General features: G+C 34.2%; 2 protein-coding genes across 3 annotated transcripts; both read left to right on the top strand.

Moving 5' to 3' along the window:
- Window positions 1-6,596: 6,596 nt before the first annotated feature.
- On the top strand, window positions 6,597-42,238 carry LOC141486716 (lipase member J-like). 2 transcript variants are annotated; one of them, XM_074185207.1, is made up of 7 exons: window positions 6,599-6,798; window positions 19,445-19,625; window positions 20,585-20,699; window positions 23,342-23,585; window positions 33,504-33,650; window positions 40,625-40,852; window positions 42,009-42,238. In XM_074185207.1, the coding sequence occupies exons 1-7, from the start codon at window positions 6,664-6,666 to the stop codon at window positions 42,171-42,173; spliced, it is 1,215 nt and encodes a 404-aa protein (XP_074041308.1). In that variant the 5' UTR covers window positions 6,599-6,663; the 3' UTR covers window positions 42,174-42,238. The 2 variants fall into 2 exon arrangements, with proteins under 2 accessions (XP_074041309.1, XP_074041308.1); XM_074185208.1 differs by lacking the exon at window positions 33,504-33,650 and having other exon boundaries at window positions 6,597-6,798.
- A 10,875-nt stretch (window positions 42,239-53,113) lies between these two features.
- Window positions 53,114-98,177, top strand: LOC111508578 (lipase 3). Its single transcript, XM_074185203.1, has 7 exons — window positions 53,114-53,674; window positions 62,448-62,628; window positions 66,411-66,525; window positions 76,550-76,799; window positions 85,090-85,242; window positions 90,176-90,400; window positions 97,914-98,177. The coding sequence occupies exons 1-7, from the start codon at window positions 53,522-53,524 to the stop codon at window positions 98,115-98,117; spliced, it is 1,281 nt and encodes a 426-aa protein (XP_074041304.1). The 5' UTR covers window positions 53,114-53,521; the 3' UTR covers window positions 98,118-98,177.
- Window positions 98,178-102,597: the final 4,420 nt, after the last annotated feature.

The following is a 102,597-nucleotide window of genomic DNA, read 5'->3' as shown; positions in this document are numbered from 1 at the left end:
ATTTTTCAACAGTAGGATTTCATTTTTAAAATCTATCGTGGCTTGACTAGAGACCACAGAGCCGACCATCGAACCATCTGACCAAGATTGATTGAAAGAAATAATCGCTCTCAGTCAACGTGTTAGGAAACTTCGTTATTTATGATTTCATTTTTGCATTGTATAGTGATCTATACACAATGATAACTGTTCGTAGTGTTCGTCCTGCTGCTCTCTATTGGAGAAAAGATATAATTCTTACCAGATCGATGAAAATCAATCGTAGTTTTATTTTGCACGTCGAGATGTCGTTTGGTGGCGGTTTGGTGTTTCATGAAATGAAATAGAATAAACATATTTCTGAAAATCCAAAGATACAAAATGTCAGAGGTGTTTATTTTGCATATTGGTCTTTTTTCTCAAAGAATTGTCGTAGTTGCTTCTCAAGAAATAATTCTGAAACTGAATAGTACTTCTACAATTAGTTATGTAAAAAACTGACCCAATAATGTCTTTCATGATCTTATACTACAATTAGTTTGGCAAAATATAATGATTTCTTGACGAATAAATGATTATTCAAATACCAGACCCCATTTTGAATGAATATATTTGGAAATTTGCTATTCGCATAAGGAGGACCTAATTTTGGTTTTGTTAGGTAAGGCAATGAAATTAAGAAAAATCAACAGCTGAATATTTTCAACAACCTCAAGTTTAACTGATATTTCATGTGAAGTTCGATCTGATCTCTTACTCTATTCGTGTATCTTAATACTATGGAAAACAGCAGCATACAACTTTTATTTTGTTATTTATTTTATTATATACTACATCGACTGAAAAATCTCGACTCCAACACGTAGATGGCGGTAGTCTTATTGCATCCACCTCTTTTTCAGTAAGTACTAACCTTCAAAAGAAAGCTTTTGAAATTTCATGATATTCTACTCATAAGTTTGTGAGCTATTTTGCTAAGAGTGATAATACTTTTGTTTATTTTCAAAACAATTCAATTCAATTAGATCAAAAACAATTTCGTGTTTTTATTTCACACTACTTCTTGGAAAATGGAAAAAATACCATTCAAGCTAAGCAATGGCTTGAAAAGTGTTACAAGGACTTCGTTCCATCAGAAACAACAATTGAACGTTAGTTTGCTCTGCTGACTTTAAACGTAGTCGTAGAGACACTGTTAATGCAGAACGCCCTGAACGTTACATAGATTGTTCCCTGAAGTGGAAAAAACAGTCACTTGAATCAACAAAAAATTAAGAAAATGTCTTTATAGGTTGAGACTTCTAGGAAATACCTATATTTTCCAATATTATGACCGACGGAATCATAGCCTGGGGTAGTGCATATGAAAATTCAATAAAATCTGTTCATTCATAAGTATGCAATAAAAATTATTTTTGAAAAATCTTTCAGATCAAAAGTTTCATTCAGAAAATATTTAATTTTGTATCTCAGACAAACACTTTACAAAATCAGTACCATCTATATAAAAAAACATTTTGCAAATAATGACAAAATAGAACATCAATAATTCACAAGATCAATGACTGATAAATGCTTTCAAATTGCTAAGTGTAGTCTACATTCAATGCAACAACACTGCATAAGTAGGTATTAGCTGTGAAATTTACAGTATAATTCCGCGAGAAACAAAAAAGTTGAGAACAACAGCATTTGAAAAAATTACACAATTGGATATTAGTTGATAGTAAAAAAATTGAAAATGTGCTCACATCAAAATAATTCAGTTCAACAGATTATTTATTCCACCCTCGTTCATAATGAAATAATATTGTTGATACACTTCTTCATTTCAATTTATTTTTTCATGAACAATATCAGTTATCATAATCTTTATTTTTCAAGTAACCCAGTCAAACACAAGTGTTTACACTTAGCAGACTGTGTTGAAATAGTATGCATGTACTAACAATTTTTCAATATTTATAGACATTGATTTGATATTGTACATAAAATCCCCAAAATCGTTCTGAATAATCGGAAAGTGAAGTTGCGTTAGTTATCTGGTATTGTAATGCTATCGAAAAAACGTGTTGACTTTATATTATATGAGCATATGACTATGAGAAAGCTCTGTTCAAAGTGCCAGATGAGATCACTTTTGACCAAAAACAAGAACGTCTTCATCATTCTGGTCAAATTTGAACACAACGAACCGAAATTTTGCATCAATCTTTAACGATGGATGAAACATGAATCAAAACGATCGTCATCTGAGTGGAAAGAAACTGGTGAACTATCTTGAGAAGGATAATGCCATAAACAGTCAACATTCTATAGCGTAATTGGAGCGTTTCAAGGCCGAAATTGCGGATAAACAACCCCATTTGAAGAAAAAATATGCTGCTTCATCAAGCCAATGCGCAGTATGATAAATCAATGAAAAAAGATGGCAAAATTGCATGAAATGTGCTTTGCTATACCATACTCGCCAAATTTGGCTCGCAGCGACTACTGACTGTTCACAGACCACAAAAAACTTCTCAGCGGTGAGAAATTTTGCTCGAATGAAAAGGTTATTGCTGAAACTGTTGTTTTGAGACAAAAAATAAATAGTTCTACAAAAGTGGTATTAAAATGTTAGGGTGGCGTTGGAATGATTGTGTGGCTCTTGATGAAGATAACGTTCATGAATAGAGCCAATGTTTAAGAAAAAAATAGCTATTTCTTTTTTAGGCCTGGGACTTTTCAGCCCAGGTGTTAGTAATCTGCGTCCGGAATATTGACAGCAAATCTGGCGAAACAACTTCTTCAACATAGCCTACTTCTGAATTTGTCAACATTTGGTTTACCTAATTAGTTGGCAATGGTGCTATTACAGAATCCATAATCTTAGGAATATAAGCAGACCGTAGTTCAATTTTAGAGATTTGTTTGCCTTGTTCAAATTCCTAATTAGCGCTCTTTCCTTTTCGTCTACCGATAGTTTGAATAGGGTTCATTATATTTTCATAATTTGTTTTATCTGAATACTATGAATACGCATAATTATTCAGAAGTCAGAAAGACAAATAATGATTGCAATTTCGATCAAAATACCACGAGCGTAGTGGTTTGAATATTCAGTTCTGAAAACCAGAAAAAAATTGCTTTATCTGTGCTATATTTGAATTCACTTGAGGAATGAAGTATTCCATTTTACCTGGTTTTTGAATTGAAAAAAATGTCATCATTTTTTGGGTGTATTAGGGGCAAATTGATTAGATCATTGTGGAAAGGCCAAAGATGTTATATGGTGTGATAGTTGTTCATTCCTAATTCACGTGATCGCTAACTTTTGAAGATATGCATGATGGAGAAGAGAGTATTTGAGATTATCACACAACATTTAAGAACGTACCCAGAACATTCTGGAATGTTATGAAATTTTCACGAATAGTTTGGAACATTTTGAATCATCCCGGAACCGTCTCGAATGATGACGAATGTGGCATTATATATTGGAATCCTTTTCCCTAATGATATTTTGCGATAACTTCAAATATATCGATTTTATTAGTTAAAAAAATGCAATACAAGATGCATTTATTAATTTTTTTTAAATGATACGAATGTACCCCAATTGAACTACAGGTAGTTAGTTTCTGGGGCCCGGTATCACAAAGGTTGATGGTATTCTCTTTATAATATCATCAACTAATGATTATGTCAAAATCAAAAGTTTAGGAATTCTATTTTTCCATATTCATATGTCATGGCACAGTCATGTCGCTGGAATAACAAAGGCTGCTTCTCAAAAGCTTGGAACACACCCAGCAATTATTGATGGTTTTTAAAGAGCAGATCAGACCTTTTTTGGAGTATTGTTCTTATGTGTGAAGATCTGCCCCCAAACATTCCCCGAAGAGGATGAATTTTATCTAGAACAGAGTCATCCATCTGATTAAAGACGCGAACATCACTTGCAACCTTGATCTAAAATCTGTTTAAAATCTGTTTTTCAGTTAATCAGCTGTCGCACATCTACGAACGACAACCCTCACAAGTCAAAACTTGTGTGAGCTAAGGATTAACGAGGTCTTACCTTTTGAAGTGTGATTTCTAACACGGGTTGGACGATAGCAAGTGAAAATGGATCGTTCAGACTGGGGCTTGAACCACCGATCAACAAGGCAGTCAATTTCAGTGAGTGAACAAACCATGCACGTCGAATCTCCTGGCTACCGACCGGCCGGATAGTCTGAAACATCGAAGAAAGCTTGTACATTTGTTTTGCTTTTGTGGATACTTCCACGGGAAGTGTTGAAGTGTCTTGGCACATTTGATTCCACCAAGAGCGATACACAGCAGAAATACGCGACAGACTGGCTGCTCATCGCTTTGAGGAGCAACTCACTACTCCTCAAACTTCACTGTTCAAGAACTCTTTCATTTGAAGAACGACGTTCATGTTGAATACACTTTCTGAGAACGTGTTTCCAAATGGAAATAATCTCCAGCGGTTCAAATCCAATATGAATCACTAATTTCGCACAGGCACCGTACTAAGAGCACCTTAAGAATTTTCCTGTAGGGATTGTGTTTTGTCCTTGAAGAAAAAAAATAATTGCTCAATATATCGCCAAACCATTAGTACACATTATGGATTACTCCATACAATCATGGGTTTTACCCGATGTTCTCAAAACTGCCCTATGTTCAAGGAAAGTGACTTTTCTGCTATTTGTAATTTTCGACCCACAACAATTTCCAGCATAATCGGAAAAAAATTTCGAAGGTGTGTCAAAATATCAGCATGGTTTCTGTCATGGTAAGTAGACCGAAAGTGCTTCATACAATTCTCTCAAATATATCTACGACTCGCTAGATGAAAAGAAATATGTGGTATTTATTTTCTTCGCATTATGGAAAGCATTCGACATTATTGACCTGAAGATAATCGTGGAAATTTCTTGTCATGGCTGATGTCATACATGCGCTTCACAAAAATATCAGTTGTACTTGGAGACCATAAATCTGAATATTATGAGATGGACCCGGGAGTTCCTCAGAGATCGACTTTGAGGCCACTGACTTTTTAGTTATTCATAAACATCTATAACATCTGCAATATCATCAATGAAGATATTGAAGAGCAGCGGTCCCAAATTAGACCCTTGTGGAACACCGGGAGAAGCACTATATATTCGGTAGATTTGACTGATAGATAGGACTGAAAAAGTGCAATTAACGAAAGGATATTAAATTTTTTGCGATGAAGCCATGTAGTTCACGAATTATTACGAATTCCTTAACTTTTTTAGGATTCCCTAAATGAATGTGTGAGGAATCAAGCAATTTATTATTATTATCATTAAAAATCGTCCAGTCTCCCGCTGTGTTCCTCAAATTTTAATTAAACTTATCAGGGTACAATCTGAATAATAACTGAAGCAACACCTAGCACCAAGGTTTCTCGATAAAATATCGAATTACCTGACCATATTAGTTCAAATAATATTAGTTGAAATAACTAATAAAAAAAAGAAGTAAAATTCAATAGATAAATTAACAACTATATCAAGCAAAGAAACCTGAAATGAAACATTAGTTAAATAAAATACAAGTTAAAATAGAACAATTGAATTGAAAAATAAAAAGTAAAAAGTTAAGAGATTTCAAGTTACTTCACGACGTTTCCATTATTAGTATCCATAATCGTCTTCGGATGATGACTGGACTAATTCCTCGGAGAGATGACTATTTATGGGTCATTCGAGTACTTTTACTTATCTCCGCTTTCCTTCTTCCGCTTCAACAGTTTAGTGGGAAATGACCGTTTGGCGGGAGTTGGCCTTTTTTTTGCCTGATTATGGGTTTTCATATGTTGCGTATCTTCATGCTAGCTTGGCTGAATACATTGTTGATCGCAGCTTGGGACCACTCGATGTTATGTTGATGGGTCGAAACATGCTCTCCTATTTCTCATTTGCTGTGTGATTCTTGTGCTCAGCAATGTGAACATTCAATGGCCTCTAAGTTTCACCGATATAGGCATTTTGAATAGAACTAGCCGATATTCGATGGAAATCCATATTGAAACCGATGAATATAGTTTATCGTATGGGTTTCACTATGAAGAGTTTTACAAAAATCGCGACACGTAGGTATACGGTTAATGTAATTCTTGGAATCGCAGTTCGCGTTTGGTGGCCTGACTACGAAAGGGCTACTCCTAAGCGACAGTGGAACAGATCTTGGGTAAAAGACAGCAGGAGCCTCGCAAGGAAGAAATGTCATCACAACCAGTACTTGCACTTTACTATATACATCAGAGAATTAGCGGGAAGAATAAGAAGAATTGGATCCAAGTACAACATCAGAACCTGCTATTCCAAGAGTTGAATTTAGCGGATATAACTAATGGAATTCATCATGTAACATTGTCATTCACCTTCAAACAAACGATGTAATATAATGTCAATTTGAAATTTCTAATTTGTATGCGTTAGCATTAGTATCGATGAAATACTACTTTGTGATACGGTGAAAATGAATCCATCGTATGTGATTTATTGACGTTAATAATGAAAATCGATACAAAGAAGTTGTTTTCTTTATCATAATTATGCGGTTAAATGTCGTAACCCTGGAAAGTACAATTTGAATAGTGTAAGTGCATGACTTGAAGTTGATGTTTTCACATTATATTTCAAAGTTGTTAGTATGATAGTTCCACTGGTATCATTTGTTTCCCTTATTTCACTCGGTGAAACAGTCCTAGTCTGCGATAACTATGATTCATACTACCATCCCGATAACAAACACTGTTTTGAAAATAAAGATGCAGAAAGAAATATTGTGAGTATATTTACTTATCATTTCGATCACTTGTACATTCTCATTCTCAAAGTAAGTGAGGGTTGTGTTTTTGAAAAATCCTTTCCATTTTATAGCACACTTCAGAGAAAATTTCAATTTGAAGGTTGTTCATGTAATATAGTTTTCACTTTCGTCAAAATTGTAACAATTGGTTCATTTTGCTAGTATTAATAATATAAATATTCATTTCTGTCGACATGATCTGTTAGAAATAGTGTGAGAGTAATAAAATAAAATACAGTTTTATGTGAATGAGAACTAAATGACAGTTGGATGTAGTTGAATATTTCAGATGATTCTATATGAATATCCTGTTCAGTTATCCAGGAATACAAATCAGGAATACTCGAATACAGTAATGAAACTAAAGTATATCTTTTTATGATTTGATTGATATGAAACATATCAATTTGAAAAATTGCACGTTGAAATGAAAGACCTTCAAAATTTTTTGAATGTGATACTGGTATTTCAGGTCGAGTCCAATCATCAGTTTTTGTATATTCGATCAATTAGAAGAGAATGTTGAAATTGTATTCTCTAGCAGAAAATTTCATATATTTCTATTTCTATTTTCCCTATATTTCCCACATCTCAATTCATTGATTGGCTCATAAATTACATATTTATATTGAATATTTCTATGTCAGTTTTTCATACTGAATGGAGATGGTCGATACTTGAATCGATAACATAAAATTTATTTTGATTTCACTTTAACCGGTAATGAAAAAGCTGAAGTCAGTCATTTGTATAATAATCGAAAATAAGTAAGTAAACAAGAACAGGGAGCAATTCAGTAATCCAATTCGCATAAAAATAATGTGTGGTAGCTTTTCCACAAACAAATTTGATGATTAGAATTTCAATTTATATACATATAGCAACATTCATCAAGGACATTGAAACTGGTTTTTATATTTCAATTTTTTTACGTTATTTTCAATTCTCTTTAAAACTTCACGAACATTCAACACGTTGTGAATTTTCAACTTCATTTAACGTTTCGTACGTTTATCAATATATGATCAGTCTTAAATCTAGTTTTTTTCAAAAAGCACCTGTGAGCAGTTTATGGAGTTTTTTAAAATAATTTTCCATCACAACTAGGTAATTTTTTCAATAGTTCAGAACGCATTTTCACACATACCAACAATGAATATTTTCGTCTTTTCAGACTCCTGATTGAATTTCTTCATTATCTGCTTCCTTGAGCAGGATTCTCCTTGGGAGAGCTATTGTATCAAACACGTTTCTCGGTTTTGTAAATATTGTATGGTTGAAAAAAAGATAAATCTTGTGGGTGCGTTTTGTTTCATATTGAACGCACAAATTCTATAACTGTTTTTCGTCGTTTTATATCTTATTATAATTATTTACTTAGTGAATATTACTGGAGTGTTTTCTACTACACCAAAGGTTCCAAACAGTGCATCACAATTACATAATTTACTGAGATTAGTAATAATTAAGCATGAAATATACATACACTCTTTGAGACACTCATCAAAATCTTGCTACTTTCAAGTATAACTATGGAAGTGAAAATATCTTACAATGCTTCATCATGAGACAAAAAGCGACGAAATAATCACTTCGCCACTTTTCAGCAACTACCCTGACTTTAAAAAACAAATAGTATTGACCAATTCTAATTGGCTTATTTTAAATTCAAAAAATTGTAAATCAAACGAATAAGGGAAGCGAAAAACTTTCATAATAAATTTTAATCACTATTGTGAGTGAAAAATTATACAATAATTCATGCTGATACAGTCAGAAAAAAGTTTGAACATCTAGAAATGAATCATAGAGGAATGTGGTACAAAGATCAGATTGATTGCAAAAATTATTTCATTTGCGAAGTTGAATTACTGAATATGTTGTTTTCACTACTATAGTTCAGTATATAACCAACTTATGAATATATATTAACAGTTTGAATAACCAACGAAAGTCATTTTTTGTGAAAAAAATAAATTTTTCATCGACTTATTAACAGTCTCATTCATGAGAAAAAAGTTTTAGGCTTTTTACTTTTTCACCTCTACACAAAAAAGTAGAAACCTTCATATTGATTGTTTTTTCCTTCATTCTGAAGTTTCCCACATTTTGTTGTATAGAGGTGAAGAAGTATAAAGCCAATAAATATACTTTAAAAAAACTAAAAAACACGCTTTTGAAGAACATCGAACTGAAAAGTTGAAAATTTTTTTTTAAATAAGCTTAAAACAATAACGAACGAAAAATACTAGTATTATTGTGAAAAAAGCGACGAGCGCTAGATATAAAAATATGACACAAAGCGCCCACGCTTTCTTCACAATAATACTACTATTTTTCGTTCGTTATTGAACAAACGAGAGGGCGGACAGTTGTAAAATTTGTATCGAAGTAAAGAGAAAATTTGCAGTAATAATTCCAAAAAATAATTCAGTTGATTGAATAGAAAGGAGTGATTAATTTTTGGGAAAGAAAGTTTTTGGCTTTCTACTACTCCATCTGATACAAAAAAATGAATGAGAGAATCTTCCAAAGAAAGGAAGGAAGTAATCAATTTGAAAATAAGTAACTCCATACATGGATGTGTAGATCATGCAAAGAAGTAACTTTCAGACACAAACTGGAAGAAAGTCCTCCTGAAACAGATACTTTCATATAAACATTGAATTACACGAAAGAAAAAAAATTCTTTCGAAACAAATACTTCTATATGAACACTGAATTATAGAGAAGATACTTTTCTTCTTACTGTTATTTTCTGTCCATTCATTATTTCCATATGTAGCATATATATTATCACTTTTCCACTTCTTTTTCTCCCCAAAATGCTGAAATCACCTAATGTTCAAATATTACTTTCAATTTTTATAACTTATATTCTTTGAAATAATATGGTATCCTCCATGCCAAATTATTACATCAAATTCTAGTTTCGGCCTTACTAAACTATAATATAAAATTTTAAAGAAATGTACATTAGTAAAATCAAATGATAGTGTGATTAAATAACCTAGCAGTCGGTTTGCAGACTCAGCTATATTTTCAACATGTGTAGAAAAGGACAGTGGATGGTCATAAGTAATTCCCAAATCCTTTACATCAGAACGCCAAGGGAATATTCCAATTTTTTTATATATTTGTTTTCTTTCATTTTATTTAGAATTTTTGATTTTTCTCTTATTTCTTCATAATGTATATCATAAAAGTCAGATATTTTTCTTAGTTTCCTCTATCGCGCTTTTTCCCTCAATAAGTCTTTAATTTCCTTATTAAATCACACCGGAAAACTCTTTGAGTTCATACAGACAACAAATTAAGGCACATAAATATTCACTACGTTATACCAAATATTATAAAATCCATGGAAAGCCACGTTCATATCTGTTTTCTGTTTTAAAATCTGTTTTAAAATCTGTTTTTCCGTTAATCAGCTGTCGCCCCCATACGAACGTCAACTCTCAGAAGTTGAGAAACTTGTGCGAGCTAAGGACTAACGAGGTCTTACCTTTTAACGTGTGATTCCTAACACATTCCTATAACTCTTCTCCAATCTGCTTTCCTAATTAATTCGCCTAACCTAAGAAAGTCTACCTTTTTAAAGTTGAACAATGACTCTAAATTTGGTATATTCACTTTTTTGGTGGATGTTACTGTGATATTATTGTATAGAGCAGAATAATGCATATCTTCCTCAACAAAAGACACCTCTTGACACCACACTTTGTATATTTATTCTCTGAGGTAATTACCATATCTGAAGTTTTTCCATGACAATTTGTAAGGTTATTATACAGTTCAACCCATTAAAATCTATAAAATTTTGGAAAGCTTCGCTTATTTCATTAGGAATATTAATATTCGAGTTAATACCTGTAAGGCTGGGTATATTGAAATCACCAAATATATACGTGTCATCTATATGGTACTATACTACCAGTACTATATGGACCTCCAGAAGTTCGAATAGTAATTTATATCATTACTTGAACTACCAGGAGGTATGTAAATACAACAGATGGTATATTTACAGGCATTACCTCATTTTTTAATATGAGTGCTTCGAACGATTTACTATACTTTGTTATACTTGAAATTTTATAGTCTTTCGTTACTGCGATAAAAACACCACCCCCTATAGATTTCTCATTCAATTCTAAATTTCGATCTGACCTTACTAAATCGTAGATTCTAACATCCACCAATTCTGCATCTTGAAATCCTTCTTGCAGCCATGTCTCGACTGCAATAACAATATCTTAATCATCATTCATACAACTTCTATAAAACTCATTACACTTAGTGTTAGGTCATCCTTAAGTGGGCATACCATCAGATCGTCGTTGCATAAGCTCTTATCGATTGAATGTATTCAATAAGTAGTGGATATTTAATTTTCATCCAAAACAGTTTAACAATTTGATGTGAAGAAAGGCAAAGTCTAAATATACACATAAAATGAATAATAACAAGGCCAAATTATTTGTCTAGTATGAACTGACCTTAGTTAAAAGAATTCACAGATAGGAAAAATGTATGACTATTCAAACAGGTTTTTTGTAAGCAAATATTTCTAGTCCATATCAGTTAATTCTCTGATCATCATTACATCGTTGTCACGTCTAGCAAGTATTCTTCCATTACTTGGCCATAGAGCTTGCTTACCATATTTCAGCTTGGCTGCTAAAAAGATTGTAAGATTCACTAGATAAGTTGTCATTTATCTAAATACCTGAATTTTTTATCAGTTTCCTCGCAGAAATGAATACATTTTTTTCAATGATGTCACAAATTCCACAACAGTTCTAGGTGTAGTCTCCTTATCATTTACTCCTTGATAACTTTTACCAATCCGGTACAAATTGTTGACTTCCCAATGCGAACATTTGATACTTACATCATTGAATACTGTAAGAACCTCAGCCAACAGATTTTCATTTTTTCCTCTTCAATTCCCGTTATAGGTATATATTGATTTCAACTTCTGGTCAATACTTTTTAATTTGGTGTTGATTATTTTGTCTTCTTTTTTGTTATCGTGCACCACATTTTCCAGGGATGATAATCGCGTAATTGCACCATTCAGTGAATTTTCAATGGTATCGATTTTTATACCAATATTATCTATTTTCTCCACTATTTTAGCAGTTATTTTAGGAAACAGCTTATTGACTATAGATTCTATATATTCATCAGACATGCTAGCAGAGTAACTTCTAGTTGGTTCACTTGCAATGTCTACAACTTATTCAAACAAACTAACAACAGCGTAATAAAGTGGTAAATTTATATAATTCAGGATATATTCAAAACCTTGAATATTTCCTGAAAACTCACTGTTAACACTGCACTACTCGCGTTCAGATTCAGACATAGTTGCTCGCGATGTATCTCTCAGATACACCATATTATTTTTCAGAAAATGTGTCCTATATTTGCTAAAATTTACTGAAGTGGGCTGTAATTATATCCCACGTACACTATTTTTTATTAAAAAGCTTCATTTTACAAAATGGAACAAAAACTAGATCCCAAAAAAAACGAATAAAATATAATATGTAAAATGTGATTGCACAATATGCAGCTGCTTTATCCTGATCCTGATCCTGATCCGCTATCTTCAGCATTGAAGTTTCTTTCAGCACATCCTTCCAAACACACGACAGCAGAGTGTTGCAAACAGAGATATGAACCACACGTCCTACATGTGTATTTTGTTACGCGTGTTTTTTTATTTATTTGGCAAGGTTTACATCGCTTACGAGAAACGTTATCCAGATTCCTTTCTACATGTCTGTCATCATTTTCTTCCTGAGGTGTATTAGTTTTTGTTAACTCCTTGAGACGTAAGGATAAAGTTAACGGCAAAGATCCCTTCGTACTTCTTCGAATGAGGTGCTCTTGGAGGAGTTCTTTCCAAGAAGCTTCAAAAACACTCTACGTGGTGGCATATCAAATCCATTACCCAGATGTATAATTTGTGCATTTATACCGGCAACATTTAACATTGAGAAAAATACCACCATAGACCAACGTCTCGTGTTTCTAGCCACGTTATACATCGAACACATTTTATCAACCATGTCAACTCCTATTTTAGTTTTGTTGTAGTATGTTATTATTTTCGGCTTTTTCTTCGCTCCTGTTTCTTCATCTATGGCGCCATCAAAATGCATACTGGAAATCACTAACACATTTTTTTTGTTACTTTTATTTTGTGGAACATAAGATACCAGTGTTCCTTCTTTTCTGTATGCAAACACAGTGGAATACTCTTCTCTGTGCTTGATATCTTTTAGCTGCATGGGAATTTGCCACTTGTTCTTTTTTAGGGTTCCAACATATGATAGACGTTTATCTGCTAATGTACTCAAAAGGGAAACATCACTGAACCAATTATCAGCAGTAAGGTTGCGACCAGAATTATTTATTGGAACTATCATTCGGTTGACAACGTCTAAACTCTTATTGCTGATTTGATAAGGTCCCTCAGGCTGCTTGCCCGCATAAATTTCCATATTGCATGTATAATACATTTTTGAATCTACCAGAGCGAAAATCTTTATTCCATACTTCGCTGGCTTTGAAGGTATATACTGAATAAAGGAGCACCTTCCTCGAAATGCTTCAAGCTTTTCATCCAGTGTGACATTCTCACCAACTGAGTAGGAAGATTTGCAATTGTCCACAAATTGTTCAAAAATGTCTCGTATAGGTGCGAGGCGATCATACTTTTTTCTTTCTGCTCTTGTTTCTCGATTATCAAATCTGATCGCTTGGTATAGAAATCTAAATCTTTTTAGACTCATAGTCATACGAAACATTTCGATGCCAAATCCGTTCGCATCCCAAAAATCTTCCAAATTCAACCTTCCTCCTTTGTAGTGTCCTGCTATGTAAAGCAGTCCCAAAAATGCTTTCATTTCAACTATGTCTGTATGTAAGGCATCTCGCCCACGACTATAGTTCTCCTTGACAGAGTCAATGTATTGGTTGGTAAATTTTACAATGGCATTTAGCATGTTTTCACTAAAGAAACACGACCAGCTTTCTAATATACTTGTAGCATTTTTCGCATGACCAATAACACCAGGAAGTTTTCTAATTAAATTTTGCTTTGAGGTTCTTTTTGCAGCAGAAAAAGGAGTTTTTTTCCAGGAAAACCGCTCAACAACTTTCTTGTTCTTTTTTCTTGTTGCTATGTAAAAATCAGCCTCATCCTCTTCATCGCTAGATGAATCGGCATGGCTCTGTTCAGATTCTGAGCTCTCTTGCCGCTCTTCTATTGTCTCATATTCATCTGTATCATATTCTTCGCCTACATCATCTTTTTGCGTTCTGGTCTCAGAAGTAGACGCACTTTCACTTTGGCCTTTACTCACATTCTCATCGTCCGACTCGTCAAATAATAATCTATGGATTTCTTCAATGTCCTTTTCGTTTTCTAGATTGTAAAATTTTTTACTGGCTGCCATTTTCTCTAAAAAAAAATTAATTATCATAAATGCATCCAAAATATACAAATGTAATCGCGTCGTATCTAACAGATACAATACATTTTTTATGTGCACTAAAATATATGAAAACAGGAAATCATTATATCAAGCTTCAATACAATATGTAGGCATATCAGAAATAAAAATAAAAAATTAAAATATTATATTCAGAAAACTTACTCGAGTACTCGCAGCGTATGCACCAGATACACAGCTGGCGTTGTGAGAAGATGCATCGACGTTTACAACACAAACTTTGTCCACATACTGGAGGTCTCGAATTAGGAAGCTACATAGCGCGTCTGCCGCGTGGTCCAAAGAGTAGCGATATTAGCCGAATATTATCGAGTCATATATCTCTCAGATAGGGCGCGAGCAGTGCAGTGTTAATAGATCCTTCACTTGATGAAATCACCACTTGAATCATTCAAAATAGCAAGAGCTCACGCATACGATGTTCACACTGACATAACGAGTATAGACTTATGGATATAGTTATTTATGGATGCTTTATTGTATTTATCTACAAATTGTGTTTTTTTAAAGCCAAATACTACACGATGATGTTCAATTGCAGCCTAGATGTGTCCTATTCAAAAAAATGAGTCAGATAATTAGGTGAGTGCAAATAAGTGGCGATGTGTGTGAAATGGAAGAAAGTTTCATTTATTTGATATAGAAGTTGCTGGGAAGGAAGGAGAGTACATTTGTAAACAGATTTGAAAAAATTGGCAGTTGATGATTTAGATTTTGGACAATGTCGTGGCAAATCTTGTTGGAAGCTATTGATCTATTTGTGGAGGGTTTAATTCAAAGTCATTTACTTTATTCCTCACTTTGTAATTTTCCTGTACTCTTTTTGTAAAGATGTAGGAGTATCTCCAAAATTTATCTCTCTAAGAAAAAAATCACTTATCAACCTATCCGTTCTATTTCTTTCTACTATTTTTTTTCTACTATTTATTTTCTACTTCACTCCACCCACCTGCGGTCAGCAACTACTCCTTCTATTTTTTTCAATGGCATGGGGGTTGAGTGATACATCATTTGAAAGGCCTTTTGTCCCTCCAATACTTCTGTATTTTTTTTCGAAATTGGTTCATTCGTTATGGATAAATTAAATGTTGAATGTTTTATTTAACAAAAACCAAAATATTCGCTGTCGCTCACTTCATTGAGGAAATCAACAGAAATGATATCAATGACAACACAATGTCCGGAGTCAGAAATAGGCATTTCCAAACAATTGTCTGTCGCAGGTCTTCTAGATTTATAGAATTCATTCAATTAGTAGTAAACGTTTTGGAATGGACGACACTCTTAGTTTTTTCTGCACTAATAGTCAGCTACTGTTACTTCTTCACGAATTATTATCCAGCCATCCGTTTTCACTGTGTTGCAACAAGGTTTATTCTACTGAAAAAAAATAGGAATTGTTGAAATAATGAATGTGCTAAAGCTGCTGCAAGAATTCATAATACGACTCATCCAGACCACAACGTGAGCCATCAATACGTTGAACAGAAGACCTGCGACAGAGAATTGTTCGGGAATGCTGATTTCTGACACCCCCAATAATGTAAGGAACGTTTTCGATTGTAGACTGTATTATTATATGGAACTAGCTGCAGGTCTTTTTGAACACTTCATCCGTTGATTGTGTTGCCATTGATATTACTTTGGTTGATTCCCCCAATAAAATGAGCGACAGCGGCTTTTCTGTTTAAAATTCAATTTTTCAGTTACGAATGAACCAATTTCGTAAAAAATTACAGAAGTGATAGTGGGACAAAAGACCTTTCAAATGATGTATTACTTGACCCTCCATGCCATTGAAAAAAATTGGGGGGGTGGTTGCTGACCGCAGGGGGATGAAGTTCAGGGTATGATTTCCATATCAGAATTATTCCCCTAAAAATAAAATTGACGTGTTCTTTGAAATTTTTGATTACACGTCCGTTTCTGACCCAAGGATGGGTCAAGTTTTTGTTGCAATGCCCTATATTTGTTGAACATAATTTTTTTGCATGATCTACACATTCATGTATAGAGTTACTTATTTTCAAATTGATTACTTCCTTCCTTTATTTGGAAGATTCCCTCATCCCTTTTTTTGTATCAAGATGGAGTAGTAGAAAGCCAAAAACTTTTTTTGCCGAAAATTAGTCACTCCTGAAAATATAACCCCTTCAATTCAAATATTTGATGTGTTCTTTCCAATTAAGTTTTTGATTCAGCGTTACCTCCAAAAACTCAATGGATTTTTGACTGTCCTTCAGTTCTTTTAGTGTGAAGGTAATTGTTTCGGTTTTCTTGACATTCAAGCATAACTTATTGGCTGCAAAAAATGTTTCGATTTCTTTCAATGCTGTGTCAGTTAGTTGCTTTGGATATACATGTTCAAGGTGACTCTCATGAATAGTAGTATCATCGGCATACTGAATCGTGTTGAGGAGGTTCATATGGTGTGGAAGATCATTAACATATATTAGAAATAGTAGGGTTCCCAAGATTGACCCTTAATGATTTGATGCATTCATGCCTCTCAGAAAAATAATTAATTTGAAGTTTTGAAGTACTCCAGCAACGATTTTGTGTTCCAAATTCATTGGATAAAATTACTCGAATATCATGACTATTGTTCATTTCATCTATATGGAACGGAATGGAAAATTACTTTGTTGAAGGTCTTTTTCTGTGTCACTGGAGAAAAAAATAGAATGGTAATTTCCACACTATCTTATCTATCAATTATACCGTTATTACTAGACAAATGAAAACGGGGAAATGGCCAATCAATCAAAAGTTCAACTTTTATCAGTAAGCAACACGGTATTCAATGATGTTCAGTATTGATATCCAGAAATATAAACAACTAATTGTGAATGAATAGTGCAAGTGTAAGAATTGAATATTGATTGTAATTCCAACGGAACAGACTGGGTATTTTGTCAATTTGATGGATGAACTGTTTTTCCAGGCTTCATAAAATAGTGATTTTATATAATCTATGCACATTGAAAGCGAAAACTTTTTTTTCCTTAGCTCGCACACGTTCCAAATTTTGTAGGTTGTTATTCATAGGAGAACAACAGCTGGATGATAGAAACACAGATCTTAATACATTTTTTCACATGAAAAAGGAGTCTCAAATGTTTTTTTCATGCTGAGATACATAAGTCACTCATACACACAATTACTGATAGCGGACAATAATAACCACATTATTTGACGAAACGACTCACACAATAAAGAAACATTCATTCGTTTGGTAACCTCTTATTGACGTAGACTAACAACTTTGAAGTATCATGGCACTAATGAACAGCACCCTTCAGATATTTTTTCCACTTATTCACCAAAAGCTCGTCTCATATGAACCAATGAATCATAAGGAAAACTGAGAAATATGTTCTTGTTAGACAGACATCTTGGCCATTTCTATTCAGTCACTTTTTTATGGAAATCATCACCAGAAAATTCATACCGTCAAGGGTTACTATAGGCTAGGTCTTCTTATGATCGATTGAACTCCATTCACCAAATTAGACAATATTGAAAATCTGGAAGTGATATTGTCAAACAAAAAACGATAAACAATATGTAACCGAATTGGTAGTTTGAGCAGACACAATACATGCAAAAAAAACTCATTTGTGACGTCAGAATTGTAATTATAATGCAAATAATGCAAAAATGCAAATATTTACATAATTATATTAGTTTCGACGTGCTTGTATGAAATCCGAAACCAGTTTCATGGACGACATCTCGAGACTTCTTATGATGCACTGTTTAGGACCTTTGGTGTAGTAATGAATATTAATGGAGTTTTATACCAGCACTAAATCATTACTGTAACACCTCAACACGTGTTTCGATCACCAAGTGATCATATTGAAGAGGAAGATGGAACTGAATGTTCATACAATGTTATCCATATTCATACCATAGCTATCTCTGATAGGTACCTGCGTCTTGATTGTCTCAAATCAATTTCACAATGTAGCCTTGTGTGATAGTCAGGTGAATATTATCTCAACAAGCTGAATTGTATACTATTAGGTATTGGCCTACTATTATAATTCATATATTATTATGTTTACTTATTTCTACACTCTCGTAGGCATCTATCTGCCTATTGTTAGTTTGTCTAACTAATCTTGATGAAGTGAGGTCTATGGATGCAGACATTTAGTCTACTTTCAGAAACTGCGTTAATTTTAGAAAACACGAAAACCAAGATAAATATATCTCAGTTCCATACCACCAATACACGAAGAACTCTAGAGAGATTTTCAAGTAACTAGGTATGAAGGTGGTATATACACTACAGAGCCCTTCAGGAAATACAAAGAACAAAGTTGGGAAATCGGAAATGTCTGGGATTCACGAAATTGAATAAATGAACTGCAATGTGAAATATTATGGACAGACTAAAAGATCTTTTGGAATTAGATATAAGGAACAGTTAGCACGCCTAAAATATGAAAGACCAGAAAAATCAGCAGTCGCCCATCATATTTTGCAATAAAACCATTCCATAGACTTCAGTTCATTAAGATTAGTTGAATAAGTTAACAACAGGCATCTAAATGCCAACGAGACTGTGAAAATGAGTAAATATAATAATTGCATGAATTACGTTAATGGACCAATACCTAATGGTTAGTATACTTACAGCTTGTTGAAATAGTATTTCAATTATATTATCAGATTCACCTGACTATTACATGAGGTCACATTGCAAAATTAATTCAAGGAAATCAAGACGCACTTATCTAGCAGATGTATCTATGGTATTGATGAGGATAACATTGTATGTATATTCAGTTCAATTGTCCTTTCGAAGATGATCACTCGATGAACGAAACACGTGTCGAGGTGTTGAAATGAAGGTTTGGTGTTGGGATAAGACTCCAGTAATATTCAGCTTAAGAGTTGAAATTTTGACTATGTTAGTATAGAATAATATTGTGATGTTTTGGTATTCCTATCACTTACAGCCTATGTATCAGCGACACGCTATCAAAGAATAATAGTTTTAGATTCATATCAGTTTAATTTTTTCCAGAAATTCAATTTGGTACACATTATCAACTCAAATTAACTTTTTTTTCATCTCACAGACTGAAATCATTTCCAACTGGGGATACACAGCTGAGGAGTATAATATCTACACCAAAGACGGATACCAGATCTCTGTAATTCGAGCTTATAAGAACATCACTCGTAGAACCCCTATCGTTATGGGACATGGTATTCTGGTCAATGCTTTGTCTTGGGTTTATAGAAAAAATAAGTCATTGGGTGAGCATCAAAATTTTCATATGATACGTAAACATATGGAACTCCAGCAAACATAACAATTCTTTCAGAATTTTGAAAGGGGCCTAATTTTAATATTGCCTTACTTCATTCAGTATGCCATCTTCAGAGTTACTGAGAAAGAAGGTTCACTTGTCTCAATTATGGAAGACTTCTTCAGGCAATTTTATTATTGCCTTAATTCATCCTGGAGATGATATCATCAGAGTTACTGAAAAATAACATTAAGTTGTCTCAATTATGTTAGACTTCACTAAAGACCCTTCGATACCACCAAGCGAGAACTTCTGATGTCTTAACTCCCACTTCAGTACGCAGAATTCTCAGGTGCGACCAGAAGTAATCAAACGTCCGATTAGAATACTGCACTCGATAAGAGTGCGTTACCACTGGTATATGAGCGTAAAATGTTGAGGTAGTGAACGGAGTTTGAAATATTCCAGTCACAGTAGTGAGTTGATTTTCGGTAATTTTCGTTCTGGTCACATTTTTCCGTTAATTAATTTTGAGCTCCCATTTCTTCATTCATTCCATTGGTTTTCAGCTCACTGAAATATATTGAATGGGTAGAAAAATTTTCAAAAGTCAAATGTCCTCGAAAAGGAAGAATGTATAGACTTATCTTTGTTTTCTAAATTTTATAAATGAATAGATTTGTATGAACGAATTTGTTATTTTTCCATAGCTTCCTGAAACTGATTTTCATTTTGAAACTCAATAAAAATTTCACATTTTCAAGGTGAGGCTTTCCATTCCCACTGCCTGTTTCATTTTCCATCAGAAATTCCATAACATCTTTTTAGGCTTCATGTGAATTTTCAACATTTGGTAAAAAATTAAATGACCTGTTCAGAAGACTGTTCATTTTTGTGTGCAACGTAGAAGTGTGTAAAAATTGATGCAATATTGAACAAAATAACCAATATAATTTTATTTTGCAGCGTTCCATTTAGGTGAAAGAGGTTACGATGTATGGATGATAAATTTCAGAGGAACAATTTACAGCACAGACCACAAATTTTTTAGAAACAATGAAAGGAAATATTGGAGTTTCAGGTATTTCATTCACTCAGGCAACACTATTCGACTTGATTTTTTGAATATTTGAATGAAAGTATTATACAAAATTTCAAATATTGAACGAAAATAATTTTCTTTACAGGAAGTCGGAGTTTTTTAACGATTTCTTCCTTGAGTTTTTCCCCCTTACACGAACTAAGAACGTTAGCTGAATAACTTCTCAGTCCCTTTTTCGATAGACAAAACATTTTCCGGGGAAAATACTTTGCAATAACGCATTAATTTTCTGCTCTTTCTACACCTGTAAGTAGTTCTCTATTACAATTTTTGAATTCCTCTCAATTGGTCTGGACAACCACCGATAGACCTGTTTCGGAGTACTAGCTCCTCGACATTACTGGAAGGGTTATTTCAGAGGGGGTGAACCGTCTGATAATCTCGAACAAACAGAATTATTTTCAACTAGTCATAAGGTCTGTATCTGCAGTTTCTTCAGTAGGATGTACCACTGCTTCATCTGTAGACAAAGTCCGGAAACAACTTCACAAACACATACTGCGAGGTGGGAGTTGAAAAAAAAATGCAGAAGATTACACTTCCTCTTTTCTCTCACGTGAACCTATTGTAGGTACCAGTGGCAGATACCCGACGGAAAACAACAACTGACCTAGCACATACCGTGCAGAAAGTTGAAGTTGAACCATCAGGCACCTGTGCAACGTTTTCCATTTGGAAGATTCGTCGCAAGTAGCTTCCTATATGTGAAAAGCTGAAATTGATTTCATTTGCTCGGGACAACCAGTGATAGACCGGTTTCGAAGGAGCTAGTACTGAGTTATTATAGATAGCACTATCAACTTTCTGCCAAATAAAACGGGGGGTCTAATAATAATACTTCCAAAGGTGTTACAATTAGCTTTTGAAAACTTTTTCGTTTTTGGAAAACGGATAAACCATTCTCGGGTAATTATCAGGTAAGTTGAAAGTCTGCAAATGAATAACAAGTATCATAATTAAAAAAAAACACCTCAGCTCATTCCAGTGATAATTCAGAATAGCATTAGAAGAGGCAAAATTATTAGTGTTAGCTACTGAGGATGACAGTGTGAGTGAAATTTTTCCTCTTCCTTATACTATATTGTGTAGCATTCCTGTGAATGATATCTGATCCAATTCTATAATGAATGCTTGGAGTACGGAACTGAATAGTGTAAAAGCTTTTTTTTATAACTCAAAAATATTTTTTCTTTCGTGTAATTAAATCGTTCATATGAAAGTAATTGTTCAAAAAGAGGTTTTTCTTTACAATGTGTGTACTTTCCTTAGAATTATTTTTAAATTTGATTGGTTTCTTCCTTCCTTTGGGGAATAGGAGTAGAAATCCTAAACCATTCTTTTCCACAAAATGGTCTCTCCTTAAAATATATTCCTTTCAATTCAAACAAGATACCTATGACTGAGAATGAATCGAATTAGCGAATGAATGTCATTACGTATTATCATCGATTATATGAGTAGATTTGATACATTCGTGACATAAGATCGTGATTCTAGAAAGGATTGAGTATTTCATCTATCAATGTTATCCAGATTAGTGCTGAAGAGGCAAAAAGGCAAGTGTCCTATTCCGAAACATCGATGTCCGCCATTAAGGATGACAGTGTTCCATGTAACATGTAGTAAATGAAATTTTTCCTTTTTCATATACTATATTATGTAGCAGTTCAGTGAATGATATCTGATTCAATTCCATAACGAATATTTGGATTACAAACCGAATAGACAAACGTGTTTTTTCAATATATATATGAAAGTAGTTGTTTCCAGTTTGTGTCTGAAAGTTACTTGAAATTAATTGCTTTTTTTTCTTTGAGACATTTTTTTGTATAAAGATGAAGAAGTGAAAAATCGAATCCTTTCTTTCCAAATTATTTACCACTTGACAACTATAAATGAAATATATATTGTGAAATGTTATTGGGGTTGCAAGCATTTCTGTTTCTATCTGAAATAAACTGCGGTTAAGCATCAAAAAACTTGAAAATTTACAAATCATAATGTGTTTTCTACCGATGCCGATGTTTCGTTTCAGCATGAGACTGATTAGCACAGATTTTGTTGTGGGGACTCCTGAAATCTAAAGTACAGCTCACGGTCAGAATGAAACGTGCTCTTGAAATTACTTCGAGAACATTTCACAATAAATTCGTTATGTGAGGGAGTAAATGGTCCATAATTAAAACATCTATTGAAATGAACTGAAATGAGTTTTCTCTTCTTAAAATTATAATAATAATTATTTTCCTGCAGATCCTCGAAGAGAATATGGAACTTCTAATCACTCAGAGAATGCTTAATCTATTTCCAGAAATGATAAAATGATGTAGAGCATTGAGTGGGAACCATCTTCATATTGAAAAAAAAGTTGATAGTGTCATCTTGGCAACAAGTGATGCAACATTATTGTCTTCCTTATCAAAAAGTACTTAAAATGAAGGCTTTCTACAGAAATCTTGTCCGACCTCGATACCTTGTTTCGTTCAAAAGTTGGTAGGGAGGGGACCATTTATGTTTTCATTGTATAGTAAACTCCCAATATTCGAAAATATTTTTCAAAATAGAAAACATATTTTTTTTGAGTACCTATCTTTAGATAATGTTATTTTAAAACATTTCAGCTTCCATGAGATGGGTGTTTATGATATCGCTTCGACTCTAGATTTGGTAGTGGCAAAAACGAAAAAGAAGTCTATTTATTTAGGGTTCTCTCAGGGATCTACAGCCAGTTATGTGTATGGTACCAAACTACCGGATGTAGCACAGAAGAATTTGAAGGCAATCATTTCAATAGGCCCAGTTGCATATTTGAATCATATTAGGTTTTATGTGAAAATTCTAGCGAAGTTCACAGATCTCTTGAAAGTGAGTATTTATTTTCACGAATCGTTCGCGGTTCAATATATTTCAAAATACATTTTTCATCTGACGGTATTGTTTTCAACAGATACACAATGGTGAATTTTTTTTTGTTTAATAGAACATAAATTCATTCAAGCTAGTGATGAACACACTGAGACAAATCGAATACCCCACTATTCGACCTTTTTTTTCGAAGACAAAGCTCAAGCACCACAAAAAGAGCTTTAATGTTCACTGAGATCGGTGCCCATGCGAAAATAGCGATCCACGTTGAATTTGAATCGCCGCAGATTGAATTCATTTGGAAAAATTTTCTCGGGAACTTCATTCCTAGGAATTGATGGATGTAGCCGTTACTACGTGTTAGGAAATCATAATGAAGAAAAGAAAATTGAAACTTTCAATATTTTTTACCTCTTTTATTTGTAACTAACATTACTGCAGTTTCGTTTAATAAGGACCTTGGCAAACTTATACATTAAAATTTGTTGTATAAGTCTGAAAATGTCCTTTAAGGATAAAACTGCAGTAACGTTGGTTACAAATGAAAGTGGTAAAACACATAGAAAATTCCAATTCTCTTTTCTTCATTGATTTTATTCCTCATAAACGCAGTTCTTCCAACGAAAGACTTTTCAAACAGTGAAGTTTGAGATGTACTAGGTAGGTAGGTCGAAAGTGAGTGGGTCTATTTGACCCTCCACCGCAACCCACAAGGGTTTATTGTGGCTCACACCTACTCACACTCGGCCAAATAAACCCAGCTTCTTAACGACGTCGATTATTTTGTATGGTGAGTGATCTTTCAGGTCAGATGGTGAGAGTACGGATCAGCCGAACTCTAATAACCTGATTCGGTCCCCAGCGGGGCAGGCACAAAGTATATGCTCTGCTGTTCCATCATTTTCCAGAAAGAGGCGACACACACTGTCTTTCGACAGTCCGAGTCTCCGCATAAGATGATTCAGATGACACTGACCTGTGAAAAGGCCTGTTAGACATCGTCGTTGATCCCTACTGTAGTCCGACAACTGTTTGCTATCAATCTTCGAAGGGCGAATAAACGCCTTGGAGTGAGCAAATCCTGGAAGATTCTGCCAGAAGTCCTAGGGATGTACGAAGCTGAATCTCAAAACGATGAGCAGCCACAGTCCGTAACGTATTTCTGATATGTGGAATCGAATGTGTCAAGTCACTTGAACACTTACCGTGACAGTATCTATAGAAAATATACAAATACCCAACATATCTTCGAATTGGCAGACTATCAAGGTTGCAGGTGTTGTACGTGTCTCCAATCAGGCGGATGGCTCTTTTCTGGATGGAATCCTGAGGCTCCAGGTTATGCTTACGGGCGAAGCTTCATACATGCGAACATTACTCTGAAGATGGCCTGATCTGAGCTTTATAAAGTATAAAAAGTTGCTAGAGTTAGAGTTGCTAGAGTAATTCCTGCCTCCCAAGATGGAACACAGGGTTTCATGTAGAGAAAAATGTTTTCCGCTGCCTTGGTAAGGGTGGATCTGTATTTCTCATACTATGATTATAGCATATGTTGGAACTGTCCAAATATAACCTGATGATGGATGAATATGTGTTGTCGAAGGTAATGAGCGGTCGGCCACTCTCTGAATTTCGTTAAGCTTGTTTGGAGGAATGGTAGGACTGGTACCACCTGGGTTGGTGGGGCTTTGAGGAAGCATTATGTCAAATAGAAGTAGGGGTTGTTCTTCTATTTCTGTTGCTTGGTTGACATATTCGTCCGTGAGGATTTTGAACTGACATCTAAGAGGAAGGGTGATCAAATGTGCTCCCTTGAGAGTGGATATGTCTGTTGTTCAACAAATAGTCTGAATGCGATTGGTATTCTTGAAGATGCCAATACAGTGGGCTTCATCTACTTGTTCAATAATGTTTGATTTCTGTTGGATTGGTATCAGTTCGCAGTTAAGTGGGTTACTGGCGATGCTCAGGATTCAGAAGATACAATCGCTCGTGATGGATCCCGGCAGGAGGCTGTTCCAAGGACAGTAATAGACTTCGTCCAGGTCCAGGCAGGGCGTTGTGGAATATTGGAAATATACCTCATCCTTTGTCAGATAGGGTGAAGGTGGTATAATGGTGGTTCCATTTAAGGTAGGAATCGAGTATAGATTGTAAAGGATGATTATATGTGTAACTACCAAAGGAAGTTTGATGACAAAGACGATTTTATCATTTCTTTGATATGTACCTATATCGATGATATCATAATATCGAGATGTATTTACTGGGTCTAATCCAAACAACAAATTTTCAAAAGGATAATGTTGTGATGAAAATGTTATCATTGTTTCGAGATCTTTGATTTTCAAAACGCTAGGATGCGTAGTATGTATTTTTCGAAAGTTATTGCATTTTCTAGATATGTTAATATTTGAAATAATAAGTGCAAAATGGCACCTAGTTGATCGAATGCTTCTTTTGTTTCGAAAAAATGATTGAAATCAAAAACAAAGGTTGAGAGTTCTGAAGCTATTTTATCAATTCTATTTGCAATTATTTATTGATTATGTTTCACCGTAGCAGTTGTTTCATTGAAAGTTTCAATGACAGACAGACAGACAAATTTAGCAAATGATAACTGGAGCTGAAAGAATATCGACTGATTGATCGCTTTCAACTCTTGAAAATATGGGTGTGATTGACTGCTCCGAGTGACTTTGAATATTGATTTTATATAAGGATAAGTTCATCAGCGATAGGAGTCAGGTCAGAGTAATGAATGAAGGTGTGGAAACTACTTTTGACTCGTGTGGTTCCTAATTTGAAGGGTAGGATACCTGGATTTTTATTTAGTGACTGTATTTGAACTTCCTGGCTCATCGTCAACGATAAGACAAACCTGAAATAACGGTGTTTTGAAACTTGATTTGTTTGAGGTATTTTTAGATAATTTAAATTTTGTCTTGTGGTCTTTAAAAATTATTACTTTTCGTTTCGATTTGTTGAGTTTTTCATTGAGGTGCATATAGATCTCCGAAGTCTTGTTTTCATAAGCTGCTATGTAGGCACTTTGTACGCGATTTTTGATATCGATATTGAAAGGGTCTGATGTGGATAGATGTCCAGTTACGACATCAATGGGTTTCATTCCTATTGCGGAATGTATTGAATGGTTATATCCCATGATTGCATAAGGCATTTGTTTAATTATGTCTAGATCTTTGTGGTTAGTTTGAAGAATCCTCAAATGTTCAATAATCGTGGAATGAAATTGTTCAACGATTCCCTCAGAATCAGGATGATCGGGGGTGACATAACGTAATTTAAGGTCATTAACAAATAAAATAATTAGTGTAGGCCCCAAAACACTACCTTGGGGCACACCTGTAACAACGTTTCGAAATTCAGAAAAAAATGACCCAGTCTGAAGCCTAACTTTAACAACCTGTGTACGACCAGTTGAATAGGTTTCAATCCATTTCAGACTTGGACCACGAACGCCCATGCCAAACAGTTTATCAAGAAGAAGACCATGATGACTGATATCAAACGCTCGTGTCAAGTCGAAAAGAACACTAAGTGATTTTTCATCGTTGTCGAAGTTTGATAATACATGATTATGTAGAGAAAGGATGGCATCCTGGGTTGACAAGCCCACTTGAAACCCATATTGGTTGTCAGATACGATATTGTATTTATCTAAAAAGGACACAAGTTTTGATATGATTCTTCAAATATTTTCAAAAATGGAGATAGTAAAGCAATACCTCTGTAGTTCGACATTACATGCTTATCGCTTTTTTTATAGACCGGGACGACCACTGCTTGCTTAAGTCGGAAAGGAAAAATAACTTCAGAGAAAAATAAATTGATTAGATAAATCAGAGGTTCCATTATTTTCGAAGCAGCCTTCATTAAAACATTGCCTGGAAATTCATCAACCCCACTGGAATTTTTCGAACATGCAAATTTAATTATTTCCACGAGTTCAGTTTCATCTATTGGATAGAGAAAAAGACTCTCAGTTTTTACACAACGATTTTCAATGCCACCAGGTGCAGTATTTTTTACTAATGACTCCACTGAATCGACAAAATAACTACTAAATGCTTGAGATATACCGGGACCATCGTCAACAAGTACACCATCGCCAATGTCTTAGATGAATCGTTTATAATAGTATTTTTCCTGATGATAGACCAGGCAGCTTCAGATTTATGTTGAGCCTTGAGGATTTGATTATTAAAGTATTGACTTTTTGAGAGCACAATTTTTTGTCTATGATTTTTTAAGAGTTGCTTATATTGACCCAATAAATGTACATTGGTTTGGCTCTTGTTCAAATTATAAATATCTCTGAGTAATATACCTTCTTCAACGATATCCTTAGTAATCCATGGTTTGTGTCTACTCGAATTTTGATTTTGTTTAATTTTTTGAAACTGTTTAGGAAAGAATATATCAAAAGCTTAAAGAAAAACATCATGAAAATGGGAAAATTTAGTATCGAAGTCAAATTCAGTGAAGTATAGAAAATTGCACTTTTCATCCGATAATAAATTTATGAAATGGAGGATATTATGATCATCAAAATTTATCTTCAAAATAATAATAATAATAATAATATTTTATTAGTTCTTCTGGATCATAACTCAATGATATAGAAAAAGTCAGTGTAATATGATATAAATAAACTTATAAAAAAGAAAAAATTATGTACATATAGGATATGAATAGTTATGTAAAATTATATATTAAAACTTATAACTAGGTAAAATTATAGGTAAGGTAATACTTGGTAATGGGGTCAAACCCGAAAACGGTCATATAAATAAAATCAAATATAGGTAATTAGACAAAAGTGTTTCTATTCATTTCATTAAAGTTTCAGTATTCCTACGAAATCTGCAATTGTTTGACACGCGTTAACTATTTTGGCGCGAAACTCTTTGAGAACCGTTACGATCTTTGCAATGGTCCTAATGCTATTTTGTTAATTGGCTTGCCAATATTTTGGTATACTTAGAGAATAATTAGAGAATATATGGGTATATGACGATTACAAATAAATATCATAGAATCTACTTAATTTTAAGTAATTCACTGTTTTCCAATTCCTAACTCAAATGAAATATTATTTTCCTGTGTTTTCATTTTTATTTCGAATGGATGTTCCAAATTTGGTATATCGATTTGATGTGAATGTGTGTAGAAAGTAGCAAGTATTAGAATAAATATGATACTTCACGGAAGCTCATCAATTTTTTTTATTCAAATAGATGTTACAGATTGTTCAGGACTGTTGTATCAAATATTCATTATGCATGTATTTCTTCAAACATTACGATATCCACTTATCACTAGTGAATAATGAAATCATTACAGAAAAGCAAGTAGGCAAGTTCGTTGAATATGTCAATTCCATCCACCCGTCAATAAAATTTACCACTGAGAGGAAGGCAAATAATTCATTAAATTACCTTGACTCAACCATTACAAAAAATAACAATGAACATGAATTTGCAATTTTCCACAAACCATCTTACACGGACATTATCATACATAATTCCTCTACACACTCTTACCAGCATAAAGTTGCTGCATTCAATAATATTCTACATAGACTATTGAATAATTTCCAGAGAGAGCTGAGTTTGATCAAACAAATCAAACAAAAACTACAAAAGCAAGCCATGGACCACATCTACCCAAATTCAAGATGCGATACCGTCAGTTATGAGACATTGTCATTTTTGGCTGAACCAACCAATAATATTTTTTTGAAGAAAGACTGCGTAAACTTAGCTCACAGAAATAGTAATAGTCCGAATAATAGTGTAAGTGCATTTATTAAAATCAATGAAGACAAAACTTCGGTATCGGATAGATCAGGAGTATATCAGCTGAGTTGTGGCTCTTGCCCAAAACTGTATAATGGCCAAACAGGGAGATTATTTTCCAAAGAATTAAAAGCTTAGATGTAATTTTGTGAATAGAAAGACCAATTTCACATTCGCAAACCACCTTTTAGCAGAAGTACCTGAGTTCAGTCATGAATATGACATGTTATATTTAGAAGAGAAGAGTTTGAAATTCAATCTTCTAAAATGTCAAGCAATCAATAGATTCAAGAATTCGGGTAACTAACTAAATGATCAATTAGAATTGAATAACCGTTACTGAATATTTTTCAAATGTGGGGACTGGGACAGAAGCTCAGGTCATTTAATCCATTACAAAGTCAAGTACTTGAAATGTAGGTACTTTAAATTTTAAAATTAGGTATACCAAGCATTAAATTTGTAAAATATAGTAGATAAAGATACGCCCGAAGAAGCCATTGTATGGCAAAACACGTGTCGCGTTTTTATAAAACTGTTTAGTGGAACATTTTTGGCTGTGAGTTTTAGAAAGTATTTTGAAGTGTTTTGTGTGAGAAACTTTGCCAAAAATCCGACAGATATAATTCAACGCGACAAAAGTTGTTATCTGTTAGGAACTTGACAATAGAAATAATTGTTGTAAACGTTTTTGTGAGAGATTGTATCAATTAATCTAAAAAATCGTTCACTTATACTTCAAGGTCCTTCTTCACAGTAAATTAGAAATCAACCCTGAAAAATCATCGTTGAATTCCTGATAAAATCACTTATCCAATAGATGGCATATATGGGGTTATTTTGTTTGATATTTTGAAGAGGAGTGTGTACGCATCTTAGCGATACCTTATATTATTTCACAAGAATTAGGTGTTTCGGGAAATTTAGATTACTGTCTTATTTATGGAGATATTGAACGTGGCTCCTTTTAAAAAAAATTCCCTATATGCAATCAATTATTTATATTTTGAGCTGTTTTGGAATCATCCGTATCTCTGAGTATAGGTTGGAAATGAGTCAAAACACTTTTCAGTATCGTCCTTCCATTTTTTATTTTTATCATTCATTTTTGGATCCATTTTCAACCCGTTTGATATCTTGATAGAGTTTTTCAACACACTGATCTCATTTCAGATCATCAGACACGCACAGTTTTGAAAACAATAAAACCTTCTCAAAAACAAACTTGGTCTAAGGAGCAAAACGAAATATAGTCAAAAAGTTTTTCACTCCGAAAAAAAAAAGAAGTGTCAGAATTGAATTGAGTTCTTGTTTGTATCTAAAATATAAGGAAAAGAAATATTCATCATTATTAAAAAATAGAAACTGGGCTGCAATCAAAGAATACGTTTACTATTGTTATAGAAAGAAGAAATAATATTAATATTTTTCATTTGATATTTTTTTACCCATGTTGTAGTTTCATTTCATTGGAAATTATGTTAGTTTTTCATACTACGTGTTTATTAGTTTACCGAACAATTTTTGTCAGCAGTTCTCAAATTGAAGAATAATACTCCATTCAAATAAATGTTTATTCACCCTGATCAAATTTTTTCTGTGCTGAAATATTCCAAGTCTTTTTTATTTTGATTGAAATGTCTGCTGCAGGTTATAATCGATGATGATATGACGTATTCATCGTCATGAACAGTCAACATAATAAAAAAACATTGGTTCAATCTCCACTTCATTATGTTCAACCTGAACAACATCATACCTCCAAAAACTGAAAGGGAGTTTTCGAAAAAACTATTGCTAAGAAAAAGAGAATTGAAACTTATCACTAATATCTGTTTCACAAATTATATCTTACCTTATGCTAGTCACTCAGAATTTCGTTTCGTCGTAGAAAACATACTTAGTGCGATTTTTACCTAATTTTAGAACTAAATTATATATCGGAAATCCGTAGTGCTGCTGCGGATTTTTATATAGAATTTATTGAAATTGTAGACATTCTGGATAGTCACTATTCATTTCTCAATAAATTCATTACCAGATCATTTATCACATTTTAGATTTTTCGTTTGTGAAAAACATGTCATTTCTCATCTACTCATTTCTACTCAGTCACACTTCGATTATTTTTGTGCAGTCAGGTTTTCAAATCTACAACTTCAAAGTCAAATCCGAAGTTTCCTGCTTAATGTCTAAAATTGATTTACACAACGCGATTTCTGTTGAGGCGTCCATGCCAAATAATTAGAATTTGAAAATCTACATTTGAAAATACAAACAGGAAACGGTTTAAAATATGTCTGTCGCACCCCTACGAACGACAACTCTCAGAAGTACAAACTTGTACTACCTATAGATTAACGAGGTCTTACATTTTAACGTGTGATTCCGAACACTATATTGATATTTTCAACTTATAACATATTCAAATTTTTGTATCTGAGATAGCGCAGAAGTTAAAATTGCTTCGACAAGCTAAATGGAATAACGCACTGTTAGTAATTATTATTATTATTATTATTATCCTAACTAGAACGGAAACAGTACATTTCCGTACTCGACACCGTTATCCGAAAAAGCTGATTTCGGGTAAGTAGTCGAATGTGGGAAAGTATGAGTTCAGATCAAGCATTTTTCTACAAGTGAATATGTTATGAAGCTCTGATAAAACTTTTATATGCGAAACAATTCCTGATCTAAATTGCTTGTAGATATAGGGTGATGCACGCATACGCACGCTTGTACAAAAACATACAAAACAGGAACTTTTTCATAAAATTCTACATCTCTCAAAAAATTTTTCATCTCTATTATCGAATTTCTGCACCACGACAATTTAGTTAGAATCATGAAACGCAAGTGCAGCGTTGCCCGATTGTGGGCTGACCAACATGCTATCCATTGAAAGTGTTCGTATAAACCTGGGCTCACAAAGACACTATTCACATCAGGTATATACAATTACACAGCCACGCCTCCTGGCGAAGTTTTGTGAAAGTAGGTGGTGTATCAGCTATGTGTATATGGTGTAATGGTCGGCCCAACCGAAAATTTGCTAAACGTCATTTCACATGATAACATGTCCAAAAAACACTATATACAGTGGGAAACGTTGGTGAGCCCGAAACCGGGACGACCGACGTTTCCGAGGGCTGACCAGAGTTCACATCGTATATTCTACGGGCTGACAAATGACCGTTTACATATATATATATATATATATATATATATATATATATATATATATATATATATATATATATATATATATATATATGTAAAATTAAAAACTATTGGATAGTGGGGTATTGCAGCAAGTAAATGAGTACTCTTTTAAGTTAGTCCGAACTTTCGGAAAATTTTATTTCCATCATCAGAGAAAGTACAATAATATAAGTTTTAAGGTAAGATCAAAAATATTAAATGTTCATCACTTGCATCTTATGTGAGGATGGTTACATTGATGTTGAAGAAAAAATGTTGATACATTGGAGAAGATCAAACTTGATATACAATTCTAAATGCTTGAGATTATTTTTTATGAAATATTGTTTTTCGTCAGACCCTTATTCACATCACGCGTGCAGGATTCAAATGAACGAGTCTGAGAATGGAACGTTAAAAATGCCAGAGTGACATCTGTCAATTGATAAAACTTATATATTCTCACTGGGAGTACCAAGTGTACTCAAGTGTATAATGTAAAATTTATGTTTGAATAAAATTACTATGAAAGATTAAATTTAAGATATATTATACAATGGAATTGTTCAAATTGATATTGTTTTTGTAACAGCTCTTATCTAGAGTCAATAAGTAGGAATAAATTTCACTCAAGTGATTAATGTCATTAACTAGTCAGCAACGACTACCCTTCCTCTTATATATATATATATATATATATATATATATATATATATATATATATATATATATATATATATATATATATATATATACATATATATATATATATATATATATATATATATATACAGACCATTACAAAAAATACAATAAGAAACCGTTTGTTACTAATATTTTCCAGTTGATGATTCTGGTTCTTGATGATATGCTTTTCATTTCACTTTTTCAGAAAATAGGATACCTACTTTTACACGGCAGAATTCCATTGCCTACATCACTTCTGTATAATTTTTGTGGGGTTCATGCCTGGCAGTTACATCCATGTGCAATACTCAGAAGCTACTTATTTGGAAATGATTTGGAACAAGTGGATGTGGTAATGAATATTTTCAATCAATGAAAGATGATAGCGATTATTTTTCATGAAAACAATTTTCCTAGTTCAAGTGAATAAAATCCAAACTAGTAGGTTGTGATCGGATGGAACTTCTAGTACGAAACGTTTCGTCTTCTGCTGCGAAAGATCATAAGTGGTATATGCGTGGACTGCAAGGACGAAGGTTATATCTCGAAGTATCAGCTGATATGCAATAGAAGAAACTTTCGGTACTACAATTTCCATTTGATCACTACCTATCAGCCTGAATTTCAATCTCTCAAATCTTTTCAAATTCACTGGTTTGGGTAATAGACAAATTTCATACCAATCGAAAAATGAAGTCTATAGAATACACAAATCTTGGATCTGGTTATTAAATTGAAGTTAATGAGGATTATTTCATTAGAAACACGGTGGTATAGGGTTGTAAGAGAAAAATCATTCCTGAATTTCGGTTGTTAGTTTCAAAAAGTGAATTATTGCTCCGAGTGAACATGTGGGACAAAAAGGTACCAGCAAACCATCCCATGCGGTAGAAACAGCAATGGAAACAGCATTATGGCTATGTGTAGTCCATTGAAAGGAAGAGAGTGCGCATGCTATTTGTCCGTGAAAATGAGAAGGACAGCGATAATACTCGTAAATGGGGTGCATCGTTTTGAAGTAGCTTGTTGCTATGGTAAAAATTCAAAAAACGTGCTACTATTTATTGTTGTTGGAAAAATTGTCAGAAAATATTTTTGTGTAATTCGTATGATGCTTTTATTGATTTTCATGATGAAACTTTCAAAACCGTTCATTAAAGTGAGCTTTTCGTAAAATAAAAAACTTCAAATACGATGTGTTGAGCTAACCAGTTCGTCATTTATATTTGTGGGTTATCACTCCACGTGTTATAGAAAATGACAGCTTTGAATGAAAAGTATTGTTGTAAATCATGCCGGAAAAAAAATAAAGCCGGCCGCCGCTGGCAGTCTTAAACCAGGCGTGACGTGGCTAACAACGTGCGAGTGCACGATGGTTTCCCGCCAATCGAGAAGCAGCGAGAATAATGGTTCCGACTTTGACAGAACTTTGGAGAAATTTCGACAACATTCGATCACGATATTTAAAGGCTAGCCACGAGGTTATGGAGGCAGTCAAGTGGATGTTACAGTGCGGTACGCGAAGTGATCTAGTGAGGCGAGAGACATTCAAAAAATAGGTCAACTAGTTTAGTGATCCAATAATTTTTCTGAGAAAGGCGTTGGTTGGGTAACAGGATCAATTTTTTCTTTAAAAAACAATTGTATTTTTGCCGACGTTTCAAATTTGATTGAATCCTCCTTCAGGGATCGAAAAGTAGTTTTATCGTGTTGATAATATTACTATTCCAAAAACTATCAGACATATTAGGTACATATTTGAAAAATGAAAATAAAGAACATTGCAACAAAAAATTTCGAGCCCTGAAGAAGAATTCAATTGAATTTGAAACGTCAGAAAGAATACAATTTTTTTTATTGATCATGTTACCCAAACAACCCCTTTTTCAGTCAAATAATAGTTGAAGTTTTGTTGAAGTATTTGTGTATTTAACGTGACATAAAGTTAAGTTCGATTTTATTCAGTGTAGTCGAATATTGGTCAACCAACGGGTAAAAACGTAACAGTTTAATGAAAAATTCAATAATTTCTATATTGAGAATATCTTCGAGTATCGGGTTGAAAGTAGTTTCGATTTTTCTAACCTGTGATGCACTGTTTGGAACCTTTGTTGTAGTTATGACTATTACTGGAGTAATAATAAAAGTTTAATCTTCCTCTCAAATGTTTCAAGGTGTTAAAAATAACGGTTTGGTGTTTTGATTAAACTCCAGTAACATGAACTTTGTTTGTTTGTTTTGTTACTTATGCCAGAATAACCTTCAATTTCTGAAAAGAATATCTCAAAATTGAAACACAATGTATCTACTCATTCAGAAAATTTTTCACTGTAGCCTCAATGATGAAAATATGTCATAGAATTTATTTTCAATATTCCTGTAACTTCGCTGGAAATAGATCAGCATGCTGCTACAATTTGCCTTTCATGACCCTGTATGTCAGGTTGTATTTCATTGAAAATTAATTCAAGCTCATCATTAATAAATCTGTTTATCTCGGTTCCAACCAATATATCTAGTAGTATCTTTTTATTAACTGAAGATTTATATACTCAAATGTCACATAAAATATATTCACAAATATATAATTGATTTATTACAAAGAAATGTTCAAAACGCATTCTTCTTTTTCAATAATATGTTTTCTATTTTGATACCAAGTTACATCAAAATGATGAGAAGCATTTACAAGTCTGTCGCTATTCTTTTCATTTTCACGGACAAATATCATAGGCACTTTCTTCCATTCAGTGGACGAACTACACCCAGCTGCAATGCTGTGTCTTCTTCTATCGCATTGGATAGTTTGCTGGGACCTTTCTGTGGCACGTATTCACTCGCAGCAGTAATTCACTTTTTAAAACTGACAACCGCCATCCAGGTTGTATACAACCCTATACCATCATGTTTGTAATGAAATGGTCTTTATGGTTCAATTTAATAACCAACCAGTGCAACCTAACGTTTGCGTATTATATAGGCTCCATGCTTTCGATTGGTATGGAATTTCTCTATTAACCAAACTGGTGAAATGTGTAAAAAATTATTTTTTACACCTATCAGAAAACAATTACTGCCCTGGCTAATACCGGGAAGGGCGTCAGATTATATCCGACAAGTGTCAGCGCAGAATTCGTCGCAGAAGTAATATGCATACGCTTTTGGCGACACAACTGCCAGGATCAGTTCTCAATTATCCGAACGGGCACACTTGTAGACTGGTTTCGGGCTATCTGTCCTGCAAAGTAATGTCCTACATTAACACGAAGTCGATGATTTCCTGTAATCAAAAATCCTTTCAGAATATCACACTCCATAAACCCACTGTGGAATAAGGGAAGACTGGTGTGATCGATTGTTCACCTCCATCACCAAGTGATCATCTTTGAAAGGAAGATTAATCTTCCTTTTGAAGATGATGATTCGGTTAAGATGATCATCTTGGTTAAAATTAATCTTTCTCTTAAAGATGATTATTTGGTGATCGAAATACGTGTCGAAGTGTAAAAAACTGACCGTTTGGTGTTGGGATAAAACTCAAGTAATATTCGTTACTACACCAAAGATTCCAAACAATGCATCACAAGTTCATTGTAATGGTTAATGAATCTATGGAAGCAAATTATATCACAACAGTTGGCCGAAACAATATTGCACTACATTTCATCTGAATCAATCTTACCTGAAGCATTCGAAATATGAGTGAGATGCATCCTAAGGTAACGCTCAAGAAATGTTGAAATGATTGAGATTTCTGGATAGTGTATTAGAAGTTGATAACCTACTTTTCAGGGACAAAATAAAGCAAATTGTAAAACTACTTCAGCTAGGATGAGCTAATTTCGGAAGTTTTATCATTCTCAGGATACTATGATATGTTGAAATCAACGAATTGGAAACAAAGTCGGTGTTCTCTAAAGTTTTCAAAATATACAGTGAAACCTTTCTATCAATCAAACACAATATAATGACACTAGACAAATTTTTTCCATCACTGGCCTGGAAAGTTGGTAAAATCAGCTCCTGTAAATCGACATTCGACTCTTCCACATTCTAGGAAGCCAAAAAAGTGCTACTATATTGATGAAATAATAACACATCTCTTCTCAGTTTTCTTGATTTCCATTACCAGAAGCTTCAACAATATCAGAATCCAACCACAATAACAATAATTGATATTGGAACTGAATATATTTTAAATACTTATATCAATAATAATTAACAATATAATAGACTGAACAAATCTGAAACAAATGCATAATTCATAATAATATTTCAATAATGATAATGGAAATGTCGAGCTACATCAGTATGGAAACAGTAATAATTTCAACACTCATTCAACGCCAACTTATTTTTTTTGGGGGCAAAATACAAGCAATCCAGAAAAATTATTAAGGAGCTCTGAGAGCGGTGGAATTGTCTGAACTGACGTTATTATCTTTCTAAAGAAAACCCATGCCTTCATTTTTGTGGCATTGAATTGAACCTGAATACTTTCACCCCATTTCGAAATTACTTCGTCATCAAGATTTGCAACCTCCTGTTACCAGTGAAGATGTGCATCCGCAGCCGATGTACTGGAATCCAAATGAAATGACGAGACAAGTGTTTTGTCGTCAGCAAAGCAATATACTGCATTCTTGGGTTTTTCCAATAAGTCGTTGATATATATTAAAAATAGGATTGTAGACAATGTAGATTCCTGATGAACACCAGGGTTGATGGTGTTATGTAATTATTCGAGAGATATTCATCGACGCGACGGCCACTTGCGATTGCGTTATTCCAAATATGTGTTACAGGTCGCCTGTTGACCTTTGTTTCCAAAAGCCATATTGATGATCGTTCAAGATGTTAAAACCTCCCGAATATTTGAGGAAATGGTAGTATACGGCTTTCTCCATGGTTTTTGATATCACCGATAGCAAAACTACTCCAGGTCTATAGTTATTTGAAAGAATTTACTTGCCTTTTGGGAATAAGGTAAACGCGAGCAATAAGAAGAAGTAAGAATAAGTAAGACAGGTTGAAACGTTTGCAAAATATTGGTGTGAGTTCATTTGCGCACTTCTTAACTACGATGACGGGCACTCCATCAGGACCAGACGCTTTGTGGATATTGAGCTGTTTCAAAATTCGCCTGACTAGACGTTGTCGAAAAATAATTTTCGGCATTGTGGATTCTAGGGTGGAAATATTGGGTGATGCCTCTTCCAGAAAATCGACTGAGGAGCTACCGACCAGAAGGATCTAGACACGTTGGGATCGGTGAACAATTTATCCCAAATTCTCTGACTGTGAAGTTCTTTGTTTTCAGTCATTGCAGCTGTTGTGAGCGTCAGCAGACCCAGTTCGAATCTTCAAAGCTGAAACAAATATCTCGTCACGAGAAATTTCGAAAATAGTCTTCAATATGCACCTACTCAACAGATCTGTAATGTCAAATTTTACGTGACTTAGATTTTTGTCAACATTTATCGGTGATTTACTCAACACTGAAATGAGTTTGTGGTTAGAAGATCCCAATGGAGACCTTACGGTGACTGTAAATTTCTGGATTGGTTGTTAGATATCTATACAGAAAACTAGCATATTCTCCATCACAGTCAGGAATCCTTGTTGCCTAATTTATAATCTGAGTAAGTCCGCAGCTCATTGCAAAAGCCTAGGCTTCGCGACCTTGTTCGTCGTTGATATTTTGAAAATTTGACTCATAGATATTGTGGACATTGAAGTCACCGAATATGGAAAATTCGGAACTGGGATGATTGACTTGCAGAAAGTCCATGGTGTTTGCATGTGAAGAGAATAAAGCCCTATATTGTGAATCGCTTGTTGGTTGATAAACGCAGCTTATAAGTTTGGTGACCCTCTGTGATATTATTTTGAACCCCATGACATTCATGTTTTGAGGTTCCACCGTTTTCTCTCGTTGACAGGCAAGATTGCTTCTGATAGAAAGAGATATTCCAAAATGACGTCTGAATTAGAAGTGGAAATCATAGCCGGGATATATGTATTTTCCACACCGATCAGGGTTACGAATATGAAAAACAGAATTCTTATTGTAAACTCAATGATATCAAGAAACTATAACCATGAGTTAGAATCAACTCGCCAGTTCAGAGACAAAAGAAGGAAAGATATTTGAAAAAAAATTACAAAGCAGATGCCGAATTATACTAACACATGTATCGATTATCACGAATGTATTAAAAACATACTCGTAGATATAGTCATCCTCAATATGAATAAACAAAGACAGTGACAAGAACACAGAGCATATTTTCAAGAAGGAAATGTTTTCTATGAATATTGTCAACCCCAGAAAGGAGTTTTACTCGTAAAGATTTTTCAATGAAGTTTCAATCGAACACGAACTTCATAACTGCGACATAAGTGCCAGAGCACAAAATGTTAATGACACTAATTATCGAACTTTTCCACAACATACAACATTGTATCAAAATTAGTCAAGACGTTTCCTCTGCATATGAACGATGTATGAATTCAACTTCAATATGTGAAAAGAAACTAACCACAAACAATGAACTCTCACTGTTGGACCACTATAACTTGAGAATCGAAAAACATTGCATTAAAATCTGTAATCTACTACTCCCCAACAAATTTTCCTTCCATTGTTCCATCTGAGATGTTTCTACAAAACAATAATGAACAATATGATTGCAGTAGTTAACCTAACCATCCTTCATGTACATGATTGCAATAATAATTGGTGAAAAATAAGCGAATAAACCATATTGAAAAAATCGAAAATATAAAAGATTTGTTCTCATTTAACCAATCTGAAATGATTGAAATTTTCTTGAATAATTATTCTGTGGCCTAATACCGTTTTCATCTTAAGGATTAACCGTTTCATGTTGAGATTCTTAATGACGGGTAAAACACTTGACTATTTCTTCACTTGAGTACTTGTTAAAAGTTTGAGGTACTCTTGAAAATGAATCTATGAGTGCTTGGCTTGAAACTGTACAAAACCTTTTTGTGCAGGGCAAAATTGTTTGCTTTAATTCATAGAGGAAAAATATTAAATTTTCATGAAAATTTTTGTTCTAATCGAAAATATTCAATTAGAATTTCAGTTACTTGAGTTGTCTCTCTTACAGTGCCGTGTATTCGCACTTGTACAAGAGAATTGAGAATTTCAGTGAAATTGACACTCTCCATTTTCCACAACGTTTTTAAAATCCCTGATAAAATAAGTACTGTATTTCACCTGATGGATATTTGGAAAATAGTTTTTCATGGACTCATCCATTACTGTTTTTATTGATGTTATTTTATACTGATTTACAGTTGTATTATCGACTCATTCTCCTCCTTCTGGGAGATTCTACTGGAGTAGATGTTTTGGTTCATTACGCCCAGATACTAGAATCAGGAGAGTTTCGTGAACAAAGTTTCGGAGTGACTTCCAACTTAGAGAGATATGGCCAGGAGACTCCACCCCACTACAATTTATCTCGAATTCCTGTTCCTGTATTTCTAATCGCTGGAAAGAAAGATGACATAGCGAGCGCCGAAGTGAGTTATTGGAAAGCCAAGATTCATAAAATTGAAAAAGAAAAATTTTTGGGGAGAATAATATTTTTACAAAGGAAGAAGAACAAACATATATTCAAGAAAAGTATCTGCATAAATATGTGCAATTTGAAAATATCAGGAAAAAATTGAAAAAACTTTTCAAAACGACTGTTTCATATGAATATTGAATTTTTCCTTCTGAAACAATTACTTCCATATGAACATTGAATCACTCAATCAGGTTTCGGAAAAAAAACAAAACCTTTCTCCTCCAAAAATTGATCTCTCCTAATAATATACCCCTTTCAATTCAATCAATTAGATTGTTCTCCAAATAAATATCTCCCATAGAACCACTAGACAATGTAATATTTCGTATAAGCATTCGGACAAGGTTTGACCTATCTCAATCGTTATCATCCTCAATGGGATACTTTGAAGTATTTGGACTAGACAAATGTGGAAAACTTCACAAAAACGTGGGAATCGAAAATAATTACGGAAGTTACTGCAATAACAAACGTGAGTAGATAATGCACAGGAGTTCATTTCAGATAAACACCGGAAAAAACCGTTTCAGAACCACTTTCTTTGAACTTTATTTACGAGAGAGACAAAAGTCCTTTCGAATGAAATACTTTCGTACTATTTCAAAATAATTAGTTTCTCAATTCATCCACCCAATTACCCAATTTTTTCATGACCTAGGTAACTATGATCGATATATTGAATCGAGTCAGCCACACTGTTGTTCAACAAATTTTGAAGCATAAATGAAATGGAATTTATGAAAATGTTTTACACTTCAAGTTGTAGGGGAGAACAGAGATTTGGAACCTACTCATCATTGAAGTCTCCACGTAGGTTCAGCTACCTGCTTGACCTCTAGGTCCACGTGTCTGCAATCCGCAGACACATGTCTTTGCCTTTGACAGTACGCAAGATTATGCCACCCATTGGTTGCATGAAACAAGACGAATGTTTGGAGTCATCAACAGAAGCTAGTTGTGTACACGAACACGATATCAGCTTCCACTGATAATATCTCAACAAACTCTCATCCACGAAAAAATATATAGGTTGAGGATACTCAAAAGTTGATCATTGTAGAAAACAGAATTTTGATGAATTGAAAGTTGAATTGATTTTTTTTCAGGATGCTAAGCTTATCTACTCCCAACTAAATGATAGAAGCAAAAGTGGGATCCATATCCTAGAATACGAGAAGTTTGCTCACAATGATTTCATCGAGTCTACAAATGTGAGAGATTTACTCTATGGTACACTTCAGGAGGCTGTAGACAAATTTGAATATTCATGATGTGATTGAACGACCATTGTGCGTTGAAAGTTCCTCTTATATTTTGAATAAATATATATTTTTAATATGTTTGTTTTCAATATTCCGTTAGATAGTACTTTGAATTCTCTATCCAACTTTTTTTCTGGAAATCAGTCATCAGAAGAAATGAAACTCAGGTTAGTTAAAACGCTTATTTACCCCCATATCGAGTATTGTTGTTCATTGTATTACAATTTTTTTTCGCAATATAACAAGCAGAAGTTACAACGTATACAGCATGCTTACATTCGATTCGTATGCTGAATACCAGATGGTGAACATGTCACACCATTTTTGTTAAAAATGAAGGAGCTGAATGTGAGGTTCAGAGCCCAATATTTGATATATTTTTTTTGTTTGAGTCGCTTCAAACTAAAATACCTAGTTATTCATATATTTTATTGAGCAGGCATTCTGACATACATATGGCAATTTGAGAATTAACCCATTCAACATACCTAGGCACCGTACTTCCAAATTTCATTATATGGCCCCTTCTTATCTGAATGAAATGTTACCCCTTTTGAATCATAATATTCATCAATTTAAGGAAGAAATATAATCACAGATGCTTACTGCTCAGTGCTAATTTAAAAAATTCAAAATTCAATGTATGGCAGTGCAATGAAATTGTTAAATTGACCAAAATAATGTTAATAATATTAAGAGTTATTACCAACTATATGATCTATTATTTTTTTTCTTCTCTATCATTGTTATGACAGTAAATAAGTATTTTTATAATTATTTTTTTACACTCATTGTATAATTTTTGGAAGGGGTGGAAGATAGCCTTTGGCTAACCCTTTTATGTATAAATGTATTGTTTATGCATAATGAACGATATAATTATTATTATTATATTCACGTATATACTATTCAGAATATGGACTCAAGATGAATATCATAATACCAAAACTATTCAAAACTCTCTTCAGTTTATCCCAATAAAAGTGCAAAATTTCCATCATCCATTCTGTCGTAGTATCAATTCTCCTTACACATTCATTTTACATTGTGAAGAAACGGGTTTTTCTCACAGGATTATTCGTGGGTAGTCAGCGAAAATAAGACTGCTGCTCTTATAATATGGAACTTTCACCGATTCCGAGGGGAATGAATCGACAATACAGGGCACAATAATGGATGGTCACTCTCAAATATACAACTGAAGTAAGATGTAATTAATTCTCACAATAGAACACTACTGGCCTAACCACTGCCTACCTAAAATAATAGGAAGGCACGGGTCGCCACAATACACGTATTACTTAACCGGCAAATTTGAATAACGCCTGGGTCACAATGAAACCACGGACTTTTTGTTTCAACAAATCTCTCTCTTCCAAAGCAATTCTATGAAATAGTTTCCGATACAAAAACGGTGACAGTTTTTCTGTACATTCGATAGGTGCGAGGTTTTGAGACATACCGAGGATCGTTGTGGCAAGCAACCCATCATACAAATATATAAAGGATGTATCAAATATATATTAACTGAGTAAATGTAAAATAACTCAAAGGAAAAATGCCCGTGTTTTGTTGAAATGTTTCTGCGATAGCTAGCTATACTATCGAACATTCCATCCACGAAATGAATAGGATCTGACAAAAATTCAACATAGTGTCGTTTATTCCAGAAATGAAGAGGTTAGTACCTCGAAATCCATTCAAAATATGCCAGAACGTTTATCATAGCTCACAAACCCAAATAATGAGTTTTCAATTGATGTTATGTTTGAGCAGAAAGGATTATCTCTATCTCACAATAGGCTGGTCTTGAGCTTGTCTGATGAACTGAAATTATTCGAATCGGTAGGTAGGCAAATTCTTTTAGATTATTTTTGTGGAGAGGAATTATATATATGGTGTACGTTATACAATGAAGTCTATTCCAGAACTGTCTGCTCATCGTTTCGAGGTTCAACTCAGTACACCTCGAACTTCACTGTTTAAGAACTTTTTCATTTGGAATACTGCGTTTATGTGAAATGAACCTCCAGAGAACTTTTTTCAAATAGATTTAATCTGCAGCGTTTCGGATCCAATATGAATCGGTACTTTTAGAAAGGCACCGCTCTCAGAGCGCCTTGATAATTTTCCTGTAGTGCTTGTATTTTATCAAAAAAAAAGCTCATGAGTAGTATTAGAGGTACTTGTAACAAAATAACCCCAGAAACATTCTATAATGTAATACATAAATCAGTTAAGAAACTTGATTATCATCAGAAAGTGACCGGAGGAAATTTCGAATATTCATGGAGATAAACTTGAGTGAATTTTGAATAATTTTTTTTTTAATCATGTTAATTTTTTGTTGTCAATATCCAAAAACGTATGTTAAACTACAAACCAGCTAAAAACAGATGTTTCGATTCACTTTTTTACCATTCATAGAGAGAGGATTGAAAGTCCTATCAAATTTTCATCCCTCCTCTTGACACTAATAAAAATTAATTATCTTTAACTTCAAATAAACAGCTGAGCTTATCATCAATATCAATAAAAAATACCCGATGATTTGGAAATGGTTTATTTTCGTTAAAGACTTTAGTTGTCTAATAATATTTTGCAGTCGATGGCGTACAAGAATGAATGACCTTCAATCCTAACGCAGGCATCAACTAATTTGACAAAGTTAATGACCCTGATTGATGTGGAGAAATGATTCTATGAAAGTCGAACAGAAATTCATGGCCTTTCCATGTATAGGTCGCTTCTCCGCAAATGAATTTTTTCTATTTTCCTCTCCTAGTCTATGACGCGTTATTAGGAGTTCATATGTTTGAAAATGATTAGAAAACCGTTTTTTCGTGTCATTCAATATTTTTCTGTTCGGAATTAGAATTGGCTTCCACCTCCAGTTTGTATCTGAAAGAAACTTTTGATCAAGATTCACAAATTTTCATGATGAGTTATTTGAAGTAATTTTTTTTTGTAATTTCCATCCACATTTTGTCAAAACTCTTCCCTTTCAATCCAGTAGTGGAATATCGTAACTCAAAATCTACTAATTGGAGTGAGTGAAAAAACTCCCTCCACTTGTACTTTGAGGACGGATTCATTATTATTCACAGGATACAGTAGCGGATCGATTTCGAGAAGCAATGATTTCATCCTATCATGAGAACTGTCCACTGAAGTTTGAAAGAGATAACCATAACTCTTATTGGTGGAACAAAAGCTTCGAAAAATAAATGAAGAAGTTCGACGATCATTCAATCGAGCTGAAGAGTCAGGTAACTGGGAGCTTCATAAAACTACTCTAACGACAAACAACAAGGAAACTAGAATTAACAAGATTCTCTCTGGAGAGCGGAATTCTGCATCCCCTCTGAATAACCACCAGTATGCTTATCAAACCGGCAAATCGACATATTTAGCATTAAACAACTTTGTAGAGAAAATCTTTCAATCCCTTGACAACAAGGAGATCGCGGTTGCTGTATTTCTCGATATTGAAGGAGCGTTTGACAATGCACTACCTAAATCTATAGGATTATGTCTGGAAAAGTATAGAATCGACCATAACTGGCTGGATCTATACCATGCTAGTGAACAGAACTGAAACTACAACTCTTCAAGACGATGCCATTAGGTTCAGGGTTACCAGAAGCTGCCCTCAAAGTGGGATAATATCTCCCCTACCGTGGTCGCTTCTGATGGATAGTCTGCTTGATGCTCCTCGACAGAAGAGAAGTAGATCTGCAAACTTATGCAGATGACCTTGTCATCTTGGCAAGGTCCACGTCGGGAGGGGTAGCTTGTAATATCCTCCAAAGCACGATGGACGTTGTTAACTGTTGCTGCCTGGAGTCTGTTTTTCCCCAGTAAAACTGTGCTGAAATCTCCTTCACCAGGAGGAGGAACTTGGACGATCTAACGCCAGTTTTCCCCAAAGGTGAGGTTATTCCATTTGGAACGGAGGTGAAATATCTTGGGATTTTTCTTACTTGGAACGCTCACTTGTAAAAAGTTTTACACAAAGACAGACTGTCTTTATGGATATGTCGAAGGATTTGTGTAATAATGAGGGTTTAGGTCCCAAACCATTCCATCGGATTTATGTGATGATTGTCAGACCAATTATCACTTATGATGCAATTGCCTGGTTACGGATAACAGAACTAAATATACAGAAAACGGCCCAGGCGAATCTCTTTGGCTTATCGAGACAGGTTTGTCTGGCCGTCAGTGGTGCCATCAGTACCACACCGTCAGCGGCCATGGAGATCCTTCTAGATCTACCTCCTCTCCACATTTTTTGGAAAGGGAGGCTAGATGGACTGCAAATAGAATTGTGCACATTGCCAATTGCACAAATCGATTTAATGCAGAGTGCAACAGACCAGTGGTGGACACTGAAAGTCACAGCATTCTGGAAATGACCCCTAACTCCCTGACCCCAACTCTCAACTACGACCTCCCTTATGAAGTTTTGTTACCAACTAGAGAGGACTGGATCATCTGAGAGAAGGAAATATTGAGAGCAGATGGTTTTTGGTTCATAGATGGATCAAAAACAGTTTCTGGTTCTCGTGCAGGTGTTTTCAGTCGCAGACCCAGGGCAGAGATATAAACAGTCAAGCGGCGTTGGAAGCTCTTGGCTCCTGCTGAGCAACGTCTAAATTGGGAGCTAATTGCCAAAAACGATTCTCTTCGATAGGACGACTTAACAGATTATCTCTGGTCTAGATTCCTGGCCATACTGGCCTGGAAGGCAATGAGGCTGCTGACATACTTGCGAATAAATGTGCAGCAAGCAGCTTCATTGGACCAGAACCTGTCATTGGCATCGCTTTAGGCTTTGCCAAACAAATATTAAACACCTGGATGGCAAGAAGATTCATGGACTTCTGGCAGAATTTTCCAGGATTGGCTCACTCCAAGGCGTTTATTAACCTTTCGAACCATATAGTTATTGGGCTAGAGTAGGGATGATCTACGATGTCTAACAGGTCATTGTCATTTGAATCATCATATGCAGAGACTCGGACTGTGGAAAGGCAGTGTGTGCCGCCTTTGTTTGGAAAATGATGAAACTGCTGAGCACATACTTTGTGCGTGCCTCGCTGGGGACCAAATCAGGTTTTTAGAGTTCGGCAGAGCCGTACTCTTGACATCTGACCTGAAAGACCACTCACCTTACAAACTAATCGGGTTCGCTAAGAACCTGGGTTTAATTGATCGAATGTGAATAGGTGTGAGCCACAATAAACCCTTGTAGGTTGCGGACGAGAATCGAATAGATAAACTCAATTTTGACCTAACTTAACCCAACATAACCTCTTTGTTTGAAGGTTTTTGACAATGTTTCATGGTATATTTCATTATATGGGACATTCATTCATTGTCTAATAATACATTATTTGAAATCCCTGATAGAATTAATAAAATTAAAATGAATAGCTGACACTCACAATTATATTAAGCAAAACAAACTCTCAAATGAAATTTCTACAAAATAAAAGAGAAGCAACAATGAAAATTGAACAATTGAAAAGAAATGAACATTTAAAGATTTCAAGTCAAGTTACTTCATGATGTTTCGTTTGTTAGTATCCTCAATCGTCTTCGGGTGATGACCCGAATCGGAACGTCGTGAAGGAACTTGAAATATTTAAATTTTTATTTCTTTCCAATTTTGCAATTTTCAATTGTTGCTGGTATATTATTTTATTGTAATGTCATCTCAGAGTTTTTCTTGCTCAATATGATTGTTATTTTCAGCTATTCATTTCAATTTTATTGATTCTGTCAGGAATTTAAAATCATTTCATATATTATCAGACAATGTAAGTACGAACTGATAAAATTCATTTTTGTCACTTCCATAATCGTTATCAATATCTCTCTAATGTCCCTACCGACGATAGTTAGTAGATATATTAGTCCGTACAATATGTCCCAAGAAATTAGAGTTTGTTATGTTCACTTTTTCAATTGTATATAATCTGTTTCGATACTTTGATAATATTTTTATTGATCCAATGAGCTGTCACACATATTTTGATCAGTAGCGAGTTTCAAAACTCACTTGAATTTATGATTTTGTCTATTAACAAAACTTCTGGGTATGGCTTACAACTAGAATAACAAACAAGTTTCAATGATGTGGCATATGAAAATTTTCTTTCATCAGTGAAGAAGGGACGAGGTAAAACACTTGAAAAAAGAGACATCAAAATTACCACATATTCCGGGGGTGAACTTTTGCCAAAATTGCTTGACTACATACCTGATACGAAGAAAAGGTGATCGAGTTTCTGTTACAGAGAAGTGAGTCAAGATCAACTACAAATTTATGTAATGATTATACGACGTTGTTGTATTATATAATTGATTTTTGGCAGAGTAGTTGATGTTTTGGTTGAGTTCACCACTCGTCGCATAGTTTGAAGTGTAGTGATGTGATGTGATGTGATATTTATATTGGTAGTGTGATGTGGTGTTAGTGTGATGTGGTGTAATATACAGGGTGTCCCTGGACTTCCTCTTTTCCTCTCGGGAATGTATAGATGGGGTCAAAATATCACCAGTACTTCATATAACTTTTTTTCCTAAAATCCTTCGTTACCAAGTAACGGGCCCTCGAAGTTACAAAATGAAAAATTTTTTCTTTGATAATTTTTCAAGTGAATATTCAAAATCATCCAAATTTTGGTAATTGACTAAACAAATGAATTCCTTCGATGAGCTTTCATGCAGGAGTCAGTTGTTTTACTACAAAGTCAGGAACGGACTACCCCCGATGGTCCACACCCCAAAACTTTGAAATGAAAGATATTTTTCAATATTTTTCAACAAATTAAGGTTACTTGGACAATTTTATGGATAAAAGTACTCGTGTGGAAAGTCGATCGGAGCAACGAGTCTTGATAAAAATGTAGTTTCACTCGACGACATCAAACCCGCTCGTCCACCATTATTTGAAATGAATAATTATCAAAGCAGAAATAATAATGATAACGTTAATTCAACAACATTTATCCTGAGATGTCTACCATTATTCGAAAATATTAGTTTTTAAGGAAAATGGAAATGTTCATAACGAGTTTTTATAATGCAAACACGTTTAACTGAACAAACTCAAGAGCCTCAAGAGCAAACAGAAATGAAAAATCCGCTACAGAAACTGCTCGATATAACCACCTTCTCTCTCTATACATTTTTTTAGTCTGCGAAGACACCCTCTCTGTACTTGAAATAGCATTCCAGGGTCGTTTCGTATGGCTTCACAATGTAATGTTATTTTATTCAACAATGCATCTCTTGTGTGAATAGGTGTAGCGTAAACAAGACTTTTTAGATGCCTCCACAGAAAGAAATCCAATGGATTTAAATCCGGAGACCGCGATGGCCATGAATATGGCCCACCTCTACCAATCCATCTATTGTGGAAAATATGGTTCAGATGGTCACGCACAATCAAACTAAAATGAGGAGGAGCGCCATCATGCATAAACCACATATCTCTTCGGGTTTGCAATGGAACATGTTCCAAAAGTCCATTCAAATCGTTCTGAATGAACTCCAAATAACGTTCTCCATTCAATCGGTCCTGTAGAACGAATGGTCCTATAAGATGGTTTCCTATGATACCAGCCCAAACATTCACGTTGAATTTCCGTTGGTGTTTGGTTTGCAATATCCCATGGGGATTTTCTTCGGCCGATATATGGAGATTATGAGAGTTGATAACTCCATCTCTACTGAAACCTGCTTCATCAGTGAATAAAACTCGATTAATAAAAGTCATATCCTCTCTTTGCCTATCCATGAACCAATTGGCATATTCCAGTCGTGCTGGAAAATCTCGAGGTGTCATGGCATGTACCTTCTGGATGTGAAATGGGTGGAGCAGTTGTTCCCTAATTATTCTATGAATGGTGGACTTGGATGTATGGAACTGTTCTGATAGATTTCTGATGCTCATTGAAGGATCATCAGCGACGGCTTCCAAAATATTTTCCTCCAATACAACGGTACGTACAGTCCTAGGAGCGCCCTCACCACCTCGTTTTGGCAAAACTGTACCTACAATAATATCGAAATAAAACAACGTGCTCAAATCAATTATCAATTATTACATAACTGTCTCCCTCAAGCTGCGATCGACACGCTTGAATGTTTCTCTTGACGGTACCGTTCGATTGGGAAAATGCTCGGAATACAGACGACGAGCTTCTGCAGCATTACAAAATGCTCGTCCATAAAATACATGCATATCTGCATATTCATTGAATGTAAACTGTTCGGCCATATCAAAAAATTCAAAATATCCTATAGAATATTGACAATACAATGATAGTCATATGACAACGCACCACTCAACAAAACAAAATCGCATTCCAGTTTCTCATTTTTTATCAAAACTTTCTAAAAGGTTTTTTTGTCAACATCTGTGAAAGAAATATTATTCCCTGGATATTTTTCACCTGATCATGTGCAGCCGTTTTTGTAGTTCATTCGTTTGCTTTTTATTAGTATAGTAAATATTTTTTCCGATGTGCGTTTTTTCAGCTAAATTTAGATTCGTGTTAAAGAATTTCTCCCATAAAATTATAATTATCAGTGAAACTCCTCAACAGTTTAGTTGTGAAGAAGAATTTGAAACATTCGAATGTTGAGTTTCATGAGATTCAGATAACTGATCAACACGAAACGTGATTATTCCACACGTATTATGTACATACAAAATATGGAATGAATTCGATATTTCATAGTAGAGTAGCTTGTTACTTTAAAAACACCACGAATCTACAGAACTTGATATTTCTTTTGAAAAAATATCTGCTATCACAATTGTGACTTAAACTTCCATATAGGTACTGTACTTTTTGTTTACGACTTCATTTTAGCATACTTTGTATTATTCCTGTTATAAATGTTGTTGAATTAACGTTATCATTATTATTTCTGCTTTGATAATAATTCATTTCAAATAATGGTGGACGAGCGGGTTTGATGTCGTCGAGTAGAACTACATTTTTATCAAGACTCGTTGCTCCGATCAACTTTCCACACGAGTACTTTTATTCATAAAATTGTCCAAGTAACCTTATTTTGTTGAAAAATATTGAAAAATATCTGTCATTTCAAAGTTTTGGGGTGTGGACCATCGGGGGTAGTCCGTTCCTGACTTTGTAGCAAAACAACTGACTCCTGCATGAAAGCTCATCGACGGAATTCATTTGTTTAGTCAATTACCAAAATTTGGATGATTTTGAATATTCACTTGAAAAGATATCAAAGAAAAACATTTTTCATTTTGTAACTTCGAGGGCCCGTAACTTGGTTACGAAGACTTTTAGGAAAAAAAGTTATATGAAGAGGAAAAGAGGAAGGAAAAGAGGAAAAGAGGAAGTCCAGAGGACACCCTGTATATTGGTAATTTCTATCAGCAAAGTAGACGAATATGTTGCCGAAGCAAATTTGCTAATACTTAAACTTTTATATCATTTTCTATAGTGGTGAGGTGACGTCAAAAATCACGGAAATGCGCAGACCCTTAGGACAACCTAAGGGTTTGGATGAGTATTTTAAAGATTTTTCCATTACAAAAATCATGTATTTGAGGTTATACACCAACACTTCCGAATAACAATATAGAATAACTGATATTTCTCCCAATTATTACCTCAGAGGTCAAAGATGTGGTCATCAGGGGGGTATGTTATTTCCTCCATTCTATACCACGGCGGTATTATTAATATAGTGAAGAAATGCATGCAGCAGGACATAAAAATTGATGACCACCAGCAATATGAATGAAGGAAGAATAGCTCAATGTTAACTCTTTCAAACCTCTCATAGTAGTACAAAGAGCACCAAGAGGGACTACGAACTCTTCCAAGAACCTAACGGAAGATACAGGGGCTGGAACCCATCCTGATCCAATTTTTATGGAATGTTAGGTAATTCCACAATAACATTTGGTTTGGACAGCTTTGGTGTGCTCGCCTGTCAAACTAGGCAGATGCAAAGTCATACTTCTCTAGGAATAACTATGAAAACTTTCTCAACAGTAAGAATTGAAGATACTCTTGATCTTACAGCTTGTAATAACGAGGCAATCAAGATAAATCCAATTCAACTTGATAAATTCATCGACCTATAGCGAATCAGACAAAATAGAAATGTTGGAATATGTTGGAAAACACATTTTTGATACTCCAAAAAAGTCATTTCAGCGCGAATTCCATTCAGCTAGTGTCATCTTTAATCGAAATTTCGTCCATACTTCCATTTGAATATAAAATTTCCACGAATTTACTGAGCATTTTCTCTTGCAACAATCACAGTGCCCTGAAATTTCAGCAGAGGATTAAGTTATACGAAAAACCAAAGCTCAAAGGGAATTTTTCAACTACTCCGAAGCACATTTAAATATGAATAGCCAATTTTAAAAGCATGAGTGTATAAAAAAATTGTTTATTCTATAGCCTCATGGCACTATGTCCATGATAAGGAGGACCACCATGGAAAAATCGGAGAAGATGAAGATACAATCGTGAAAAATTTGACCAATTTTGGAATGTATTCCAATGACGTTTTAAAATTCACTAACTGAACGATTATGACGATACATCATTGAAGTTATCGATAAGAAAGCTAACTTGTTCTTTGAGATTTTCATGAAAAAAATTGGTGATGGTTTTCCGTAGACGTGATTAAACATTTATAAAATATATCTCGCACAGCTCAGTAGGGGGCAATGAAAAAGATGGTTCAATTTCTCAATTTATTCTTCAATAACGTTAGAAATGAATATTTCCGGAAATGATTGGAATATCTCGAATGTTGAAACGTCATTTGAATTAATTCTATGATGGACATTTTTTTTCTATATCTTTCACATACTCTGATTCTCTCATGTTGATTCACCTCATCTTAAATATGCATGTCAGTGAATATAGAAAATAAGATATCTGTTTCTGAGTTTTTTACCAATCGCATGAAAAGTACTCGTACAAATATTCAGTTTTCATTTGTAATGGAAATGATAGTTTTTTCACAAGCTCAGGACATACCAGTTGGATGTACATATAATACTTATACTGAAAAGTGATGTGAACATCGAGTACAAGTCAACTAACTAGCCGGCAACCTGATACAAAACAGACAAGAAAAATCGATTAGTTAAAAACTGCATTCAATATCCGTGTGATTGTGAGGTCGGTGAACCGCTGAAAATAAAATAATTTACGTTTTCTGGTGATGGAGTAAAGGAAAGTGTTCCACCTCTTGTAATATACAATATACATGTCTTAGCAGTCGTCCAATTTCGCAAGAGCGGTGTGAGATCATTCTGTGCCATATGAACAATGTATTTTTATATGATGATGTTGATGGTTTTGGCGGTTCCAGATAACTCTGTAGGGCAAAATCCAAACAATGTCTGTCCGACTTGGAGGGATTACTTCACTATGAAAAGCAATCCAAAATGTTGGTACGATTTTGCTGCAGATAACAAAGTGGTGAGTGAACAAATACTTTTTTATGAATGGTTTCGAGAGTGTGTGGAAATGTGAAGGCTGAATTTTAACTATATTATATACATACAGTGTGTAAAAGCCAAATGGAATAAATTCATCATTTCGGTTACTGTGCAAATTTGAAAAAAATCCCGAAACTCGGCAAATGTAAATTATGATTTGACATTCTTCAACATGAAAATGTCACCTCTACCTTCAACCCCCTTCGAATGACGGGTAAAATCCTAAATTTTTTTATGAGATGTATAGGTTTGTGATGAATCGTTTGAAAGTTCTCTTCATTCTCTATTCAAAAATGTTCTCGCTTTCAAATTCATTGCAACAATCAAGATAAAATAAACTGAAATCATGTGGTTACCTGATATTCGATAAAATACACTTAAAAACTAAAATGCAAAAACGTAATGAATGCAGAATACGAAAAAAAATATGGATGTTAACGAATTAGATGTCCAAAATAAGATGCTCTTTACATATCCCCATAAAAAGAAATCTAATTATGAAAAATCAGGTGATCGCGCTGGTTATTCAATTGATCCTCGCCTCCCTATCCACCGATTGGGAAATGTTGTATCAAGGTTATGCCGGACATTATCAGGTGCTTCATCCTGCTGAAACCATATCGTATTCACTGGAACTTGAGGGTTTACTGAATCTGGATATAAATTTGCTGAACTTGGAATGACATCATTTTGAATGATGCCAAATAATTATATTATCGTCACTCAAGTTGACCTCGATTGAAAAGGGACCAATGGTATGGTTTTCTAAAATCCCTGCCCAAACATCATCTTCAACTTCAAACAACAAAATCGGGGGACGCATTTTATTTTCTTTTGATATGTATACTATCGATGTATGGCTAACATTGAATGTAGTTGATGCCTGACTACACGATGTATGTGGGTTTTCCTCAAACTCAAGCATCACATCTGATTTGTGTTCATGACTCATTGCATTGGCCGCTGCTTTTCTTATCTGCCCTACATGACCAAGCTCGCCAAACTGCTTCTCTATTCTGCTTATTGTTTCTTGAGATATGGGAGGTAAATTAGGAAATTTGTAATTAAATAGGCAAATTACTTCCTGTTGTGTTCGGATTTCATCTCCGTAGCCAGTCATTTGTGAAACTGTTATTTCATGCATTTTCATTATTCTAACCATTTTTCAGACTTGAAGTTAACGCACTTTGAACTTAAATTAAGATACTGATAACTAATGTCGTTGTCGTTTCAAACTTACGTTGCCACGGGAATTATTTACAGTTTTTCAAAGAATATCACCTGAAAAGACCATTGACATGGTTTTTGCTCACTTTCTTATTATCAATACCTCAACATGAAATGAGTTTTGGGTGTATTGTTATAGGTTTAGGTGTATTTTATTGAATTTCGTCAACCACATGATTTCAATTTATTTTATCTTGATTGCTGTAATAAACTTGAAAGCTATAACATTTTTGAATAGGGGATAAAGAGGCCTTTCAAACAATATGTCACAAGCCTATACTTCCCATTCAAAAAATTTGGAAGTGTTCCTGTCATTCGACAGGGGTTGAAGGTAGGGGTAGCATTTTTCCATTGAAGTATGTCAAATAATAATTCAAATTTCGAGATTTTGTTAAAATATGTACCGTAACCGAAATAATGAATTTATTCCATTTGGCTCTTACACACTGTATATTTCATGATACGTAGATTTATTGAGTTTACAATGGAGAAATTTTATAAAAGACAAAGGAAAGGAAGGAAATTTAAAGAAAATCAATATCACTGTTTCAAATATGAAATGAGAGTTTTCGAAATAGGCAACCTACAGTTCAGAATATGTTTCTATTATCATTTGAATTATAAAAAATTGTGTTACTCAAGTTTTAATACCAGAAAAAGACTTCAATATATCTACACTCTTCAATCTCGAAAGATCCAAAGTGTGTGAGAATGAATAATTTAGGATGAATATGTATGGCACACATCAAAATTTAGCTAATAATTCTTGAAATCATCAGTAATAAAACAACTTCCTGTATCAGTTATCCTTTCTGATATTTATTAGTTGTGTTGTGTTCGAGCACCCAAGTTGCATTTCCAAGGAGAAACTGAGGAAATACATTTACTAACCACTGCTTATCTTGTATTTATCTTTCACAGTTCATTTTTAATTCTGAATTAACTTACATCATTAAGCGTACTTATTAGTTTGAAATTTTATACGCTATTTGACTTAATTATTTACAGGGTGAGTTATTGAAAACGAAACGAGGACAATTTATAAAAAAAAAATTTGTAATTGTGATTTTGGGGAGGAAATAACTTTAGTACATTTCTGAATTTTTCACTTTCACCCTCTCGACGATGTGCAATCCCTTTGAATTTTGAAAGGCATTAGAGGTCGACTGACCTAATTTTCTTAATTCATGCATCAGAGAAAAGTCTGTATTCACTAAGTTGTTCATGATTTAGGATTTGAAATTTGATTCCTCTAATGTAAAAATACCTGCAGTTTTCGTTACTATCATCCACTGGATGGTACTATCGGTGATGGCCGTAGTTTTCTTTTTCTTTGAATACCATGGCCGCGATGGTAGTGCGCCCGACTCACGATTGGAAAACCGTGGGTTCGACTTCTGCCTCGACCAGATATTTTTCTCGAAAGAATTTATCTGGTTGAAGCTGGGATGATTCTGCAACCGTGATTCTGCAACAGCTGAATAACAGAAAAACCGATTTTTTAAACAGATGTGTGTTTCACTTAACGAGGCAACGTTAGTACTCTTTTCGAGTGCATGTATATCCAAAGTTGATTAGTCGGTTTGTCTGAGTCGACAATTCCTTTCGTGGTTTGAAAGGCGGAAATATTCTTTTTGAGAATTCAGTGTAGACCTACTAGCAGCGGAATATACGACCCAGGAAAGAAAACGTCAAAAAATAACTACAGCGAGGCCTGTTGGAATAAAAGCATTCCTTCACTATTCTCAGAATGTTACGAATCAGGTTGTGGGGGCACTGATAATAATACGACATGTAACCAATTTGCAAGTCAATGAGAACTCAAAGAGCCTGAGGCCAGCTAAGGTCCCCAGAAAACCTTCAGTGGTGGTAGTGTATCTGAAATCATGTAGCTGCGGGTCAGTCTATATAGCAACCACAAAAAGAAGTTCAAGTAGGTACCTATGCTTCTCAATCCGAAATAAGGTATTGCCTTCTGCCGAACAAAGAGTCTACTAATCTTAGAGGAAACACAAATAAATGACAAAACTGAATATTAGTATCCGAAAGTACATAGGGAGTCAATAGAAATTCAAAGACATACAGACAATTTCAATCGAACGAAAGGGGGAATTGACATATATCTACTAGTAGGATCTGAACTACGATCACCAATAATAGTACAAAACCGAAAAAACATTTGAATAATTGAGTAACTAATGTGAACGTTGCTTTCATAAAACTAAAAGTGCGCCCGAGAAGGATAAATTCATATTAACAAAGCCTGGTGAAAGATATGAATAAAATATAAATGAAATTAGAAAAAGAACATTCTCAAAAATTAGGTTATATGAACTGAGAAGAGACATGTGAATAACAATTACCTGATGAAAACGTTTAGAATATAAAAACATGGTCAATAAAACAAAATAAATCGATTTGAATTCGATCAAATCAATAATATACTGTAGATTATACAGAAAGCAAGTCTTTCAACTCTTTTTTGAAAGCGCTGAGGCCACTTATAGTTCTTATAGCTTGAGAATGACAAATGAACATTTAGAAACCGTTGTAAACGAAAATTTCAACTAGGGTCAAAGAAGAAAGCCGTAATTCAAAGCTGAATCTTTGCTTGGTTCTATGCACTGCCTCATTGAAGTTGCGCGTGGCATGTGGTAGAACACACACCCCAGAAGCAAATACCATAACGAAAATGTGATTCAAAGAGGGTATGATAAACCATTCTAGTTTCTGCAGATCAGAGCTCTAATGTAGATAGATAGTCGTATTGCATAACATCCAGAGGAGAGCTTGGATTAAAAAAATTTCTAGGTATTATGCTCCGACATTAAGAAACAACATTTTCTGATATGTTTCATTCAAATACTGGTAATCAGCAAAGTTATACTGAGAAGGTACCTCAATTTTGTTGGATTGTCAACTCATTTACATTTTGACGGTAACACTGTTCAACAATGTATTGGCAGTATTGACAGTATCTTCCATGTTGATACCCATTGTGATATATTCTATCATAAAAAAACAATTACATAGTAATTGTAGAAGCTGTGAAGATGTTCCTCAGATTCCAAGTTGATGATAGAAACATTGGTAATTTGTCAAACTCATCATAAAAATAATCCATTTTCTGATATTTTTCAGAGTCCAATGGGTTGATGATATTTCAATGTTTTACGTTACGTGGCTGATGACATAATGCTCCGTTGAAGGATTGGGGATTTATCAAAATTGTCTATCCAGAACAAAAGTCTAATGACGGTAGTTGTCGATGCCGTTGATATCGAAGAAAAAATTATTATCCATTCAGTATTTCGTACGGCTTACGTCATGAACTATTTGCCTTAAACTCAATTTGAGGGCAACAATGATGTGGACCAAAACACCAACTTTTATAACTTCTAATTCTATTTCAGTTTGAAGATTTCTTTTTTTTTTCATTTAGGAAGCAATTCCGTTCAAATGGTGCTATCAGTTCAATAACGAAATTTCAGTTAGGATGTTCATCCAGATTTTAACCAATTCGTGAATATCTAGCAAACTTCCATGAATTTCAATCAAGTTTTGTTTTTCGATATCTTCTGAATTGAAATAAATGAGATAAACACAAACGCGGAAAAATATATGTGCATTTGGCCGAAGTACCGCTTGACTTCTGATCCCTGTTCAATATTGAATATTGTTACTCATTTCGTCGAAGAAAAAGAGGTGATGAATTTGGGAAAAAACTTCTCTCAAAAACGCGTTTTTATAAAACTCTTTAATGAAAATCTCACAATAAACTGTTTTTTGAATACCAACTTTGACGAATCGATATTGTTCGGTAAAAATTCTTCAACTTCGCAACCAACTGCTTTGGGGATTCTTGTTTCCTTTCCTGAATGTCGATTGGGTCTAATAAAGATTCCATTCATCACAATCTCGTAATGAAATATGTCATCGCTTCTATTTATACAGGCTTGTATTTAAAGTATTGTTTAGTTTAGCAATACAATCATTCTTTAGCTCAGCACCACCGATGAGACTTAAGGGGGATTGAAATAGCACTGTCTCTAGTTTCAACTAGTTGCGTTTCAGTAGAAGCTGCAATCGAAGACAGATAAAGAATCTCGTAGGCGCTCGATGTCGAATCTTGGCCTCGTTCATCTTTAATATTTTTGATTGAAAATTCGGCTCAGTCTATCAACTGAAAACAATTGCAAAACCTTCACCTCTCTACGCGAAGATGCTATCCTTCAATTTTTTTTCAACGAAAATGGGGCTACGTAATACCAAATTTTCAATTTGCAATCTGATGCTAGATGATAACATTTGAAAGTCGATATACTTTTTTGAAAGATATGGAGCTTCAAACTGTCAATAATACTTTTTCTCAAGAATGTTAAAGTCAATTTTCCTTGAGTATTGTCAACAAATTAGATTGAACATTGATGTATTGGAAATCCTTTCTCAAAATTAGATCTCGATGAAACGTGCGTCAATCGTCATTAACCTCCATTTCAATTAAATCGAAGGTTATTGGATTTGGTAGAAAGTGAAAAGCGAAACAGACGACGCAATTAAAATAGTTTCATGAATATTCGTACACAATTATTTGACCCCTGTCGATTTGGCCTTTCCTTTCCTTCAATTTTTTATATTTTCATATATTCTGTAGAATCTTTAATAGAAATTGAATCGAACTGATATTATCATTCCTTCATTCTTTTTTCATTTCTCATCGATGGTTATGTATCTTCAACTAATTGTCAAATTTTCAGGGATTTGAAGCGTAGTATTTTGTTTACAGAGGAATTATCTGTTATCATTTTCAGTTTCCATTATTGAAGTGAGTAACTGAACTTTTCAATCAATTGAATAATAGCTAGTTCTGATATGATAATAGCGAGCCGCCTTGCCCTGGCTTCGCACGGATGACAGACCATTTTTTTTGTCATAATTTGTGAGTGACGGCCGCTTGAATTTTTTCCATCGCACGATAGTTTGGATTTTGCGGTATATTCTAAGATATTATTTGAAACTATATGATGTGAAGGGCAATGCAACAAATGTATTTCATAAGATCTGGAATGTTATCGTATCCGTCTGAGTAGCTTCCCAATGACCACATGATACATTATTTCAAAATTTATTAAGTGCATTAATAAGTCTCTTCGAAAGACACATTATAGAGTGTGTGAAAGCAAATGGAATAAATTATTTATTTCGGGGGCGGGACATATTTTAACAAAATCCCGAAACAAGTAAAATGTAAATTATAATTTGACATTCTTCAACGAAAAAATGCCACCTCTACCTTCAACCCCCGTTGAATGATAGGTTCAATCCCAAATTTTCTAAATGGGAAGTATAGGTTTGTGACATGTTGTTTGAAAGATCTCTCCATTCTCTATTGAGAAATGTTATCGCTTTTGAATTTAATGAAGCAATCAAGATAAAATAAATTAAAATCATGTGGTTACCGAAATTCGATAAAATTCCTTCAAATTGCAATATATAAAAAGTTTATTTCATATTGAGGTATTGATGATAAGAAAGTAAGTAAACACCATAGCGATGTTGTTTTTAGATAATATCCTTTAAAACACTTTAAATAATTTCCGTGGCAAGGTTAGTTTGAAACGCCTTGTCAACTTGTTTTGCATGTTACAACATTAGTTATCAGTATTTTAATTTTTAACTTTACAGTTCGATAACTTCAAGTCTGACAAATGTTTAGATTGAGATGCATGAAATGACTGTTTTACAATTGATCAGTTACGGAGATAAAACCCGAACACAACAGGAAGTAGCTCGCTTACACTATGAGGAATTTCCTAATTTACCGCCCATATCTCAAGGAACAATAAGCAAAATAGATTAGCAGTTTCGCGAGCTTAGTTATGTGGGGCAGATAACAAAAGCAGCTGTCAATGCAATGAGTGATGAACTCAAATTGGATGTGATGCCTGAGTTTGAGGAAAACCTACATACATCGAGTAGACAGGCATCCACTACATTCAATGTTAGCCATATATCGATAGTAAACATATCAAAATGAAATAAAATGCATCCCCATTGAATGATACCTACTCAGGAGCTCTTTGAAAATAATTTTGATAGAAAAATTAATTTTTGTTAGCAAATAATGAACATGTTGGATAACAATATTATACAATTAGAAGACGTTATATATTCTGATAAGTTTACTTTGTCTCTTAACGGTCATGCAAAATTGCCACTACTGGTCAACGGAAAATCCTCACTGGATGAGAGAAGAATTGTGGGAAACCATATCATTGGTCCTTTTTTCATTGAGGTCAACTTGAATGACGATAATGATTTGGCACTACTTTAAAATGATGCCATTCCAAGTTTTGCGAGTGCATATCCTAGTCCAGGACACCCCCAAGTTCCAGTGAATACGATATGGTTTCAGCAGGATGAAGTATCACCACAATACCAAGTTATTGTCCGGCAATACCTCGATACAACATTTCCAATCGGTGGATAGGGAGGCGAGGATCGATTGAATGGCCAGCGCGATCACCTAATCTTTTATCGTTGGATGTCTTTTTATGGAAATATGTAAAGGGCAATGTTTACAAAACTAATTCTTCAGATTTGAATGACTCAAAAGAACGAATAATGCTTGCGATTAGGTCGGTCACGCCTTATGTGTTAAATAATGTTAGAAGGCAATTTTGTTTGTGATTAGGATGTTGCCAAGACGTTGGGGGTAAACATTTTGAATATCTACTTCGTTAACATCCATTTTTTTTCGTATTCTACAATTCATTAAGTTTTGCATTACATCTTGGTTTTTGAGTATATTTTATCGAATTTCGTTAACCACATGATTTTAATTTATTTTATTTTATTTGTTGCAATAAAGTTGAGAGCGATAATATTTTTAAATAGGGAATGAAGAAACTTTTCCAGCGATATATCACAAGCCTATACTTCCTATTTGAAAAAATGGGTTTGAACATGTCATTCGGAGCGGGTCGAAGGTAGACGTGGCATTTTTACGTTGAAGAATGTGAAATTATAACATTTGAAGGATTCCAGGATTTTTTTAAATATGTACATTAACAAAAATGATGAATTTATTTCATTTTTTTTACACACTGTATACCAATAGAAAAAAATAGTGATCTGTTTTGTTTGTTATACCACATGGGCTGAAAAGTCTCGGGTCTCACACATAGATAGCGCTAGTCTCATTGCAGTGTGGCTCTTGATGGATATTATGTTGATGGATAAAGCCAATTTTGAACAAAAAATAGCGTTTTCTTTCTTAGGCCCTGGACTTTTCATCCCATATGTTATCTTGATGAAATCGGGCAGCGTTTTCGATGAAAAATTTTTGATTTCGCACAGACAACAATAACATAACCCAACCAATTCATCCAACAAAATCATGGATTGTATACATGAAACTTCCTTTCGAATCACTGAGTCCAATAGTGAAAACCATATGGAAATCTTTTATGTAATTGTAATTTCATTGCATTCAGAGAAACACACAATAATATTTTATTTTCCAGCCTGAAATTATCAAAAAGAGTGGTTACCCTTTCATGGAATATAAAGTTAAAACGAATGATGGATATTTCCTCACTGTCTTTCGCATACCAGGTGTCGCGTCCAGCAAACCGCCTATATTTTTGATGCATGGAGTCCAAGGCACATCTGCAATATATCTTGGTCTTGGTAAAAATTCCCTAGGTGAGTGATTCATTATTTTCAATCACAGAACTATAACTCTAATTTTTGACTATTTGGTCTAGAAGTAAATTAAAGATTCCCATATTTGTTCCTATCAAGACAATTAGAAAGCCAAAACTTTTCTTTCCTGAAAAATACACCTCCTCGTAGCAAAACACTTGGATCAGATGTTGTGTTGTTCAAAGATGTCATTTATATTATTCTCATTGGACATTGTTGAAGGCTGGGGACTAATTGTACACTCCATATTGAGCTGTAACTTTTCGAAGTCGATGTTTAGTTTGCTCTTTCTGATCTAGATTTCGATTTTTTTCATTTTTTAGTTTCCAGAAGATTACTGAGCTGTATATATCAAAAAATATTTACCTCTCACGTTTCATCCTACCAAGACGTAGGTATTCTTAAAAATTATTGAATGGTTGCTAAAGTTGCAGATTTTGAAATTTCGTTACAATGCTACTCGTGCACATTTTTCTTCAGCTCATTTTGGTCCTGACAAAAAATCAGTCGATTCAGTGTATTATATTCTCCTCAATCATTAAGCAACACGAATAACATAACGAGATCTATAGAACTGTATCAGGAATAATATGTGTAAGGTAGGAATCAGTTTTAGCTGACGCAATGTTCGCCAAAGTTGAAAGTTCTGAAAATATATTGAAATCTTTTTCGTTTTCCATTCTGATATTCGACTCCCCCAGTACTGAAATCTACACGATGGATATCGTCCAAATTGGATAACAGAAGAGGACTCCATCAATCTTATTCACTTTCATCAACCAGAATATGAGATACTAATTTTCAAAAATTGAGGCACACAAGTGTCTCCCCAATAACGTGAGAGTGGCAAAAATAGTAACCTAGCACTCGACGGGTCGAGTTATGTCGATGGATATGTGCTGAGGGTGCATATGGACTACTGAGAATGCATATGGACTGAGTTGTTCATTGCAGTTTTTATGGACTCCTTACTGAGTTTAGATGGAAAATTTGAAATCAGTATCGACAGATACTTCAGTCTCAAAAACTGGAACGATTTCATCATCTTCAAAAAGAAATTCTTTAATTTCTGCTCCCACTTGGCAGTGGAACATGCAAATGAGGGGATCTGAACTCCTGATCATTTTACAGGCTGCACTACAACTCAAAAGTCCACAGGGAAAGTATTACCAAGGAATGTATGATTTGACATACAAACTTTCATAGGGATGAAATCATGAATGACGATGTTCTAACCCTAGAGAATATACGTCTCTCCAATATCCAGATGGTGTAGGATGCATTCGTCTGCAAGCTACCAACATCCAGATAATATAGTGATACCCACATCATCCTCATTTGAAGGTGATTTGTCTATCCCTAATTCCATATCAATAGTATACATATACCGACAGCAAATATATGGAGGTTTAAAGCACCTTGTGGCATGTCCTATGCATGGTGTCCAGAACTCATCACGCGATAAAGCTGAACTGAGGTGCCAAAATACCATTTTGCCAGATAATGATGGATTACTCAGTTCCCAACTGGCCCACTCGACCTGAAAAAGTTTGGTATGTCGATGAGACGAAGCTTTCAAAGTTATTGAGAAAACCTCGTGCATCATTTTCGTGTGTTTCCGTAGAACTGAGTTGATCTCTGCGGTTTTTAGGTTGTCTTTTGACTGTAATTCGATAATAGAGTTGAAATCAGTATCAGTATTGATGAGCCGGAGCATTCAAAGTTGTTGAAGAAAATCTGAAACATAGTATTATCCTTGTGTTTCCGTAGGACTGAGTTGATCTCTGCAGTTTTTATGTTGTTTTCTTACTGCAATTCGAAGACAAAGTTGAAATCAGTATCGGCAGATCCTTCAGTCTCAATAACTGAAACGATTTCCCTCCAATTCCTGCTCCCTCTTGGCGGAGAAACATGCAGACGAAGAAATCTGAACACCTGATCACTACACATGTTCCATTAAGTATTAAGTACCATTCTATGGTGCACACACTTCAACTCAAATGTCCACAGGGACTGGATTGTTTGAAATATAAACTCCCATAGGGATAAAGTTATGGATGACGATGTTCTAACCCTAGTAAATATATGTCTCTCCGACATCCAGGTGATACAGAATGCATTCGTCTACGAACTGCATATCTCCTCAGTGATACCCCCATCACCCTCTTTTTAAAGTGACTTTTCTATCCCTAATTCCATATCAATAGTATGCATGTACTTTTCCATTACACTTAAAAACAGACAAAGACTGTTTTTTTCCAAAGGTATAGAGTTTGAGGTCATCCATATGGAACAAATGGGTAACCGTATGCCTTCAGTTTCAGTGCCAGAGTTATATTCTCGAAATTCTCAGATCACTATGAATAATGACAATAATGAGATGCAGGAAAGATAAGGCTTCTCTTTACTGTGGGATGTGTGATCACTCAACCGTAGGATGTGTGATCATTGAGTTTGAGCTCCCAAGTAATGTAGAAAACCAATAATGTCAGTTTTGTCCAACTGAAATCTTGGTGGCCTTGAGGAGGTCTAATTAATCAAGAAATTAGAGAGTAACTGAAGTAACATTCAAACACACACTATGATCCGAACAACCATTTGAACTGTGTAATCTGATCAGATTCTGAATATATCATTTACATTCTCTTTTTTTTTCTGACGATATACTCTCCACTTGAGCTGAACATTTCACGAACAATATCACCCTACTTTGATGGCCACGAAGAACTTGTCATGCTTGATAGCTGGTATCTGCCCTAAGATGAAAAATTAGTGGTTTCAATGAAATCGGTACCTCTCATTTTCAACATTGGATTCCACATCTCCTGGTGTCTCATCAACATCGAACGAAGGAATTTCACAGATGGATAATATAGCATTTGCAATAGTACATTCTGTCGAAAGGTATCGACCAAGTCCATATGCTGATAGCAAATGAATAAGGTCTTGATAAATCTTCTGGTTTCCATTCCAAACCTTTTGCATTTGAAGAAACTGAAAATTTGGTATTCAAAACACTTCATTGTGAGATTTTCACTGAAGAGTTTTACAAAAGCGCAACACGCATTGCGCTATACAATAGCTTCTTCGGACGTGTCCTTACTAACTGAATATACTTTTTTATAATATGAAGTAGCTCAATTTCAAGTATCTGAGTTTTACCCAGCCAAATAATATTTGATGAATTCTGAATTTGTAATGAATGAGATGACCTGAGCTTATGTACCAATTTCCACATCTGAAAAAGTATTCAGTAACAGCGAGTTATTTGATTTTATTTGGTCATTAAGTAAATTACCCAAATTCTTGAATCTATTCTTTCTGAACATTCTGAAAGATTGAGTTTCAAATTCGCTCTCATCGCCAAAACTTAGTATAACTTTCATCAAATCGGGATCCCAGTTACTTGGAGGGGAGATCATTGAGAAAGAAAAATTATTGTTTCCATAAAATTTTTCACAAAATGCAGACCAAGAACATCCTAGTCCTTGGAATTTTGATGTTCGAAGTGATGATAACGATGAAGTTGCTCAGTTAATTAAGGTTCACTGAACTATTTCAGTTAGCATTTTCTCTGAGTTGCCAATGAATCATCGTATTTCATTTCAGAAAGGTCAATATATTGAAATAGTTTCAGTAATTTTATATCTTCACATTTTGTACTGTTGTCTCCTCCTCTGTAAACTGGAGTAAGGAATGAGTCATTGTTATGATGAATACAAGGTTTTTCGTGACATTTGGGAGAAAATAAAAGGCTGAAAAACAAAAAAAATCTGTTTCAGCCTTTCTTTTGTACGAAGCTGGGTACGATGTTTGGCTGGGAAATTATCGTGGCACTGAATATTCGGAAGAACATGAAACGATGAACACCACTCAACGGGAATATTGGGATTACAGGTAAATTTTTATTATATTCAGTTTCTGAGCATCGGCACGGGCCAATTCACGAGATTTATTAGATGGATATATTAGTAGAATTCAGAAAAACAAACACTGATACTTTGATGTGCTCAATATCATCAGAAGTATTTAAATATCGATTTGAATACTCGAATAATTGATTTACTTAACTTCGTATATTTTTCACAATCTTTTTTTCCACTTGCACCGTTTGTATGTATGTATCTTTATATAAAATTTCAGGACAAATCTTGCATTTGCGCGACACGTGTTTGGCTATACAATGGCTATTCGGGCGTGTCGTTGAAGTACAGTAAATACGCCTGAAGAAGCTATTGTATAGCGAAACACGTGTTGCGTTTTTGTTAAACTGTTCAGTGGAAATCTTATAATGAAGTGTTTTGTCAATATATATTCAAGCTATAGTCTATTTCAAAAGAGTGTAGAGTAATAAATCATGAAGTGTCATAAAATTTGCCTGAATTTCGTTGTCGTCCATGGGCGTAGGCAAATCTTAGGATTATTAAACTTAATAATTGAAGTAAATTAAAAATTACAGGCATAGATAATAATAAAAGGCCATTTTTGGGAAGTAATTTGGTCTAAAACTAAGTACCTACATGTATTTAGGTAAGTAAAATTTCTTAAAAAAAGATTAAGATTAATTTTAGTGGTTCTTGTAAACTTATTTAATATGCAATTTGGGTTCATATACTTGAGCATGATTTCTCAAAAAAGGGTTAACACTTAGTTCCGAGGTGCCATGTCATTATAATAATCCCTTTTTGACCCTGCCCACCAATCATGCAATACCTATTAAACCCAGGTAATTAAGAAAAAGGGTTTAAATATATTGTAATGGTGTCTTAAACATTCGAGTTATAATAGTAATTGTTACTACACCAATTAAACGTACAGTGATATTGTGATATAGAAATAGTGAAAAAGTTATAAAATGGGGACATTTACTCCAAAGAAAAGAAGTGTAAAAAATTCTCCGCTATCTGTTTGCGAAAAAGTTATAATTTTAAATGTATATGATTGCATAAAACACGATCACCATAGTTTGTCTGTGCAAGAAAGTGTTGAGCGATGTGCCCGAATGACTGGAATTGGACAGTCCACGATTTTTAAATTATTGCGAGAAAGAAAGATATCAGGCCAGGTAAGTCCATGCAAGAGAAAATCAGGAAGACCAATAAAAATCTTAGATGAAGACACCAAATGTGACATTCGAAGAAAAGTTCATTCGTTTTATTTTAAAAAGGAAATACCCACTCTTGAAAAAATATTTATCGAGATAAGCCAAGATAACGATATTCCTTTGATATCCAGAAAACTTTTATGGAAAACTTTAAAAAGTATGAATTTTGCCTGGGAAAAGCACAATCGAAAGGCACTATTACTGGAAAGTGATGAAATTGTTTGCTGGAGACGAAAATATTTGACAACTATGAAGCAGTACCGCAGAGAGCAAAAGAAAATTTTTTATCTTGATGAGACGTGGATAAACGAAGGTTATATAGTCAAAAAAATGTGGCAAGATAAAAATATAACAAGTTCTCGCCAAGCTTTCATAGAAGGCCTTTCGACGGGTATTAAAGTGCCTTCGGGAAAAGGGAAGAGGCTTATAATTGCTCACATTGGAAGCGAAGACGGATTTTTAAAAGAAGGTTTGTTAAGCTTTGAGTCGTGCCGGACGGGAGATTATCATGAGGACATGAATTCGGATGTCTTCGAAGACTACTTCGGGGAAATGTTAAAATTTCTTTCAGCTGATTCGGTCGTGGTTATGGATAATGCAAGCTACCATTCAAGGCGCTTAGAGAAGGTACCAACTTCAGCTTGGAGAAAGCAAGAAATTATTAACTGGCTGTCAAATAAAGGTATTCAGTTTGAGACGAATTCAGTAAAGAAGGAACTACTAGCCATAGTAAAACAACATAAATCTCGCTTCATGAAATATGCCGTAGAAGATGTAGCAGAAAAGTATAAAGTAACTGTGCTGCGCCTACCGCCATATCATTGCGAATTAAATCCTATAGAACTTATATGGGCACAAGTTAAAGGATATGTTGCAAGGCACAATACCACATTTAAAATGAAAGATGTCAAGGTATTGTTTGATCAAGCCATTATGGAAATCACATCAGAAAACTGGCAAAAAGCAATCCAGCATGTTTTAAAAGAGGAAGATAAAATGTGGGAACTGGACAACTTGGTCGATCAGGTGGTTGACCCTATAATTATAACACCAGGGGATGATGACAGTTCTTCGGATGAAGACTATACTGATGTAGAATAATTTAATTGAATTGTAAATATACTGTAGCGGGATAAGCAATCTGGACAGAGACCAGTGTATCAGTGACAGTGACACTTTTGCTTAGGTTAGGGTTTAGAATTAAGGGTAGTCTGAATAATTATTTTCTCGGAAGGTTCTCGAAAAGTGTACCTAGTAATCTCTAGAACATTCAATTAGGGTATAAATAGAGTGTTGTTAAACGTTAAGGGAAGTTCACAGTTTTAGTATTGTTCAAGTGTCAAATTGTAATAACGTATCCAGTAAAGTTCTTGTCGTTTTTGTGAATAAATTGATTTAAAGTCCCCACAAGTGTTTCAATACGTAAAGTTCGTTCGTGTGTGTTTGTGAGTATTTCCCGATTTCGGTTCGTATATATTTTATTGTTACATTTTATATTTTTTTAATAACACTGTTCTGCTGTTTTAAATTTTTATTTCCTTTAATATAATTTTTATGAATGCATATTCTTTTGGCAATTATCCCACTAGCGCGCCTCTGGCTCAGTATTTATCTGTCGATAACAATGGACAAATCCCTTAAAACAGGGTGATACCTACCTGCTCTTTATGAAACGACATAATTTTGCAATGCGGACTAGGGAAGTGACAGAATTTATTGACGGATCACCCTGTAGCGCTTTTGAATACTTAATGAGATTTTATTACTCTACACTCTTTTGAAATAGACTATAGACGTAAAATGTACCTGTGCAAATGAACAAGAATACAATATGTAACGATTGCAACGAAAGTAAATCTGAAATAAATATGATTACTTTCAAAAGGTAGATCTTGCGACACAATTCCATATTGTATAAATAGTGCAATGTGATAATTGATTGACTGGATCTGGTTTTCAGTTCATGTCTTTTTTATGGAGTATGCAAATGAAGTCTTGTTTCAAAACTTAATTTTTCAAGTTCAGAATGAATGAACTTTGTGACACGAGGTAAAGTCGATCATTTCATTTTGATTTCGGGTCTACCGCATTTCAATTCGCTAAGAAGGAAAATGAAATTTTTGGCTCTCTTTCCCAAAAATAATTCCCTCCTAAAAGTATACCCCTTTCAATTTTGAAACAACTCACATAAAGCAATGCTCTAATATATTCATTATCGTTTTGTATTGATCAGATATTTCACGGCCGTGTTCAGGTAAGATCTGGGAAATAATGACTGGAAATAGAACAATTGACTCATTAATTCACAAAATGCATTACGAATTATTTCAACCACTGTTGGCAATGATATTAACATTCAAGACCCATTACAAATTCAGTAATGCATATAAAACCAACTAACTTGCTGTTATTCTAAATAGCTGTCTACTTTCTTGATGACATTTTTTAAAATTACATTAATAAATCCTAACCTACATATTTGCAAGTGGCTTTCTTCAATAAAGGAGAGACTGTGTACGGAATGATTTCCGTCTTTCGCATGTTTCAGTATATCCCGCCAATTAGATTTCTCTTGCTTCAGCCCAATTATGCAATCATGAAATTTAAATTATGGTTCTCTTTTGAAACCAGATGATTTATTAAAAGGAGTGGCTATTATCGCAGGTGAGACATTTAATATAAATATTCCTTGTCTAATAACAAAATTAAGAAAATTCTGCAGTGCTTCTAGAAGTGATTTATTTAAAGTAAAATTCTCAGCTATATTTTACAACATGTGATATGTACAACATAGTTTACAATTACTGAAAGTTGCTGATGCGTTTTAGTAAATTCAAAAATACTGATTACTATGTTTTCCAAATAACATTGCAGATCCATGTTTTGTTAGGCTTGTAATGAAAATAGGAGTAAAAAATAATTGGTACCTACGAAATCGTATGACTGAGATGAAAAATAAAAAAATATATTTTAATTCTCTCAATTAGATTCCCTTATGAATATATTATACGTAAATGCTTCATTTTGCATGAGGCAAGAGCGATAAACTTGAAGAATCCAATCCTAATGTAGCCAATGTAGTAATAACATCTTGTGTGACATCCCTCAATTAATAGTTAATTACTTTCTTTTGAAAGATGAGGAGTTCTTCAAATATCACTATCAACTATGATTATTTAATGAAGTATAAAGTACCAGTCAAATTTAGAGCCTTATTTATGGAAAATGTGTTCTCAATAGATTAATTGTGCGCTAGAGGTTCAAATTCTATCTATCAAATATATAATGATAGACCAATTTTCCAAGAAACAATTGTCAAATGAAATATTTTCTCCTGTCTTCTCTGAACCCTTCTCTTGCAAAATAAAAACTCAAAGCTGTGCCTGAAAGAAAGACGATAACAAAAGTTTTTTTCTTTTATGAATGAATTATATTAGAAAAATTTTGGTTGTTATCAAAAGTAACGCCTTTGTCCAATTGTAGTTAACGTATGAAATAATTTTTCCAAAAGGAGCCTTCTTTGATCCCTAATCACATTTGTAATCGATGGATTGGATCGCACCCCGTCGAGTAAGTCGAATACTGGGAGAATTGAAAATATGCTTGAATATCTGAAGGATTTTTTCTCCTGAGCGCATAAGAAATATTGGCAAGTATTTTCGTCAACCTACTCTGTATTATCAGCAAGAATCATGTTCTCCGCAAAATCTGTAAAAATTTAAATTGATTGGAAATAACGAGAAGAAAACCAACATTATATTGCCTTGTTGAACAATACAAATCAATTTCTTTATTTTTCCAATTCAAATACACATATCGGAAAAGTCTAGGGATATTTTTATAATATACTAAATATCATAAAAATAAATGCATGAGGTCGTTTAATTTCGATTAAATTGGTACACTCGACCACCCTGTAGATTTCTATGGGTTGAACAAAGCCTGCAAAAACGGTAACTAATCTTTTATCAAGTTTCTTACAAACTGTAGGTTTTCGGCTAAAATGAATAATCTGAAAGTGTCAAGTTTGTATATTCGATGCAGTTCTTGCTCAGCAAATAAACTGGAAATATTGTGCTTCAACATGGAACGCCATCACTTACCATTGGCTGAGATGAATAGAGCTGTAGGGCTTTTTCAAGGTGGCATGCGACAAAATGATGTAGCTCTTCGTTTGGGGGTCTCCCAAAGTGTTATCAGTCGATTGTGGCGGCGTTTTCGTGAAACTAGCAGTCCAGCCGAACAACATCCAGGGCGAGGACGCGCTACAACTGCAGTTCAAGACCGATTTTTGGTCTTAACCGCAAGAAGACAACCGACAATCACAGCACCTGAGTTGGTTAACGTGTTGCAGCAGACGCACCAGGTAACCATTGGTCGTGATACTGTCAGAAATCGACTGTATGAAGCAGATCTCCACAACAGAAGGCCACTTAGATGTCCACCTTTGTTGAGAGGCAATCGTGGTAGAAGATTAGAATGGTGTCAAGAACATCAAAACTGGGATGCAAATGATTGAGCCATAGTTTTGTTTACAGACGAATCCAGATTTGGATTTCATCCAGATTCTCGTCGAGTAAGACTGTAAAGACGACCTGGAAATAATGAACGTTTGAGACACGTCCAGGAAGTCCACACATACAGAGGTGGTACAGTAATGCTATGGGGCGGAATCATGATCGGTGGCAGAACCGATCTCGTTTTTCCAAATCGCTCCCTCACTGCTCGACAGTACCTCGACACTATTCTTCTACCTATCGTCCGTCCGTTTGTTGGTGCTGTTGGTGAAAACTTCCACCCAATGCACGATAATGCTCGTCCACATGTCGCGCGTCTAGTGACTGACTGGCTCACCAACGAAGGAGTTGATGTATTGCCATGGCCAGCACAATCACCGGACCTGAGTCCCATCGAGCATGTGTGGGACATGCTTCAACGAAGAATTACTCCGCATATGGGGAACATTCACACAACGTTTCAATTGAGAGAGCTTTTAATCGCTGAATGGGCAAATGTACCTCAACAAGACATTGACAATCTCATTTTGTCGATGCACGATAGATGTAGGGCCGTAATAAACCAGCGTGGAGGCCATACTTTGTAATGATTCCAATTTTTTTTGTATTATGATTTTTTTTCGGTGTGCCAAAGAAGAGCCATATTTTTTTTTAGTTTAGCTTATATGCGCACTCAGTATTTTTGACCATTTAATAAATTTTGTTGTAACTTACATTCCTTTAATAATAACCCGTCAACTTTTTTCCCTAAAGCGATCTAAAAAAAAATTATTGCCATTTTTAAAAATATCTCTAGACTTTTCCGATGTGTGTATTTCAAATATCCCAACCGCAAGTGCAGTTTCTGGAATTATGGATGAAGTCGGAATTCTACATTCATAATGAGCAAAAACGTGAAGGTTATTGAACGGTAATTACCAAGGTTTCTATTCATGTTCAATGTTGATAACGAAAAAATTATAATATATCAGTATAGTCGATAAAGGTTCAAAAAACAATATGTACATGTTCGTTGTACGCTGTTCGTTTTTCAAAGATGATTACAGAGCTCTCAAAGTTCTTTCATGTACGTTGTTAAAACTCGTTTTTTGAACTCTGATTAGCTGTACTAGCATTTGATAACGGTTACATTCCAAACATCAGGGTTGAAAAAGGCAACTGAGTGAAATTATGAATAATAAATAATCAACACTCAGATGGGATTTCCCCACTGGAAAGAGAAATCTGAAGAAGAAATATTGTTATTAAGGGTGTGAGGTGTAATAAATCAAAGAAGTTACCAGAGAAGGGACTATGGAATAAATTGAATTTAGTACATAAAATAGAAATTGCAAAAGAAGCATAAACGAATGACGTGGGAGTTACTCGCGAGTTCAGGAATAAAAGGTCAAGATGAATTTTTTGTACGAAATGAATTAGTTGACATACTCAGCAAATTAAATTATTCATGAAAACAAATATTTGGCTAGAGCCAGATTTCAACTTTGATATTGATATACAAATTGCAGATGTAGTATATACTGAACAAGGTATGACTCCTCTCTGATATAAAGAAGATTCTTTGAATTTACATAATCAAAATCTTTATGTTTACAATTATAATTTACCGGTGAAAGCCATGTGGTTGAAAACTAAAGACAGAGACAAAGAACAAGTGACACTGACAGCTGTCATGTGATTGAGTTTGAAAAATGTGTGTTCGTTTGTCTATGTTGAAACTATGAAACAATAGAAAACAGTTTTGGTGCAAGTATGATCAGAATCATCCGTTGATATATAAGCCAGTGAATGAGTAAATGCAAATGCATTCAAATGCATCAACTTCAAATGTAATTTATTGAAAAACACCCTTATTAGTTTAGTGGAGAACACCTAATGGAGGAGTGTTGAAAAAATTATTATGAATTATATTATTGAAATTTCTGAATTGTTACTGGTTTGAAAATGATGTGAATTTTTATCAATATCTAATAGGAAGGCATAGATTTCACTGAAGTGATCAATATCCGATATTCTATTAGTGCAGTTATTTGATCGTAACATAAATAACATTTTAAAAACAATCGATCAGGTGCATTTCTTTCATTCGCAGAAATTTTTGTTGAATTGTAATCCATTTTATGAGCTTTTTTAAAGACATGATTACTGAGAGCACATCTCTCAGGATTCAATCTACTATCACTTTTGTGTAAACTGATTCTATCTTTTAGTAATCTCAACTTCAGACCAATATATTCATACCATATGAAATAGAATAATTGAGATTGAAAATCCATAGGAGTTTTATCCTTGAGTTTTGAAAACAATTTATTGATGGCTAATATGGTTCTGAAAGCTATTTTTACATTTTAATTTTTGAAAACTCTGCATAACTTAGGTGTAATATCACTGGAAAATCTACTAACAAATCTACTGAAAAATCTACATCACCAATAGGGGACAGATGGCAGAAAGCAGGTGTATGGAAATGGGCCACAAACTACAGCGGTCCTCAAAGCCAACATAACCCATACCATCGGTCAAATTGAACCTGATTTATGTGTCAGAGTCACGGAAAATTGGACGTTTCGGATGTGCTTCACCCAGAGAAGCCGTGACGGACATTTGCACGGTGTTATATTCCACAATAATGGTACGAGTTGGGCTTTCAAACGAATAAAAAAAATTTGATGATGTCTCACGCACTATGTTCTATTCAAATACAAAGATATGAACTTCATTCATGAACTTTGTGAATGGTTGACCTTTTCACAGATTTTTCCTCGTAAAGAATTGTGTCAAAGAATTTTCTAGGATATGGCTGAGGTATGTGGATGATATTTTCGCGATTATCGACGACAAAAAGACTTTGACTTGGTCCCCTTTTCAAATAAAAGCTTTCCATTAATAAAATTTACATATGAGTTAGAAAGAAAAGGACAACTTCCATTTCTTGACGTTTTGGTAATGAAGAGCCAATATGGAGGGTTAGAATACGATGTATTTAGAAAAAAAACAATCCCGTATTCCCGACAGTTCACATCACTGTGGACAGCACAAACGTGCTGGGTTGAATTTTTTAGTGCATCGTTTTTTGACTAGTGCTCTGACACATGAGAGGTTCACAAAAGAAAAAAGTACAATATAGAAAATAGCAGCCACTAACGGTTTCTCGAGGGATATTGCAGATGACATAATAAGGAAGAAGAAGTTAAGGTTAAGAATGAACGGAATCTCGACTTTTAAAAAAAGAAAAAAACCAAGATGAATATATCTCAGTTCCATACCACCAACACCCGAAGAATTTCAAAAAGATTTTCAAGGAACTAGATATGAAAGTGGTTTTTAAAACAAGTCATACACTACAGAGCATTTTAGGAAGTCCAAAAGACAAAGTCGAGAATTCGGAAGAGTCTGGAATTTACGAAATTGAATGTAAGAACTGCTATGCAAAATATTATGGACAGACAAAAAGATCTATCAAAATAAGATATAAGGAACCCTTAGCATACGAAAAACCTGAAAAATCAGCAGTCGCCCATCATATTTAGCAACAAAATCATTCCAAAGACTTCAGTTCATCAAGATTACTCAGACAAGTTAATAACAATAGGTATCTAGATGCCTATGAGGCATAATAATATTATGAATAACAATGGTGGACCAATACCTAATGGTATACTAAACAGCTTATTAAAATAATATTTTATTTATTAGATTTACCTGACTAGCACATAAGGAAATATCGTAAAATTACTTTAAGACAAGTAGATAGGGCAATATTTTGAAATTGAATTTTATATAAGGACACATGTAAAATTCATGTAAGACTGGTAGATAAGGCAACATGTGACATTAATTTTATGTAGCTCATAATATTTCAATTATTAGATTCACCTGACTATTACCTAGAGGCACATTTTAAAATTAATTAAAGACAAGTGGACACCTAAGGCAAATTGTAAAATAATTTAAGACACTCAAGACGCAGGTACCTGAACAGGTATATATGCTATAAATAGGGAAATCTTTGTGAGTATGATTAGTTTGATCTTCCTCTTGAAAAAGATCACTTGGTGATCGAAACACTTGTCGAGGTGTTAAAATAACGGTTTGGTGTTGGAAAAAATCCAGTAATATTCACTATTCTTATTATCAAATGAACGTTATCAAATAAAATTGGAAGAAAAAGTCATTAAAATATTCATTTTTACTCTTCATTACATCAACTTCGATATCGAATGATCTATTCATCATTTTCACTTTCAACTACATCATTTCACAGACAGTTATTTCAATTGTTAAAAATTTTTCATTGCAGTGTACAAGACATTGCCCTTAAAGATATTCCGACCATGCTACAGCTTGTCAAGTATCACTCGGGACACAGAGGAAAAATCATTTACATAGGCCATTCTTTGGGAACAACTACAGGAATAATGTATGCAGCAGAATATGGACAAAGTGCAGCCGATACTTTGGGTCTTTTAGTTTTGCTGACACCTGCATATAAACTGCCAAATATGCGTTCACCTTACAGGATTTTCTTTCCTCTTTTAAATCCTGCATTAGTAAGTGAAATTTGTGCATTTTTCAGTGAACTGTTCATACAGGGTGTCATTTTAAAAACGTCCAACGTCATCTTTAGAAGTGACATTTTCTAGGCTGATTTTCATCTGAATTACATTCTACCGGAGACGGATACAACCTCTAAAATATTAAATAGAGAAAGGGTTTGAGTGATAACTCATTATCGTTTTGCGATAAATCTAGTGAAAACTTCATTAAAAACATTTTGTGACATTATTTCGATAAATTGAAATGAATAAAAGGAAGTCATATTCTATAAGAGTGAATATTCAAAGTATTTTCAATTGAAAAATCTGCACAAATGTTAAAAAAAATCATGATATTCCGTTGAAATTATAATTATCAACACAAACAAGTATTTTTGTATGAAAATCACAGATGACAGGTTAGTTCAAATATTGCCAATAAATAAATGAATGAACGTCACTCTATATTTTGATTATTCCACAATTTTTTTCAAATTTCACAAGTTGAATATGATTCACATGCCGTTGAAAAAAGGGACCTGGTGGAGCATTTTCGAGTTGATTGTTGAATTAATTTTCATTCATCATTCCCGAGTCCATTTCTGTTTGTCAAAGTTACTTTATTGTAAAATGAGTTTTGCGAGTTGAAAGTTAACTGTTAATTGTATAATTTTCACTAATAGTATCATTACTCATTCAAATAACTATTATTATTCTACAAATTTTATCGAAATTAATATGAAATTATGAAATACCAACAATAAATAATTAGCGCTCCAGGGCGGTTTGAAAAATTTCAGTGGCGCATTTGCTTTTTCAGAAAGCCTGGATAAACCTGCAGCACCACATCATCTGAAGATTTTGATCTGCCAATGTTCTCTTTTTCATAGAATAGAGTGAGAAATATCAAAGATGTACAAGAAGAACGACAATAACGTTAAAAGGAGGATACTGAAATTACTTGCTTGGGGGAAACTATTCCGTCACTGACAAAAAATGAATTGAGTTACTACGTGGTAGAAAATCATTATGAAGAAGAGACAATTGGGTCTTTCTATGTTTTTTACCACTTTTTTTGTAACTTACGTTACTGCAGTTTCGTCCTATAAGGACATTTTCAATGTCTTGATAGGACAAAACTGCAGTAACGTTAGTTACAAATAAAAGTGGTCAAAAGCACGTAAAGTTTCACGAAAAAGATAGCTGTGTTCTGGATGAACCAGCGCAAAAAGTCACTTTTATTGCAGAACCCTCCACATCACATCTCATTGTTGCACGTCAAGTAGGAATGTCTAAAAAACAGTTATGAAAGCCCTAGCCATAGCATCAACGTTTGTTGGTCAAACGTTGATGGCTGGTCCTGAAAGACCATTCCCTGAAAGTGGCCGTCGATGAATATCTCTTGACTACTTTCACCATCAACGCTGGTGTTTCCCACGGATCCATATCGTCTCCAACCCTCTTCTCTTTGTATATTAATGACTTAGTGGAACAACGAAGAATCCAATATATTCAATATACTGCTGACGACAGCACACTTGTCTCGTCATTCCATTTGGATTCCAGAACATCGGCTACGAAGACACATCTTTACCGGTCGCAGGAGCTTACATATCTTATTGAGAATCTGGAGGTGATTTTGAATTGGGGTGAAAGTAACCAGGTTCCATTTTATGTCACAAAAACCAGGCATCGGTTTTCTCCAAAAAGATAAATGTCTCTGAACTGAATATATTTCTCTTTCTGCCTCGATGAGTTTGTTGAGGATTAAAATGGACACCAATATGTCTTGGCACAATCGCTTGGAACACTGTGGTTTTGGTTTGTTGAGGATTAAAATGGACACCAATATGTCTTGGAACAATCGCTTGGTACACTGTGCCACTGAAGTATTGTCCTCATGTATGGTACTCTACCCCCAAACATACCCTGAAATAGCTGGATTCCATCCAGAAAAGGGCCATCCGCCTTCAAGTGACGTGGCACATTCGACTCCACCAAGAGCGGTACATATCAGACGGATTGTAGCTGCTCATCATTTTGAGGTTCAACTCAGCACACCTCGAACTTCACTGTTTGAAAACTCTTTCATTTGTAGAATTGCGTTTATGTGGAATAAATTTCCTGTACATGTTTTTCCAAATGGATTTGATCTCCAGCGATTGAAATCCAATGTGAATCGCTACTTTCGCACAGGCACCGTTCTGAGAGCGCCTCAAGAATTTTTCTGTAGTGCTTGTGTTACGTTGGACTTTGAGAACAGACTTTGAAAAATAACATTTTGAACATTCACGAAAATGAATAGCTTTTCATAAATTCATTATGTTTCATTGCGTAACACTTGAAACTCAAATATTTTACCAGTTTTACCCAATTTCTCCAAAAGTACTGGAAATAAAAGGTAAGTGTGTAGTATCTTTGAAAAGATTGCTGAAGATAGTTGATATTACTTACCACCCTTTTCATTGAGGATTTCAAATGTTTTGTTCGTCCTCACTAGAAGTTTGTTGTAATAACTTGAAATTGTTTCCATTGAAATAAATTTGACGTATTTTTGAATATTTTTTAATTTTCTATAAGGGCCAAAACAAAGAGGATGGCACGTCTTCAAATCAACACCTTTTTTAAATGAACAATCATAAAGAATTGAAATTATTCTCATATTGTGGCAAGTGAATTTGACTCCAGTTATTATAATCCATAAGCCTAGGTAATGTTAACCAGAATTCAACCGTGTCAAGTCGCTATTATATTAGTTTATTGTTTACTTCTAGAATTACGTAGAGTAATCTCTCAGAAAACAAACTAATTTGCTGTGTGAAATGTATTTACCTGATTAGGATAACGCTTGTTGCACACACACCGATTTTGGACGGCCAGTATACAATCGGCCGATATTTTATTGGTAGCGGGTGCTTCCACACTCACCGGATTTTTATCGGTCAAACAATCAGTTGCTTTGTTGTCGTAATTAGCACGCACTACCAAAACGAAGTAAATGCGTAGCAACTACAATTTCACCGAGCATTCGAGACTGGAATGGTCGGTAAAAAACCGGTGAGTATGCAAGAGTGTATTTAGTCATGTACGCCACTACTTTCCGGTACTGCCGGCGATACAGTGGCAGTGGACGGCTGCTCACCGGTATTCTACCGGCAACGATCACCGGTCGGCGTGTGTGTAAGGTCCCCTTACGCTAGTTGCACACACACCGATTTTGGCCGGCCAGTATAAAATCGGCCGATATTTTTTGGTAGCGGGTGCTTGCACACTCACCGAATTTTTATCGGTCAAACAATCAGTAGCTTTGTTGTCGTAATTAGCACGCACTACCAAACGGAGTTAATGCGTAGTAACTACAATTTCACCGAGCATTCGAGACTGGAATGGTCGGTAAAAAACCGGTGAGTATGCAAGAGTCCACTGCCACTGTATCGCCGGTACTGCCGGCTATTGGAATTTGAACGACTGGTACAAAGTCGGCCGTCCAAAATCGGTGTGTGTGCAACCAGCGTTACCACATGTGGTTCACTATTGGAATGTGGACGATCGGTACAAAGTCGGCCGTCCAAAATCGGTGTGTGTGCAACTAGCGTTATAGGCTACGGCGTAAACAGCCGTCCATGAGCGTACGTACAGGAATTATAATATTATAATATAACTAGTACTATGTTGCTGTATCGCTGCTGTTCTAATGTTTGATAGAATCAGAATCAACGAACTCATGTGTGCGCAGCGTTATAGAACAGTGGTTTCAAAAAAATTGTTCAGCGGCGCCATCAAGTGGCGAGTTACAGAAAAATTGATATCCTAAAAACCTTCTCTATAAAAAATTACTTATACATGTCAAATTTCATCACGATCGGTTGAGCGATGTAGAAGTTTATCACTTACCAACAAACCAACCAACCAACAAACATCCATTTTTATATGTTAGATATTATAGATGGATAGATAGATATACTTTATTGGCTATTTCACACGGTGGTTTACAACACGTCACATTAAAAAGAATAATTCGAAAATTTTTCTACACTTTAAAAACAATGTTTCAGGAGTAGAACTCTCACATTAGCTTCATTCAGGGAACGCACTTCTGAGCTCAACTTGTTATAAAGTATCAAATTGAGGAAATTTGACTTCAACTTATTTAGCCTGAAAAGTTTTAGTGCTATTTAGTTTGCTAGTCTCGTGTCGTATTTGTGAAGATCTGACGAACCAGTATAGTTTCCTTTGTTTGAGTGTATTTCACAAAGGGTTTGATATATGTAAATGCATGGTAGTGTCATTATTTTCATGTCAGTAAAGAGGGGACGACAGTGTTCTCTCAGTCCGAGTCCAGCCAGAAGACGAATAGCTCTCTTCTGTGATCTGAAGATGTTTGGCGCATTGCTGGAATTTCCCCATAGACTGCTTCCATAGTTAATACGCGAGTGAAACAAAGCGGAATTTATTTGCCTGAGTGATTCGGGACCTACAGCATATCTCAATTTTCTTAAAAGAAATATTGTACTGGAAAGCTCGCTGTTCAGTTTTTGAGTATGATAGTGCCAGCTGAGAGTGTCATCGATTGTACTTCCAATTAATACAGGAATTACATTATTTATTTGGCTTCCGTCATTATTCTGCATTATTCTGCCATAGTTAAAGGTGGACCATTCATCACTCAATGAAAATAGTATTATACCGAATATCTACAAATATTTCAAGCAATAGAATCCTTTTAACATCCAAGAACATAACTTCAGAGAGTTTTACATGAATTTTACTTTGAATACGAAAAATTTGGTAGACAATCGATGTTTGTTGATTTTGAAGATATTGTATGTTGGAAAGGAGACTACCTAGGAAAATAAATTGGAGAGATAACAAAAACATTTATGATTTAGACGAAAGTTGGGTTAATGAAGGACATTCTGAAGTAAGAGTTCGGAAAGGCAAAAACACTAAAACAGCTCGAGAAGCATTTCTACAAGGATGTTCAACTGATCTCAAGGAACCCACCGGTAAGGTTCGACGACTAGTTGTTACTAATATTGGTAGTATAAATGGATTTCTCTAAGAGGGTCTACTCTTGTTCTAATGAAAAAAACCTCTGATTATCACGAAGAGATGAACGTAGACGTGTTTGAAGAATATTTCGAACAAATGGTTGAATTCATACCTAAATATTCAATAATGTGATGGACAGTGCAAGTTACCACTCCAGATTGGTCGAACGTTCATCAGCAACTCAATGGAAGACAAATTGAATTGCAAAGTGTTCAATTTCTGAAGAATGTATCTTCAACGATACAATGACAGAAGCAGAATTATTAGCCATTGCCAACTATTCGTAAACAGAACTATAAAAAATATGTCGTTAGGAAGAGGAATCAATTATTCATGAAAAAAGTTTAAATCACGTTTATCCATGTCTAAGTGAAAAACAACATGGGTGTTTACCTAAAAGGTCCACGATAACTAACCTGACATGTTTTATATAAGAGGCAAGTTGTCGAGAATAATAGTCAACTAGATATTATTTTCACAGAATTTAGTAAAGACTTCGACAAGGTTGATCATGAGGTTATGTTGAAAAAACTATACACTTTTGGGCTTTCAGATCGACTCTTGAAGCTGTCAGCTTCGTGTCTTATAGACAGGAAACAGTATATAGTTTATAAGGGATGGGATACAGAGGATTTCTTCACAAGATCTGGTGTACCCCAAGGGTCCAATCTAGGATCCCCCTTTTTTATTACTACTAAATGATCGGCCAGAGGTAGTTCAGGACTCGCAATGTGCACTATTCGCAGATGATTTTAAATTATTCAAGAAAATCAAAAGTCAAGATGTGGTTTTGCTACAAAATGACGTAGATAAAGTTTACGAGTTGTCTCTGTCAAATCGCCTCACATTTAATGTTGACAATTGCTTTAGTGTGTCAATTACTAGGAAAAATCTACATAATGATTTTCAGTATAAGATTAACAATGAATATTTAGCCAAGAAGACAAAATGTGGACATTTGGAAGTTACGCTGGATAAAAAACGCACTTTTGATCAACATATGACCAACATTATGAACAGAGCATATAGAATGCTTGGCTTCATTATCAGGAATTCATTAAAATTCACAAAAATATAATAATAATAATAATAATAATAATAATAAATCGTCTTCATTCATCTTTGAACACATATGTAAAGAGATAACAATAATAGGTATTCGACAAATATAAAGTTGCGAAATGTCACCCGTCGGTGTTTTTCAACTTAACCATGGAAATACAATATTAATTTACAATTTTCTTAATTATCTTAGCTATAATATCTACGATGAGTATGATTCTATCACATTGTAGAATAATTTTGCTGTCTGAGATCTATCAAATTAATGAGTACCTTAAATTCATAAAGTGATTGACTGGTCATTATCCGTTCTGTAGATGCAGAGTTCGACATTTATTTATCATATTGAGCTGATAATAGGGATTCCAACTTTTTTTCGAAGTTCGTCAGAGTATATCTACTGTAATCATGCGGAAGTTGATTATAGAACTTACAGGCGTTGTACGTGAAAGATCGCTGAAAAATGGAGGTTTTATGTTTGTACATTGCCAGTAACCCCAAGTTACTAGTGTTATAATCACTCAGATTCCCTATTTCAATTAGTTTGTCATATAGATATGTTGGAGTTCTATATTTCAGTACTTTATGAGTCATATTTAATAGATGTAATTTTCTCATATCTAACAATTTCAGTTTTCGCATTCCCCGATATTTATGACTTATGTGCTCATATTTGCATATTCCGAAGGAAAGTCTAATACAAGAGTTCTGTATTTTTTGAAGTCGACTTCTGTCAACACTCAGAAGAGCGGGTCCACATTACTTACACTTTATAATGCATTTGTCCGTAGTATACTGGGATATGGTGCAATGATATGGTTTCCTTATTATTCAGTTCATCAAAATGAAATTAAAAAGGTACAGAATTTTTTTTAAGATTTCTACATTACAAAAAACATGGTGAATATATTTTCAATCTCAGTTATCGTACTTCCTTGAATGCATTCAAATTCACAACATCAGAATTCAGAAGAAAACTGGATGTTTCATTATTTTTCTATAAGCTATCACATAATGAAGTAGATAATTCACACTTGTCAAAAATTTATCTGAACTGCAGTACATCAATAATAGAAGGAAAGATATATTTGTCTTACCTATACCTCGAACCAATCTAGGTTTAAATTCCCCACTATACAATATGTGTTCTCTTGCAAATTGTTTGAGGAATATAGATTTCTTTGTCAAATGTAAAAACATTTAAAAAAATATTGAAATTGAGATGTCATCCTTAGAAATTATCACTAATTGTAACTGAGAATCAATTCAAATGAAAAAGGTCCATTTGTCATTTCCAACTGAATGTGTCTTTGAATTTGATTTTGATTCAGTTGATTTGGAGTAACTTTGGTATTTGTCATTGTATTATATTGAGAATGGTTACTTATTCAGTTTTTGAAATTGTTATCGATGATTGGAACTGCTTGTTCTGTAGATAACTTAATAAATAAAATAAAATTAAAATATTTCGCTTACTACACTATCGTTGTGAGCCTAATTCGACTAAATTGAAATCGGCTCGAATCAATGGTAATGTTGCTCGAAATAACAACAATCATGTATTATCAGATCTGACTACTCTCGTCTATAAATCAGTATCTGAAGTATCGACAAAAAATTGAAAAAATGTATTGATTACATAATGGAAATTGGGAAAATATGTGTGAATTTCATGATCTGTTCAAGTATGTTTGTTAACATTTTTCAACACTCGTTATTGAAATTGCATATGTATTATATTTGAGAAAGGTAGTATTGAAAATAAAAAATCTCATGAAAAACAGTAGAAACCTATAATTCTATATTTTCAAATATTAACGAATTACGAATATTATCGTCAATCACTTTGTGGAATATATTCTTTTTCATATTGAATAAAACGTAGCATTTGTGAATTATGTTTGCCTATATATTTCGAAGATTCGGAAATTAGTGTTTTGATGATTTACTCTACCTTATTCTTGAAATATACTATAGTGACTGTACTCAATATAATAATTATCGATAAAAAATATATATTCATTCACCTTACATGAAAACGCAAAATGATGTTTATTCTTACTTGTATTATTTGTATCTATTTATCATACAGGCCCAATGGAATGGAAAAAAATAACACATTTTCTATTATTTGCATATCGATTCGATATAATTTTCTTCATGTTTTTAAGGTTATTGTCGTTTTTTGCAGGAAATAACCAACACTTTGAACTTAGTTCAATCAGTATCTAGTTCCAACCTTAGGAACTTAACACGTCCTTTGTGCTCTACATCGCCTCCTTTGATGCTTCTGTGCCTCAATGTTATGAATTTATTCTTAGGACCATTCACACAAATTGCTCCGGTAAGTATTTTACATTTTGCGAATTATGATAGAAAGGTCCTCTTCAAGTAGTTTCATACATAGGAGGAATTCTTATAGGTATATTGGAACAGAAGTAGATATATCTCTAAATATTATCACACAGAATCAATATGAAGGTAATATATACGATAAAAATAACGCAAGATTTCTGTTGTGCTGATATATTTCATTTCATGCAAAAATATTGATTTTACCTAGTACAATAGTTACACAAAATGCAAAACAATATGCAAAAATATTGATTTTACGTAGTACAATAGTTACACAAAATGAAATTTCTTTTTGCGTTTCATGAAATCAATGAATAGAGTTCGACTTTCATAATCAGTCATGAAGCGGATTAAATATTCATAATCAGTTATAAAAAGTCAAGAAATAAGACTTTTGATATCTGCTACAGTTTTGAAATATTTCATATTTATTTATTTATTTATTTGTATCCAAACAGACCAAAGGTCTAATTACATGGATAATTAATATAAAATAATCTTCACATTTCAATAATTTATAAATCATGAGAGTCAGTTGTGTACCTACTCAAAAACTTTGAGGTTGAATAGCAATGAACTATATATACTCTGTTATTGAATATAGTTGTGCAATAAAATCGATAATGGTAATATATGTAAATTAGCTTATCAATAGAAAATCATATTCGTGCACAGATGAAAATACTAAATATAATAAATTTGTATGCGTATCAAACAGATGTAGTCAGGAAAAAATCTAATATTGCTCTACGAAATACTCCCTGAGGTAGAGTCCAATCTAAATCTACTAGCACACTACATGCATTGGCCAGTCGTAGCATGGTCACGAGAGGGGATCTGTATGTTGTAACTACCAACGGAATATTGAATGGATAAGTTCTCCGAGTTCTACGGGAAGGGACATTGAATCTCAGTAATGATAGGATTCCTGGTGCATTTATCCTGTTGTTTATCACATTATACAAAAAATACATCATGGTGAGGGATCTCCTAGTTTCTAAAGACAGAACTTTGAAGTCATGTCTAAGTTGATTGGATCTGATAATTTCATAGTCAGCTCTAATACGGTACTGTTTATAATATAGATACCTGAGCAATTTATTTTGTATTTTCTTCACTGCATTGATTGTGGACCGATATTCACCTGACCATATTATACTTGCAAATTCCAATTTAGGTCTTACAAGTGAGTAGTATAATAATTTTATAGTATTGTTATTCGTAAAGTCCCGAGTTTGTCTAATAATGAATCCCAACATTCGATTTGACGATTTAACAATATTTTGAATATGTTTGGCAAACGATAAAATACTGTTAAGTATTTACCCCAAGATCTCTAACCTCAGAACATCTGTGGAGGACTTCCTCATCCATCATATAATCAAAATTAACAGGATCCTTCAAACGAGTTATTGTGATGATGCTACATTTGTTAATATTAAATTTCAATTTATTTGCGATGCTCCACTCATAAATACTGTCGATGTCCCTTTGCAGATTAACACAATCCCTAACTGTTTGAACCTGTTTATATATTTTCAGATCATCGGCAAAAAGCAAACATTCAGAAAATTTCAAAATGGAAGGGAGATCATTTATGAATAGAACAAATAATAGTGGTCCAAGGTTAGATCCTTGAGGAACACTACCGTTGTGTTTAACACAGAAGTATCTATTTTGTAAATAACTTTTTAATAATTTCAATAAATTCTCAGAAAATCCAATTTTATTGAGTTTACATAACAAAACATCGTGGTCAACTTTATCGAACGCTTTTCTGAAATCCGTGAATACAGTATCGAGTTGACTCTTTAATTCTAGTATATTATGTGCATAATTAGTAAAAATGAATAGATTGGTATTGATTGATTTATTGTTAACAAACCCGTGCTGTTCTTCCGTGATATATATTTTTGCGTAGTTGAATATTCGTGTATAAATAATTTGCTCGAATAACTTGGCTGGAGCACACATTATGGAGATTGGCCAATAATTTTCAATGTCACATTTTTTACCACTCTTATAAATAGGTGTTGTTATAGTAGTTTTCCACAAATCTGGAAAAACATTTGACTTGATGATAAGGTTGAATATATGCAGAAGTGGTATTTTTACCCAATCGCCACATGCTTTCAGAATGTATGGGGGAATTCAATCAACACCAGCCGCTTTCTTTGGTTTCAATTTCTTTATTGCATTTTCAAAATCTGACTCTCCTATTTCCCTAATGTCGCAAAAATTGTTAACTATATCAGCATCATTTATGAAATTGAGATTATATCCGGATTTACTTGTCTCATAAAAAGATAAAAAGAAATTTGCAAATATCTCAGCTGTATCATTGTCATCTATTTGAATATTTTTGTAACAAAAGTTTCCTAAAGTCGACGATTTTTTACTATTATTAACATAATTCCAAAATTGATTCACATCGGTTTTTAATTCATCTTCTACTTTTGAAACGTATTCTTTAGATTTCAATCTAATCAAGTTCTTAAGTTTTATTCTTAATTCTTTATACCTTTCTCCATAATAGTCCGATACTAGTCGTAACTTTCTAAATATATTTTTTTCTTTCCATAATTCTTTGTCCTCTTTATCAAACCAAATGGGAAATTTTTTTCCTTTTCGAATATTATTACATTTGGGCACGCATTCATCAATAATTGTGTTCCATATAATATAAAATTTATCTACAGAGTCCCTTTGCACAGTACAATTATTAATATCACCTTCAGAAGTGATTACCAAGTCCAGTGTTTTTCCCTGCAAATTGGGAATGCCATTATATAACTGAAACGTATTAAAATCCATGAAATCAGTGAAAATTGCAAGTTTTTCACTGGCAGTTGGATAGTTTAATATTCTACCAGTTATTTCCGGTATATTGAAATCTCCAAAAATATATGTTTTTTCAACATCATTTATATTACCTTGAAGAAAGTCCATGGCCGATTCATAAACATTAATGTAACTATTTGAAGGAATATATAACACACAAAATATGTAATTACAACTATTAACTTTCACCCTCACAACCAGTGCCTCAAAAAGTGTCGATTCCCTAACTACTTGCAAAATTTTGTACTTTTTTCTGATAGCCAGTAAAACACCTCCTCTCGTAGACTTGTTTGTATATTCGAGATCTCTGTCTGCTCGAACCAGGTAAAACATATCTGTATCTACGATTTCACCGTCTTCAACTCCCTCTCGTAACCATGTTTCAGATATAGCTATAACATCATAAGCACAAACTAAGGAATTTCTGTAAAACTCAGTACATTTACTATTTAAACCTCTGCAGTTTTGGTAGTATACACTGATATTACTAGACATGTTCATGTGGAACTTTCCGGGCTCAATTTCAATAAAAATACAATAATTTAATATCTAAGTGATACTGTTAACATAATGTTTTATGAAATAAAGTAATGACGTATTCCTAACTACTTAAAATGACTCTAAAATAAATTTCAATTACAAATGAATAATATGAGTGGAAAATAACAGCTACATATAATTTTAAACTCAATATTCAACATCATCAATAATCATTGTAAAAATAGATTTATTCTCAATTGCAGCAAAGTTTCAAATTAAACAGTGTAAACCCACGTTAACCAAAAGACGAAAAGTAGAAAAAAAAATCCTATTTCTTTATCAGCATGAAGTTTATCTTTTTTATGAATGTTCAGCTAAAGTAACTGTCTCATTTCCAATTTGTTTAACAATGTTGCCGTGCCTAACGAATACTCTTCCATTCCTAGACCAGACAGCATTCACTCCAAATTTCTTTTTGGCATCCATCTGCAGTTTATAATTATGTCTAGACAAATCTTCATTGAGGTATATGCCTGTTCCTTTCAAAGCCGACCTGGCCCGTACACTTCATCTCTTTTCAGGAAGGAAATGAACTGTACTATGACTGTTCTATGTTTAGACTGATTAATCTCACCAAATACTTTTCCAATCCTAAATAGATTATTTAATTCCCATAAGGCACATTTTACATGCAATGAGTCATTAATAAGAGTTAGTACCTTGGATGTAAGATTTTCATTTTGCTCTTCTTTTATTCCTGTTAGTCTCAGAGTATTTAATTTCAAACTCTGCTCCATAATATTCTGCCTTTCGTTCACCAAATTAACACCTTTATCACTTGCCTGCATCATTACCTCCATTGAAGATACCTTTTGGATGACATCATTCAGTGTGATCTCCATGTTCCTCAGTTTTTCGTCCATTTTCTCGCCAAGTTTCTCAATCAACTTTGGTGCTAATTTGCTGATCATAGTATCAATTGTTTCATTATCGAGATAAGTTGTTCCAGTGTTACTCCGTCCTCTTGTTCCCATTTTGAGTAAAATATGAGGTACAGTTCTGGCAACAGTGCTTTAGAGATTTGGAATGACGTGATCGATTGAATACAAAGTTTATCAATCACACTGTTAAATAATATAACATTTAATTGTTCTCTTTATGCTCACTTTTCCCTACTGCCAATATATCATGCAGATACCAAGTCTTGATAGAAATACCACTTAAACTGCCAAATAACCACGAGCCCCTTCTACTAGATGTTCACACTACCATGTCTACCACATGCATGTGGTGTATATTGAAATCAAGAAAAAGTATTATTGTTGTGATTTCCAATACAGAAGTTATGCCAACTCAAGTCATTTCGAATAGATGATATTATTTAAAATTAATTTCTTGAAAATTAAATTGACTAATTGTTCCTTTGATATTATAATCTTTCAAATACAATGCGATTTTCATCATTTTTTCGTTACGTGTAAACACTAATTTATGAAGGTATGTTCTATCGAATTGGCTAATTTCAATGCCACTAATTCTTGTAATACATTTTTTGGATTCAATTGAATTCATACCACTGATATAAAAATATATTTCTCCAGGAAACTGTACCTGTGTATTTCAACCAAATTCCTGCTGGAACATCGCTCAAAACTCTGACTTACCTGAATGAAGCCACAATGAACCGCTTCACGAAATACGACTACGGTCCTGGAAAAAATAGATACCTATACGGATCTGATACGCCGCCCGAATTTGATTTGAAAAATATCAGAGTTCCAATTTACATAATGTTTGCAAGAAATGACTGGTCTACTACTAGAAAGGTGAGTGAAATGAAATAGTTTTTGTTTCTATGCATAAATGTTGGGTGAGAAAAAATGAAGACACGTTTATGGAAAACTGAAATAGACAGAAAAATGTAGAACGAGAAAAATGTGGCACATTTAATGAAATGAAATATTTCGCTAACATAGTTCGGATTCTGCCAAAGAAGTAGTTTTCGAAGATATGAGGTTGTGTGGGTTAGGTTGGACAAAGGTGTAAGCCGGTGCATTATCTTGGTGGAAAAACACTTTTTGTTTCGTTGAATGGGTCCGTTCGTTCTCGGCATCGAATCGGTCCAATAATTCGGCATAACCCTGATACCTTTTTTCTCTTCTCTAGATATTCGATATAGATCACACCTCGTGAATCCCAAAAAACGGTTATGTACCAGTGAACGCAAAAACTCTTTTGAATTGCGTTTAAACAGTGTCAAATATTACTCTGAAGTGGTCTCACTATTTCGCTTGTTGTCCGAAGTGAGCAACAGCAGCACCCTTCGCGCCGACAGCTTTCTCTTGCCCAAAATTTCATGCATGATATAATCGGCGCGGTATTTTAGAATGCCCACTGTCTCAGCTTTCTTGCGCATATTCAATCGGCGGTCTGCTGAGGCTGATGCCGCACTACGATTTTCCCGCAAACAATAAACCGTCAAACCGTCCGAGACGCACACACTACGGTAGAAAAACCGCGAAAATGGCCACGATTTTCAGTTTGAAGATAGATTTCAAGAAAGATGTTATTCCAATACTGAGAAGCAAAAATAACGTCATCAAAAATTTCGCAAAAATTGGGTCCATCCTCTGACTAGCCGAAGATTTAAAAATGGTTTCTTTCATAAAAAGTGTCAAGGTTTCAGAAAATATCCTGAGGAATTGTTCAACTACTATCAGATTTCAGTAGCCAGTTTCGATAAATTTTTCATATTGTATATCCACACAATACCTACATTAATACGGTGACGTCATCACCTGAAGACGATTGTGGATACTAACAGTCGGAACGTCGTGTTGTAACTTGGCTTAGAATCTCTAACTTTTTTTTATTTTTTTTCAATTGCTCTATTTTTCACTTGTATTTCATTTCACTGTAATTTCATTTTAGGATTTTCTTGCTATATATAATTATTTTCAATTTTTCATTTGTATTGGTTCTTTCAGGGATTTAAAATAATTTTATATAATATCAGATAATGGAAGTCCGAACTAATGAAATTCATCATGAAACATTGTCAATCATATAATTATAAATAAAGGTTATTCATTTCAGAATGACAAAGTAAAATAATATGCTGAATACCTACTCTTCAGAAAAGTAGAAATTAGTAGGAGCATACGAACAAAATATGCTCGTTAAAGACCCTATAAAACTTGAGAACAATATTATTATCATAATAATACAATTAATGCTTCTATTATTGAACAAATTACTATTAATCACTGCCAAAGGTATCAATTAACTGTAAACTTGTGCACCGACATTCACAGTTTTTTTCGGCTTCAACTGATCCAGACAATTTTAGATATGTAGAACATAATCATTAGGTATTTAAATAATGTTTAGGAGAATTAATCATTATACTAGTATACGTAACAAGTAATTATATGAATATGCCATTGAAATGCTTTCATCTAATTTACATGTGTCTAATTTACGTATCTGGTGAATATTTGTCGGAGAACAACTCCTTTCTTGACATGGAATTATACCCCATAGACATTCATGCAAGTTACCTCACAGAAAATAATCTCGTGGATGCTTATCGATCTCAGAATAGTAGTTTTCATATTTTCAAATTAACAATTTCTGTTCAATGAGTTGATTCTGTCAGGTGTCTCAAAGTTATCAACTCAATTAAAATTAAAAAGACATAAAAAAATATCACATAATTATCTCCATTCGTTTAGAGCGTACCGTTCCACGGCCTAGTTACTCTCTCGATTCACAGAATTTTTACGATTTTTGCGGATGATACCACGCTCCTTTGGAATGGAAAAATATTCCACATATGAAAGAAAAGAAACTATCTATAGTGATTTGGAAGTTATGATAAAAGATATGACGCAAACTATATGTGCTTCAATGTCATGAAAATACAAACCTACCTACCAATCCAAATTCCTCGGAATCTTCATGGATAACAATACGAAATTGTAGTAGTTCAGACTTTCTAGTGTCTAATATTATCTAATATTATTTGAATTCTCCAAAAGAATAAATAAAGTTGAAATGAACAGCTAACAATAATATCAAGCAATAAACCGCGAAATTAAATTACAATGAAATACAAATGAGAGAAAAATTAAAAAATGATACAAATAAAACTGAAATGAAAATTGAAAGTTTTCAAATCAAGTTGCTTCACTACGTTTCGATTGTTTGTATCCACAATCATCTTCGGATGATGACTCATCTGCTCCTCCAAGAGATGACTATTTATAGGTCATTTGAACGCTTTTACCTTTTCTCTCTTTCATCTCTCTGGTTCAGTGGAAGTTGACCGTTTGGTTGAAGGTTTTCATACGCTATGTATATCTACATTAGCTTGGCTGAATGTTTCATTGGAAAACGTATATGCAGCTTCTTTGAACTTCCTGTTAAACCAGTATTCCTCATCGCGGATGATCTCAGCTTGGAATCACTTGGTACTATGATGATGAGTCCAAACATGATCTGCTATTATTTCATTAGTTCGGACTTCCATTGTCTAATAGAATAAAAATTGATTTGAAATCCCTGAAAGAATCTGTGAAGAATCAAAAACAAATTAGCTGAAAGAAATTATATCAAGCAAAACATTTAAATAACAATGTGATAAAATACAAGCAACAACCAAGAAATAAAAAAATGGAACTATTAACACGAGATGAAAATTCAAAATTTGAACAAGAAATTACTGGTTTAAGTTTGACGATAGTCATGTCACGAAGTGTTCTGGCGATGCATTGAATTTATTGGAGACACCCTACATTTTGTTTTATAAGAGAGAGGACATTGTTAGATCAAGATCTTCGGATGATGCGGTGCTGCAGGTTTTTCCGGGTTTTCCTGCAGCTGAAAAAGCAAATGCGCCACTGGAATCAATGAAGTCGCCCCGGAGCGCCCCGGAGCGCCAATTAATTTCTATTGTTGTTTTTATTTCATTTTTGAAAGAAATTAAAATGAAAAATTTGAAGATTTCAAGCCAAGTTACTTCACGACGTGTCGATCCACAATCGTTTTTACTTTTTTTGATAGTTATTGTTTTGGAAAACTTTTTTTTTTGCGTTTCCAAAACGAAATGAATTCACTTATAAAGAATGCCTTCGGAATCGAAAACGAGTACAAACGTCAAAATAATTAAATACAGAATGTTTGTCAAGATTTCAATTCAAGTTCATATTTCTGTTTCCAACCTCTCAACTCTAATAGTTACCAAAAACTATTCAATTCCACATACTTTGGTCCGAAATCAACTGAAGATCCTCTAATGAAGTGAAGGGAAGCAAAAATTATCACCGCATCATTTTAGCAAAAAATGAGTGTATTACTGAAACGAATATTGTAACCCTTTCCTTTAATGGGGCTCATTTGCACAATGCTTTCCGTCTGGAAGCTTATAGGTCGTAATTTGTGAGAAACGTGTGCCACCAGGTTTTGTTATTTTAGTATTGGGAATGTATCTTCAGAAACTTCGCAAAATATTATGCCACCTCTGTTGAGAAATTAAAAATACCTTAAGATGGAAAAAACATTCAATTACTCGATAATTCTAATGAATGAATGTGGTTGAAAAACGATTTTTCAGATATGTATCCAATGTTAAAATTGGCATGAGCGTAGCTTAATGAAAGTTGTGAAGATTTTCGCAATCTACCGTGAAACGAAAATTTTCAAAATAAATCAACAAAATTAAAAGTTTGTTAAATGGTGTGTTTTCTGAAATGTTCGCTAAGAGTTTTATTTACATTCGTCGAAGAATATCAATGTAAAATCGAAAATAAACATAACTAATATCAAAAAGAGAAAATATGTTTGAAAGTCTGGCCTTAATGTCCCAAGAATGGCTGAATACAGAATCCGGGTCATGTCGTCAGGGGACGAAAGCGGCCAGAAGTTCCCCAGTCAGAATATGGTCTTCAGATTTCTGGAACAGTTGTTCGGCTGAGACTAAACCATACGTTTGTCTCATGGAAAATGATATAAACATTTCTAGAGGGACAGTGGGACAGGTACTTTCTCGAAAGAAATCCTACGAGAGAAATATGAATGAATATTCACATTTTTTAAGGACAAAACACAAGCATTACAGGAAAATCCTTGAGGCGTTCTATAAGCGGTGACAAAGATGGGCCAACTCTCATTGGAAGTAGATGGAGTTTATGAAAAATTGCTTGAGAAACTAACCTTCAAGAGAGGAATTACTCTTCAAAATGGTTTTACATTATGACACGAATTGAATCACATAGTGATGTAGGTGCAATAGCCACACGGCAATTTGAATTCAATTCAGAAACTTTCAATAAAAAGCAATTTACCGAGACAGATTGGTAGGCGTCTACAATCAGATATCACATCACCTTGGTAACTGTATCGATGAACGAAATATAATGATAGAGGATAGCATGATATAATTTATTTTCGAAATTCAAATAACTGGCGTGGTATACCATCTTCTATGAACCGATTGCAAATATGTATAATAAAATTTTACAATTACTTTCACAATCATATCCATTGACGCCGTCTTTTTTTGTTAATCTCTCATTGCTAGAGGGGTCACCTAATAATCTGAAAGGTATGATTATGGCTTGGTTGATAGATTGATGCACCTTTTGAATAGTGGAAAAAAATCTATGAAAAATTCAATATGGACTTCGATTTTCACCAGAAGTAAATTGAATACATCGATAGCGGTGAATGTCACATGATGATTTTCTTTGACTCGGATCGTACTATCGACTGCATTGAACACAATCTGCTGCAATCCAAATTGTATAACTCTGTTTGTCAGAGGTTTTTGTTTGAAAGGGATCGAAATTCGCAAGTTCCTATCAATTGTAAACAGGAAAATTGGGAAACTACCAAGATTCGTAGATGAGTTATTCAAAGACCAATATAAGATCCTATTTCATTCATTTTGTATTTTGGTGATTTGACTGTTTTTTATTGTATGGATTTTTCAGTCTATGGCGACGACAAGCTCTCTCCTATATTAGAATTTTGTCTGTGGTATTGACGTACAATTGAATCGTGAAATTCTATTCTTTCATTGCCAGACTAAGGAAATTGTTTGAATATATGGACAGGAAATCAAATTGAATAGGAAATTATAGTTACCGTATTTCTGGTGAAAAGCTATCTGAGCGCACTCAAGGAGCTAAGTACCCAAAATAGGGTCACTCTAGCTTGGGTACCCGGACATGAAGGTCACAAGGCCAATGAGGAGGCTATGTTCTAGCCCGTGACGGCGCATCCAAGGCTATGATCGACTCAGAACCCTTCTGTGGAATAGCAAAAGCATATACGTAGACATCCATAAATTCACAGATGCAAGCCGAATCGATAGATTGGTGAAAGCTTTCGGGAATGAGGCAGGCGAAAGAGTTCATAAAAAAACCATCGCCCAGATTCACGGAAGACCTGCTAAACCACAACCGTAAGTTTGAATAGGATGGCGACCGTTGGATATGATTTCGATTGTCAAGTTGGCGGGAATTCGGTCAAAATGTTGAAGAAAACCAATTTCTAAATTGTCGACGTTTCGATACTTTATTGTTTCATCTTCAGGACTCTGAAGTATAAGAACAAGACATACATATTGAAATGGAAATTTACAAAGCAGTTTTGTTAGAAACAAAATAAATTATGTAATATAACAATCATTAAAAAATAATAAACGTTTCGAACACTTTACAAAAAACAACGTTGATGAGTACTTACATTAAGGACGGCTTTGCGAGTTGAAGGGTGAAGTGGATAATTTCGACATAAAATATAAATACGTACACAGGTTCCTGAAAGACGTTGACACAGACACGAAGGGATTAACAATCTGAACTGTCTGTAAATCGTTCTTTATATATCAAAAAAACCCATGAAAGAGATGAGAATTGTATTTGGAAAAAGCAGTCGGTTAATGATTCCAAAGTTAGTTATTGTTTAATTTTTTCTATTAGATTGAAATATGAGGTGTGTAAGTTTTCAATATCCGACCTTTTGTTAACGCATTTTGTTCCATGTTTTGTTATTTCAATCATTTCGTTCAGGAGTCTTTTTTTTAGTATCGTCTGTTGTCCTATAATACTGACTGACTCAAAATCAAATGTATGAAGGGACAATTTGCAATGTTCTGCAAGGCTAGTAGGATTCTTCATTGTTTTTAGTGGGTTGTGTATATTTTTACAATCACTGCTATGTTCAGTAATTCTTTGTTTGAGATACCTGTCTGTTTGCCCTATATATATATTTTCTCCCATTCAGCACGTGGTATTTTATAGACAATATTGGATATCAGGACTTTTGGTGTTTTCGTTTTTATTCTCGTGAGTAAATGATTTTCAATTTTATTTTCAGATTTCATACTAATTTTAAAATTTTTATTTTCTAGAGTCTTGCATAGTTGTGGTTTCAGACCAGCTACATATGGTAATTTGAAATATTTAATGTTCAACGGTGTTTTTTCTTTTTTTGTTTATTTGTTCTGTGTGAATATACTAATTTTTTAATTGAAGATCTAGGATAGCAATTCTTAAGTAACATAGTTTCTATTAGTTTGAGGTTTTGGTTTTCAAAATTCGCATGTGCTAAATGTGTAGCCCTGTATTTGAGATTGTTGATGATGTTTATTTTTTGTGTCATTGGGTGGATAGAGTGGTAGTTTATAAATCTCTTTACCAACATACCCTGAAAGAAACCAGAGGCTGCCAGGGGTCATGAAGGGGTCATGAAGGGGTCAGGGTTAAGGCTATGGAGTCTCATCAAAGAGATCAAGCTAGAGAATGAGCTCTAACAAACAATGAGAATCACAATAGATCTGAACAACAATCTAATCTAATCTACCGTATTTCTGAGCTGTCAGATTTGTCGTACATATTCAGGAATATTTACAGCGTATTAACAGAGTCAAATATCAAACCTTCACTACACTCAGATCGGAAACAGACCAGTGTATGAGATATCTTGTGCAGATATTTGGAATTACTTTGGATTGTTTTTGTAGTTCAAAGAAAAATCGTACGTATCCAAATCTGACCATAATTGGCGCGTTGAAAAGCTTTGAACATTTACGAATCCATCCATTTCTTTATATGTATGTTTGAATTTAAAAACAGCAACCTCTCCATCACAAACAATGCTGTTCATAACTGAAATATTCTTGAGGATTACAGCCTTCAGAATTCATATATCTGTACTGTTACATCCAGAATTAGCGCTGAAATTCATGATGACTTGACTGACTTTCTTAAAATGTCAAAGTTTGCCTATAGAATAATGACACATTTTTATGTTTTGATATTTGTTTTGTTTCAGGATTCAATTGCTTTCTATAATACCATTCCAGAGGAAATGAGATATGGGATGCATGAAATCAGGAACCTCAACTTCAATCATTATGATTTCCTATTCGGAAGAGACTCGAAGAAACTTGTTACCGATAAACTTCTACAAGTTTTGGACCAGTTCAGTGCCAGCAGCCCCTCATACAATATTTCCACTTCTGTAACTCCATCCTAAAACTTTCTTTAATGATATTCTGTGATTCATTTTGCGTGATGAAATAAATTTTGTTATTCATCTATTTCTATTCAGTACCGAAAACCTCTCAATTGTATGAAATCTAATATCTGCATTGAACTAGCTACTGGGAACCCGGTTGGGAATTAGCTCTATTAGTATTATTATACGTGTATGTTAGTATTATACAGGGTGTAACTGAATAAGTGTAAAACATTTGGGAGATGATTCCTCATCGAAAAAAAGATAGGATCTTTCATATAAAGAAATTTCATTGGAGCAACCCTTGTTAAGGGATGCTCCAATGTATAACAATTTTTTCCACAAACACTGAAGAAGTTACAATTTTGAAATTAACCTGACGTTTTATACTACCAAAAAGACACTTAGCCAGTAATTCATTTGGTTCACCCCATGGTTGTAAGGGGTGGAAAACGCAACCCCTAAAATTTATTTCCAATGTAACTTTTCGTCTCATTATTTGTTTAACATTTGAAAATTTATTTCCGATAGCCTGTTTCATTCTTAACAAAAAAATTTCGAAATTGAATTAATACTAATTGTGTGTTGTTGTCTGTTCTCAATTTGTTACTTTGATAATTCACTTGTTGTTATAATGTCATACACAAATGAGGAAATGGCTGATATCCATTACGTTTACGGTCTGTCGCAGGGGAATGGGTTAAAAGCTTCTAGAAGATATGCTGAAATGTATCCTCAACGGCAGCATCCTTCACATAGAATATTTGCTCGACTTCATCAACGATTACGAGAATATGGTTCATTCGATAAAAGAACGCAGGATTGTGGTCGCCATCGAGAAGTACGAACACCACAGCTTGAGGAAGCAGTACTTAATTTCATTGAAGAACAACCTACTACCAGTACTAGAAAGATTGTTTTCCAGCTAAATGTTGATCATATGACGGTATTTCGAATTTTAAAGGAACAACTCTTATAACCTTACCATCTGTAACGAGTACAGGCACTGTTACCGCGAGACTTTCCGAACCGTCTTGAATTTTGCAATTGGATGCTGGAAATGATTAGAAGAAATTGTGACTTTCTGAAGACGATAGAATTCACAGACGAATGTAGTTTTTCTCGGGACAAGATTATTAATTTTCATAATTACCACATATGGGCTGATGAAAACCCTCACGCTATTGTCGAAACTAACCATCAAGAACAGTTTTCTCTTAACGTGTGGCTCGGGGTTATTGGGGATGATTTAATTGGGCCTCATTTTCTACCTCCTCGATTAAATGGTGAGGCATACGTTCAATTTTCAAGAGAAGTGCATCCAGCATGATGGAGTTCCCGCCCATTTTAGTCAAGTAGCACGTCAGCATTTAACTGAAACATATGCAAATCAGTGGATAGGTCGAGGAGGACCACAGAAATGGCCCGCTCGATCCCCGGATGTCAGTCCTCTCAATTTCTCTATTTGGGGCCATTTACAGCATTTGGTTTATCGTACTCCTGTTTGCGATGTAGAGAACTTAAGAAACCGCATCATCGATGCGGGCAGGATAATCAGAGAGACTCCAGGAATATTTGAGCGAATACGTGGCTCAATGCGCCGACGTCTAGACGCATGCGTAATGTCTGAAGGTAGACATATTGAACATTTACTATGATTTCTACATGTTGGGTGTTTTGTTATTAATGGATTAGTTTTGTTTATTGCCCTTTAATCGTTTAATGCAGGTACTAACTACAAAATAACAATAAATCCAGTTCGCATTTATGACGATGTATCTCTGTAGTTGTTCGTAAAATAATTTTTCGCCAGCAAAATTTCGTCAGCAATTGAGCGTCTGAGTTCTGCATCACCCACCATAATCTCCAGACCTTTCGTCCACCGATTACTATCTTTGCAAGCACTTTGACAACTTTTTCACCGGTAGAACTTTCGCCTATCAGGACCAGGCAAAAATGGCCTTCGTTGACCTCATCGAATCTCTAGCACTCAATTTTTGAGCTGATGTAATTAATCGACTTGTGTTACGTTGGCAGAAGTGTACTGATTCAAACGACGCTTACTTCGAATAAGTATTCACTAAGGTATAACAATTCAAAGTAGACTCATGAAAACGGACAAAACTTTCGATACAATCTAACATTACCAAATATGTGAAACATAAAACATTCCCAAAGGAACGTTTTTTTGAATGATGATCATTTACAAATAATTCACGAGTCATTTCTTAGAGAATAAAAATAAAGAATCTTTCTCTCATTTTAAAATGATATTTTCAATATGGCTTGGAATGAACATTTTTTGTATAATGATTTCAACTTTCATCTTTCAACTTTCAACGTTCGTTTAATATCTGGTAGTAATGATAGGGAAATAAATCATTATATCACGATACAAATTCACATATAACATCCCAAACCAAACCATTTTGAGATCATGAATACATAATTTATGAGTTGTTCAATGAAAACAAAATGAAAATGGTTTGTTTGAAGGTGATTGACAATGTTTCATAATGAATTTCATTAGTTTGGACTTCCATTGCCTGATATTATATGAAGTGATTTGAAATCCCTGAAGTAACTAGAAAAGAAGAATTAAAAATTAAAGAAGAAGAATAAAAATGAATAGCTGAGAAAAACAATTAGCAAGAAACCTGAAATGAAATAATAGTGAAATAAAATACAACTAAATTGAACAAATAGAAACAAAAAATAAATAAAATGAAATTAGAAAGTTAAGAGATTCCAAGCCAAGGTAATTCACGACGTTTCGATTGTTAGTATCCACAATCGTCTTCGGGTGATGACTGGATCGAATTCTCCATGAGCTGACTATTTATAGGTCATTTGAGTGCTTTCACTCATCTCTGCTTTCCTTTTTCCGCTTCACTGGTTTAGTGGGAGATGACCGTTTGGCGGGAGTTGGCAATTTTTCGCTTGATTATGGGTTTCCATATGTTGCGAATCTCTACCCTAGCTTGGCTGAATACGTTGTTGAATAACATGTATACGGCTCCTTTGAATTTCCTCCTAAACCAATGTTCCTCTTTGTTTATGATCTCAGCTTGGCACCATTCGATGTTATGTTGAGGGGTCCAAACAAACTGTGATATTCGTGATTTGCTGGTTTCCCCTCGCTGTGTGTGTTTCTTGTGCTCGGCAGTAGTTCCAGTTCCTTCTTGAGACCTTCCTTCGTATTACAAAGTTCGAAAGCATATTCTAATAGAGTTTTGATGAATCCTCTTTTAGTCGATTGATGGTGGTTGGATTCGTGGTTCAGATACTGTCCCGTGTGAGTGAGCAGGAGCCCTGAAAGGAAGAGAAACCGTCACAACCAGTGCTTGCACTTCCCTACATCAGAGGATTATCGAAAAATATATGTAGAATTGGATCCAAGTACAACATCAGAACCTGCTTCAGATCCGGAAACACTATCCGTAGCAGCCTCACGAAAACCAGGCCATCAAACTGCGATTCCAAGAATTGCATTTACCGGATACCCTGTGAGTGCGGGAAATCCCATATCGGTGAAACTAAGAAGCCGTTGAATGTTCGCATTGCCGGGCACAAGAAACACAAACAGCGAGGGAAAACCAGCAAATCAGGAATATCAGAGCATGTTTGGACCCTTCAACATAACATCGAATGGTCCCAAGCTAAGATCATACACAAAGAGGAACATTGGTTTAGGAGGAAATTCAAAGAAGCCGCATACATGTTATCCAACAATGTATTTAGCCAAGCTAGCGTAGAGATACACAACATATAGAAACTCATATTCAAGCAAAAAATGGCCAACTCCCGTCTAACGGTCATCTCCCACTAAACCAGTGAAGCGAAAAAAGAAAATCAGAGATTAGTGAAAGTACTCAAATGACCTATAAATACTCAGCTCATCGGTCCAGTCATAACCCGAAGACGATTGTGGATATTAACAATCGAAACGTCGTGAATTAACTTGGCTTGGAATCTCTTAATTTTCTAATTTTATTTTTTTTTCAATTTGTTCAATTTTACTTGTATTTCATTTCACTGTTATTTCATTTCAGGTTTTTTTGCTTAATATAATTGTTTTTTTCAGCTATTCATTTTTATTCTCTTTCTTTAATTTTTAATTCTTCTTTTTTGATTATTTCAGGAATTTCAAATTACTTTATATAATATCAACCAATGGAAGTCCGAACTAATGAAATTCATCATGAGACATTGTCAATCACCTTCAAACAAACCCTTATTATTTTGTTTTTATTGAACAACTCATAAATTATGTATTCATGATCTTATGTCAAATAGGTTTGGTTTGGGATGTTATCTGTGAATTTATTTCGTGATGTTGTGGTTTATTTCCCTATACGAATATCCTATCCGTCGAAAGATGAAAGTTGAAATCATTATACAATGTTATATTAGGGATTTCAAATCACTTTATATAATATCAGACAATGAGAGTCCGAACTAATGAAATTCAAAATAATAAGGCTTTTTGGAACTTTTC

Source organism: Leptinotarsa decemlineata, unplaced genomic scaffold, assembly GCF_025532065.1.
Source record: "Leptinotarsa decemlineata unplaced genomic scaffold, Ldec_3_MD MMD2_tig00026369_RagTag_RagTag, whole genome shotgun sequence".
Taxonomy (NCBI): domain Eukaryota; kingdom Metazoa; phylum Arthropoda; class Insecta; order Coleoptera; family Chrysomelidae; genus Leptinotarsa; species Leptinotarsa decemlineata.
Note: the sequence above shows the minus strand (reverse complement) of the source record. Positions and strands in the feature narration are given on the sequence as shown.

What these genes read in the sequence shown, in the direction of transcription:
- LOC141486716 (XM_074185207.1), top strand. Translation starts at nt 6,664, where the DNA reads ATGATAGTTCCACTGGTATCATTTGTTTCCCTTATTTCACTCGGTGAA. An exon ending in ATTTGGAACAAGTGGATGTG is followed by an intron (nt 33,651 to 40,624) that starts GTAATGAATATT and finishes ACTGATTTACAG; the next exon opens with TTGTATTATCGACTCATTCT. An exon ending in ATGACATAGCGAGCGCCGAA is followed by an intron (nt 40,853 to 42,008) that starts GTGAGTTATTGG and finishes ATTTTTTTTCAG; the next exon opens with GATGCTAAGCTTATCTACTC.
- LOC111508578 (XM_074185203.1), top strand. Translation starts at nt 53,522, where the DNA reads ATGTATTTTTATATGATGATGTTGATGGTTTTGGCGGTTCCAGATAAC. An exon ending in TCTTGGTAAAAATTCCCTAG is followed by an intron (nt 62,629 to 66,410) that starts GTGAGTGATTCA and finishes AATCTGTTTCAG; the next exon opens with CCTTTCTTTTGTACGAAGCT. An exon ending in CATTCACACAAATTGCTCCG is followed by an intron (nt 85,243 to 90,175) that starts GTAAGTATTTTA and finishes ATATTTCTCCAG; the next exon opens with GAAACTGTACCTGTGTATTT.